Source organism: Erythrolamprus reginae, chromosome 5 (assembly GCF_031021105.1).
Source record: "Erythrolamprus reginae isolate rEryReg1 chromosome 5, rEryReg1.hap1, whole genome shotgun sequence".
NCBI classification, from domain to species: Eukaryota; Metazoa; Chordata; class Lepidosauria; order Squamata; family Dipsadidae; genus Erythrolamprus; species Erythrolamprus reginae.
This window is the reverse complement of record NC_091954.1, coordinates 32,763,772-32,899,268: the sequence shown is the minus strand read 5'-3', so window position 1 is coordinate 32,899,268 and position 135,497 is coordinate 32,763,772. Positions and strand designations below refer to the sequence as shown.

The 135,497-nt window shown below is 42.4% G+C and overlaps 1 protein-coding gene across 1 annotated transcript; it reads right to left on the bottom strand.

The window, feature by feature from the left end:
• Positions 1-43,604: 43,604 nt before the first annotated feature.
• Positions 43,605-99,388, bottom strand: LOC139167642 (lipase member M-like). Its single transcript, XM_070752330.1, has 9 exons — positions 99,293-99,388; positions 97,439-97,556; positions 96,503-96,701; positions 87,981-88,090; positions 80,810-80,946; positions 70,624-70,770; positions 55,927-55,998; positions 44,753-44,818; positions 43,605-43,942 (listed from the first exon to the last, which is right to left on the bottom strand). Exons 1-9 carry the CDS (start codon positions 99,386-99,388, stop codon positions 43,712-43,714), a joined length of 1,176 nt encoding a protein of 391 aa, XP_070608431.1. The 3' UTR covers positions 43,605-43,711.
• Positions 99,389-135,497: the final 36,109 nt, after the last annotated feature.

The following is a 135,497-nucleotide window of genomic DNA, read 5'->3' as shown; positions in this document are numbered from 1 at the left end:
TAACAGTTAGATCCTAGTGTATAATATAACAATTTATGAACATAAAAACTTGTAGAAAAGTAAGTAGGAAAAGAGTGAAGGGGAAGGGAGAAAAAGATAGAAAAAACAAAGGGAATAAGAGAGAGAGAGAAGATAAAGGGGTGGGCGAGTGTACGATGGAGCTGTATTGAAAACGAGAACTGATTTCTAATTTATTAGCTCATTACCATGGTTTGGATTAGTCGTCTAGATAGGCAAATGCAAGTGTTGAATTAATCAAAGTACAGTCATACCTCGTCTTACGAACCTAATTGGTTCCAGGGGGAGGTTCGTAAGACGAAAGGTTCGTAAGACGAAACATTGTTCCCCATAGGAAACAATGTAAAGTCAATTAATCCGTGCAACCAAAAAAAAACCCCCGCAAAAAAACGGCGTTCGGCGACAGCTGGGAAGCCGCGCGGCTGTTTTAAAAGGTCACAGCCGGTCTGTGGGGCTTCCCAGCAACCCCCCAAACCCCGAACCCGGAAGTTCAGCAAAAGTTCAGGGTTCAGGGGGGTGCTGGGAAGCCCCCCAGCCCGGCTGTGACCTTTTAAAACAGCCGCATGGCTTCCCAGCTGTCTCCTGAAGCTGAACACCAAACCCGAACTTTCGCATTCGGCGTTTGGAGACAGCTGGGAAGCCGCGCGGCTGTTTTAAAAGGTCACAGCTGGGCTGGGGGGCTTCCCAGCACCCCCCAAACCCCGAACCAGGAAGTTCAGCAAAAGTTCAGGGTTCGGGGGGGTGCTGGGAAGCCCCCCAGCCCGGCTGTGACCTTTTAAAACAGCCGCGCAGCTTCCCAGCTGTCTCCCGAAGCCGAACGCCAAACCCGAACTTCCGCGTTTGGCTTTCGGAGACAGCTGGGAAGCCGCGCGGCTGTTTTAAAAGGTCACAGCCGGGCTGGGGGGCTTCCCAGCAACCTCCCGAGCCGAACCCGGGGTTCAGAAAAATTTTGCCTCTTCTTACGAACTTTTTTCGAGTTACGAACCGGCATTCGTGAGGCTGCTGGGAAGCCCCGCCGCCCGGATGTCACCTTTTAAAACAGCCGCGCGGCTTCCCAGCTGTCTCCCGAACGCCAGTTCGTAACACGAAAAATGTTCGTAAGAAGAGGCAAAAATTTTCTGAACCCCGGGTTCGTATCACGAGTTGTTCGTAAGACGAGAGGTTCGTATCTTGAGGTACCACTGTATAGAGATTTGGAAATAGTAGTAAATATTCTATCTATATATATCGGAGGTCTCTTATTACTAATAAAAAAATATATTTAAGAGAGCTATATACCGGATTTGTATCTGGTCAAGTTTATAACCATCATTTCAATATTGTAGCGTATTATTCTCTTTTTTTTCTAACCAACTGTAAAAGGGATCCCAACAGTTATTAAATGAGGATACTGTTTCATTTCTAACTAGCATAGTTAGTTTTGTCATCTCTGCACAATATTTAATTTTTTTGATTATTGCGTCTTTAGGAGGTGTATCTTCATTTTTCCACCACTGCGCGAAAGTTAGTCTGGCTGCTGTAGTTAAATGGACAATTAAGTGTATTTGGGTTTTAGGTAGATTTTGTCTAAGAATGCCCAAAAGAAAGCATTCAGGGTTTTTTTCTATTTTCAAATTTAATATTTCATCAATTCAGAGTCCAATTATGTTCCAATATTTCTGTGCTTTTATGCATTGCCACCATAGGTGGAAATAGGTGCCTAATTCTTGATGACACTTCCAACAGTATGGTGAAAGTTTATTGTTTAGTTTTGTTAGTTTTATCGGAGTGATGTGCCACCTGTAAAACATTTTAACTAAATTCTCTTTGTAAGACATAGCTATGGTTAGTTTATAATTTCTGCTCCAGAGTAGTTGCCATTCGTCTTCTTTGATCTTTTTTTAAGGTCCAGATTCCATTGTTTTACGTTTATTTTTGTATTAGTGTTATCCAGTTCGTTATAATTTAGATAGCAATAAAAATTTTTAATTAATTGTTCCTGGGATCCTGTACATAATTTGTCTAAAGGGGCATTTTTAACAATTCCTGGTTTACTTTTATCCTTATTGAATTTAGTTTGTATCTGTAAGTATTCCCACCATTTCGTTTTTTGACCCATATTTTCTAATTCTATTCTTGATCTGATTTCTCCATTGGAGTTTATTATGTCCTTGTACCTTATTACAGTGGCACCTCGGTACTCGACCACAATTCGTTCCAGAAGTGTGGTCGAGAACCGATTTGGTCGACTACCGAATTTATTTATCCCATAGGAAATAATGGAAATGGATTTAATTGGTTCCCAGCCCCTGTTAACTCGCTGGGAACCAATTAAATCTATTTTCTTTATTTCCAATGGGATAAATAAATTCGCTACTCCAAGCTGCAGGAAAGGTGGGGGCTGCTGCAATCCCGGCAGCTTTGGGGGGCTCCTTTCCTCATTGCTTTGTTTTATTACCTGTAAGGAGCTTCAAAAACTTTTTTCCTGTGGCTGCAACAGTGGCGATTTCCCTTCCAGTAGCAAGAGCGCCGGGAACGTCATGTGATGAAGGGAAGCCGGCGGAGCCATCTCAGCAATTGCTGCCGCTCCAGCAGCTTCTCTTCATTACGTGACTTCCCGGGGCTCTTGCTACTGGAAGGGAAATCGCCGCTGTTGCAGCCACAGGAAAAAAGTTTTTGAAGCTCCTTACAGGTAATAAAACGAAGCAATGAGGAAAGGAGCCCCCCAAAGCTGCCGGGATTGCAGCAGCCCCCACCTTTCCTGCAGCTTGGAGCTCTTAGAGAGCTCCTCAGCGCCCTGAAGCTGCCGGGATTACATTTCAGATAATGAACAAAATTTTCTCTGGCTGTTCGGTATCCGAATTTTTGTTCGGATACTGAAGCAAATTTTTGCAGAAAATTTTGTTCGATATCCGAAATGTACGAGAAGGGAAGCGTTCGAAAACCGAGGTACCACTGTATATTGTTTTTTTTAATGAAACTTGGGGTGAACATATGCTTCTAATGGAGCGTACCATAGTGGGATTCCTTTGTAGAGTTTTATCCTAACTTTTTTCCAGGTATGTACTAGTGATTTCCTAATCAAATGATTGGTAAAATATTTGTGCGTCTTAGGTTTTTCATCCCAAAGATAATAGTGCCATCCTAAATGGAGGTCGTGACCTTCTAAACTTAGTAACCTGGTATTGGATAAGCTCATCCATTCTCTTATCCAAGTTAGGGATGCGGCGATGTAATAATCTTTCCAAATTGGGAGAGCCAGGCCTCCTTCTTTTTTTCTATCTTGTAAATATTTTAAGCGAATTCTCGGGCGTTTGTTCTGCCAAATGAAATTACTGGTAATTTTATTCAGTTTTAGAAAATATTCTTGTTTCAATTGGATTGGAATTGTTTGGAATAAAAATAGTACTTTAGGCAAGATGTTAAGTTTGATGGCTGCTATTCTCCCTAGTAATGAGAGTTGTAGTTTCTTCCATTTCATCAAATCACATTGTATTTTATCTATTAGTTTATTATAGTTGTTTTCTTTTAAGCTAGACACTTTATTCGTCAAATTAATGCCGAGATATTTAATTTTTTTACTATTTGGATGTCTAGTTTGGCCATTAAGATGGCTTTCTGCGTATCTCTCATGTTTTTGGTTAAGATTTGAGTTTTAGTTTTATTTATTTTAAGCCCTGCTACAGAGCCGAATTCTTCTAAAATGGCTAGTAATTTAGGCCCTGATTCTAGGGGGTCCTCTAGAATAAATACAAGGTCATCCGCAAATGCTTGTAGTTTATAAATTTCATTTTTACATTTTAGACCTTTTATAGCTTCCTTTTTTCTAATGATTCTGGTTAAGACTTCTAATGTTAAGATGAAGAGTAATGGGGACAGTGGACAACCTTGTCTCGTGCCTTTATGTAGGGAGATTTTTGTTGATATATCTCCATTGAGGATAATGTAGGCAAATTGATAAGTGTATATAGCTTTTATTGCGTTTATGAATTTAGAACCGAATTCCATATATTCAAGTTGTTTCAATATAAATTTCCAGGACACATTATCGAAAGCCTTCTGGGCGTCTAGGAATATTAATGCCACTTGTTTTTCGCTGTGGGTTTCATAGTATTCCAGGGTGTCCAATATTATTCTGATGTTATTTTTTAACTGTCTCCCTGGAAGGAAGCCATTTTGATCCGGATGTATGAATTGGTTTAAAAAGCCTTTAATTCTACTTGCTAAGATAGAACTGAAAATTTTGTAGTCTGTATTTAATAGAGAGATAGGTCGATAATTAGCTATTTCTGTAGGGTCCGTATCCTTTTTTGCTAATAGTGCTAAATTTGCTTCTGTCCATGATGTTGGAATTATGCCTTTTTCTAAGGCCTCATTCAGAGTTTCTAACATGGCCTTTTCCATTTCAATGGGAAGATCTTTGTAGAATTCAGTTGGGAGGCCATCAGGGCCTGGGGCTTTATTGGTTTTTTGACCTTTGATTGCTTCTTTTAATTCTATGGTAGTAATTGCCTTATTTAGTAAATCTTTCATTTCTTTTGGTATTTTGGGGAGATTGGCCTGGTCTAGAATTTCTTGTATTTTTTGGTCTTGTGAGTTATTAGATATATTTTCATGGTTTTCATAAAGATTGCTATAGAAATCTCTAGCAATCTGTTTTTTCATTTCCAAATCGTGGCATAGTTCCCCGTTTTTTGCTTTGAGACAGTTAATAAGTTTTTTTTCTCTTTGTTTTTTGAGTTTATTGGCTAACCATTTGCTGAGTTTATTAGCATTTTCAAAATTATATTGATTGCTACTTTTAATTTGTTGTGCTAGATTTTGTTGGTCTATTAAATTTAACTCATGTTTTATCAGTGACATTTTTTGTTTTATTTCTTTCTTTTGAGGATATTTTTGTAAATTTTCTTCTAGTAGTTTGTAATCTTCTTCTAATTTTTCCATTTTCCGCTTTTTAAATTTATATTCTTTAGCCATGTATGAAATAGCAATTCCCCTAGTTACGGCTTTGGCTGTGTCCCATACATTTTGAACACTTGTATGTTCTTTAGTATTTTCTTGAAAGAAGAAATTCATTTCCAATTGGAGTTTCTGTTTAAAATTTTCCTGATTAAGAATTGATTTTTGAAGTGTCCATCTAGGACATTGTTTGGTTCCTTTCCATATTAATTTAAGCACGTTATGGTCTGAAATAAGGTTAGGTTCAATCTCAACCGACTGAATTTTTGTGTTAAGTTCTGTTGTAGTCCAAACCATATCTAGTCTTGACCAAGATTTATGTCTATCTGAATAGAAAGTAAATTTTTTAAGTCTAGGATTTCTCTCTCTCCAACTATCTTTAAGTTTTAGTTCTTTAACTAAATCGAAAAAGGCTTTGGGTAAGATTCTTTTCTTTTGTTTATTCCTTCCATCATTGTTATAGTCCAGTTCCTTATCAATTATTCCATTAAAATCCTCTACTAAGCAAATATTGTCCGTAGCATATTCATTAATAGTAATTAATAATTTTTTATAAAAAATTTCTTGGCCTTCATTCGGGGCATATATGTTAATTAAAGTTATTATTTCCTATTCTTTTTGTAGTTCTATTATTAAAATTCTACCATCTCTGTCATTATATTTCAGTTTGGCTTGTATGTTAGGATTAATATAGCAAATTACACCTCTCTTTTTTTCCTGTGCTAAGGATGAGAATAGATTCCCTAATTTGTTTCTTTTAAGAAGATGTTCAAATTTGTTTTTAATATGTACTTCTTGCATTGCAATAATATCTAGGTTCAGTTTGGCAAATTTATTTAGAATTTGATTTCTTTTTTTTTGGCGCGTTCAAACCATTTATTTATTTATTAATAGAGTTGAAAGGGACCGTTAGGTCATCGAGTCCAACCACCTGCCTGAGCAGGAAACCCTACAGCACCCGAGCCAAATGGAAGTCCAATATATTGATTGAATATAACTCAATTCCCCAATTAATCAGTTTTTGTGCCAAATTTAAGTTATCTGTATTTGGGTCTAGTTGCCCTAGTGCTTCTAGTCTCTTTTGGTATGCCTGCGTAGCCATTATTTCCAGTAGTTATATTATCGGTAGTCAATATTTCTTCTGTTCTATTTGGAATCTGGTCTGTTGGTTGTTCAGTAATTGGCAGAGGATTCCTTGTTTCCTTATAATTTTTTGTAACAGCCGCCTGGTCGTTGGTAAAGTTTTTTTCAAAGAATTCTTCAGCTTTATCAATCGAGTCTATTTTTATTTTTTTATCTTGCCAGGTCACTAGCATTCCCTCTGGGACTAGCCATCTGAAATTTATGTTATGCCTAGTCAGTTTGGCAGATAGAAAAGTATATGGCTTACGTAGGTCTCTTACATGTTTCGGAACTTGCTTTAGGATAACCAGCTGTCTCCCTTTGTATTCTATGGGGTCTTCACGAGCTCTATGGAGTATTTCGTCCCTGACTGATTTTTTAACTAATTTAATATGGACTTCCTTGGGGAGGTTGTGGCGTCTGGCGTATTTGGTGTTGATTCTATATATTTCATCAATTTCATTTAACATCATGTCTTTTTCGATGCCCAACGCCTTTGACAGAATGTCTGCTATAATGTCTGGTAAATCCTCACTTTTCTCCTCCCTAAGGTTTTGGAATCTGAGGAAGTGATTAGCCTTTTCGCTCTCAAGTTGGATTACAGTATTTTCTAGCTCCTTATTGGCTTGGACTAATTTTTCAGTCAGGTCCTCCATTTGTCTATGATCCTGGTCTATCCTATCTTCCAAATCCTGAATTTTTTGTTCTTGTTTTAGCATCTGTTGCTGGAAAGCCTCGTGCCTTTTATCCATATTTTGCATCCTTTCTTTTAACTCAGATGTATCATTTCTCACTTCACCTATTTCTTTTTTGATATCTTCATCACCAAATCCTTCCAAACCGCCACCTCCAGGCTTCCGTTTCCCCCATAGACAAGGCAGGTCAAAATGAGTTTTAAGGTATCAAGATGTCCTCCTAAGCCCACCAGAGTGTGACGCAGCAACAAACTGAAGAGTCAAAAGCAGAAACGGAAAGCGAAGAAGTCACGCTGTTTAATCGGATCCTCTGTTAAAGCTTCAGAAAAGGAAAAAGAGAGCACTTTTTATAGTTTAGGTTTCCTCGTGAGACGTCAGGTCTTCTTGGTAAGAGGTAAAAGCTTTGAACGATGTTGGTTTTTGTTTTTTTTTAAATATTTATTTTGACTTAAGCGTTAGCTCGCCGCCAGCTGGGGGGAGGAAGATGGCGACTCCTCCCTCCTCCTTCTCGGATCTTAACTGTTTGTAGCTTTAATTTAAGTGATGTTGCCCCCGTGGAAAGACTCACTTGTAGTCATAAATCTCATGATGTATCCAATTCCGGTATGTTTATAGTCAGCTCCGCCGTCTCGGTCGCCTTCGCTAGTATCCGTTAAGTCACCTCCAGCTGGGAACATTCTAGGCTGCCATGCTGCTCCTAGCTTACAGGCACTCAATCTTGCAGGGGATATTCCATTCCGTTGATCAGGCTGCCGCCTCAAAAATCAAACTAACGGCACCCCCTTTCCGACAGACCCTTTTTCGCAGGGTCTGTGGTCCCGTAGGACCAATGAATACCTATAAAACGGTGGTGTTGGACGGAGCTCAGCTCCACACCGTCCGTTCAGTTCCTCAGTTGGCTCCGCCCCCCCATCTCCCCATCATAAACCAGTTATGAAGTACCTGAATGAGAGACTCGTGTTCATGGAAAAGCAAAAGAATAAATTGATAGGAAAGTTAGATATACAGGTAGCAAAGAAGATAAAATGTCAGGGTATACTATTATCAGCAAAATGTACTACAATTTTAAAGAAGATAATTATTGTAGACTAAAAAAGAAAATTGAAAAAGACTTTGGAAATTGGAAAAACTTACAATTGTCATTGGTTGCAATTACAATTGAAGGATTGCAGTAATCAAAATGAACATACTCACATGATTGTTGTTTTTATTTTCAAGATCAGAGAAATAAATGATGAGTTGAATAAAATGACTTTGAAGTTTATTTGGCAAGAAGAGAATTAACATAAAAATGTTACTTAGAGGTGGGTTTGGATTACCTAATTGAGAATTATATTATCAAGCAGCAGTAATATCATGGATTACTGGCATTGGAGAGACAGGATTACTGGCATTGGAGAGGCAAGATTTGCAAATGGAATGCCATGCGTTTATATGGTATTGAAAAAGTAGAATACATAGATATTTCCAGAGACATTATACAAGAAATTCTTTGCACATTATATGGGAGAAAATAAAAGAGAAAGATTAGTTGAAAATACCTTATTGGCTTTCAACAATGGAAGCACTAATACACCCAAATGTTTAATATGGGGAATATTGTAAGATATAAGGACATTTTAACTGAAAAGGGAGATCTGAAAACTAAACAAGAATTAGAGAAACAAGGAATAAAAATAGATTGGTATATGAGAATGCAAATACAATCAAGACATGAAAAATTTGTTAAAATCAAAGATTTTAATTTAGAAAAAACAGAGCTAGATGAACTACTCACAGAAGTGGAAGAAAGACTGGTTAAAAAAATATGTTGCCATTTTTGTATATTAAACTGGAGGAGAAGAGGCAAAAGCAACAATGATAAAATGGGCAATGAATTGTGGATATGAGGCAGCAGTTGTAGAAAGGAACTATAAACTGACAATGGCAATGTATAAAATGTTTTATAGATGTCACGTGTCACCAGAGAGACTAGAAAATATGTTTAAGGATAAATCAATGAAATGTTTGAAATATCATCAAATACCAGGGTTTTTTATCATATGGGGGAGATGTGTGCAGATGCCAAAGAGTATTGGAGTTTCATTCAAGTGTGGATAAAAAAGATATTGTAATAGTGTCTAGAGCTGAGATATTCCTATTGGGTATTCTACCTGAGAAATATAGCAAAGAAAACACATCTTTAAACACTATCTATCTATCTATCTATCTATCTATCTATCTATCTATCTATCTATCTATCATCTATCTATCTAGTTACACATCTTTAATTATATATATAATTACAGAAGCTAGAATTGTATTTGCACAGAATTGGAAAGGATCAAAAGCTCCTTCTGAAGAGGAGGCCATTAGAAAGATATTGGACTGTGCAGAGATGAATAGATTAATAATGATAATCAAAGATAAGAAGGATACAGAATATCATAATATTTGGGAGAAATTTTATGACTGGATGGAAAATGAATATTGGGAGAAATCAATCAATAACAATTGAAATGGAAAGAAAGAGATAAGTTAAAGATTTGAGACCTGGGTGAAAAAAATTATTTGTTGTATGGAGGCTGTGTTACATTAGAAAAAAATATACTTAGAATGATTACATATATAGAGGTTTTAACACAGAAAAGAATAAAGATTATTATTAGTATTATAAATTATGGAAATTTAGTGAGATGAATTGCTCACTACGGATGTTACCCATAACACATGTATGAATGCATGTACTCTGGGGCAGAGGTGGGTTCCTCCTGATTTGGACTGGTTCACCTGAATCAATAGCCACCTGCTAGTGATGTCACAATGATGTCACAAAACCAGTTCCATCACTGCTGGTCTGTGGATAACACCATCTTTGTTTTGGAATATTTTTTGGGAATTTTTTTAGGGGGGCTCTTCTTCTGTGCACGTGCAGAAGCCAAGTTTCCAGCACTGTGCATGCATCACCATCTTGTTTTCGGCTTTTGGGAGTTGTTGTTTGGCATTGCAAATGTGCAAATTGATAGTGAGGTAAGTTAGAACCCACCCCTGCTTTGGCCACATCTGCTGGTCCCTCTCATGGGATTCCTTCCCTTTTTCAGAGAAACACATCATCCTTGGTCATGGTTATGAAATCCCTGCAGGAATCCTCTCCAAGTGAGTTCTCTGGCCATGTTGCAAAGACCTACCTCGCCTCCTTCTCATGAGAGAGAAAGAATAAAGAATGAAATAAAGAAAGAAAGAAATAAAGAAAGAGAAAGAAAGAAAGAAAGAAAGACAGTGGAAGGGAGAGAGGGAGAGGGGAAAGAAAGAGATAATAAGCAAGCAAGGAAGCTCCAGTGTCTGCCTCCCTGCACCTTTGGCTTGGCAGGCGACTCTGTCAACAGGTTCTGCAGTGGGGCCTTCCTGTTGCCTCAATTTTTCCCCATGCTGCTGGGCATGAGTTAAATCACAGACATGGGCACCAAACATTTCCTCCCACTGGGTGAGTTGCTGCTGCTACTGCTGCTGCCATTGCCTTCTATTACCCCCAACATGATGCTTGCAGATATTGCAAAAAAGAGAGGCTGGACTTACTGCTAAACTTATTGATTTTTAACAGTATGCAAAATTATTTCTAGAAATGCCACTTTTCTGACAGTGGGAAAATCTTTCTTTCCCAGTGTCAGATTGTAAAGCAACCTCCCGCTTTGCCCCAACTACAGAAGGAGATACTTTTCACTCTGTTAGCACCCCAAGTTTCAATCTTTTCCTTTTCTGCAGGGAGAGAGGGGAGGGAGGGATAGAGGAAGAGTGTGTGTTTTAGTGTGAGGTGTGTGTGACAGAGAGGAGGGAAGGGAGAGAGAAATAAAACATGGCTCCTCTTTCCCTCCCTCACCCCCCTCGTCCTTTCCAAAAACTGCAACTTTGTCCCTCACATGACACAAAAATGTTCCCATTCCAGATCTGGCTAAAACACCTCTCACCCCTCCCCAGGGCCGCCATCAGGAATTTTGGGCCCCCATACAGCCTAAGTGTCTGGGCCCCCCTCCCTTCTTCCTTCCTTCCTTCCCCTTTTCTTTCTTTTTTCTCTTTTTGTTTTTCTTTTCCTTCCTTCCTTTTTTCCTCCCTCCCTCCCCATCCCCTTCCTTCCTTCCTTCCTTCCTCTTTATTTATTTATTTATTTATTTCTCTTTCTTTTTTCTTTTTCTTTCTTTTCTTTTTTCTCTTCTTTTCCTTTTCCTCCCTCCCTCCCTCCTTCCTTCCTTCCTTCCCTTTTAAATTTTCAAACTGTCTTCTCCATATTCCTGGCTGAGGAATTCTGAAAGCTGCAGTCAACTGTCTTCAGCCATTGTCCAGCCCTGCACTACGGACCCCTCCCTCCACCCCCTGAAGAGGCCGGGGGCTTCTTTCCAAAGCCAGTAGCAGTGATGCCAGAACCCCCTTCCCTGGGGATGGGAGCGGGGGGGTTTCCACTGGTCTTCCTCAACAAGACCTTCAGCAACACATCAGCCCTGCTGGGCAGGCCTCTTAGCCTCGCCAAAGAAATGGAGGTTAAGGAAGACCCCCACCTTGCCCCAAACACTGGCACTCTGCATAACCCATGCGGGGGCTTTGACTTCCCCTCTGCAGAACAGAAGCTGGGGACCCCTCCCTCCACATACACCGGATCCCTATGGCCCATCCGAGGGCTGGCAAAATAGGTGTACCCCCCTACCTGCTTTTCTATATATCTCTCTCTCTTTCTCTCTCTCTTTCTCTCTCTCTTTCTCTCTCTCTTTCTCTCTCTCTTTCTCTCTCTCTTTCTCTCTCTTTCTCTTTCTCTCTCTCTTTCTCTCCTTTTCTCTTTCTTTTTCTCTTTTTCTCTCCCTTTCTCTCTCTTTTTCTCTCTTTCTCTCCCTCACTTTCTCTTTTTGTCTCCCTTTCTCTCTCTCTTTCTCTTTATATCTCTCTCTTTTTTCTCTCCCCAACCTCTCTCTTTCTCTCTTTCTCTCTTTCTCTCTCTTTCTCTCTCTCCCTCCCTCTCTCTTTCTCTTTTTATCTCTCTTTTTATCTCTCTCTCTCTTTCTCCCCCCTCCCTCTCCCTTTCTTTCTATCCCTTTCTCTCTCTCTCTCCTTCTCCACCCCCTCTCTGAAGTGGGGAGGGCCGGGTTGGCACGAACGGAGCTCGAGACGGGTTGCAAACAGAGGGTGGGAAGGAAGGAAGGAAAGAGGGAAGGGACAGGAACAGAGGAAGGGTGCAAAGGAATGAAGGAAAGGTGTGAAAGGGGAGAGTAAGAGAGGAAGGAGTGAAAGAAGGGAGTGAGGGAGGAAAGAAGGGAGAAAGGAGAAGGAAAGCAAGAAATGGAGGGAGGGAAGGAAGGAAAGAAAGAAAGAAAGAAAGAAAGAAAGAAAGAAAGGGGGAAGGGACAGGAACAGAGGAAGGAAGGAAGGAAACTTATGAAAGGGGAGAGTAAGAGAGGAAGGACTGAAGGAAGAGAGGGAGGGAGGGAAGAAGGTAGGAAGGAGAAAGAAAAGAAGAAATAGAGGAAGGGAAGGTAAAAGAGAGAAAGAAAAAGAGCAAGAAAGAGAAAGAAAAAGAAAGAGAATGAAAGAGAAATAAAAAGAGAGGGGGAATGAAAGAAATGGAAGGAGGGAAGGAAGGAGAGAAAGAAAGAGGGAGAAAGAAAGCAAGAGAAAGAAAAAGGAATGAAAGAGCAAGAGAGAAAGAGAGAAAGAAAGAAAAAGAAACGAAAGAAGGAAAGAGGAAAGAAAGAGAATGAAAGAGAAATAAAAAGAGAGGGGGAATGAAAGAAATGGAAGGAGGGAAGGAAGGAGAGAAAGAAAGAGGGAGAAAGAAAGCAAGAGAAAGAAAAAAGAATGAAAGAGCAAGAGAGAAAGAGAGAAAGAAAGAAAAAGAAATGAAAGAAAGAAAGAGGAAAGAAAGAGAATGAAAGAGAAATAAAAAGAGAGGGGGAATGAAAGAAATGGAAAGAGGGAAGGAAGGAGAGAAAGAAAGAGGGAGAAAGAAAGCAAGAGAAAGAAAAAAGAATGAAAGAGCAAGAGAGAAATAGAGAAAGAAAAAGCAACGCAAGAAATTGTGATTTTTACAATTCCCTCCCCCGCTCCCCACAAACCACCTACCCCTCTATCGCAAGGCGCCGGGTTCCCCTTTCTCCCTCGCCCGCATCCTTGCCGTGGTGACTCACCAGGAGAAGGCTGGAGACCCACGCGGCTCCTCTGGGGGCCTTGCAGAAGGCGAAGGCGGAAGCCCCCATGGCCGGCGCTGGGTGTGAGGGAGGATGCTTTCTGCGCGGGCGGAGGCCCACCCTCGCCGGAAGAGCTGCCCATCTAGCAGTCCCGCTGCCCCATTGCCCGGCAGGGGATGATGGGCAAGGGACGCCTCGGGGAAGGAGGGCAGGGCGGGAAGGGAAGGAGGGGGCTGGCGGGGGTTTAGGGAAGGGGAGCCGAGGCCAGCCTTGCAGCTCCTCGGTGGGAGGAGTCGAAAGCCACCGGGAGAAGACTGGGCTCAGCAGGAGAAGCGCCGCCCCCCCCATTATTCAGGCTCTCTTCAGGGTTGGGGAGTTTTTGGCGGGCGCCGGGGCCCAGGGGCCCCCAATTTTCCAAGTTTCCCGGGCCCGGGACAGCAGTCCCAGTAATACCCGTCTATCGGCGGCCCTGCCCCTCCCCTCCCCATCTCACCTGATCACAGAGTCAGAGAGATTTTGAAGAGGGAGGAGAGTATTTCAGTGTGTGTGAGAGAGGGGGGATTCCTGGTATGTGATGTTTTGTATATATATACAGAGAAAGAAGCTCTCTTGTGATCTTTGACTTTTATGCTTGCTGTCAAACATCAGCCATAATACTGATTACTCTTTTGAACAATATGCAGGTTCTCAAATAGTGGGGTGCCCGCTCCTCGGGGGCTTGGAGCAATGCTGAGGATGGGGTACATGACCCTAGGGAACATGCTTTTTTGCCACAGGGATAGGGGTTATTTGAACCGAACAATAGCACACAGCACAGAGCAGGAGATATGAAGTGCAGATAACAAACCTTTAAGAGACACCATTGAAAAATATTTAACAGGGATGAAAAGAAATGAGGAGAGAGATGGAGATAGTGAGACAAACGTATGTCTCCTGAAAACTAAGATGAGGAAATATGAAGAAGTATATGTAACACTTGGCATAACTGTGGCTACCGTGGAAGGTGAAGAAAGACCGGTATGTTTACTGTATCTAAAAATGTTGGCAGTGGACAGCATGAAGCCAAATAAATTAAGGTGTCACTTAAAAACATTATACCCAAATCACGCTGATAAGCCACTTGAGTTTTTTCAGCAAAAATATTGCAAACAATTGTCCAGGTGAAGAGTTGGGGGACACAATATGATTACTTCTGCCTAATTGAGAAGCACTGTATTTACACAAATGGCTATATTATATATGAAATTATGACTGAAATATTTCTGCATCTATATTGGTTCTCGCTGTCAGGAAGTTTCTCCTTAGTTTTAGATTGCGTCTCTCTTTGTTCAGTTTCCATCCATTGCTTCTTGCTTTGCCTTCTGGTGCTTTGGGAAATTAAATTAAATTAATAGATTAACAGAATTGGAAGGGACATTGTAGATCAGTGGTTCTCAACCTTTCTAATTGTGTGACCCCTTAATACAGTTACTTATGTTGTGGTGACTCCCATCCATGAGTCTAGCACCAATTCTCCCAACAGAGCTTTAAGCTGATTGGCAGGAAGGTCAGAGGGACACCCACACTGTAAATACCTGATTGGTCAGATTGTAAAAATATGTTGCAAGGCGCCAGAACAGAAGCTTTAGTTCCTAACACCATGGGATGTTTGTCTTTTCCCATGGTCTTAGGCAACTCCTGTGAAATGGTCATTCGACCCACAAAGGGGTCCCAACCCCTAGGCTGTGAACCACTGTTTTAGAGTATTCTATGATTCTACAGTCACACTGAAATAGAGGTGTGTGCGTGTGTGTGTGTGTGCGTGTAAAGAGAGAAGAGGTAAGTTTGGTTGGTTGTGGAATCCATTTTCCTGGTCTTAGGCAACCTCTGTGAAATGGTCATTCGACCTCAAAGGGATCCTGAATGTTGTAGATCATCTAGTCCAACCTCCTGCTCAAGCAGGAAACCATACAGTTTCTGACAAATAGCAGTCCAATTCTTCTTGAAAATTTCAAGTGATGAAGTCCCCACAGAAATTCTGAGGGCAAGCTGTTCCATTGGTTGATTGTTCTCACTGTTAGAAAGTTTCTCCTTATTTCTAGGTTGAATCTCTCCTTAATCAATTTCCATCCATTATTCCTTGTGTGTTGTTCAGGTGCTTGGGAGAATAGCTTGACTCCCTCCTCTCTTGGCAGCCTTTCAAATATTGAAGCACTATTATCATGTCTCCCCTGGTACTTCTCTTTGCTAGATTATCTATGCCCTGTTCCTGAAACTGCTCTTCATATGTTTTAGTCTCCAATTCCCTGATCAAACTGGTTGCTCTGCACTTTTTCTCAATATCTTTTTTATAGTGTGGTAATCAAAACTGGATGCAATACCCCAGGTGTGGTCTAACTAAGGCTTTATAGAGTACTCTTAGTACCTCATTTGTTCTAGGTATATCTCTCTGTTAATGCAATTGTGGATTGCATTGACTTTTTTGGCTGCCACTGCACACTGCTGGCTCATATTTAGCTGGTTGTTCATTAGGACTTCAAAATTCCTCCTGCAGTCACTGCTATTAAGCCTGTTTTTGGGTTTTTTTAATACACATGTAGGATTTCATTTTGTTAGATCGGGCATTAAATATATTGCCCCTCTTCTTTCTGGCAGCCCCTTAAAAGCCTGTTGCCTATCACACTCTTGGGCAAACCATGTGGGCCATTTCCTCCTTTCAGTGTTCCATAAAAGTACAACTATAGTATATAAAGTTGAAAAAGGGTGAACAACATTTTTATAGAAGTATAGATACGTTGAGGCTGGGTATGATAAGAAATGGCTGGGAGGAAAGGGGCCAAGTGAGGCATCCCTTGACATGAGTGACACTGAGTTGGCCACACCCAGCCAGTCACATGACCATGAAGCCATGCCCAACCACATTTTCATCAAGCAATACCCACAAAATAAGCCACACCCACTACTCTGAGGGGGGGAAGAAGAGGGAAGAAGAGGGGATAGAAGAGAGGAGAGGAGAGAAGGAATAGAGGAGGTTGGGAGGCTAGCAGGAAGAAGGAGGAAAGAAGGAGAAGAGAGAGGTGAGGTGAGGAGTGGTTGTTAAAGTGGAGGAGAAAGTTAGAGGAAGAAAGAGGGAAGTAGAAAGTAGAAAGAAGGGAGAGAAGGAGAAAGTAGGGGAAAGGAAGGGATATTTAAGAGAGAGAGAGGAGTGATATGATCTGGTATAGGGGAAGCAGAAGAGCAAATTGATGATGATATATGTAAGATTATTTGTTTATTTGATAATAATCAGGGGTAGGTTCTAACTTACCTCGCTGCCAGTTTGCTTCCTCTTGTGCCGTATGGTTGACTTATGGACACCTGTGTGTTTCACGTGTGTGCGCATGTGTAATGCTGAAAAATCCAGGAAAACTTTTTTTTAAAAGCAAACCAGCTGAAAACAAGATGGTGACGCATTTGCAGTGCCAGAAACTTGGCTTCTGCACATGCTCAGAAGAAAAAACCAGTAAAAACATTTTAAAAAAATTTTTTTTTAAAGATGTTGCCGCCCACAGACCAGCACCAACCAAACCGGTTCATGACATCATCAGTGAATCGCGACTGGCTTAGAAAAACCATCGGAATTGTGAGGAAGCAACATTTGATAATAATGTATAAATATAGGTTAATACTATATCTGATAAGATGTTTTGATATATGTATTGATGCATATATGAGAAGTAAAATAAATTGGGGGGGGAAAGAATGCACTATATCAGTTTTTATACCTTGGTCGAGTTTCAACTGTTATTGTAATAGGATGATCTGTGTTTGGTAAGTGATAGAAATAAAGAAGTTACAGAAAGTTATTAAAAACCCAAAATAAGCATTTTTAAGGATGTTACAGGAGAGGAACAGAGAAGGACATCTATGAAATTTAGCTCCCAATGTTATGCATTATAGGTTCAAGACTAACCAATGACTTCATTCTTATATAAATGAACTCTAATTGCACTACCAAAAAGGTAGGCCAGATATTAAAAATGGAGACGTTGGCTTTAATATGACTTCATTGAAACTTTGAATTCTACATTGAATTCTACATTGGTCATAATACACAAAAAATGAAACATAGTTTAAACTTATGGTAGTTTCATAAATGTTTCATAGATGTTTTTTATTTATTACAGGAAATAAAATATAAAATTCATACGGTGGAGAGACTATAACATGCCATTCAGCTTGGAATAAACCATTTCAAAAGCAGTAGATTAGTTGCAAAATATCATTAATTATGTGTCTTACAAAAAGGTCCAGGTAAATGTAGTGTTTAAGGTGGTGACCTAGAAACCAGGGGGCTGTGAGTTTTAAGTCAAACTGATTTAGGAATGAAAAAAACAGCTGTATGATTTTGGGTGAATTTCTCTCACCCTACCTTATCTTACAGGTTGATGTTGTGTGAAAAACAGGAGGAGGAAAGAATATTAGGTATATTTGCCACCTTGAGGTATATATGAAAAAGTGGTATAAAACGAGAGACAGAGAGACTGTAGAAATATCTTTGTTTTTCTTCCAATATCTCCTATCTGATGTATTATTCATATCAAAGCTGATGAATCTGACATATTATTTTTCTGACACATAATTAAGAATAATTAGTTTTACTGTACAACTGATTATATTTACAGGTATGCACACTATAACTGTAAATATATCCAGTATATTTATTTGGTATACTTTAAGGATCTGAATTCAGAAGAAGTAATAAAATAATATACGACAGTGATGGCGAATCTTTTTTCCCTTGGATGCCAAAGGCGTGTTTACACACACTATTACACCTGTGTGAGTGCCCACACCCATGATTCAATGCCTGGGGAGGGTGAAAATTGCCTCCCCTTCTCCTCCAAAGGCCCTCTGTAGTCCAGGAACAGCCCATTTCCCAACCCCTGATAGGCCCCGTAGGCCTGTTTTTCATCCTCTCCAGCCTCCAGAGACTCCCCTGGAATATCCTCCCCAATCCCCCAGAGGCCCCCCAGAAGCCGAAAATGCCCTCCCAAAGCCTCTGTGCAAGCCAAAAATCAGCTGGCTGGGACTGAGTTAGGGCAACAACTTGCGTGCCAGCAGATATGGCTCTGCGTGCCATCTGTGGCAACTGTGCCATAGGTTTACCTTCACTGATGTATGGTGTAATGCCTCACCAATCCTAGAACAACCATCCTTATTTTAGGATTGTACTACTGTTCAAAAAGTACCTAATATTTTAGGTTGTAAGTACCTGCTGCTAATACTTACACAACATATAGGCATCTTTAGGGCTTGTCATCCAATTAAGGTGGGAAATATAACATTGTTTTAAACAAACAAATAAACTAGACAACCATTTCCTACTATGGGAAAAGCCTCTTTAAGTCCGAAAATCTCATAATAAAAATATTAAAGTTCTTTTCAAAGGCATCCTAATAAGGAATCTGTTAACAAGGTGAAAAACTGCCAGATTTCAATGTCCACCAGCAGGCTAGATATATCAACATTTCATCCTTGTTAAAAATGAAATCTTCCATACTATTTTTGCTTTACAATAAAGAAATAATTTTTCTTTTATCTGCAACACATTCCTCTTCTCTAAATCTTGTTGATGAATCAACTCCTACTGATTTCCTACTTCTCAACATCAAAGTTTTTAAGTTTATAATTTTTCCTTTTGTTGTTCAGGGTCCCTTTCTAACGATATTGCAATTTCAGCTCAGTGTGTTGCTCTTTCTTTTGATGAATTTCTACCATTATGTATGTGATATTGAAGCCTTAGCACTATATGTGGAATTTATACTGTTACAGATATGGATGTAATCAACGCATTTTGCAATATTTTAAAGAAGATATGTGAAGACATAAATGAGTTTTTAGGTCTTTAGTTATCTGTTATTTACTTTAGAAATCCATTTTACCTATAATGTTCTCTCAACTGAAAGATTATACTTCAGGGAATTAAAAGTAAGTATCTTTTTTGAAAAAACGAATAAGCATCTAAAATAGTATTGCAAGATAAAAATATTTTCCATGCAAATTAAGGACAAAAAATTAAAGAATATACTTTAACTTACCATACTTTTTGGAGTATAGGATGCACCTTAGTTTTGGGGAGGAAAACAAGGGGGGAAATTCTTCCTCTGCCTCCCAGCAATTTGCTTCCCAGCCAACAGCACAGATGATATACACTGTTTGCTGTGTATTTCTGTATATGTGTGCCTGGCCCATAGAAATAGCACAGAATTTAAGAAACGTACACTATGGCAGTAAGTTAATGCCAGAAATTTTTTTAAAATGTAGTCACACTAACTCCTCCCAATTATTTAAATAGAACTACTCCAAACATGACTAAGTCAGGGTTTAACTCAGCTGCCTTATCTTAATACTAAAACAGGACACTGTTACATTTTAGTCTGTACTGAACAGTACAGATGCTGTTAAAATTGATATGGCTTTGTGGAAGTACACATTGTTCTCTGCTATTTAAAATAAGATATAAAAGCACTAGGCTTCTTCAGATCAAGCATTTATTTAAAAAGCTTCTTCATTTTGTTAAGTTGTCTAGACTCTAGACCAATAATAAAACATTCTTTAAAAAATAATTTGAACATTATACAGGCATTTATAGTTATTGACTTACCTCCTTCTGATTAGCACAAGAAAATAAAATTCTGCTTCTGCCTCTACCTCCCAGCAATTTGTCTCCTTGCGGCTTTAATTTCAGCATGTGGCTTGCCTGCCGCTTCAAATCAGCTGAGGGTCAGGAAGCTGATAACCAGTTGCCTGCTTAACCGGCTATTTTATATTTGCTGCAAGGAGCTAAACTGCTGAGCAGAGGCCAATGGTAGGGATGGCTGGGTGGGGCTACATTCGGTGTATAACACACCCAGGTTTTCACCCTCTTTTGGATATCTAGTTGTGCTGTCTAGAAGAACTTGATACTGAATAGACAAAGTTTATAATGGAATATATTTTTAAAAAATTCACAAACTTTGCATCCATACATAATATCAAAACATTACATACTTATACATTTATTCAAAATGCCATAAACAAATACAGTAATACCTCATGATACGAACTTAATTGGTGCAAGGAAGAGGTTCGTAAGACGAAAGGTTCGTAAGACGAAACATTGTTTCCCATAGGAAACAATGTAAAGTCAATTAATCCGTGCAACCAAAAAAACCCCCCACAAAAAAAGGCATTCGGCGACTGCTGGGAAGCCGCGCGGCTGTTTTAAAAGGTGACAGCCAGCCTGGGGGGCTTCCCAGCACCCCCCCGAACCCCGAACCCGGACGTTCAGCAAAGGTTCAGGGTTCGGGGGGTGCTGGGAAGCCCCCCAGGGTGGCTGTCACCTTTTAAAACAGCCGCGCCGCTTCCCAGCTGTCTCCTGAAGCCGAACGCCAAACCCGAACTTCCGCGTTCGGCGTTTGGAGCATAGTTCCCTCTAAGCTGAGCAGTGAGCAATCACTCACTTAAAAATCATCATCAACTCAGAGTTTTCCAAACCTGCCCAGAAGCCGAGAGGGAAAGAGTGAGAGGGAAGGAGAGAGAGAGGAAGAGAGGAAGAGAGAGAAACAGATAGAAAAAAGAGAGGAAGGAAAAGAGAAAGAAAAAGAATGGGAGTAAGGAAGAGAGAAAGAAAATCAAAATCTAGTTTGAAACTAGCTCAACTATTTAAGTGGCATTTTGATATTGATAGAGTTGCCCTATTATGAGCTCACTGTTATAGACACACAGTACAGTATTTTATTTTGAAATTCTCTGAGGCAAAACAGGGTGGGTTTTTTATTTGTTTGTTTGTTTGTTTGTTTATTCATTCATTCATTCATTCATTCATTTATTATTTCTGTGCCGCCCAGTCCCGAAGGGACTGCCGCTCAGACACTATACTTTTCCGCCCACCCCAAAAACAAATTAGACGGAACACTAGTTCGGAGACAGCTGGGAAGCCGCGCGGCTGTTTTAAAAGGTCACAGCCGGCCTGGGGGGCTTCCCAGCACCCCCCGAACCCCGAACCCAGAAGTTCGGCAAAGGTTAGGGGTTTGGGGGGGTGCTGGGAAGCCTTATGGCCGGCTGTCACCTTTTAAAACAGCTGAGCAGCTTCCCAGCTGTCTCCCAAAGCCGAACGCCAAACCCGAACTTCCGCGTTCGGCATTCAGAGACAGCTGGGAAGCCGCGCGGCTGTTTTAAAATGTCACAGCCGGCCTGGGGGGCTTCCCAGCACCCCCCGAACCCCGAACCCAGACGTTTGGCAAAAGTTCGGGGTTCGGGGGGTGCTGGGAAGCCCCCCAGGCCGGCTGTGACATTTTAAAACAGCCGCGCGGCTTCCCAGCTGTCTCCGAACGCCGAATGCGGAAGTTCGGGTTTGGCGTTTGGCTTTGGGAGACAGCTGGGAAGCCGCGCGGCTGTTTTAAAAGGTGACAGCCAGCCTGGGGGGCTTCCCAGCACCCCCCCGAACCCCGAACCTTTGCCGAACTTCCGGGTTCGGGGTTCGGGGGAGTGCTGGGAAGCCCCCCAGGCCAGCTGTGACCTTTTAAAACAGCCGCACGGCTTCCCAGCTGTCTCCGAACGCCGAACGCCAAACCCGAACTTCCACGTTCGGCGTTTGGAGCATAGTTCCCTCTAAGCTGAGCAGTGAGCAATCGCTCACTTAAAAATCATCATCAACTCAGAGTTTTCCAAACCTGCCCAGAAGCCGAGAGGGAAAGAGTGAGAGGGAAGGAGAGAGAGAGGAAGAGAGGAAGAGAGAGAAACAGATAAAAAAAGAGAGGAAGGAAAAGAGAAAGAAAAAGAATGGGAGTAAGGAAGAGAGAAAGAAAATCAAAATCTAGTTTGAAACTAGCTCAACTATTTAAATGGCATTTTGATATTGATAGAGTTGCCCTATTATGAGCTCACTGTTATAGACACACAGTACAGTATTTTATTTTGAAATTCTCTGAGGCAAAACAGGGTGGGTTTTTTATTTGTTTGTTTGTTTGTTTGTTTATTCATTCATTCATTCATTTATTATCTCTGTGCCGCCCAGTCCCGAAGGGACTGCCGCTCAGACACTATACTTTTCCGCCCACCCCAAAAAAAAATTAGAGGGAACACTGGTTCGGAGACAGCTGGGAAGTCACAGCCAGCCTGGGGGGCTTCCCAGCACCCCCCCTAACCCCGAACCCGGAAGTTCGGCAAAAGTTCAGGGTTCGGGAGGGTGCTGGGGAGCCCCCCAGCCCGGCTGTGACCTTTTAAAACAGCCGTGCGGCTTCCCAGCTGTCTCCCAAAGCCGAACGCCAAACCCGAACTTCCGCGTTCGGCGTTCGGCGTTCGGAGACAGCTGGGAAGCCGCGCGGCTGCTTTAAAAGGTGACAGCCGGCCTGGGGTTCTTCCCAGCAACCTCCCGAACCGAACCCAGGGTCCAGAAAAAATTTGCCTCTTCTTACGAACTTTTTTCGAGTTACGAACCGGCGTTCGGGAGGCTTCTGGGAAGCCCCGCCGCCCGGCTGTCACCTTTTAAAACAGCCGCGCGGCTTCCCAGAAGTCTCCGAATACCGGTTCGTAACTCGAAAAAAGTTCGTAAGAAGAGGCAAAATTTTTCTGAACCACGGGTTCGTATCACGAGTTGTTCGGAAGACGAGGGGTTCGTATCTTTAGGTACCACTGTATCTTAAATTTGCACCTTTTATACTTTTATCTCCCGTCTGTTTTCCTTTCATATTACTCCCCTCCCTCCAGCTCCCTCTCTTCCCTTTACCTTCTTTCTCCGTCTCTCCCTCTTATCTACTTCCCTCCTGATTCTTTCTTCATCCTTTCTGCTTCCTCTTCCTTTCTCTTATCCTTCCTTGAGTATTTTTCATCCTAAACCATTTTGTGGTTAATAGACAAGGTTTTTCTTATTTTGAATGTTCCGGGCGGGCTGGCAGGGGGATGGGGAGTGCATGCACCCATGCGCCCGACATTGAAAATCAGCTTCGATGGCCTCTGCTGTGAGAACACCTGCCCCACCTCTCCTGCAGCCTGCTGACAGGCCGGGATGAAAGCGCTCTCGGCGAAGGGACTGCAAGAGGGGAAGGGTGGGCATTCCCAAAGTGCTTGGAGCGGCTAGCAGCCAGATGAGGAGGACAAGAAGCCGCAGCCGCCACCGCCACTGCGGGAGGAGCCACGCTCCAAGGCCTGAAGCGGAGGAGGAGAAAGAGAGGCGGATCTAGGCAAGGGGCAGCGGCGAGAAGCCAGGGGCGCGAGGGGGCGGAGCCGCCCGGGGGCGGCCATGGCTCCTTGCGCACCCTTGGAAAATGGTGCGCAGGGGGTGTTTTTGGGGTGTGTGCACGTGCATGTGCGCAGCTTAGAGGGTACAGTGGCTATGGGAGTGACAAGTTCCTCCACTTGTTTATTGGACCCATACCCCTCCTGGCTGGTTTCAGCCAGCAGGGAGGTGACATAAGGCTGGCTCCTGGCTTTGGTTAATGCTTCCTTCATGGAGGGGTCCTTCCCGCAACCATTAAAGGAAGCGGTTGTGAGGCGCCTCCTCAAGAAGCCTTCCCTGGATCCAGCTGAACTGAAGAACTTTCATCCAGTCTCCAACCTATCCTTTGTGGGAAAGGTTGTAGAGAAAATGGTGGCACTCCATCTCCTACTGTTATTGGATGAAATGGATTATCTAGACCCTTTTCAATCTGGCTTTAGACCTGGTTACAGCACAGAAACTGCTTTGGTCACTCTGATGGATGATCTCTAGGATAGTGGTCACTCCTCTATCTTCGTGTTACTTGACTTCTCAGCTGCTTTTGATATGATTGACCATGATATCCTTCTACGATGACTAAGGGAGTTGGAAGTGGGAGGTAACATAATATAGTGGTTCTCCTCATATCTCTCTGGTCAGTTGCAGTTGGTGTTGAGGTGCTCAGGGTTCAGTCATCTCTCTTCTCTTATTTAACTTCTACATGAAACCACTAGGTGAGATCATCTGACGACATGGGGTGAGGTATCAGCAATATGCTGATGATACCCAGTTATATATCTCCACCCCGTGTCAGTTCAGTGAAGCCATGCCTGGAGGCTGTAAGGGTCTGGATGGGAGTTAACAGACTCAAACTTAATCCTGACAAGACCAAGTGGCTGTAATATCAATATATCAATATCATATTGATTGTCCATCAATACCCCCCTCAGACTCACTGCTAGGATTACACCAACACCTGAAAGCTGTAACTTGGGGACCTTTTGCACAGGTTCACCTAGTGTACCAATTGTGACCATAGTTGGATCAGGATGTTCTTCTCACGGTCACTCATGCACTTATCACTTCATAGTTAGATTATTGCAATGTGCTCTACATGGGGCTACCCTGAAGAGTGTTCAGACATTACAGCTGGTCCAGAATGCAGCCGCGCGAGCTGTTGTGGGTACACCTAGGTATAGTCATACTACTCCAATTTCCGCAGACTGCACTGGCTCCCGATTGGTCTCTGACCGCAATTCAAGGTGTTGGTCATTACCTTTAAAGTCCTACATGGCTTAGGGCCAGACTATCATCGAGACTACCTTCTACCACATAGCTTTCAGTGACCGATAAGGGCCCATGGCATTGGTCTTGTCCAGATCCCATCAGCTAAATAGTGTTGGCTGGCAACCCCGTGGAGGGGGCCTTCTTTGGAACCAGTTACCTCCTGAGATCCGGACTACCCCCACCCTACTGGCCTCCTGGAAAGCTGGAAAGACCTGGCTTTTCTGGCAGGCTTGGGGCTATTGATCTGATGGTTCTCCATCTGGATCCAGCCATTAATGACACATATGGTTTTTAATCATTTTTAATTGTTGGTTTTAGATTGTTTTTAAGGGGTTTTAATGTTGTACCATATGTTTTATTCCTCAGTTTTGAGCTGCCCAGAATCCCTGGGGAGTTGTTGGACATACAAATCCAAGTAAGTAAGTAAATAAGTAAGTAAGTAAGTAAATAAATAAATAATTTGAATATATATGCAAAAATACATATATTATAAGTGCATAAACCAAAAGATCCTTATATGCCCAGCCATGATCCTGATTACCTGTATTGCAGCTTCACTCATCCACAGATTGGTTAATATCTGTGGACATTGATCAATCTTTCAATTTGATCTTTGTCAACAATGTATCAGATATTTTTAAAGAGCAGGATCAAGAAGCAGAACTGAAATGCAAATCTGATTAATCAGTAGAACAGCTTGTCTTCAGACATTGTGGGTAGTTCATCACTGGAGGTTTTTAATAGTCACTTCTCTGAAATGGTGTAGGATCTCCTGCTTGATCAGAGGTCTTGACTAGAAGACCTCCAAGGTCCCTTCAAACTCTATTCTGATTCAACTTCTGATTCAAAACCTGGTCAGCGAATATTTTGGAATGAGTTTGTATTTCTAGGTCAGATAAATTGGTGCACTGATGGGCTGACCAAAACTTTATGTATTTATGTTAATACGTTGTAAAAATTCAAAGGACAGAAAAAGAGAACAAGCAACAGTCAGATAAATGGTATCATTCATTACATTGCTGATGAGCAGGGGTCCCCAAACTTTTTACACAGGGGGCCAGTTCACGGTCCCTCGGACTGTTGGTGGGCCGGACTATAAAAAAAACTATGAACAAATCCCTATGCACACTGCACATACCTTATTTTAAAGTAAAAAACAAATTGGGAATGTACTATTTAGAGGGGGAGGGAAGTCTGAAATACACAAAAGTTTATGTTTTGTTTTTAATTTTGTTTTGTTAACATCTGATTGGCTATACAAGGTTTTCTTGGTTTATAGAGAAATGTATAAAGAAAGAAGGAAACACTTTGTCATAATGGTTAATACGTTAGAAATATAATTGGTGTTGTACTTTTTGAAGGAACATTAAGGAGGGAATTTAATTAAAAGTAAAGTATGTACCTGCATGACAACTTTAGAAAAAAAACGTTTGCAACTTTTTTGATGATTGATATTAGTTACTAACAAAATATCGCATTTTATTCATGGAAAATTAGATGGTACAGTGTATTGTTTGAATGTATGTTGAGAGAATTTCTTAAAAAAATTTACACCCCCCCCCAAAAAAGTCCTTCCTTCCTCTGCCCCTCCATTCATTTCATTCTTCCTCCCTCCCTTCCTTCCTTCCTTCCTTCCTTCCTTCCTTGTTCCCTCTATTTCTTCTTCCTTCCTTCTTTCCTTTTCCCTCCATTTCTCATTCTTTCCTTCCCTCCCTCCTTCCTTCCTCTCCTTTTCTCTCTCTCTTGCTTTCTCTCACTCACTCTCTTTCTCTCTCTCTCTTGCTTTCTCTCTCTCTCTTGCCCTCTCTTTCTCTCTCTTGCTTTCTTTCTCTCTCTTGCTCTCTCTCTCTCTTTCTCACTATCTCTCTTGCTTTTTTTCCTCCCTCCCTCCCTTTCTCTCTCCCTCTCTTTCTCCCCCTTCCTTCCTTCCCTCTCTCCTTCCTTCCTCTCCACTTCTCTTTCCCTCCCTCTTTTTCCCTTCTCTTTCCCTTTTTTCTTTCTCCCCACTTCTCTCTGTGTCTTTTCCCTCTTTCACCCTCCCTCTTCTCTCCCCGTGGAGAACTCGCCCAACAAGCCTCTACCCCCCTGACCCCGGACTCCAATTCAATCCCTATTCAGAAAATGGGAGCTGGCAACTCAAAGAGGAGGAGGAGGCAGGTGTGTGCATGTATGTGTGTTTGTTGTGCCCGGCTCAGCTTTTGGCAGGCCTTCCTTTACCTCGGGTGGGATGAGATCGAGGGGGACATTCTCGCTGCTGTCACTCCGGCTTCGGATACGGAGGTGCCTCAGCAAGCGGGCACAGAGACTCACCACCTCCTCGGGGTGCAATCCCCACCCTGGCGGAAGGCGCCAGCAATAGACACAGGCAGTGGGGAAGGAGAGGGAGCTGCTGAGCCTCTTTGAAGTTTGTGGCGGAGTGCTCAGCCTCCCCACCCCCCCAGGTGCATGGCAGGCTGGCAGTGGAATGGGGAGCTCACGCGCATAGGTGCATGCGAACCTTCACTGGTGCAAGACTTCCCCGCACTTTCCTTGTCGCTCCCCGTCCCAACTCCGATGCTCCCCAGTGCGGCCTTGGAAAAGACTGCACAGCGGGGTGTTTTTATGTGCATGGCAGCACGCCTTACAGGGGACATTGGCATTGTCCCCGGACACAGCCAGAGAAGCTGGGCGGGGCTCAGAGCCCACTGGGATTTCTCCAGGCTGACAGACTCACCCGCGGGTCGGATAAATGGCCTCAGTGGGCCGCATGCGGCCCCCGGGCCGTAGTTTGGGGACCACTGCTGATGAGTGTGCCATTGGAAGACTTGAGAACAGATTATTATGAAAAAAATAATTTTGCATGGACATTTTGTGGCACATAAAGGCAATGACACTTATATTTAATTGATCAAAGGCAGTTACAGGTTTCATTGTTCTTTTTCTATTCCCATTGCTTCACTCAACCTTACATTATCTACAATAGATCTCTCCCCTTTTCTAAGAGGTCTGTAAGGGGCATGCATAAGTGCATCTTTGTGCTTACCGTTCCTGTCCTAATGTCTTTTTATCTTTCCTATCTCTACTTTATACTTATATGTTAAACATACTACAATACAATACTATATTTGTATGACAAATAAAATAAATAAGTAAAATAAATAAATTGTCCCATCAATTGTCGCAAATCAGTTTCATTAACAAAATTCATCCTTTTATCCATAATCTCAAATTGAATGTGATCCACCATGTACCGGTACCAATTTTGCATTGTCCATTTTGTCGCATCCTTCCAACCTAAGACTATTACTGCCTGAGTGCTTTCTATCGCTGCTTGTTTTATTTCTCTAAATTCTCCCATCACATTACTTTTAACTAATACTTCCATTTCCATCGTATATTTAACATCCTATTAATATCCTCTTGTACTTTTTGCCAAAAATTCTGCACATAAACACTCCTGGGACATTGCCACCATCATAACTACATTGTCAACTGTCCAAAGTTTGATCCAATAACCCTTTTATTTTTCTAACAAAGTCCTTCCTTCCTAGAAGGAAGAATAGAAAGAATAAAATGGAAAAGGGGATTAAAAGGGGATACAAAAAAAGAAAAAAAGAAAAAGGTTTGGTTCAAAGTTCTGCTAGATTAAAGAAATTGGAGTTTGAGAAGGGTTGATTAAGCTTGGAATATTGTTTTGTTTGCTCTTTTTTAAACTTTAATTATTTTTTCTATTTAGATATATCAATTTAGGAATTGCTGATCTGTTTTAATAAAGTTACAAGTATTGATTATAATAAAATATGTAGTAGTTGATACTGATTTGGATTAATGCATAAAGGGAATTGAATTTATAATTGTTGGGGAGATTAATATTAATTATTTTTAATTGATTGAAAATAGAGAATATTTAGATTTTTCCCTTTTTTTCTTTTCTCAAATTGATTGAAATTTAAGATTAACAATTAAACAAGAAATGTACATAAGTATTAATTGGCTAAATGTTAGATGGGCTGAAATAATTTTTAAATTTGGAATTAGGTAAATGTACTATTTAGAGGGGGGAAGAAGTTTGAAATTCATATATGTTTATGTTTTGTTTTTAATTTTCTTTTTTTAACATCTGATTGGCTATACAATGTTTTCTTGGTTTACAGAAAAATGTATAAAGAAAGAAGGAAGCACTTTGGCATAATGGTTAATAAGTTAGAAATATAATTGGTGTACTTTTTGAAGGAACATTGAGGAGGGAATTTAATTTAAAGAAAAGTATGTACCTGGATGACAATAGAAAAAAAAACTTTTGCAACTTTTGGGATGATTGATATTAGTTACTAACAAAATACCGCATTTTGTTCATGAAAAATTAGATGATACACTGTATTGTTTGAATGTATGTTGAGAGAAAAATTTAAAAAAATTTACAGCCCCCGCCAAAAAAAAGTACTTTCTTCCTCCGTCCCTCTATTCATTTCATTCTTCCTTCTTTCTTTGTTCCCTCCATTTCTCCTTCCTTCCTTCCCTCCTATCTTCCTCTCCACTTCTCTCTTCCCTCTCCCTCTCTCTCTTGCTTGCTTTCTCTCTCTCACTCTCTTTCTCTCTTGCTTTCTTTCTCTCTTATTCTGTCTCTCTTGCTATCTCTCTCTCTCTCCCCCCTCTTTCTCTCTCTCTCTTTTTCTCATTTTCTCTCTCCCTCTCTCTTTCTTTCTATCTTGCTCTGTCTGTTGTGCTCTCTCTCTCTCTCTTGTTCTCTCTTTCTCTCTCTTCCTTTCTTCTCTGCAAAGGTTTTTCTTATTTTGAATGCTGCACGCATGTGCATGCATGCTCCCCATCCCCCTGTCAGCCTGCCGGCGGGGGACAGGGAGGCTCGACACTCGCACATCCACGGTGGGTGTGGGCGGGGTGGCAGTGGCTCCCTTTCCTTCTCTCACCACCTATGTCTACTACCGGTGCCTCCTGCCAACCTGGCGGCCATCACTGTGGGTTCTTCGGGCGGGAGCTGCCACTTCCAGCCAGGCGGCCATAAAAAATGCAGAGATTATTGCCGCCACCTGTGTCTCCACTCAGGGAGTCACCGTGGTCGAGCTGAGCGAAAGGAAAAGGCACGACGACCACGGTGTCTCCCTGAGTGGAGGCACAGGCAGCAGCAATAATCTCTGCACTTTCTACGGCCACTGGCTGGGCTGCCTAGAGGGAAGTGGCAGCTCCCAACTGAGGAACCCACGGCAACTGCCGCTGGTGGTAGACATAGGCGGTGGGAGAAGGAAAGGGAGCCATAGCCACCCCCGCTTTGTCACGCTGTAGATTGACAGCCTCCAAAGACATTAAGAAACATCCAGTAGTTAGATAGTTAACTCTATCTATTAATGTAGCTCCTCCTTTATGATGTAACTGGTTTGCTCACATCCTCCTTCTTCAAGGAAAAGAAGCAAACTCCATCTTTGATTTACGTTCTCTAGCAATGTAGACGTTCATTTTATGTCTCTTAAGACAAACTTTATTTTTTCTACTTTTTATAATAAAAGTTTAGTTCATTCGAACATGCTTTGTTTGTACTTTAATAGCCATCTCCTCTGGAAGGTCCTGGCTCAGTCCTAACAGGCTGAGCACCTTGTAAAGGTAGGACCCTCTGATCCAACACGCTTGCCACGGATGGGCCGGTGCCACACCTCTCAGTTGTGGGGAGCACGCACGCACGTGTGCTCAACATTCAAAATAACAAAAAACTTCACCAGTCTCTGCACTTTCTGCACCCCCCCACCCCCAACTCCAACACCCGACTCCGTTGCACGGCTTTGGAAAGGCTGTGCAGGGGGGGGCTTGCATTCATGGCCACGCGGCTGCGCTCCTTAGAGGGAACATTGGTTAAGAACATGGTCACGGAATGAATTACGTTCTTAAATAGAGGTACCATTGTATTTTGCCCAGCATGCTTGCAAAAATATACCCTAATGTAGACCCAACATATTGGAAGTATAAAATAGCTCACGGTACTTGTTATCATCTATGGTGGGCCTGACCTATGGCAAGAAAATTTTGGAACATGTTTAGGAGCTGAATAAAAGAAATGATAGAATGCACAAAGGCCATTTGCCGATGACACAGAAATGAAAAATGTAAATGTATGTATGTGTTTCACTTCTGTTTCTGTATTTCTCTTTATTTTAAAAATTGAATAAAATTTATTTTAAAAAAATAAAATAGCAGATCAACCAATAATGTGGCTATCACCAAAACCACAGTTATAGATTGAAGGATACCCTAATAATATGTTTATTAGTATATTATTATCACTACCAAAATTAATGGTACTTATCAAAAAGATCTTCCAACATCTTCTTTAAAATTTCCAGTGTTGGAACATTCACAACCTCTGGAAGCAAGCTGTTCCACTGATTAATTGTTCTGTCAGGAAACTTCTCCTTAGTTCTAAGTTACTTCTCTCCTTGTTTAGTTTCCACCCATTGCTTATTGTCCTACCCTCAGGTGCTTTAAATAGGTTGACTCCCTCTTATTTGAGGTAACCCCTGAGATATGGGGACACTGCTATCATATCCAAACTAGACATACCCAGTTCCTGCAACTGTTCTTCATATGTTTTAACTTCCAGTCCCCTAATCATTTTTGTTGCTCTTCTCTGCACTTTTTCTAGAGTCTCAACATTCTTTTTGCATCGTGGTGACCAAAACTGAATGCAGCATTCCAAGTGGGGCCTTAGTTATTTTTCTTCTTCATTTGGTATTGTGTTAGTCTAGGTTTTTAGAATCTCATTTTTCAAAATTTCCCAAGCTTCTTGAGTTGTTTTCCCATTGAGAATTCTCATCCATGGAATCTTTCCCAAGTTCTCTCTAAGTTTATTGAAATTCACTCTCTTAAAGTCCAAGACTCTAGTTTGACTTGTTCTACTGCTTGTGTTTGCATAATATTGAATTCCAATATTGCTTGATCACTTACCCCCAACAGTAACCAGTAACTTCACTTCTGTCCTTTGTTAAGAGGATGATACCTAGCTCTCTCTCCCACCCCTCTTTTGTGAGGACCAATCTGATTGGCTTCCTAAATTAGCTTTTTAAGGTTTAGCATGCTGTGAGGCAGGGAATTCCACTAGCCAATTTAGCAGCCCAGAATTGGGAGACCAATTCTCCTGCTTGAAAAGCGGGTCAGACTAGATGGCCTCTGAGGTCCCCTCCATCTGTATCATTATGTTTCAATCTCCTGCTTGAGCTGGGGATCAGACTAGGTGGCCTCTGAGGTCTCCTCCACCTCTATCATTCTGTAACAGTCTCCTGCATGAGAAGGGGGTCAGACTAGAACTGGTGTGTGTGTGTGTGTGTATGTGTGTGTATGAAACAGCGAACTGTCCCATTCTTTCCTTCTCAAAGTAGCATTTTGTTACGACCGTTCTGATTGGATGGTGGCGAAGTGTCCCATGTGGCCAAAACGCTGTGGCTGAATGTGGATTTTTGTGAAAAAGGGCTGGGTCGAATAGCTAGGGGCCTTTTGGCGAGGGAGATAATGCAGCGGCCGATCAGCTGCTGTGGAAGAAAGAGCTTCATCCAACTGGCGGAGGCAAAAAGTCCCATCACCCTTGCATTGTGCCTCTACTTTCTTGCTACCTGTTTGATTAGTGCACATGGTTTAGCACTCACTATTAAATGATTGGCTTTACTTGACAGCAGGGCTGATTAACCCTACCTGCACACATATCTATGTTGTGTGTACTGTTGACCCTATCAATTTTAGATTGCTGGGGACAGAAATAATCTATATCAATTAATTCTCTGTTCAGTTTAAATGTTTATCCAGAAAATCTGTGAATTTAATACCAAATAGCTCAGTCTCTTTCTTTGATGGATGCAAACCATCTCTTTTGTACAGTTTTTCATTGGACCAGCCTTCCCTTTTATACCACTCCTTTAACCACCCATTAAACTATAATACATGTTGGCCTTTCCCTTTTTGTTCTTTATATACTGGTAAAACCTCTGAAAAGATAAGCCTAGAACCTATACTAGTAAGTTCATATCCCAAGCTCTGGAAGTCATTCTGCACAGAAAGTACATCTTTTTGGGACAGATTGTTTGTGCCAAGATGTATAATAACATCAACATCACAGTCCTTTTCTGACATTCTTGCCTATCTTAAGAATATGCCTCTCTGCTGGCAGTAGCACCTGGCAGACACCTGACCTCTTTCAAAACCTCAATATCCTTTCCTAAATTTACATTCCTTACAATTGAAATACCAACCAGAGAGTGGCTTCTCTTTTTGGATACCTTGCTGCTCTTGTGTGACTGATGTATAATAGGTGATTCACACTTTACACTTTCCAAAATAAGTTCATCTCGGATCACAATCCCCTGCTTATTTGAGTTATCATTGTCACAACTCCATTGACCTGTCACTTTAGTGTCCCTATTAAGGTCAGCAAGAGCACTATATCTGTTATGCTGGTTCACAGCTCTCACCCTGCCAGATCCCACAGTCGTTCATATTGCCCTTCTCCTGCAGGATCTTTGGGGAGCTGGTAGTGTGGCAGCTCATTAGAGTGAAATGGCTGGATTTTGCATCTGATTTCTGCTTGCACAGCACAGATTAGAGATTCTAGATAGGTAATCTATCCACGTAGACTAGTAATTTGTTTACAAGGAGGACAATATCCAAATTTAAAAGGGTACTTCGAAACACAGCTGTAAAACAAGTATTACATTGAACTAAGCCAGTCATTTGGGAATAAAATAGAATCACAATCTCAAGGGCACTAACCCTGAATGTATTATTACTCTTTTTTGTTTATAGTTATAAACCAAAAGTTACTAAATTTCTCGTTGTTCTCTCACTCAGACTCACAGTCCTAGCTAGTAGCTCCTTCCCCAGCCTCTGTGAATTCAAACTGCAAGAAGGCTTTACCCCACCTTTTTCCTCCTTTTCTCACTCAAACTTGAAACAACAACTCCTTCTCTCACTCAGATCTTGCAATAACAATTGATTGCAAATGGAATATACTGTAAATAGCAATATGATATGGCTCTTAAGCTTCAATTATTTTGTAATAATTACACTAACTTTAAAGATTTTATGATTAAATAAGCATTTATGATTTTGTTATAACTAAGTAAACATTTATAATTTGATTATATTAAATAGGTGCATTTCATATTAATAAAATGGAATTACAAGCATATTTATATTTTTTAAAAGTTCACATTAGTAGTCTGTGTGATTTAAAATTATGAATTTGGTGGTGCATGGGATTTAAAATTATGACCTTGGTGATCCCTGAGATCCAAAAGGTTGGGAACCAATGATCCCTCTAATTTTTTTTCGCTGTGGATGGAAAAGTATAGTGTCTGAGCAGCACATTTTCATGCCTGAGCACGTGAAATTTTTTCACAGATGTCACCCAAGACAACAACAAAATCAGTGTGATTTGAAACTCAAAGTTATGTTTATTTATTTTATTTTATTTATTTATTTATTGGATTTCTATGCCGCCCCTCTCCGAAGACTTATTCAATGTACCCACTTAATTAAAAGTGTTATATATCAGTATCATTTATAATCCTGCAAGTCTGCAATATTAAAATATTTGTATGGTATTTAGGGTGACATACATGGATAGTCACTGAAAGTCTGTCCCATCTTACAGTTTCTGGCTTGTCAGAATATCAATGATTGCATAAATGATGGTACATCTATTTCTAATAAACAGTAAAGAAAACAGACAGAAATTTTAGACCAAGGCGAGATAAGTAAACAGCCATTAAACACTGCTGTTCTATGTTGTTAATTTCAGTGGGACCTTCATAGGTTTGCCTATAAAATGAAATAAAAGGTTCAAACAACATTTTTGGCCAATTTGCTACTAGAGTTATAAATACTTTAAAAGAATAAATGTGAATATTAGAATGTTCATTGATTTGCCACTAAAGAATTAATTTCAGTAAGATTAACACTGTTGGATTGTGCTTTGATTTCATTGTCTCTGAAATTATACATAATATTACATTATACTACCGTATATATGCTGCAGAAATCTAGATGAACACCAGAATTTTGGAATTAAGTTATAGACTGTGCAGGCATGATTTTGTGGCACTTTAAAGGCTTGGGCCTGGAAGACACTTAATTCCAGCCCACATTTCTTCTTTCATCCTATATATAGCAGCTACTTAGAAGAGATTCTTCCATTCAGCAAATGGAAACTATTTCTCTACTGACACCAACTTCTACCATATCTTAAAAGAGTCATTTACCCTGATGTATACAAGAATAAACCCATTAAACTGAAGGAATAAATTATTTTGTGCGCGCACAAAAAATACATTGAATAGGTCAGGGGTAGGCAAATTTGGCTCTTCTATGACATGTGGAATTCAACTCCCAGAATTCCTGAGCCAATCATGCTAGCTTAGAAATTCTGGGAGTTGATGTCCATATGTCATAGAAGAGCCAACTTTGCCTACCCCTGGAATAGGGTACCTTCAGAGTCTACATTAATTGTATTGCAAATACCAGCATCGGGGCCACAATGCCTATTTTAAAAGAGCAATAGGCAGTCCTACAACGTAGAAGGGCACTCGCATCTTGCTCTTACTGACAGGCACATGTGCGTTTGCCGGTGTTTGTGTGTGTTGCAGAAATGTTCTGCATGCGTTCCCACTGTGATATGGACCAAAAGGTAAAATTAATAAATAATAAACTATATGCAGTATTTGAATTGAATTTATTAAAGAGATGTGGATCTTATGCCTGGTTGCTCATTACATTTCAGTCTTCAAATATTTAACTTCCAAATAACTTTTCGAACGGCCTAACTTGAAACAAATTACATGCCTCGGAGTTTTCTATCAAATGTGATATTTTAAATTGAAAGGAGTTTTTTTTAAAAAGACAACACCTAGCCTGTATCACAAGAGGGGGCTTAATTCATGATAGAAGAATACAACAGTTCATGTTGGCATCTTGATTAGTATATCTTGGCCTGGGGTAAGGGTGTCTCCGAGTCCCTGTTAAGTCTTTTTTTTTAATGTTGTAAATGCTGCTTTATAGGAATTATGTTTTCAAAGATTGCATTACACATATTGTAAGCTGCCCAGAATCTTTCGGGAATTACACAGCCTTAACAAATCTAATAAATAATAATGCTTTGTTTTAAAAAACTTTGTTAAAAGGAAGATATAATTCATGGTTTTTGAGAATGCCTTGCTGTGCTTTCATTTGCTGGCAGGTGATATCAAAGTGTATTTGCCTGGATTAGTTTGGTTGAAATGTAAGTATTGGTAATGTTACTAACATTGTAATAAATTAATAAACCTTTAGTACTGTATTGATTTAGTTGGCTTGTTGAACTTTGTAAGTACACTCAGTATGATTTTCTTCCCTTCTGTACATATATTCTCTGTGGTTTTAAGAGGCATTAATAATGAGCCCATTTTTTGAAGTTATACTTTCTGCAAGCAGACACATCAAAAAAGAATAATGCACTTGGTTTTGTTTGGTTAAACCTGTCAGAAGTTTAGGAGGCAAAAACAAACTGAAGTTTAGAAGGCAGGCTAAACTGAAAAACAAATCTTTTTTTAAAAAAAGTCATGATAGATAACTCCAACAAATATAGACAGGTATCTTATTTTCAAAGTATAGGTATTTTCAAAGTATGGCAGGTAGCATTCACCATTTCTTCATTTATAAAAATGAATAAAAAGACATACTGAATACTCCTGTTACTGCCTTCAGTGATAAATAAGGGAGGAGAAGCTGGTCCTGAATATCTAGTGTTCAATAGAAAACTTGAAATCTTGCAAGTTTTATTCTGACAGAACTCAGAAGGCGCCTCCCTCACTTTCCCCTTCTTGCCTGCTCATGAGAGCTGCAGCGGCAGACAGCCTGGTGGAAGAATCTCCAAGCAGCATTGGGCAGCAGAGCCCCGCGGGTTTTGTGAGCCTCCTCCCTCTCCCTCTCTCCTCCCACTGCCACTGCCTGCAAACTGGAGGAGTTGAGCGAGGCAGCAGAATTGAAGAACTCCCGCTGTGCAGTGTGTGGGGGGAAGCAACTGGCTAGAAACAGCTATGCAAAGCTCAGCTGCAGGGAAAAGAAGTGAGCCATCAAGACTGTGCGGCACTTGAAAGTGCTGCGCTGAAGTTTGGTTTCCTGTGCGCAGCCGCACAACTTAGAGGGAACAGTATTAAGGACCCCTGGCCTAAACTGTCAGGACTCAGATAATTATTTTAACTTGGAAGAAGAGGGTCCAGCAAAACTGTGGCCTCAGGAACCATAAAGCCAAGAACAACATTAAAACCAGGCACCATCTGAGCCATGGAACAGTCAGCTGAGGATGACATAATGTCTCCCCAACCCTGAAACAGAACAGAGCAGAACAGAGAATTCTTGCCAAAAAAGAGATATTTTGAGTAGTGATCCATATTACTTTTCTGGAAACAACAATCTGATCTTACATGGCAATTTGTGTGAATTCTATTTGTGAAATTCTGACTTCTGGACTGGCTGACAATTCTGTCCCAGCTCTTGGAACCTTGGACTATTTTTGGACTATTCTTTTGCATGCTCCTGTTACAAAGCTAATCATTTAAGCAAGTGGCTATTACAGACACTGTATATTGCATTTTAGTGTTGTGACTACTTTGACCTTGCATAAACTGAATTACATACCAAATTTGGATGAGTATTTGAAATTGAAAACAGGACAGTTTGTTTCTGGCCTCATTAACTCTTGGCTGACAGGAAAGAGATACTTTTTGTCCATGCTGCAGAAAAATAAACAGTATGGAACAAGTTGCAAGCATTACATGCCTAGCCAGTGAAAATAACAGTAGTATCACCCAACCTTATGCAGAAAATACCCAATTGCCAATCCAGAAAATGCGCAGCCGATGACTAATCCCCAGCCCGGATTTGCGGCAGGGCCAGGGAGACATGGCTCCCGGCATAGCCGGCATGTTAGACGGCTGGGATCTTGCGAGATTTCGCGAGATCCCGGCCATTTTGGGTCATCAGCCCAGGCCGATGACATTGTCGGGGGACGGAACCTACCAGCCCTATAAAAGAAGCTGCGCAGGCTTGGGGCCTCCTTTCGCCCCGACGACAAGCAGGTGAAAACCCGGCTGGGGTTCGGTCCACACCTTCGGCCATTTTGAAGGCAGCCTCGTGGCGTCGGCCATCTTGGGAAAGCTGCACCTTGTGGGCCAGAGGCCTGGTTTGGTGTCGCGGGGGGGGGGCGTGGAGATCCAGGGATTCGCCCTTCGGATACAAGGGGGGAATCTTCTTGGGCAGTAGCCTTCCCCTTGTGGGGGAATTTCTTTTTTCCCCTTTCAGGCCTTGTAGGCCTGGTGGAGGGGGGGGTACGGCCTTGCAGGCCTGGTGGAGGCCTTTACCGCTTCAGCCTCGTTGAGCCAGAGGGGTGCCTGGGACAGCTCTCTTTCCATTCTTAGCTGAGGAAAAGGGGGTTTTGAATCTTCGATTTAACCTTGCCTGTTACTTCTTAACTCTTCATGGCTCCTAAAAGGCAGAAGCCTCTACCTCCGACCTCGGAGACGGTGGCGAGGCCTAGGAGAGCCATGAGGCCTTCGGTCAGGACCCGGTTGGCCCAAGAAGAGGCCCAAGCTTGGGCTAGGCGATGCTAATGTACCTGCTTGTGCTTGGTCCAGGGTAATTGAGAGGTTGGATGAATTGGATGCACGTTGGTGGTCAGTGTATGGGCCGGGGGGCCCCATCCTGTTGGCTCCAGCGGCCCTTGGCAGGCCACTGGGTGAACCAGCGGCCCAGATCGGCCAGATGACTGCAACGCCTGGCTCAGTTGGAGCTGGGTCTCCGTGGATGACTTCTAGTCCTTTGGGATCAGGTGAGACAACACTGCACCCAACACTTACACCGCCCCTCCCTTTGGCCGGGCAGGCTCTTATGCCACCGGTTGTAGGCAGTGGGGTCAACATATACGTAGGTAGTCTGGCCCTCACCTGCAGTCAGGTGTGGGCTTCACCCACTGCTACTGCAGATGGCCCAGGCCCCTTTGACAGCTTCAGCGCCCTCGACAGGGACGGGCAATGGGACCGTGGGGGCTTCCCCAGTACCAGACGCCCTGACCTCAATAGGGGCAGTGGCTATCCCTTGGGGGTTACCCTCCAAACCTTTAGGTTTTCACCTGCATCCCTCCATTAGGGAGCGGATTTGGAAGAGGGAATATGTGGATCTATTCTCCCTTCTGAATAGAGAAGTCCCTAAGAAGGAAAAAGAGGAGGAGGCAAAGGCAGATAAGCCCAAGAAGGTCAGGGTTAACAGGTGTTTCAGTTCTTGGCTGTACGCCTTTTTAACCTATATGTCGGTGGTCATTCAGACAGGCTGCCTCTATGCTCAAGTACATTGACCTTATTGCACGTGCTCATTTTGAGTACAAAGGCATGGTTTGGCGTCAATATGACAAAGCTCTGTTTGAGAGCTTTAACACCTTTTTGGAGTGGGCGCTCAGGAGGCGGTCTGGTCTGGGTTCTGTCATTCATTACCTTGATGACTTCCTGTTGGCTGGGCCTGCGCATTCTGAGCTATGTTTAGCTCTGATGTTGGCCTTTGAAGCCCTTTGCACTCAATTGGGGGTCCCTTTGGCCCCTGAAAAGACCGAAGGCCCCGCCACCAGGATCACCTTTCTGGTATTGAATTGGATTCGGTGGAGCAATCTTGTAGATTGCCCCAGGAGAAGCTACTCAAGATACAGGGTAAGCTTGACTTGGTACTAGATAGCCGGAAGGTGACCCTTCACCAGCTTCAGGAATTAGCCGGGCTACTTAATTTTGCCTGCTGGGTGGTGGCTCCCGGCAGGGCTTTTTCCCGGCGGGTGTACACTGTGATGAAGGGACTTCGATTGTCCCATCATCGAACGCACTTGCGTGCTGGGGTCAGGGATGACCTGCGCATATGGCGGGTCTTTTTGGCCCACTTTAACGGTCGGTCCTTTTGGAGGCACAAGCTTCTACTGGAAGCTGAGTTGCAATTGTGTTCGGACGCCGCAGGGACCTGCGGGTTCAGGGTTATTTTAGGTGACCGGTGGTGCTATTCCATGTGGCCTCCAGATTGGAGGGCCTCCCCATTGGTCAAGCATTTGACCTTTTTGGAGCTCTTCCCACTGATAGTAGCTTTAGAGCTGTGGGGAGAACAATTTAGAGACAGAACTGTGCACTTCTGGTGTGACAACTTGGCAGTGGTCCACGTTGTGAATGCCCTGTCTTCTAAGAATAACAGGGTGATGCGGCTTGTCCGCCATTTTGTGCACAGGTCTCTGTCTCTAAATGCCTTGTTTCTGGCCCAGCTGGATAATGGGATTGCTGACGCCTTGTCCCGTGGTCAGTTATCCAGGTTTCGGACGCTGGCTCCGTGGGCCCATGCATCACCGGAAGTCTTCCCTGGCCACCTGTGGAGCCTGGGCAGGCTCAAGAGCAGTGGATGATCGAGGCAGGCAGGGCCATGGCCCTCTCGGTAGCTCCCAGCACCTTGAGGTCATATCAGAACTCAGGTAAGGAGTTTTGGTAATTTAGACATATTAGGGGTTACCCTCACATCTGGTCCTTCCCGGTAGATCACCTAATAGAGTTCTCCGTGCTGCTTAGGCAGCGCGGTCTATCTGTCAGTACTATCAGGTCCAGGCTGGCAGGCCTGGCCTTTCTGTCTAAGGCCAGTGGCTTTCCGGACTCTTCTTGCGACTTCCACATTCGGAAGATGCTGGAGGGTTGGGTTAGAGAGCAGCCTGCGCCCCCATCAGACAGTATACAGGCACTAACTGTACAGCAGCTGTCCCTTTTTAACTGTGCTTGGAACAGCCTGTGCGCCTCTCTGTACGAGGCCCGCCTTTTTCAGGCGGCTGCCAGTGTGATGTTTTTTGGGGCCCTTCAAGTCAGCGAGGCTTTAGCCTCCTCTCGGGGAGACAGGTCTATTCGTGCCTTCCAGTTCTCGGACCTTCAATTCGGTGACATGGGTGTCTCCCTATTGGTGAGACAATCTAAAACTGACCAGTTAGGTAGGGGTGTCAGGATAGAGTTGACGGCAGCCACCGATCAGTCTGTGTGCCTGGTGGCAGCCCTCTCTTCTTTCTGTAGTCTTAGAGGTGCAGGTCGGGGTACCTTTTTAGACATCAGGACGGTTCCCCGTTCACCCGCTACCAATTTTGGGCATTGGTGACCAGGGCACTAGTCACGATTGGCATTGACCCCGCCGGGTATGGAACGCATTCGTTCCGTATCGGTGCTGCTACTAGCGCAGCAGTGTCTGGTTTCCCAGGTCATAGGATCCCGGAGATTGGTCAATGGCTGAGCAGCCTATTTAGGTTATGTGCGGCCAGCTGAGGTAGTAGGACAGGACTTCATGCTAGGTAACCTTTCTCTGCCCTCTTCTAGATAGTCCCAGCAGGGCAAGACCGACGGCGTGGCCACAGTATGGTCTTGGGCTGGCCGCTCCGCAGCAAGAACCGCCGTGGGGACCCAGCTGTCTTTGGGCCCTTGGGTCAATATTGTCTGGATGGGAAGAAGAGGCCTACGGTGGGAGGGGCTTCTCCCACTGCTCCTGGGGGGTGCGGCACAACATGGTCGCACCCAGGTGGTTGGTCTTGCACCTTGGTGGCAATGGCCTATGTGTACTTGGGGGTCTGGCATTGGCTTGGCCAACCACGCAAGTGGTTTGGTCTGAGATCCTCCCGAGGATCATCTGGAGGGACGCCATTTCCCTTAGGGCCATTCACAAGGTCAGGAGAAAGGTTAATAAGGCTATGGGGAGGCTGGTTAGAGAGTTGGGTGGGGTAGTGGTTTCCCATCCCAACATCACCATAGATCAGCCATGGCTTTACCGCGCTGACGGTGTTCACCTGTCAGAACAGGGGAATGCCATCTTTTTACAGGACCTGCAGAGGTCACTGCATGAGCTGGCGCAGATACAGCGGGGAGTCGGGGGGGGGCAAGATAGAGATCTGACCCCCACTCCGTGGCAGGTTAGGGGCGGAAATTGGGTGGTGTTTAGCAACTGCGTGTTCTCCATTGGGTATCTTTGGGGATGATTGGCAGGTTCTCTCCAAGGGCTCATGGTGCCTTTAGTTTGATCTGAGCAATTGGGGGGAACCTGCCTTTGGATCTTGCCCATTTCTATCCCCTTGCAGGGGTTAGACAGCGAGACCTCCCATATGCAGGTGCATGGCTGGGATCCAGGTGAGGACGTGGCCCTTCACCTGGATCAGCATGGAGCTACGCCCATATGTTATCCCGGAAGTTTTTCTGACGTCATTTTCCGCCCCGGAAGTAATTGTTTGACCCTGCGGGTTCTTGTTAGGTTTAATTAAATTTATGCTAATTTAATTAATAAATTATGCTACTTTAATTAATAAAAATGACCCAATTTAAATCTAGCTCTGTGTCCATGTCGTTACTCCGCCTCTGCTGCAAAAGGTGGGATAATGTCTCAATTTTCTACCTTTTAGGCAACAGTACAATATCTATATGAGCATGCATGGTGAGGAATTTCAAACACAAAGTCATCTAGTTGGGTTTATAATATGCCTTTGATCTTGAAATACTGCTAGATGGGCCATGGCATTGTTAAGTCATTTGTGGACAATTTTGCTAAATTTAGTCAACAGATCTATGTGATGCATTCTGACCCTGTGATAATTTAACCAGCAAATAGCCATATTTGAAAACTGAAATAAGGGTATCTTTGGTAACTGAATATGTAAATGTTTTCTATCTAATCTCTCAAAATGTGACCTGGATTGAAGCAACAGTTATTGACTAATTTCAGCAAGGATTGGCAGATCAAGTTTTGGATGAGCTAGCAAGAACTTAGTGTGCACACCCAATGCAGGAATTAGTTCAGCTGTGTTTGCATTGGCCTTGGGCATTGACAGCAGCAAAAGGTTATAGCTCAAATTAACAAGTTTGTTGTCAAGCCTATAGCATCTCTGTCTATGTGGGTGGTACCCTCACCTGATGAAAACTTCCCATCACAAGATTCCTATTGGTGACTCATACCTGACCCATCCTAAGACCCTGACCTGATGGGACACTCACCTGACATGACTTATTGTCATAAGACCAATTGATCACACAGATCCCTTATAAACAGAAGAACATTGACATCCTTTAAATGCTGCTGAATATGTTACAAAATGTTTGGAAACCAACCCACAAACTTACAAAATGTTTGGAAACCAACCCACAAACTTGGAGAATGAACCTACATCCTCACCTGTGCATATGCCTATGCTTGAGAAAACCTCTCCAAAAGAACACATGCGAATGAGGGTGCCTCCCCCAACCGATACAATTATTTTATTTCATATATTTTAAGCATCCCAAACTATTTTAGTTTTTTACTCATCCTAGCATAAAAAGGAAACACAAAACACATTAATAATGGAAAGATTGAAATAAAATAGATCAGTGAAAGGAAGAAATGCTACTTCTATTGTATGTACATCATAAAACTGGCTTCCCAAAGAAACCAATAAGAAAAAGGGATGTACTTTCAAGCATCAGTTCAACAAAGATTTCAACTTTGTATATTAAAAGCATCTGATCAAACATATAATGCTTGACTGTCCACAGGACACAAATAAGAACAAAGACACTCACTGAAATTTTTTTTAATCAGTTTGCCCACTCTTGGGAACAGAAGGCCTCAGGAGGCAGGAGATATTTTTATTTTCTAAGGGTTTTTCCAGGGAACATTGAATTGATATTTTTATTGATCAATAAAAGAATATTTAATAGCCAAAAACATGAACAATAATAGAAACTTACAAGAGACAAAGCAGCCTGAAATGAACTAACAATATTTATGAAAGACCACTGTTCTTCAAAAACTTTTCATAAAACTCAAAAATTAAAAGATAAAACCCTATTCTAAAACTGGAATCAACTCTAAATGATCTGAATTTGAAAATGAACAAACATGAATTTCTTACAAAATGTAAATGGAAGATCCTAATATCACAAATACAAGTAAAATTCAAATGAGTAAAATGCTCACAGAATGTTAATACCAGCTAACTGTTCAAAAGAACCATCTGCTTTCATATATTTTTAACTGCTTTTTTCAAATTAACCTTTCCAGCCAATTTAAAGTATCCTGGAATTTCATATTATTTAGACCAGCAAATGTGCATGTTTGTATGGATATAACTTTGAGTACACATATAATATAGATCAATTAACTTTAAAAGTTAATTTCTGACATATTTTTCCATATAATTTAAACTTTAAATTTGAATAATTCATGGAAAAAATAAAGGAATGCTTTAAGATATTACTTCTTCCTTTTAAGTTCCACTGCTAAAATTAAACCTAGTACTTCTGCATTAGCTTACATATATCATTATATAGCTGTTGTGGAATATCTAGGCCCAAGATAGGATCCAGATGTTGCCAGTCAGGAATATTCTTATAGAAAACCAAATGAGTGATTCGAGAAGTCAGTAGTTCAACATCTTTTTTTGTTGTAACAATATCCCTTCCTCCGCTCCACACAGCTACTGGTATTGTAACATCTTCAATTTTATAAAATGGAGGTGTTGTCTATTGATGAAAAGAGGAGAAAAAAGAGCAATGGTTTTCATGGATCAATTGCATGTTCAGATACTCCATAATCATCACAATTATGACAAATCACAGTTTGAACTATCTTGCCTTGCATGTAATGAGTCTCTGTTACTGAAATAAATGAACTTTTTCACTATATTCTAATTTTTCGAGTTTCACGTTCAGAAATGTCAGGCCCTAGAAACTAATATTTTCACCTTATACCTGGCACCAAAAGATTGTAGACAAAATGGCCTTCTGGGCAAGATGTTGTGGCCAACCAGTGACTAGCAGATCTGGAAGCAGATTTGGACAATGAGGAGGTTGGGAAAGAACATGGGTCAGTCCTGGAGTCTGGGGAAGGCTCTGATGAGTGCTCTGCATTGGAGGCACAGATGGAGCCAGAGCCATATGAAAGTTATCAGCTGCCTCCGGAGTCACACGTCAGTGAGGGAGATGAACAGCTGGAGCCTGTTCCCAGTGTGCGCATGCACAGAGTTGCTAGATGAATGGAACAGCTAAGGAACAAGGGTTGACTTGAGAGTAATATCACAGGTGGACAATGAATGCCCCCTCCCATAGGGAATAAAAGAGGAATGAAAGGGTAGAGGTGTTTGCAGGAGACAATTGGTCCATTTGGGAGAAGATCTATTCCTACATTATTGCCAAGTATTGTCTTTTATACTGTGCAGTCTGAAAGATATTGGCTTGGCAGCTCTCCAAGCCTGATAAAGGTCTGTAATTGGGAAATATCTTGAAACTTTCAATAATTTGCATTTTTCATGTGGGACTTTACAGCATCCTTACTCTGTTATATACGGCTTTGTTCTTTCTGCCATGATCAAAATATTTAAATTCATTGGAATAAATAACCTAAAAGAAATGAAAGTAGGTTCAGTTAAAATAATACAATAGCCAATAAAGTATTTAAATATTCTGGTTTTCTTTTCAAATGTTCTGTTGAGATAAATAGTATCAAGTTCCAACGTAAATTCCTTGTTTCTATTTCTTCACTAAAAGTATGACTTTTATTGAAGGCCACACAACATGGACTTTGTAGTATCAACAGAATGGACTTTGTAGTATTGTACTGGTTAACCAACATTTATTTTGAATTTTAATTTGACTTTATTTTTCTCTCTTTTATTAACAGTTGATCAAACCATTGCAGATTAAAATGTAGAATGGATTGATTGATAACATCTAAAATGTTAAGAGGCGAGAGAGGGGGGAAAGGGAGAGAGATTTTCTATGCAAAGGAATGGTTCTGAATAAATTGTAATAAAATGATCTTCCTCTCTTGGTCTATTTCTTTGGAAAAATATGTATGCTGAGGCACAAGCCTAGAGTCATATTTGGCCCATAAAATATATATAACCATGATGGCGAACCTATGACATGTGTGCCACAGGTACCACGCAGAACCCCCTCTCTGGGCATGCCAGCCATTGCCCAAGCAAAGCTTCTCCATGCATGCTTACACCTCCCACTGGCCAGCTGGTCATTGGGTCTCTGCCATGCATGTGCGGGGGCAGGGCCTTCCCCAATTTCCGCAGATTCTACCCTCCCCCGGTGCCTCTCCATGGCAGGAATGGGAGAGAAAGTTAGGACATGCTGGGGGAAGAAACTGCAAAGATTGGGGAAGGTGCAGAAGAGAGAGAGAGAGAGAGAGAGAGAGTGGCTGGATGGGCGGAAGTTAAGGATGGGCACAAGGTGACACGCTGCTTCTGTGCCAGTCCAGCCAATGGATGGATGGCTCTCAGAGAAGAGCATTGCATTGAGCGACGTGTTCTCTGGTCACAGACTGGATGAAGGTGCAGATATATAGATAGAACATAGAATTTTTATTGGCCAAGTGTGATTGGACACACAAGGAATTTGTCTTGGTGCATATATCTATTTATATATGGTATGTATATGCACTTGCATTACTGTGTATGTACAAAAGCAACTTATAAAATAAACTACCCCAATGACATGCAGGAGCTCAACATTAACATTTAAAATCCAATGTGCTATGAAGACAAACTTTGTGTGTCTCTGATAGTTAGACGGAATTATCTTGAGGGGCAGAAAAAATTGATACTATCAAAACAATAGTCAGATTAAAAAAACTGGACTGGCAAAATTATAAATTCAGACAAGGCCGTCCCCAATTCCAACAAAGATAAAAGGAGGCAGGAGGAAGCACATTCAAACTTGCAAGATTTTGTTACTACCGTGTTTCCCCGATAGTAAGACAGCGTCTTACTTTCTTTTTACCCCCAAAAGCCCCCCTACGTCTTACTTTCGGGGTATGTCTTATATTTCCTTCTCTCCCTCCCTTTCTGTCTCTTTCCTTTCTCTCATTCCCTCTTTCTCTCTATCCTTTCTATCTCTCACTCTTTCCTTCTCTCCCTCCCTTTCTGTCTCTTTCCTTTCTCTCATTCCCTCTTTCTCTCTATCCTTTCTATCTCTCACTCTTTCCTTCTCTCCCTCCCTTTCTGTCTCTTTCCTTTCTCTCATTCCCTCTTTCTCTCTATCCTTTCTATCTCTCACTCTTTCCTTCTCTCCCTCCCTTTCTGTCTCTTTCCTTTCTCTCATTCCCTCTTTCTCTCTATCCTTTCTATCTCTCACTCTTTCCTTCTCTCCCTCCCTTTCTCTCTCTTTCCTTTCTCTCATTCCCTCTTTCTCTCTATCCTTTCTATCTCTCACTCTTTCCTTCTCTCCCTCCCTTTCTGTCTCTTTCCTTTCCCTCATTCTCTCTTTGTCTCCTGGGGCTGACTGTGCCTGCCCTGCATCCCCCACTGCGGAGGGAAAGCATTTGGCATCGGCACCGCCAACCCCCCCCTCCACGAGCAGCAAAAGCCTAAGCGTCGGAGTCAAAAGGCAAACAGCGCACCCCGCCGCTTAGGCTTTTGCTGCTCCTGGAGGGGGGAGGAGGATTTTCTCCTCCCCGCCCCCCCCCGGCAGCCAAACGGCGCTGAGGCTTTCGGCATCGGCGCCCACCCCTCCAGAAGCAGCAAAAGCCTAAGCGACTGGGCACGCTGTTTGCCTTTCGGCTCCGTCGTTGAGGCTTTTGCTGCTCGTGGAGGGGAAGGCGCCGATGCCGAAAGGCAAACGGAGCGCCCCGCCGCTTAGGCTTTTGCTGCTCCTGGAGGGGGGGGATCGGCACCCACCCCTCCAGAAGCAGCAAAAGCCTAAGCGGCGGGGCGCGCCGTTTGCCTTTCGGCGGAAGAGGAGAGAGTAACTCTGGGAGGTATACAATTAAAAATTGTCCTAATTATAGATGAAACACATAGTTTAAATAAAGGGAAATCTTCTATAGATATATTTTAGTTAAAAATTTACTCCCCTTACCCAACTTTTGCCAGAAGCAGGCTTGAAAATCTATAGCAATGTGTTTCACTATTTAAGAATATTCTCTTACTTCTTCCTCCAGACCAGAGTGACTCTCGATCGCCCCGGGTGGATGAAGACATCGCTCGGTCTTCGCTACACCTTTTCCCTGCTACAGGGCATGTTTTTGTGCTTTGTCTGAGCCCGGAGGGCTCGACATAGAATAGGGGGTCTCCTGGGTCCCTAGGGGCAGATCGCCACTGCCCCGAAGGGTAGGGAAAGCCCTGCAGCTGAACCATGGAGAACCGCGCCCCAGCGGCTGCAGGGACACGGTCATAGCGATCAGTCCATGAAGGAAGCCAAGAGAATATTAAAGAAGTCTACAAAAGGCAGATCTGCAGAAAGAAGAAAGGAAAAGCACTTATAAGGTAGCCTTTTTGGTACCTAATACTTGAAAAACGAAGATCTTGAAAGTAAAAGGCAAAGTTTAAAAAAGCTTGTATCTTGCAGTGAAATCCTTCCACAAAAATAAAAATGGCTGGACCTACTTTCCTTTGTTTGACTGCTAGACTTGGAAAGAAAAAAAAAAGTGAAGTTTTTACATTTTACATTTTACTTTTTAGATATTATATATTGCCTTTGGTTTTTTAAAATTTTTTTAAACATTTGGATTAATAATTTTAATATATGATTTATATTACATAAATAATTGGATGAACTCTTAATTGGATTAATTTAGAAGAAATTGTGACAAATGACCTAAATTCCCTTTCAATGAACTTTATTATGTTGGATTAATATTGTTGAACCTTTTTGCTTTTTTCGAAATTGGATTACATTAGACATTTATAATAAAGAGAATAAAGAAGAACAAGAGCTGTAATAATTTGGAGGTATTCATTGAAGGACTATTTTCACTGATATCAAGAGCGTAAGGATCAAATTAAAAAAGATGGACTAAATTTTTTTTCTTTTCTCGCCTTAACTTTTTCCGATTTTATATTGTTTGATTTTTATATTAGCAATACAACTGTTTTACATAATTTTTTTGTTTATATTTTTGTGGACTTTGGCCTTAATTTTGGATCTAATTTTTTTCCTTTTTTGCCTAATAAAAGACTGAGAACCAAGACAGAACATCCTGGAAAAAATTTAAAATCTGCTTTTTTCTTTTTCTTTCCATTTTTCTTTATTTAGAAAACATTTTTACATTTTTACCACTTTTTATATTTTTACCTCCTTTGATATAATATAAATATTTTTTAAATTTTTAAATCTTCTTTCCCCTCTTATATTTATTTTTCTTTTTTTCAATATTCAGTTTGATTGTTTTATCTTTAATTTCTTTTAGTCAAATTAGAGATTTAAAATGTGTTAAAGTTTTGTTTTTCCCCTTTCTACACTTGGTGTATCCCCACATCTTAACAAACATAGTATAGTGCCTATTATATACTTAAGTGAATATCTTTCTTCTCAATTATTATTCCTTTTCTTTATTATTTTTAAATTTTTCTTTTTTCTTTTTATTAATCTTAATTTTTTCACTTTCTAAAATATATAATATACCCTTTGTTTATTCTCTTTTCCCTTTTCTTATTTTATATTTTTCATACTTTTATTAAAATTGAATTTTTCTTCTAAATTGTTTATAATTGCCATTTTAATTATAAAGTAAAAGAAGTTTTATTAAGATATTGTATAATAAATTGTAAAGTTCTGAGATATGAAAGGTTCCTACAGGGCACAAAGTGTGACTTTTGTTACAACAACAACTCGAAAACAAACATACACTCCAACTCCAACTCCAAGTCCCACCCCAAAGGTATCTCCAACATCATCCCTATTACAATAAAGAACAATAACAACAATGTTAGCCAAGGAAAAAGAAAAAGAGAAAGAAAAGCCACCGGCGGAATCAAACCTTCAGTCTATTCAAGATACTTTAGCAGGTATTCAAGACTTTATGCAGAAAACGCAAACGCAGACAAAAATTCAACTAGAAACAAATAAAGAAGTGAAAATATACTTTGAAGAAATGAAACAAGAGATGAAAAATGAAATGGGTACTCTGAAAACTGAGATTAAGAAGGAGATCGGCAAACTTAAAACTGAAATTGGTGAAGTCAAAGGGAGCATAAATTAGATGGATGAAAATATGAAAGTAATACAACAAAACCTACAAGAAAATGAAAAAAGAATAAAAGCAACAGAAGAAAAAGTCCAGGATATAGGACAAAAGGTAGAAGAATATGAAGAACATAATTACGTGGCTTGCAGAAGCTTCGACAAAGCAATAACCAACCTTGAACTTCAATCTGCATCACATGGTTTAAGATTTCAAAATATTGAGGAAGAAAAGGATGAAGATTTATCCGCAAAGACGGCAGAGATAATAGGAGAAATTCTACAAGCGGACCAACAAGAACTTATAAGGGAGATAGACGAAATCTACAGAGTCCAAACGGGCTATGTAAGACGGCACAACTTACCAAGAGAAGTCCACATTAAGTTTGCAAGAAGAGTAATCAAAGATGACATTTTAAAACAGGCGAGAAACCAGACTTGGAAATACAAAGGGAAAGACATTACAATTCTCAAACAAGTTCCAAACAGGGTAAGAGAAAGTAGAAGTGAGTACTACTTCCTCACAAGTGTTTTAATCAAAAAGAATATAGTTTTTCGATGGCTAGTACCAGAAGGGCTTACCCTGACTTGGCAAGCAATGAAAATCAAGATAGAGAGTGTGAACCAAGCAAGAGCTTTTTTTGCACAAAGTGGACTGAACAAGATCGACCCAATTACAGATAGAACTCAAGGGCAAAGAAGAAGAACGGGGGGCCACCAGTAAGGAAAGGGAAGAAACGCAAGATGTTAAAAAGAAACAACCACAAATTCAACAAGAATTGGTGTTAGATGTAGATTACGTGAACCAAAAGAAACCAAAAAATACTACAAATAGAAATGTCACATGATTTGAAAATTTTTTCAGTCAACGTTAATAGTTTGAATAACCCCAGGAAAAGAAATCAAATATTGGCTAAACTTAGAAAACAAAAAGCTCAAATAAATATTTTACAAGAAGTTCATATTAAAAAATCAAAGAGAAGCCTTATTAATAATCCAACATTGGGGAAACTTTACACTAGTTTGGCAAATCAAAAGAAAAGAGGAGTAGCAATGTATATTGATGAAATAATAGAATCAAAACAAATATACAGTGACAGTGAAGGTAGAATTTTAATGGTAGAATTAGATCTAGAAATGAAACCTCTCATAATTATTTCAATTTATGCATCAAATGACAACCAAAAACAATTTTATATAGAACTGCATGACAAAATAATTGAACTAGCAATAGAAAATATGATAATAATAGGTGATTTTAATGCGATTTCAGATAGTCAAATGGATTTTATAGGGGAAAAAATGAAAAGAAAAAAAGGTAATTATACCTACAACATTTTGGAAAATGAGCATGGAATTATTATTAAAATATATATGGCATGAATGCCACTCACAAAACAAACAATACACTTTCTACTCTGGTCTAGGATTGATATGGCCTGGGTGCCAGCACACACGATGGAAAAGATCAGAGATATTGAGATTGAAACTAATAGCTGGGCAGATTATAATCCGCTAGTTATATACTGGAAAGGTAAGAGAAAAGTAAATAACTGGTCAATGAATAGAAACATATTACGTGATCCTAAATATAAAGAATGGATAGAGAAAGAATTGGAGGCCTTTTTTAAAATAAATAAAAATAATGACACTACCCCACAAAACCTTTGGGATACAACAAAGGCATATATACGTGGGTTAACAATTTCCTATATGGCGAAAAAGAATAAAGAGAAGAAGTCGCAATATCAAAAGTTAGAAGATGAATTTAAAAAAATAGAATTAGAAATGCAAAAAAGATGAACGCAATGATAAAGTTAAAAACCAGAGAGATGTATTAAAACATAAAATAAGGTTGATAGAACAAGAATCAATGGTGGAACAAATAAAAAGAGCAAAACAAGAATACTTTGAACATGCAAATAAACCAGGAAGATGGTTGGCATATAAACTTAGGAAAGAGAGAAAAAATAAAATTATTAAAATGTTAATAGATAGTAAAGGTGTAATAAGACATAGAACTGATGAAAAAAAGGAAATAGCATTAGCATTTTACAGGAAACTATATGGAAAAGAAGAAATAAAGGAAGATTTAATTTTTGATTACTTAAGTGCTATAGACCTACTGGCGTTAACGGAAGTTCAACAACAAAAACTAAACAAACCTATCACAGAAATAGAACTACGACAATCTATTAAAAATCAGAAAAATAATAAAGCTACTGGTCCAGATGTGATACCAACAGAATTTTATAAATTAGATATTGAAATATTATTTTTAAATATGTTAGAAATATTTAATCAAATAATAGCAGATGGTAAACTACCAAAAACATGGACAGAAACTTTAATAACATTAATACACAAAGTGGGAACTGAGAAGGAAAAAATTGAAAATTATAGACCGATATCATTATTAAATGTAGATTATAAAATTTTTATATCAATATTTGCCATTAGGTTTAAAAACATTATAAATGGAATAATACATGAAGATCAGAATGGATTTTTACCAGGTAGACAAATTAAAAATAACCTAAGAACAATAATAAATACTTTAGAATATTATGAACAACATCCTGAAAAACAAATGTCACTTATATTTTTAGATGCTAAAAAAGCATTTGATAACGTAAATTGGAATTTTATGAAAATAAAATTAAATAAGATGAAACAAAATTCGTTAGAAGATCAAAACGAAAGAGGAGGCCTTGGCCTCCCTAATTGGAAGTTATATTATCAAGCCACCGCTTTAACATAGATAAAAGAATGGCTAACTCTCGAAAATCGAAGATTACTTAATCTAGAAGGCCATGATCTAACGCTTGGCTGGCATGCCTTTATATGGTACGAAAAGCTCAAAACCCACTCATATTTTAAAAGTAATATTATTAGAAAAGCATTAATAGATGTTTGGGATGAAATAAGGAAAAAACATTTCTTAGTAATGCCAGAATGGATTTCACCAATTGAAGCCATTTCACACCCAAATCTTTTAAAAGATGGTAAGATGGAAATACAGTGATCCCTCGATTTTCGCAGTCTCGATTTTCGCGAAACGCTATACCACGGTTTTTAAAAAAATAATAATTAAAAAATACTCCACGGTTTTTTTTCTATACCACAGTTTTTCCCACCCGATGACGTCATACGTCATCACCAAGAGTCACTTCTCTCTCCCTTTCTCTTCCTTTTTCTCTATCCTTTCTACCTCTTACTCTTTCTTTCTCTCCCTCCTTCATTCAATTTTCTCTCCCTCCCTTTCTCTCTCTTTCCTTTCTCTCCCTCCCTCCCTGTGCCTGCCCTGCACCACCCAACAGGGACAGACAGACCCCGATCGTCGGTTCGTCGCCCCCCCCCCACAGAGGGAGATCGGGCTGTGAGGGCAGTGGATCCGCGTCCCCAGCCACCGGCTTGGATTCCCCTCCCGGCGGCATTGGGCTGCCCTGCATCGCTCACGTGCTCGACTGCAGTGGCTGCTTTGGCGGGGAAGGAGGAGTTTGGGGAGAAGATGAAGGCAGCGGGCAGCAGCTGAGGCGAAGTGAGGCGAAGGCGGCGAGGAGCGGCGAATAACAGAGCAGCTCGCGCCCAGTGGGGTCTCTTCTCCCCAGCCAAAGGAGGAATGGCTTGTGTGTGTAACATATTTTCGCTGATAAGGAAAAGGATTGGGCTGGTGGGGGCGGAGAATCCACCTCCCCAGCCACCGGAGGGAGATCGGGCTGGTGGGGGCGGCGAATCCACCTCCCCAGCCACCGGAGGGAGATCGGGCTGGTGGGGGCGGCGAATCCACCTCCCCAGCCGGGCAGAGGGAAATCGGGCGGGCGGGCGGGCGGGGGGCAGCCAAAAATGGTGTTTTTACTTCCGCACCGCTATATCACGGAAAATCGATTTTCGTGGGAGGTCTTGGAACGTAACCCCCGCAAAAATCGAGGGATCACTGTATAGAGATTTATGGGATAATCAATTAAAATTAAAAGCTAAACAAGAACTGCAAGAGATAGGTGTCGATATAGACTGGTGGCAGTACGTACAGATTAATTCTAGATACCAAAAGGATGTTAGAACCTATATCTTTAAAAAAGAAAACAATATACTTGGGAAATTATTGATTCAAAATCAAAGGAAATTAATTGGAAAGTTATATAAATATTTAATAAACTATAAAACGATAGGCTGGATATTGAAAGATAACATGATTAGTTGGTGCAAAAATTTTGGAAAGGAAATAAATTTTGAAACATGGGAAAAGGTATGGATATATAATTGGAAAATAACAAAATCAACTTCCTTTAAAGAAAATCAAATTAAGATGTTTTACAGATGGCATCTTCCACCATATAGGATCTCAAAGATGTTTCCTAATACCTCTCCTATTTGCTGGAAATACCAAAAAGAAATTGGTAATATTTTCATATATGGTGGACCTGCCCTGAAGCTAAGATTTATTGGAATAAAGTAGAAAAATGGTTAAAGGAAATAACGAACAAGAAGATTAAAAAGACTCCAGAATTCTTTCTACTAGGCATTTGTGATACCAAATATAAAAAAGAAATATATTATTTAATAATTCATATTTTAGTAGTAGCAAGAATTACGTTTGCGCAAAAATGGAAAGAAAAGGAAATACCAAAAGATGAAGAAGTATTTTAAAAAATTATGGAATGTGCAGAATTAGATATGATGACAAGACGGTTAAATAATCAAATGGAAATACAGTTTTATAAAACTTGGGAGAAAGTATATGATTGGTGGAATGTTAAAAAAGAGTTTTAATAATATATGAACAAATTTTAAAACATTTGAATTTATTAAATTAAATAAATGATATATTGAAATCTTAGGGATAGTTTTATATTAAGAAATTTAAAGGACAAGGTTTTTTAGAGCGAGTAATTGATTTTAAATATTTCATTATATTGTTAAATTAGATATAAAGAATTAGACTTTAAATTGCATAATTATATAGCATTGCAGTATTTTAAGAAATTTTAAGCATAAGTTTAATTAATTGACTTTAATTAGTTTAATTACATTACTAAAATGAAAATATAAAATTGAATGTTATATTTTAGTGGTATATTGATATTAGAATTGATTTTAATTAAGTGAACTATAATACCAAAATGGAAACATAGATGTAGATGTTATAATATAGTAGAATATTATTAATTGTTTTTCTGTATTGATCTGATCACAGTTAGATTTTTTTTTCTTCTGTATTAGACTTCTATGACCAGCGGAGCAATGGTAGCTCCTTTAAATGTTAAATGTTGTCTGTATTGTCTGTTTAAAGAAAAATCAATAAAAAAATATTTAAAAATAAGTAAATATAGGGAAATCTTCTATAGATAGATTTTAGTTAAAATTTACTCCCCCAACCCAACTTTTGCCAGAAGCAGGCTTGAAAATCTATAACAATGTGTCTCACTATTTAAGAATACTGTATTCTCTTACTTCTTCCTCCAGACCAGAGTATCGGCTCAATAAAGTAAACAAGACTAAAAATCCCAATGCCATATAGGTCAGGATGGTAACAACTATAATTATATGAACTTGAAGGAGAAGAATAATGAATTACTATTTTATCTCACAAATCTAAACTTCATCTTGTGCCTGATCTGGATTGTTGATTGTGCAAAGAGATTAATTAGTATGTAAGCAAATATTTTCATTCAACAAGATGATGTAGGAATATTGGGAATGGTGTAGAAAGTTAGCACCCACCCCTCTCCTAGAAGAATGAAATATTCTAGAAAATGTTAAAAAGGCAAAATATTTCCCCTAAAAGAGAAATAAAAGTTTTAAAGGAAACAGAAACTAAAGACCCCAGTCTCTGCCCACAGTAGATATTTTGGTGCCACCTTATCTACAAGACAAAATACTGGGCCAGTCTATCTACAAAACAAAAGATCTTATCTCCAGGATGATGAGATTATCTTTCACAATAGGAAATTGTCCTTCATTGTATCACCCAGGAATATTCAAGCCTGGGACACAGACAACTTCAGCGTAGCACCATTCATCATCCAACCATCCTTCCAAGCAGTCTCCACGTTTCCAGTGTCTTTCTCCCCATTTGGAATATAACACAGATGGACATTCTTCCAACAATAGATTGATATACTTAGCATTAACTCACTTAACACAATTTTCTGAATATGTATTTATCAAGTCAGAATCTATTCATATACCATTCCTGACAGTTCCTGTTCAGATACTGATGAGATTCAGCATTTTTGAAACATTTGCAGAATCATCATATATATTCTATGAGAGCAGTCGAAACTCAATTCATTTTAGCCTACTCCTAATAAATGAATAAATATTTTGAACCTGTTGATTAGTTCTGAAAAATGCAGAAAGGAGGGAAATGTTTTTTAAAAATACGTAAAATATAATTTACAATTATTTTTAAAAATATTTTATAGGCAATGTTAATAATATAAATATATAAAAGCAATGTTTTGCATACTGAAAAAGCATTTTGTCAAATACAGTATTGATTTTATCTTGCAGTAAAAATGTAAATTACATTCTACCTGTCTCCAATGAGATAATGTTTTAACAGATGTGAAATCAGGAAAAATTCCAATATAAACATCTGCTCGACTCTACAAAACAAGAGGAATTTACATGTTAATCTCTATTTGTATGTTGTACATCAAGGGTGGTTTCTAACTTATCTGACTGCCAGTTTGCTTCCTCCTGTGCCACGTGAGAATGCCACATGAATGTGCATGTGTTTTGCATATGTGTTTCATGCCATTTTAGTTGATCAATGGCATGAGTGGCAAAAGAATCCAAAACAATATCCTCCCCAAAAGTTCCAAAAATAAGATGGCAATGCATGCACAGTGCCAGAAACTCGGCTTCTGCACAGGCACAGAAGAAGAAAAATCCAAACTTTTTTTTAAAAAAGATGGTGCTGCTCAGAGACCAGCAATGACCAAACCAGTTCTGTGACATTATCATGACATTATCAGCAGTTTGTAACCAGTTTGGAAGAACCAGTCCAAACTGGGATGAACCCACCTCTGTTATACATAACCCCTAGTTGATGTGGGCAACAGCAGCCTCTAGAATTCTTAGTTTGCAAAGATAGCTTGAGAATGCTTAGAGTAAAACCAGGCTTCAATTGCCCTAATGAGCTACAGATCAAATTATGACCGGATTGATTTATTTTACCAATATTATTGCATTTAGAAAGAAATTCTGTATGTGACATGAGTCCTTGGAGAGGGGCAGCATACAAATCTAATAAATTATTATTATTATTATTATTATTATTATTATTATTATTATTATGCTGATAATCATTTGCAATATGGCTGGCTCTGTTAAAAAGTGCTATTGCTAACATGGTGTAAGCCACTCTGAGTCTAAGGAGAAGGGCGACATTAAAAAAATCAAATAAATAGATAGATAGATCCAGCCTCCAGCCCCCCAGAGCTGCTGCTGCTGCTTAGGATATAATGGAAGCAAAAACTAGGCTGGATGTTAACTTTGGCCTGAGGCAGTGGTCTCCAAACTACGGCCCGGGGGGCGGATGCGGCCCGCTGAGGCAATTTATCCGGCCCACGGCAGCACACGAGATTTTACATGGAGCCGGGCGTTGGAGTTGGGGGCGGGGAGTGACGAAAGTGCGAGGCCGGCTAAAGTTTTTCTTTTTTTGAATGGCGAAGGTTTTTCTTATTCTGAATGTTGCACGTGCACGCGCACTCCCCATCTCCTTGTGGGCTGGCAGGGGGATGGGGGCGGAGAGGCCACAACTGAGATGCTCATCACCTGCCCATCCTCGGTGGGGGGGAAAGGCTGCGACCGTGGCTTCCTTTCCTTCTCCCACCTATATCTACCACCGGTGGCCGTCACTGCAGGTTCCTCGGGTGGGAGCTGCCACTCCACTCTGGGCAGCCCAGCCAAGCGGCCGTAGAAAGTGCAGAGATTATTAGAAAGTGGCAGAACCCACCCGAGGAACTTGCGGTGACTGCTGCTGGCTTGGCTGGAGGCGACGGCGGTGGGTGAACGTCCCGCCTGCTGCGAATGTGCTGGTGCCGAGCCTCACTGCTCCACACCAGGTGGGCTGGCTGGTGGATGGGGGTGGGGAGGCCACAACCGAGATGCTCGGCACACGCCCATCCGCAGTGGGGGGTGCGGCTGCGGCCATGGCTCCCTTTCCTTCTCCCACCTATATCTACCGCCGGTGGCAGCCCAGCCAGGCAACTGTAGAAAGTGCAGAGATTATTGCACTTTCTACAGCCGCCTGGCTGGGCTGCCTGGAGGGAAGTGGCGGTAGACATAGGCAGTGGGAGAAGGGAGACGTGGCTGCCCCCGCCCCTGCCCGTTGCGGATGTGCTGGTGCCATGCCTCCCTACCCCCGGCCTCTGCAGAGAGGTAAGGAAGAGAGAAAGAGAGAACAAGAGAGAGAGAGAAAGAGAGTGTGAGAGAGAGAGATCAACAGACAGAGAGCGAGATAGAAAGGAGAGAGAAAGTGAGAAAAAGAGAGAGCAAGAGAGGGGGAGAGAAATAGAGATAGCAATAAAGAGAACAAGAGATAGAAGGAAAGCAAGAGAGAAAGAGTGAGAGAGAGAAAAAAATCAAGTGAGAGGGACAGAGAGAAAGAAAGAGAGAAAGAAAGAAAGCAAGAGAGAGGGACAGAGAGAGAGAGAAAAAAGGGAGAGATAGAGAGGGAGAGATAGAGAGGGAGAGACAGTGAGTGAGAGAGAAAAAATCAAGTGAGAGGGACAGAGAAAGAAAGAAAGAGAAAGAAAGAAAGAGAGAGAGGGACAGAGAGAGAGAGAAAGAAAGAAAGAAAGAAAGGGAGAGATAGAGAGAGGGAGAGGGAGAGATAATGAGTGAGAGAGAGAAAAAATCAAGTGAGAGGGACAGAGAGAAAGAGAGAGAGAGATAGTGAGAGAGAGAGAAAGAAAACAAGAGAAAGAGTGAGAGAGAAAGAAAGCAAGAGAGGGACAGAGAAAGAGAGAAAGAAAGGGAGAGATAGAGAGGGAGAGAGGGAGAGGGAGAGATAGAGTGAGTGAGAGAGAGGAAGAAATTAAGAGAGAGAGAGAAAGCAAGAGAGAGAAAGAGGGAGAGAGAAAGAAAGCAAGAGAGAGAAAGAGGGAGAGATGGAGAGAGAGAGAAAGGAAGAGGGAGAGATAGAAAGAGAATGAGTGAGAGAGAAAGAAAGCAAGAGAAAGAGGGACAGACAGAAAGAGAGAGAAAGAAAGGAATAGAGAGGGAGAGAGAAAGGAAGAGGGAGATATACAAAGAAAGTGAGTGAGAGAGAATGAAAGAAAGTGAGAGAGTTAGAGAGAGAGAAAGAGAAAGAGAAAAAAAGGAGAGGAAGGAAGAGAGAGAGAAAGAAAGAGAAAACTCGGCAAGGAGTTGGGGACTTGCTCCACTTCACCTCCTCCTCCTCCCTCAAGGCGGCAGCATTAAGAAAACCGCAGGGATTTTTTTAATAGTCCGGCCCTCCAACAGTCTGAGGGACAGTGAACTGGCCCCCTGTGTAAAAAGTTTGGGGACCCCTGCTTTAGAGTATTACAAAAAAAAAAACTCTGATAAACCAATAGCTTATATTCATAGATTTTAAAAAGGCCTTCGATTCCTTATATTGGGAATATTTTATAGCACAAATTGACCACATGAAATTCGGATATAATTTTCTTAATTTAATCAAATCTATCTAGACACAACAATCAGCCAAAATACTTCTTAATAAATGCGCCACAGAAGAAATAGTAATAAAAAGAGGTGTACGCCAGGGATGCCCTCTAGCACCCCTAATGTTTATACTCGCAATAGAAACACTTTTTAAAAATATAATAAACAACACACAATTAAATGGAATCAAAATAAAAAAGGAACATTTTAAATGTAAGCGTTCGCAGACGATATCGTATTCAAAATCCAGGACCCACTTAAATCAGCTCACATTCTACTGAAAGAACTTCATAAATTCGGAGAAATAACTGGCCTTAAAATTAATATAGACAAAACTAAAATTATAACTAAAAATATGACAAAAGAACAAAACTTCTTACTCAAACAAGCTCTTAACCTAAAAATAGTTTAAAAAATTAAATATCTTGGTATTTGGGTCTCAGAGAATTGTAGTAGTTTAAAAAAAGACAACTTCAACAAATTAATACAAGATATACAAAAAGACTTAGAGAGATGGACAAAGCTGAAATTATCTTTGATGGGCAAAATTGCTGCAATTAAATCGAACATACTCCCCAGATACATATACCTATTCCAAGTAGCCCCAATTAAATTGAATAAATCATTCTTTGAACACTTACACAAGATAATCCAAAAATGTATCTGGTAAAAAAAAAAGGCAAGAATAAAACTAACAAAATTTACAAGATCATAGATCTAGAGGAGGCTTTGGCCTCCCAAATTTTTATTTATATTATCAAGTGACTATCTTGACTAAAATTAAAGACTGGATAACTCTTCAAAACACACAATTACTTACTTTAGAAGAACCGTTGTACATACCTGAACGGTCTTCTCAGTGCTCTGGAAGGAGAGTCCATCATGGGTTGTAAACCAATCCTATTGGTAGAGACTGAGTTAATTTAAATAATTAATTAACTGGCACCGCCCCCTTAGCAGCCCCCATGAGCCAGTTTTAAAAACGAAGACAATGTAATAATCAGAAAAAATTTATTAACTTCATAACCAAACATAAACTTTAACAGTCCCAGCACTCCGGCGACCTGGCCAAACACCATGCCGGGTGGGTATGGACTCTCCTTCCAGAGCACTGAGAAGACCGTTCAGGTATGTACAACGGTTCTTCTCCATTGACTCTGGAAGGAGAGTCCATCATGGGATATACCAAAGATCAATTCCCCTGGGAGGGAAAAGGCTGGGCCGAGGTCAATGGAGTGACACACACTCGCTGTAAGACACGCCTGCCAAATGAAGCTTCTGCAGAAGCCAATGAGTCCAGTTTATAGTGGCGTATAAAAGTAGAAGACGATGCCCAAGTAGCAGCTCGACAAATATCTTCCAAAGAAGCTTGAGTTGACCAAGCCGCTGAAGTAGCCGAAGCTTGAGTTGACCAAGCCGCTGAAGTAGCCGCACTTCTAGTGGAATGTGCCATAACACCGGTGGGAGGAGATTGAGACCTCGATGAATAAGCCTCAGCAATGCAATCCCTAATCCAGCGACTAAGCGATTGGGAAGAAACTCCAAGACCCATCGTGGCTTGAGCAAAGGACACAAAGAGTCTTTCAGTCTTTCGAAAAGATGCTGTCCTCCTGATATAGGGCTTCAAGGCTCTTCGGACATCCACCTTGTGCCAACGAAGTTCGGAAGGATGTTGACCGTGTGTGCAAAAGTCCGGTAGCACCAGTTCTTGCCTTCTGTGGAAATCCGAATTCACCTTCGGGATGAACGAAGGGTCCAATCGCATCACCACCCTGTCCGGATGGAACACACACAAGTCCGGTCTGATGGACAGTGCCGACAATTCCGAGACCCTTCGGGCAGATGTAACTGCGACCAGAAACAATGTCTTAATGGATAACAATCTATATGAAATGGACCTCATGGGCTCAAAGGGAGGCCCCGTGAGTGCACGTAGCACTAGGGTAAGGTCCCACGTAGGGAATCGCCTTACTGGGGGAGCGTGCTGATTTATAGCTCCCTTGAGGAAATCCCTCACCCATGGATGGTGAGCCAAGGACCTAAAATCTGATACCTGAATTATAGTGGACAGGGCAGCCACTTGTCGCTTCAGGGTGTTAGGGGCCAATCCCCGCTCAATCCCTGATTGGAGAAATTCCAGAACTACAATAAGCGAGGCTTGCTTTGGATCACAGTGGCGGTTAGAACAAAAGTTGCAGAATGCAGCCCATGTTGCCTGGTATATTCGCACCGTCGACGGCCTCCGAGCCGCCTGCATCGTTGCAATGACCGTGTCCAGAAGGTGTTGCTGCGTCAATCTCTCCCGCTCACACGCCAGGCGGCTAACTGGAACCATTGAGGATCCGGGTGACAAATGGATCCTTGAGTGAGGGAGACGAGCTGATCCGGTATCCTCCAAGGAGGGGACACCGAGAGGGCTACCAGGTCTGCGAACCACGGCCTTCGGGGCCAGTATGGAGCCACGATGATGACTTCGGCACTCTCCCGGATTACAATGTCCAGAACTCGTTGAAGCAGACACGTCGGGGGGAATGCGTACAACAGACCTCTGGGCCATGGGGACAAGAGGGCATTGACCCCTTCTGCCCTCGGTGTTGGAAACCGGGAATAAAACCTCTCCAGCTGCGTGTTGGTTTGTGACGCAAAAAGGTCCACCAGAGGGGTCCCGAAGCGTTGAATAATCTGATGAAAGACTCCGGGATCGAGCTTCCACTCTGCTGGGTCTAGAGTGGACCTGCTCAGCCAGTCGGCTTGGACGTTGCTGGTCCCGGCAATGTGTTCCGCCGACAGAGAGGCTAAGCGGGACTCGGCCCAGGTGAAAAGGGCCGCTGACTCTACCATCAGACGGAGGGATTTCGTTCCCCCTTGATGGTTGACGTGGGCCCTGGTGGCCACATTGTCGGTTAAAACCAACACATGCTTGTCTTGAATCCAAGGGGAAAAGGCCTGAAGAGCCAGAAAAACTGCTTTGAGCTCCAAGTAGTTTATGTTGATCGGGCTCAGATCCTCCGGAGACCAAAGTCCCTGGGTCATGTGCAGTCCCATGTGGGCCCCCCAGCCCGACAGACTGGCATCTGTTGTGAGGATTAAGCGGTCCCGGTTGCAGAAGAGTGACCCCTTGTGTAAGGCCGGGGAAGTCCACCATCGCAACGACACCTTGACATCTGAAGGGAGCCGCACTAACCTTTGTGAATGACTCAATTTGGCCTTCTGCCAGGGAAGAAGGAACCATTGCAGTGCCCTGAGATGATGACGAGCCCAAGGCACTATGCCAATAGTCGAGACCAGGGTCCCCAGTACCTTGGAAAGGAACGCGAGCGACACCCGCTGTTGGCGCTGAAGCTGTAAGATTAGTTGACGAATGTTTTCCATCCTTTCTGGGGATAAGGTCACAGTCCCTGTGGAAGTATCTATCATGGACCCCAGGTGTAACAGTCTGACTGTTGGGGAAAGATGACTTTTTTCCTCGTTGATCGTGAACCCGTGGGATTCCAACGTCTGTCTCGTGACTGCCAAATCGGCCAGCGCACTCTGAGAGGAGCTGGACAGGACAATAAGATCGTCCAGGTATGCTAGGATTCGAATTCCCTGGGACCTGATATGGGCAGTCAATACGTCGAGAAGCTTTGTAAATGTGCGAGGGGACGAAGAGAGGCCGAACGGCATCGCCCTGTATTGGTAGTGGGAGCCGTCTAGGTGGAACCGGAGAAACCTCCGATGAGCCGGCAGGATTGGGACATGCAAGTAAGCCGCTTTTAAATCTATGGACGTCAATAGATCCTGCCTTCGGATTGCAGCCAAGATGGTCGAAAGAGAATGCATCCGGAACCGTCGATACTTGATGTAAGTATTGAGGTTTTTTAAATTGAGGATCATTCGGACCCCTCCCGATGATTTTCCTACTTCTTGCCTGGGCACTTCCTCTATCGCCCGTATCTCCAAGAGATGGGCTATCTCCTTTGAAAGTTGTAACCTTTTCTGGGGGTCCCTCTGAACTGGGCACTGAACATAACGGTATGGAGGGGGCTGGAGGAACTCCAAACGCAAGCCCTGGGAGACAGTTGCTAACGCCCACCTGTCCGAGGACGTAGTCCGCCAGGAGGCCTCGAAAAACTGGAGCTTGCCTCCCAGGTGTTGATGAACAGAGTCATTTAGGGCGCTTGAAGCCCCTCTGGTTTCCACGAAAGGGCCGCCTCGCCTGTTGATACCCTCTCTGGCGATCCTGGAAGGGCGCTCTATCACCCCGGAACGTGTTAGAATTATACTGGGGCTGGGAGTAGGGTCTAGTATTCTGACCCGTTGGAGCAGAAGAGTCCCACCGAAAGGACGGCCTGCGCTGGTAGGGGGTATAACGACGCTCCTGTCGCCTGTAAGCTCTGGGGAGGGACTTCTTCTTGTCCTTGTCTTCCACAAGGACGGGATCTAACGCTTCCCCAAAAAGCTTTTCCCCCTGAAAGGGCGCCGAGGCCAGGTTCCATTTCGACTTTAGGTCTGCTGGCCAGCTTCTCAGCCAGAGGAGGCGCCGCGATGCCAAAGTGGCCGCCATACTCCTGGCCGAAAATTTAGCAGCATGCAGAGTGGCGTCTGCAGAAAACTCAGCTGCTGCCAACAGCTTTCCCAGATCCTGTCTCAGGCGACTTTCATCCGGTCCCAGCCGGGCCTGCATCTCCTGCAGCCATACTATAGACGCCCTGGTGAAAAAGGAAGCAGCCGCCGCTGCTCGAAATCCCCAGCTCGCCATCTGGTGCGTTTTACGTATCAACACCTCTGCCTTTCTGTCCTCAGGCTTCAAGCTATCCCCTGTCTCAGAGGGTACGAAGGACTTAGAAATCAGCTGCATGACAGGCTGATCTATAGGAGGGAATTCCAATAATTTCTCCACCTCCTCATCACAAGTGTAGAATCTCCTTTCTACTGCAGAAGGGCCCTGGGCTGCAGCTGGGTGTTGCCAGGGTCTTTTTACACTTTGTACAATAATATCAGAGGATGGAATGTGCTCTGACTCAGGTTGGGGTTCCTTAAATAGGACTGTAGCTGGTTTGGTCCCATCCGTGGTGTCTGGTTTAGCAGGACCTGGCAAATCCACAGTTAGCTTGGCCTTACGAAGCAAGACCCTGAAAGTGGAGGCTTTAAAAAGTCCAGCAGCTACAGGCTGTTCTGGCGGTGTCTCATCGTCAGACAGTTCATAATCTTTGTCAGATTCCTCCAAAGGGTTAGCTTCTTCAGCCCAAGACCCCATACCTGAGGGGGGCGGTGCACACCACAGGTTCTTTGACTGCACTGGGCGGGGTTGCTGTGTGACTTGTTGCACCCCCGCTGCCATCCCCTGAGAATAAGCATTGTTAATCAAATCCTGCACTGATGGGGACATCTGATGCCAGGAATCAGGTTGTGTTCGCAACCCTGCTGCTGTGGGTGTGAAAGTAGCAGATGGTCCCTGGCAGCTCCTCACTGAATGTGATGCAGAGCCTGGCCTAGGCCCACTGTGGCCTGGAGATGGCAAAGCCGGATTGATGGCAAATTGTCTATCAGGAGACCAATCTTTTTCAGAGAAGGATTCAGCAGGCCTCATAGTAGGTAAAGGAGACACAGTTTCTCTGGCCATAGTGAAATGAGAAGGCCCAGAGGACACTGCTGGGACATGAAGAGCAGCCTCAAGTCTCTGCTCTAAGGCCTTGATACGCCTCTCTGCTTCTTTAATTGAGGAAGAAGAGGCCTGAGATGTCCTAGATTTGTCCTTGGACTTAGAAGTTTTGGCCTTCTCTTTGGGGACCACCGAGGGAGAGGTCACCTTATCAGGTGTAGCGTGACCTTCCATAGTACTCACTAGAGCTGCTCACAACACCACAGACTTCAAAAGGACTGCTCCCTGACACTCGCTTCTCTCTCAGAGCAATAAAATGGCGATCGGGAGGTTTGCAGGCACTGCACATGCGCAGAACAGCCTGCCTTGTTCAATCGCGCCTAATAAAAAGGCGGAGAGGAACGTCACAGCCTCTGGCCACAACAAAAAGCGCGGGCATTTTTGTCTATTTTTGACAGCCCAAAATGGCGGCGCTATGAGGCAAACGCGATCCCTGCCTATGGCGAGGAGCCGAAGCCACGAAGGCAGACACTCGCAAACGAAAGGAGACTTCCAAACGCTGCCTCTCCCGCTCACAAGCAAGAAAAACGGCGGCTTTAGTAGATACGCGGCGGCGGCGGCGGCGGCTTTAATCCTGGCCGCCGAACAGCTGAGAGGCGCTGGCACGCCGCCAAACCGCTTTTTTCACAAGAATAAGGCCAGGGATCGACTTTCCGAAGCTGCGCAGTGGGGGGGGCGGACCCCCCCACCTTCAGCTCGCAGCCGGGTCTGACCACGGAGGACAGGGACCCTGGGCTGTGGTGCTCCTCGATCAGGGTGGTACCCGCTGAGGGAAGGGGCCCCCGAGGAGATAACGTTGGGGGTGGTGCCCACGGAGGGCAGAGACCCCTTGAAAACGTCTTCACACCTGCAGTGAAAGAAAAGAAGAAAAGATTAACGGTACCACTTTAATAAATATAAACATTTTAAACATTTTAAACAGTAAAATCACAGAGTACATAAAACAACAGTCTCTACACTTAGACTGAGTTTTTAAAACTGGCTCATGGGGGCTGCTAAGGGGGCGGTGCCAGTTAATTAATTATTTAAATTAACTCAGTCTCTACCAATAGGATTGGTTTACAACCCATGATGGACTCTCCTTCCAGAGTCAATGGAGAAGGATTTGATTTACAGTCGGGGTGGCACTCATTTTTAACAATGGAATCGAGCAAAATTCCAAATTACTTTAAAAAACACCACGCGAGAAATGCTTTAATATCAACATGGCACCAGATTAAAAAAAATTACTATGCAGCGATTCTGAAATGGATATCTCCCAACGAATCCCTCATCTACCTGACCGTCCTTTCCTCACCCAAAATTATAACGTACTCCAAATTACTTGATCTCAATGACAATATCCTCACTAGGCAGCAATTAGAAGAAAACGGAATAATTTTAAATTGGCTCACATACATGCAGATAAACACTAAATACAAACAACATAAGAATACCTTTGAGTTTCAACACAATAATCCTCTCGATGAAATACTATTTGGATCCAACCAAAAAATGATATCCAAACTATACAGTTACCTATTAAGACAGGATACTTTATTTATTTATTTATTATTATTTGGATTTGTATGCCGCCCCTCTCCGAAGACTCGGGGCGGGGATACCATAGAGGAACAAGTTAAAGGATGCATGATTGCATGGTTACAAAATTTTGGATACATAATAAACCTCCCAGAATGGGAAAACAATATACACAACCAATTACAAACTAACGCTCGCAACATCCTACAAAGAAAACTTATTCAAAATTATTTACAGATGGCACTTGCAGCCGGCTAGACTTTCGAATATGTACCACAACATATCTCCTCAATGTTGGAAGTGTAAAAAGAAATGAGGAACCTACTACCATTTGTGGTGGACATGTACATATGCCACAAAATTTTGGGCAGATATCAAAATAATAATAGACCAAGCCATATCGATAAAGATTATAGTTAAACCTGAACTATTCCTCTTAGGCATTTTCCGACAAAAAATTACAAAAGAAGATAGATACCTCATTATACAAATATTGACTGCAGCTAGAATAACATACGCACAACACTGGAAACAGGATACTATTCCAACGACCCTAACCATCATCACCAAAATTATGGAATGTGCAGAACTGTCTAAAATGACGATGGAACTACAAAACAAAAATGATTCAGAGTTTTACAAGGCCTGGGAGAAGTGGTTTCGTTGGTTATCCAAAATCAACAACAGCAAAATAAAAAATAACGACTAAACTACTCACTTTTCATTCAATATTTGACAACAAAACCCTAAACTAAACATCAAAAAAGAATACCAATAACACTAACATATAATCGAAAATATTGATTTCCATACACTGTCTGGGTTTAATCCTACTGATACTCATTCATAAATATTAACAACTTAACTCTGACTCATCTCTATCTCATACATCCACCACACATCACAAACAACAAGTTGTCAAAACACCAATGCCTGCTAATCTGCAGGTACTACCCCCCACCCCGTCCCCTACCCTTCCCTTCTCCCACCCAAATCCCATCTTTTCACATATCTACTAACTACTATAGTACTTTACTAATTCCACCTTCAAATCAATATATGTATTAGATAAAAATATATATAGTATAAACTTTGAATATAATACGGCTATGTATAGTTCATTACTTTGAATAGACAAACATTAAGTAATATATGCTACTTATTTTATTTAGATATGTGTCTTTTCCCATTTCAATTGTAAATCTTGAATATAATAGGATTATGCTTAGTCTAATATCATGAAATGATATATATTAAGATATATATACTACAGATGCTAATATATATGTGCATTCCTCCTTTTTTTACCCTTCTTATTTTCTTTTTTTTCTTTTTTCTTTTTAAAATAAAGTTTATTAATTAACAGAGGGTAAATGGGGAAAGGGAAAATGGGGTACATAAATTTAAAAAGGGATAAGAGTAATTATTACATGGTATTGTATTTTGACGTATATATCTTATTTTGTAACAAAAATTCAATGTACACATTTATGTCTTATTACTATAAATACTTCATTTTTCTATCTTATCTTATTATTTAAAAGGTAGTAATAACTAATGATAAGGATAGTAAGAAAGATATTTATAGAAAGGTAGTTAGGAAGATAGGTTTACGATTTTATAGAGTATTTGTAAAATAATAAGGAAGGGAGAAAGGGAGGATCTGCCTAGATGACAGACGTTATCAGGAGATACGGCATGGTATAATAATATGTTAATGGGTGTCAGTAATATATCAGTAATGAGAATAATAAAAAGAGAAAGAAAAGGAAATATATTTATATAAATATTGCAAAAGAGGAAAGGTATGATTCAGTTAGTATAGAATAAGATCATTAGTTGAATTATATTGTTATCGTGTGAATGATTGTTTAATTGAGTTTAAGAAACAAGTAAAAAGAATAATGTTGTCGGAATCTAATTTTATTTTTGGTTTATTTATTTGTCAATTTATTTGTTTATTTATTTTAAGTGTCGGTATTGAAATTATTTTATTAATCAATGATATCTTGAGTTTAAAACGGTTGCAAGGTAAGAGAAGTTATTGGGTTATAAAATAAAAGTTAAATATTTTTTTGCAGTGGTCCATTTATACCAGTTGTCCCATATACTATAGTAATCAGAATCTTTTTTATTATGAATCTCCATTGTGATTTTTGACATCTCCGCACAGTCCATAATCTTTGAAATTATTGTTAATATTGGAGGAGTTTTTTCTTGTTTCCAATACTGTGCGTATGAAATTCTTGCGGCCGTTATAATCTGTAGGATGAGATATTTTTGTGGTTGGGTAAATTTCTGTCTAAATATACCCAATAAGTAGGTTTCAGGTTTAAAAAGTAAGTTAATTGAGGTGACTTGGTCTATCAAATTTCTAATAATTTTCCAAAATTTTTGAGCATAAGTACAGGTCCACCATGTATGGTAATAGGTTCCTGATTTTAATTTGCATTTCCAACAGCTAGGAGGGAAATTAGGAAACATTTTTGATAATCTTGCAGGGGGAAGGTGCCATCGATAGAACATCTTCAGTTGGTTCTCTTTGTAGGAAATTGCTGTAGTCATTTTATAATTTGTTGTCCATGTTTTTTCCCAATCTGCTAAAGTGATCGTGTAGCCAAAATTTTGAGCCCAAGCGATCATACATCCTTTAACTTGTTCTTCACAATTATCAAATGCTAATAAGTAATTAAATAGTTTTGAAATCATTTTAGATGTTGGGCCGAAAAGAATTGTATCTATTAAGTTGTTTTTTTGAAATCCATATTGTTTTTTGTGTTCATTGTATTTTGAATTAATTTGTAAATATGTATACCAGTCTAAATTTATTCCTATATCCTGTAGTTGTTGCTTAGATAAAAGAATGTTATTTTTGTCTAATAATTGTTGATATGTCAGTAATCTGGAGAATGAAAAAAGATTGGGATGGATTATTAATTCATTTGGTGATAGCCATTTTGGTGTTGAGTTATAATGGTTCTTTTTTATAAACTGCCAAGTTGTCATTAATGTCTTCCGTAGGTAATGATGTTTAAAGTATTTAGGTATTTTATAGGGGTCCATTATTAAAAATGCATGCCATCCGGCATGAAGGTCAAAACCTTCAATTGTTAATAGTCTTCTATTTTTAAGGGTCACCCAGTCTTTTAGCATCATTAAAATCGTTGCTTGGTAGTACAGGTGAAAATTGGGTAATCCAAGACCACCTCTGATTCTATGGTCTTGGAGATTTTGTAGTTTAATTCTAGCCTTCCTTTTTGCCCATATAAATTTTCTTATTTCTTTGTGCAATGATTCAAAAAAAGCTTTGTTTAGAATGGTTGGAGCCACTTGAAAAAGATATAAAAATCTTGGTAAGATGTTGGTTTTAATGGCAAATATTTTCCCCATGAGAGATAGTTTTAGTTTGGACCATCTTAACAAATCTTCCTGCGTATCTTTAAGGAGTTGATCGTAATTATCTTTTTTTATAGTACTATAATTTGATGTCATCCATATACCTAGATATTTAACTTTTTTGACTGTTTTTATATTGATTAAATTTTCAAGAGTTGTAATTTGTTTTGGCGACATGTTTTTGGTTAAAATTTGGGGGTTTTTAAAATTAATTTTCAGACCAGGTATTTCTCCAAAATTGTGAATTTCATTCATTAGTATCGGGGCGGTTTGTATCGGGTCCTGTACTATAAATACCACATCGTCCGCAAATGCCTGAAGTTTGTATTGTTCTTTTTTAATGGTAATTCCTTGAATTGAATCATTATTTCTTATTTTATTGAGTAATGTTTCTATTGCTAGAATAAAAATAAGAGGGGCTAGTGGACATCCCTGTCGTACACCTTTTTTGATGGAAATTTTATCTGTAATGTCATTATTAAAAAGAATTCTAGTGGATTGTTTAGAGTAGATATTTTTAATTAAATTAAGGAATTTTTCACTGAAATTCATGTATTCAATTTGAGTAGTAAAGTATTGCCATTGGAGACTGTCGAATGCTTTCCTTTTTATTTTCTGTACTCCCTGTTCCCCGTTCCCCTTTCAATAAATCAATAAATTAGATTTTTTTTAAAAAGAATCTTTATTACTTTTTCATCCCCAAATATCAACCAACCATGTAATTTCATATTGGGTTGTACTTATTTTATTTGTACCGTTTTGGCTTTACAGGCACAAATTCAGAGCAGTTTTCTAAGAGTTGGTTTTCACTCTGTGTTTGCTTTCAAAATAAATTGTATAAATATAGGTAGAAATGTATCCTTTAACTGTTCTTTTGTTGTGTCCAACAAAAGAAGAACAAATGTAAGATACTACATTGTTGTTGTTTGGACGACTTAAGCTTTTTTATTTCTTCCTCTTCCTTTCCCACCTCCTCTATAGAAATTACAATAAAAGTAGAGCTTGCTATACTTACTGTATTTAAGTTTTTTTCATTATATCCTCCCATATAGAAAATGCCCTGAAGGCAAAGCTTATCAAGCATGGCATGGCTACATCCATAGGCCAGGAAGGCTTTTAATCTGTTACTTAAAAGATAATATTCCTTCTTGCCCCATATTAGCTGTAAAATAAACATACATAAATATTAAGTGTTCTTCCTTTGCCTGCCTGACTATGCATTATGAGTCTGTGATTAAAAATCTATGTACATTTACATGTATACAGGTAGTCCTTGCTTAATGACCAGTCTCATAGTGACCATTCAAACTTATGACAGACCCTCTAAAAAGTACTTAAGATCCAGTCCACTTAGAAACCAGTTCACAGACCTGCCCACGATTTACAATGTTTTTGGTCTTTCTAGTCTTTTGGGTTGGTTTCCAGCAAAAAACAACAATAGAAAAATGTGGCTTTACTTAACACCATGGTGTTCTCTTGATGACCACAAAAAAAGTAATAAAATTGGGTCTCGTCAAGTACCTCGACATATATAATCATGACTTACAGTGCAAATTCTGGGATTCATTATAGTCATACAATAAGTACTAACTGCACATTGACTACAAACTTTAAGTCTAAAAGAAAGAGGAGAGACAGGAGAAAGAGGAAAGAGGGAGAAAGGGAGAGAGAAAAAACTTGCTATTATTTTTAATTGTTCTACTATTTATCATGTGTTAATATTTTATACTGTCCCTACACCTAGAGTAATTTTACTGCTTTCTTTTTCCTGTGGCTACCACATATTTTTCAGGAATTTACATTCATTCAATGTCTATAGTCCAGAGCATAATTATGTGTGTGTTTATTTTGTACATCAGGTTGCATAGGTCCATCTTAATATGCTATTCCTGGTATGTGATGTTTTGTATATATACAGAGAAAGAAGCACCCTTGTGATCTTTGACTTTTATGCTTGCTGTCAAACATCAGCGCTAATGCTAATTACTGTTCTGAACAATATGCAGGTTGTATTACATGAATGGCTATTTTATATGTGAAATTATCATTGAAATATTTCTGCACCTATATTATTTCTCACTGTCAGCAAGTTTCTCCTTAGTTTTAGATTGCTTTTGTCTTTATTCACTTTCCATCCATTGCTTCTTGTTTTGTCTTCTGTTGCTTTGGAAAATACATTGTTCCCCACTCCCTTCTTTCTGGCAGCCCCTTAAAAGCATGTTGCCTATCATACTCTTGGACAATGCATATAAACCATTTCCTCTTTTCAGTGGTCCATGAAAGTACATCTATAGTATGTAGATAATAAAGATGAAAAAAAGATGAACAATATTTTTACAGAAGTATAGATACTTGAGGCTGGGTGTGACAAGAATGGCTGTGAGGAGAGAGGCCAGAGAAGACACCCCTTGACATGAGTGACATTGAGTTGGCCACACCCACCCATGACTAGGAATCTACCTCCACCCAGTCATATGACCATGAAGCCATTCCCACCATCACACCCATAGAACCGGTGGTTAAAAAAAATTATAGTCCTAACTGACTCAAAATCCCTGCTACACATTGAGTTGTTCCAGGCTTGAGCAACAAATATTTTCTTCATTTCTTAAACACTTTTACAAAAAGTTTTCTGCAAGGAGAGATGTTTGCAAACCAAGGGCATGCTGCTCAAAATGAGTGCAAAGTATTTATACAGTGATACCTCGTCTTACAAACGCCTCATCATACAAACTTTTCGAGATACAAACCCAGGGTTTAAGATTTTTTTGCCTCTTCTTACAAACTATTTTCACCTTACAAACCCACCGCCGCCTCTGGGATGCCCCACCTCCGGACTTCCGTTGCCAGCAAAGCACCCATTTTTGCACTGCTGGGATTCCCCTGAGGATCCCCTCCATGGGAAACCCCACCTCCGGACATCCGTGTTTTTGTGATGCTGCGGGGAATCCCAGCAGCGCAAAAATGGGCACTTCGCTGGCAACGGAAGTACAGAGGTTGGGTTTCCCAGCGAGGGGAGCCTCAGTGAAATCACAGCATTGCAAAAACACAGAGTTCCGGAGGTGGGATCTCGAGGACTTCGTTGTTTTTGCAATGCTGCGATTTCACTGATGCTCTCTTTGCTGGGAAGCCCCACCTCTGGATTTCCATTGCCAGCGAAGTGCTCGTTTTTGCGATGCTGGGATTCCCCTGCTGGGATTCCCCTGCTGCCTCGCAAAAACACAGAGGTCCAGAAGTGGGGTTTCCCATGGAGGGGAGCCTCAGGGGAATCCCAGCAGTGCAAAAACGGGTGCTTCGGCTGGCAAAAGGGGTGAATTTTGGGCTTGCACGCATTAATCGCTTTTCCCTTGATTCCTATGGGAAACATTGTTTCGTCTTACAAACTTTTCACCTTAAGAACCTTATCCCGGTTTGTAAGACAAGTTATCACTGTATTAGGAAAAAGATGTACCCATACCTATGTGAATTTTAAATCACTTTTCTCTGGAAAGGTGTTAACTGAGATACATGTAATTCAGCTGCTTCTGAAAAAAAATGTTCTAAAGGTGTGTTTTTTAACCTCGGAAACTTTAAGATGTAATTCTCAGAATTCTCCAGCCAGTATTGACATATACATATCTTAAATGTGCCAAAGTTGAGAAATATTGTTCTAAACCAAGGGTGTCAAACTCTATTTCATTGAGGGCTGAATCAAGGTTGTGTTTGACCTTGGGGGGAGGGGCTGGATGTGTGTGGCTGGTGTGTGTGTGGTCAGTTCAGTGTCATTCTGTCAGAGGCACCTGTGTACGGCTCAAGAGCTCTGCCTAAGAAAACATTTTCCTGAGCTCTGTTTTCACTGGCAGAGGGTTGCTGGAAGTACTGCCAGCTAAAAATGAAACTTAGGAGCCCATTTTCACTGGCAGAAGCACCATGGGCCAGTCCTTCACTGTTGCTGCCAGCCCCTCCAGAGGCCCGGCACAAACAGCCAAAGGGCCATATGTGACCCACAGGCCATAGAATGCCCAGGTCTGTTCTAAAGTATCCAGGCAGTATCAACTAAAACTAAAAGTTTAATACATTTAACCTTAGAAATATTTGGGTGCTGGGAGACTCTATAGCTAATTTAAAACTTTGCTAGAATTGATCTTTTTTTTCCTAGTAAAAACAGGCTGTGTTGCCATTCAATAAATAAATCTCACCAAATGCACAAATCATTCTTTTAATATATTTTTTCAGAAAACTGAACAAAAGAGAAGAACCGTTGAACTTACCTGAACGGTCTTCTCCATGGCCTGGAAGGAGAGTCCAGCATAGGTTTAGCTCAAGTCTTATTGGTAGGGACTGAGTTTTAAATTAATATAATTAACATATTAAGTAGGTACCGCCCCCTTGCTGCCCCAGTACCTCAGTTTTAAAAAATGAATTCAAATGGTAAACAGAATTTATTAAACAACTAACACAACCATTATCTGAAACGCATGTCCATGTTTCAATGGGAGGGTTTGGACTCTCCTTCCAGGCCATGGAGAAGACCGTTCAGGTAAGTTCAACGGTTCTTCTCCCATGTCTCTGGAAGGAGAGTCCAGCATGGGATATACCCAAGTTCAAGTGTTCAAGGGAGGGATATCATTGAATCATGATCCTGTAGTGTCACACACTCGTTGCAATACTCTCCTCCCAAAGGCCGCCTCGGCCGAAGCAAACGTGTCCAGTTTATAATGCCGTATAAAGGTGGTAGGGGTGGCCCACGTGGCCACCCTACAGATGTCCTCTATCGATGCCTGTGTGGCCCATGCCGCCGAAGCAGCGGCACTACGAGTCGAATGAGCCGTGATGCCACTAGGCAATGTCTGGGAACCTGCTTTGTACGCTTCTACTATACAAAGCTTCAACAATTGACTAATGGTCTGTGAGGACACTTTGAGGCCCAGTCGATGTTGGCCAAAGGAGACAAACAAGGTCTCAGTCCTACGGAAAGGAGCCGTGCGTCTGATATAAAGTTTCAGAGCTCTGCGCACGTCCACCTTATGCCACTTAAGTTCCAACGGATGTGATCCATGGACGCAGAAATCCGGCAAGACAAGTTCCTGTGTCCGGTGAAAGTGGGTGTTGACTTTAGGTATGAACGTTGGGTCCAAACGGAGGATCACCCTATTAGGTTGAAATGTACACAGGTCAGGCCTTACTGACAAGGCCGATAGCTCCGACACCCGTCGTGCCGATGTAATGGCCACTAAGAACGCTGTTTTAAGGGATAACATCCTCAAAGGTACAGTTCTCAGCGGTTCAAACGGAGGAGCTGTGAGTGCTTGTAATACCACTGTAAGATCCCAAGTAGGGAAACGTCGTATCGGTGGAGGATGCCTATTGGTAGCCCCTTTCAGAAAGTCTTTAATCAATGAATGGTGGGACAATGACCCACCATCCTCAGATCGAATGATCGTTGCCAAAGCCGCTACCTGTCTTCTTAAGGTGTTGGGAGCCAATCCCTTTTCCAGACTGGATTGTAAAAACTCCAACACCAAGACTAAACTAGCATCCTGCGGCCGCTGATGTCTGACCTTGCAAAAAGTGGTGAATGCGGCCCAAGTAGCCTGGTAGATCCTAGTCATTGAAGGCCTCCTGGCCGACTGGATCGTAGCGATGACATTCTCAGGAATGTTCCAGGTTCTCAATCTGTCCCCCTCAAGCGCCAAGCGGTCAGGTGGAACCACTGAGGCTCTGGATGGAATATCGCTCCCTGAGTGAGGGTGATTTGGTCGTCTGGAATCCTCCATGGCTGGACAATTGAGAGCCCTATCAGGTCTGCGAACCAAGCCCGCCGCGGCCAGTGCGGTGCAATCAGGATGACCTCCGCCTGTTCCACTAGGATCTTCTCGATGACCCTTGGAATAAGCGGTGTTGGTGGAAAGGCGTATAGCAATTCCTTGGGCCACGGTAGGTACAGGGCATTGGTCCCTTCGGCTCCCGGTGTGGGGAATCTTGAATAAAACCTCGGGAGCTGGGCATTGTGCAGAGTCGCAAATAAGTCTACCGTCGGGTTGCCAAACCTTTTGGTCACTTGCTGGAACAGTTGTGGGGTCAGACTCCACTCCGCTGGATCCACTGCTTGCCGACTGAGCCAATCCGCTTGAGTATTGGCTTCCCCCGCAATGTGCTCTGCGTGGAGAGACGCAAGATGGATCTCTGCCCAGTCGAAGAGGAGTTGTGTTTCCTCCATCAACCTGAGAGATCTGGTGCCCCCCTGGTGGTTGAGATGCGCCCTGGTCGCAACATTGTCCGTACGAACCAACACATGCTTTCCCTGGAGAAGTGGTGTAAAGGTTAGCAGGGCAAGGCGCACCGCTTTCAGCTCCAGGAAGTTGATATTCACTGGAGTTAAGTCCTGAGGAAGCCACAACCCCTGAGTTACATGATGGTCTACATGGGCTCCCCAACCCAGGAGGCTGGCATCCGTAGTCACAATGATGTGCTGTAGGTGGCCAAAGAGGGACCCTTGATGTATTGCCCGGGACTTCCACCATTTTAGGCAGTCTCGCAGGCCTCTTCCTACCGCAACTAATCTGTGTGTGTGACTCACCCGTCGCTTTTGGTATGGAAGCAATGTCCATTGTAGCGTGCCGAAATGATACCGAGCCCAGGGAACGATGTCCACGCATGACACTAGCGTCCCCAGGACCTTGGATAAAAGGGCCAGCGGTACCATCCTCTGATGTTGTAATTTGGTGACTAAGTCCTGAACGTTGCGCTGTCTCTCCAGAGATAGGTAAACCCTCATGGCAATGGTGTCTATAACAGTGCCGAGATGGGTGATAGTGGTGGTGGGCGAAAAATGACTTTTTGCCCCGTTTATTGTAAAGCCATGTTCCTGCAACAGCGTCACCGTGTCCCGTAGAACCTGCCGCGCGGTCGCCAGGTCCCTGGACAGTACGAGGATGTCGTCCAAGTAAGCTAACAGTCTTATTGACCGGGACCGTAAAGAGGCGAGCAGCGAATCCAGGAGCTTGGTGAAGATACGCGGTGCGGAAGAGAGGCCAAAAGGCATCGCCCGGTACTGGTAGTGCCTCCCCTGGACATAAAAACGGAGGTATCTCCGGTGCTCCGGATGAATGGGCACGTGCAAATACGCCTCCTTCAGGTCGATGGATGACATGAGATCTCGAGGCCGGATTGATGCCAGGATAGTGCGAAGGGAGGCCATCTTGAATCTGCGGTATAACACGTACCTGTTTAGGTGCTTCAGATTCAAGATGAGCCTGCAACCTCCCGAAGCCTTGGGGACTATGAAGACCCTGGAGTAGAACCCCATACCCTCCATCTGGGCTGGCACCCTCTCGATGGCTTGGATCTCCAGGAGATGTGCAATCTCTTGTTCCAGTAATGACCGTTTGGTAACGTCTTTGGGCACTGGACATGACACAAATTGGGTAGGCGGAATCTGAAGGAATTCCAGGTGTAGGCCCCGGGTCACTGTGTCCAAGACCCAAGTGTCGGAGGATGTGGTCCTCCAGGCGGTACAAAACCTTTGGAGTTTCCCCCCAAAGGGACCTGCCCTATGGAGTCACTTGGCTCCATGGAAGCCTCGTTGATTGGAACCCCGAAAGGGGCGTCTCGCCTGCTGGTATCCTCTGCCCCGGCCCTGGAAGTAGGTCCTATCACCCCGGTACGAATAGGACTGACCATATTGACCTTGTGAATACGGTCTAGAGGCCTGGGTGGTTCCGGATGCTGGGTCCCATCGAAAGGGCTTCCGGCATCGATACCGGGCGGTAGTGCGATCCTGATGTCGAGAGGATCTGGGAAGGATCTTCCTCTTGTCCTTGTCCTCCACAAGGACTGATTCCAACACCTCCCCGAACAATTTCGTGCCCTGGAAAGGCGCAGATGACAGGCGCCATTTCGACTTGGCATCTGCCTGCCAGTGGCGGAGCCAAAGGAGGCGCCGAGATGAAATAGTGGAAGCCATGCCCCTCGCGGAAAACTTCGCCGCATGCATGGTGGCATCTGCGGAGAATTCGGCCGCCGCCAGGAGCTTGCTGAGATCCTGTTTTAGACGAGAATCCTCAGGCCCCATCCTGGCCTGTACCTCCTGAATCCACATCAGGGATGCCCTATTGAAGATGGATGCGGTAGATGCAGCCCTCAGGGCCCATGCTGCCATCTGGTGGGCCTTCCTCAGGAGTGTCTCAGCCCGTCTCTCATCCGGCTTGAGGCTGTCTCAGTCTCAGAAGGAACCAAAGCATTGGACACCAGCGTGGCCACCGGCTTGTCCACTGGCGGGAACTGCAATAGGTTCTCCATCTCATCGTCGAATGTGTAGAAGCGGCGCTCTAAGTTGGAGGGGCCCTGCGCCGCTGCTGGGTGCTGCCAGGTGCGTTTTATATTCTCAAGGAATATTTCCATGGCAGGTACATTTTCAGACTCCTTGGGCGGCTCCTTACATAGGGAAGCTGAAGTTCTGACTCCATCTCCCGCCTCAGGAGGAGCCGTGGCACCTGGCACATCCAAGGCTTGCTTTACCTTGGGGAAGAGTACCCTAAATAATGCTGGTTTAAACAATCCTGCGGGAGCTGGTTGTTCTGGAACATTATACTCATCATCAGATAGTTGATTGTCCCCCGGTTCACTGTCACCTTCCAGAAAGCATGTTTCTCCCGCAAGTGAGTCCAGCCCAGGAGGGGGCGGTGGTGCTGACCAAAGATCCCTGGGCTGATACGGGTGTGATGATGAAGGCGTTGTACGCTGGGCTCCAACCACCATGCCCTGCTCATAAGCGTTAGCAATAATGTCCCGCAGGGCTGGAGGGAAGGCCTGCCAGGCATCGGCTTGGGATCTGAGCCCTGCAGCCGTTGGCGTGAACGTTGCTGTTGGGGCACACACCTGTGTCCCTGCAGGGAACCCATATGTAGGATGGCCTATGGAAGCAGGCCTATCTGGCCTAGTGAGAGGCAAAGGTGGAGGTGGGCCTGATACCGCTTGTCTGTCAGGAGACCAGTCCCTCTCACTTGCAGTGCCCATGGCTCCAAGAGACAATGATGATGTCCTTGATGAAGGGAGTGGCTGAAATGGGGGTATGGTCAGAAGCCCTGTAGTATGGGGGGCCAAGGCCGCTTCTAGCCTTTGTTCCAAGGCTTTAATCTTCCTCTCAGCTTCTTTAATGGAGGATGAAGACTGGGAAGATTTTGACTTGGCCTTGCCAGAAGCCTTCTCCTTATTTTTATTGGGCACTGGAGTTGGCTGGGGCTGTTCCTCCCCATGAGTACTCAGTTGATCAGCCATCCTTTAGCTGGTGAAAAGGGGCAGCGTACTCACAACAACTGTTGTTAAACTCTGGAAACGATTAACAGCAATCTCTGTGGTCTCTGCTCACGAGCAGTGGCTATGGAAGCTGTCACAGCTTTCCTGCTGTCACTGCCTGATGATCACTCATCACGTGATCAGGCGACAGCCAATCAGAGGCAGTAGCTAGGCAGATCGGGCTCAAAGGCCTCCTGGCACACAGCCCAGCTTCCCCATAGTTTGCCGATTGTAACGGCTTTTCGCGCCTTTTTCCCCAGCCAAAAATGGCGACGCGACTCTCTTCAGCGAGCAGAAGCCGATGGCCACCTCTTTTCGCGCCCTTTTTTTGAATGCAAATGGCGGGCGCGACCCTCTCCAGCGAGCGCCAGCATGGAGAGCCCTGCTCAGCAGGCGAGGTGTTTGCGCCTACGAGCGCTTATTCGGCTCTTTTCCCGGCCGTATAGACTTCCGCGGCTGTTTAAAACGCCGCTGCTCGGCTTCCCGACTGACAGCTGATAGGCGCTGCTGTCAGATCAGCGGCTGTCCCTTTCAGCACCGCGCGGCCCCCGTTAATGGAGAGGGACGGACCCTTCCATCTGGGGTGTGGGGCTAGGTCTGACCGCGGAGGACAGTGACCTGTAGCCCAGCCATTCCTCTCCAGGGCAGTACTCGCGGGGAGAAGAGGCCCCATGAGGAGTATGATGGGGGTGCTGCCCGTGGAGGGCAGAGACCCCAAGCCTTGCAATACCTGTTAGAAAACAAAAACAACAACATTAATACAGAACAAACAGGTAAAACCTTAAAGTATACATTTTTAATTGAATTTCCCTCAGAGGAAAAAACCTCAGAGTCCCTATTCTAGACTGAGTTTTTTAAAACTGAGGTACTGGGGCAGCAAGGGGGCGGTACCTACTTAATATGTTAATTATATTAATTTAAAACTCAGTCCCTACCAATAAGACTTGAGCTAAACCCATGCTGGACTCTCCTTCCAGAGACATGGGAGAACCTGCTTTTTCAAAACTTCTATATGAAAAAATGAGTTTAATATACAGTGGTACCTCTACTTAAGAACTTAATTCATTCCGTGACCATTAAGTAGAAATGTTCTTAAGTAGAAGCAATTTTTTCCCATAGGAATCAATGTAAAAGCAAATCATGCGTGCAAATAAAAGCTTGGAATTTGGGTGGAAGGAGGAGGAGGAAGAAGAGGAGGACAGTCGCCACTGAAGGAAGAAGGAGAGGTGAGGGGAATCAAAAAATCCAAAACTTTAAGGCTTAAAAAAAAAAGAGGGACACTGAGGCGGCGAGGAGGAGCATGCACCTGGCATGAGGCTGCCTCCCATAACTGCACCAGAGAGAGAAACCCAGGCGGGTGAGAGAGGGGAACCTCCTGCTCCTTTGACTGAAAGACAGCTGCTGCTATCTGCTTCCTCTTCCTTCCCATGTTGAAGGGCTCCCTTCTCCTCTCACTCACTCACTTTGTAGTTGGCCCATTTCCTTCACTGTGGTGACTCCTCAGTTTGGCTGAAGCTGATTTGATCTGCCCCCTTTTGCCTTTGCTCCAGGAGGCAACCTCGCGCCGGGTGTATGGGAGGTGCACGGGAGTCACAGCGAAATGGTTTATTCCCTCTCCAGCACCCAGAGAAAGGAAAATGCTCTGTTTGCTCTGGACTGCCAAAGCTTCCTTAAGTGCCACTGAAAGGCTCTTCTGGCAGCCTACAAAAGCCCAAGATGGCCGGGATTAAAGGGGGAATGGCAGGAAACTGGCCGCTCTCAAATTTCCTGGGAAAATTTTCCAGGCTTGGGTTCTTAAGTAGAAAATGGTTCTTAAGTAGAGGCAAAAAAATCTTGAACACCCGGTTCTTATCTGGAAAAGTTCTTAAGTAGAGGCGTTCTTAAGTATAGGTACCACTGTACTACTAAAAACAAGAGATACTTACTTTTCTTAGTCCAACAGGAATTTTCCCCAGTACTTTGGGAAGTCCTGTAATACTCCTTAATGTATAAGCAGGAGTAAAACACAGAAATAGTTTCACTTTTTGTGCTAGGAGAGGCAGGAGTGAAAAGGCAATAAATCCTACAAAAGAGAGGAAGAGTTTAGCTTTCAAATTACATTAGAGATACTAAAGGTGAAACCACAGTAACTACGGAAAGCTCCTGGTAACCAGCTAATCCATCCAAACCTCAGGAGCCTAGTAGTTCCATCCTTAATTTAAAGCCACAATTTAAATGGCGAACAAAGAGTGAAATTAAAGTGTAAAGAGTAAAGTGTAAATCTAAAGTGGTGAACATTTAAGGAACAAGACAACTGCCCTTGTTTGCATAGTAATCTTCACAAAGCCCAGAAAATTTTCTTATCAACTATGCCAAACAAGAAATCAAAAACCTCCACTTACAAACATCCCCAAATGGAAGATACAGCTGCCAAACATACCATTTGCTAAAAATGCAACAAAAATACTTTAGATATAGAAGAATGTAACCAATGCCAAATGTGCTCAAATTATGCCCACAATTCCTGTCTGGAAATAAACAAAAACATAAACAACTTCCTTCAAAAAGGTCCCACTTTTATTCATTTTTGCCCAACATGTCTACCCAAGCTAAATGAACTAATCACCATGTCCAATAAATTTCACAACCTCGAATCAACCCTATCCTCACAAAAATAATATATTGAGTCCATGGAAACATGGATAGAAGCACGAATACAAGCATGCTTCACATCCTTGGACAACAAAATCTCAGCACAAGCAAACAGAAATTTAATTGATCATCAACAACCTCTACCTCAATCAATAACCCATCAACCACTACCTCCACCATACGAGCAACCACATCAACCACCTCCTCATCAATCCACCAACCACCCAAATAACATATCCCTACTAATCAAAGACACCCTTGAAAGGGAACAAAAACATAACAATGGCATCCTATTTGGCCTAGATATCACAAATGAACCTGATATCAACAAGATTCGCAATATCACTGCATCAGTATTCCCTATGGATGAAATCATCGAAGTGTCCAGAGATGGTCCCGAGTTCAAATACAGAGATGCTCAGCAACCCTTTAATTCTGCAGAGTCATCTGCAAAAATGAAATTAGCAAATGCAAATTCATCAATACTATAAATTCCATTAATTGAAATGACCCCAACCCCAAGAAACTTTGTGCAAGACCGGACTTATCCATATTGCAAAGAATCCAATCTAGAGAACTTCATGCAGAACTTAAAAAACGTCAAGACGAAGGACAAACCGACCTATACATTGACTACCGAGCTGACTGCATCAAAATCAAGACCCACATCCCATCATCCAACCCTCCAAACTCCATCATCCCAAACAATCCCAACATACAATTCACCATCAACCAAGAACAACCCACCATAAACCTCAACCCTCAAACAACTACTGCTCAAATCCATCCAAACTACCTGCCTATCTCCAACCAAAACCAACTCCCATTCAACCAAGACTAGGAACGCACGCCCCTTACTTCCTCATCATCAACCACTTCTAACATTAAATGTAAACTAATAAACGCAAGAAGTATTGCTAACAAAATACCCAAACTCCTTCTCCTACTAAAAACCACCAAATTTGATATCATTTTTATATGTGAAACATGGTTAACTACATCCCTCCCTGACTCCATTATCACTACAAAAGACTACCACGTTTTCCGATCTGATCGTGCAACCTGTAGAGGAGGTGGAGTTGCAATCTTCTACAAGAAATCACTCAACATAAAGCAAATCCAAGTTAAACAAGAACTTTACCTCCCTGAAACTAGCATCTGTGAACTAACCTCAGACACCACACTCAGACTCTGACCTCTCATCTCTTGATTGGAACACAATATTCTCCAGCTGTATCACTGTAGATTACTATTACAATAAATTTCTGCTCAAGATCCAAAGAGTCATAAAATCATATGTACCACTAATATACACCAAAACCAAGAGAAATAAATTACCCATAAAAATAAGAAAGCTACAATCCAAAAAAAAGATTACTTTGGCGTAAAAACAAAATAGGTTTGGCGTAAAAACAAAACAATGTTGCAAACTTTAAAAACCGCTACAAAAATTTATGTCATCAAATAAGGGCTGAATGTACCAACTATCATATCAAACAAGAAGAAAACCTCCTACGCATGAAATCCACTCGTGCCTTTTATACCTTTGTAAACAACAAACTTAAAGACTCTAGATCCATCCCGCCAATTATGGGACCAAATGACATAGAGTATATTGATGAAACAATTAAAGCCAACCTCTTTAACAACTTCTTCAGCTCTGTCTTTGTGACTAGTAATTGCTCATGCCCAGCATTTCCTAGTTGCACCCCAACTAACTTCAATGATCTAACACAAATCGACTTTACCGAAGAAAACATTAAGAAATCACTGCACAATTCTGGGCTGAATTCTGTAGTACATTTTCAAGATTCCCTTGTTTCTTGCAAAGGAAGGAAGCTTCTTTAAAATTTAGGCTTCAGGGCAAAAAGAGTTATGCAACCTCAATGACTGGCTGGAAGGTGGGGGTGTGGATATATGTTATTCCAAGAAGCAGCATTTGTTAGGACTGGATACTTAAAGAGTGTCTGCCTTTCCCAGAAAACTACTAGAAATGAACATGTGATCATGTGACTAGACGACCACTTTGACTGTTCCAGGAAATGAAGTTTCCTGTAGGAATCTAACCTTTTGCAAATACAAAATATACATGACCATTTTATTTCAAAAGCAAAAGACCCCCAGACCCCGACATATCCACAGTTACATTCACATAACTCTTTGTTACCCTTCCAGTTTTCACCCAGAACAGACTATTTTGGGAAAACAAGACTTTAATTACACCACTGAGCGAGGCAGTTGTAGAGCAATTCAACAAACAAAATGAGTTTGTAACACATTAAAATTTTAATTGATAAGGAGCTTGTAATACATTTAGCAAACTATAGTATCTTCTTCTTCCTTTTCTTTCCCAACTTAATGCCAATTTATATTTAACATCAGTCTAGGCCAGGGGTATCACATGATGTATCAGAACATTTTTCCCCTTCACTACATCAGGCATGGGCATGGCCAGCGCATGATGCATCTGGCCCACGGGCTGGGAGTTTGACAGCCCTGGTCCAGCGGTGGGTTGCTCCCAGTTTGGCCCAGTTCTAAGAACTGGTAGTGGCATTGGTGGGAGACTCCATCCACACACCCAGAACGCTTTTGTGCATGCACAGAAACTTTTGTGCATGCACAGAAGCATCAAGCGCACACACAAACCAGTAGTATAGGGTCTTACAGCCTACGACTGCCCTAGTCTAGACACTCTTTTCATCTGATAAAATGAGCTTCAGCTGACAAAGCTGATGCCTTTTAAACAACGTTGTCAGTTTGAAAAGATGATATTAAACTCCTTCTGAATATCTAAAGAAATTCTTCCTTCTTTCCATCTCAGTGTTATTACTCCCCTCCACCTCCACTATGCAAATATATATTTGCTTTAAAAAAAGGAAACACAATATTTTTAATATTCTTATCAAACTGTGGCAAGAATACAGAATATTCAGTTTTAATAGTGTTTTTAATATTAATATCGTTCTTAATTGCTATTTTTATACTGCTATCAATTTAATTGCTTTTTTAACATAATTGGGGTTTTATATAATGAGTGACTGGGGTACATATACTTGTGGGTATGAATGGAATGATTGGTATGATTGGGGTGGTGGGGGTGGGTGGGGATATGGTATGGATGAGTTGATTGATAGTAGTGTGAATGACAGATTTGGCCCACCTGACGCCCGGGAGACAGGGGAGGGAGGGACACCGATCTCTGGGGTGGCAGAGGGTCGGAATATTTCAGTGTTGCTGGGGAGAGGCAGATATGGCGGGGACCACAGAGCTAGCCATTCCAGGGGAACGAGGGACCGTTGCTTAATAACGGTCCCTTGTTCTGGCTCTGTGAGCCCAATCTTGGGTACTGGTGATGAGTGTAACTCTGGCCCTGAGCTCAGGTTGCTGCTGCTTAACGCCAGGTCGGTGGTAAATAAAGCTCTCCTCATCTGGGATCTGATCCTGGATGAGGAGGCCGACCTGGCGTGTATTACTGAAACCTGGCTGGGCCTGGAGGGAGGTGTTCCTCTCTCTGAAATTTGCCCAGCCGGGTTTTAGATATGGCATCAACCGCGACCCCAGGGAAGGGGGGGAGGAGTGGCTATTATAGCCAGGGAGAGCCTTTGCCTACGTAGACTCATTGCTCCGGAAATTGCGGGTTGCGAGTCTCTCTTGTTGAAGTTGGACTTAGGGGTTCAGGTGGGCTTATTTCTCACGTACCTGCCTCCCAGCTGCGTGTCAAAAGCCCTGCCTGTGCTACTCGAGGAGGTAGCTGGGTTGGCGGTGGAGTTCCCCCGACTCATTGTCCTGGGGGACTTCAACCTGCCGTCACTCGGCAAAACCTCTGGGTTGGCACAGGAGTTCATGGCCACCATGACAGCCATGGATCTGACTCAAGTAGTACAGGGTCCGACTCACGAGGGAGGGCACGCACCTGACATGGTATTCCTTTCCGAGCAATTGAGTAATGGTCCAAGACTAAGGGGCTTAGAAGCGTTGCCTTTGTCATGGTCAGACCATTTTCTACTACGGCTTGACTTCCTGGCTCCAATCCTTCCCCGCAGGGAGGCGGAACCAATGAAGATGTTCCGCCCCAGACGCCTGATGGACCCAGAGGGCTTTCAGACGGCGCTTGGGGTTATTCCAGAGGCACTTGTCCACAGTTCGGCGGAGTCTCTCGCGGAGGCCTGGAATACGGCTGCTGCGGAGGCTCTTGACCGGATTGCACCTTTGCGACCTCTCCGAGGCGTTAGACTCCGTAGAGCCCCATGGTTCAACAAGGAGCTCCGGGAGTTGAAGCGCCAAAAGAGACGTCTGGAGAAGCGATGGAGGAAGAGTAGGTCTGAATCCGATCGAACACTTGTAAGAGCTTTTATTAAGACTTACAAAGTGGCGCTCAAGGCGGCAAGATGCGCGTACCATGCCGCCTTGATTGCATCAGCGGAATCCCGCCCGGCCGCTCTGTTTAGGGTGACCCGCTCCCTTCTTAATCAGGGGGGAGTTGGGGAGCCCTTACAGAGTAGTGCCGAGGATTTTAACACGTTTTTCGCTGATAAAGTCGCTCAGATTCGGGCCGACCTCGACTCCAATTGTAAAACAGAGTCGACTGACAACGAGTCAGTCGAGGTGACTGGGGCACGTACTTGTCCACCTGTCTGGGAAGAGTTTGATCTGGTGACACCTGATGAAGTGGACAAGGCCATTGGAGCTGTGAGTTCCGCCACCTGTTTACTGGATCCGTGTCCCTCCTGGTTGGTTTCGGCCAGCAGGGAGGTGACACGGAGCTGGGCCCAGGAGATTACCAACGCTTCCTTGGGGAGGGGAGTTTTTCCATCACTCTATAAAGAAGCACTTGTGCGCCCCCTCCTCAAGAAGCCCTCCCTGGACCCAGCTGTGCTTAATAACTATCGTCCAGTCTCCAACCTTCCCTTTATGGGGAAGGTTGTTGAGAAGGTGGTGGCACTCCAGCTCCAGCGGTCCTTGGAAGAAGCCGATTATCTAGGTCCCCAGCAGTCGGGTTTCAGGCCCGGTTACAGCACGGAAACCGCTTTGGTCGCGTTGATGGATGATCTCTGGCGGGCCCGGGACAGGGGTTTATCCTCTGTCCTGGTGCTCCTCGACCTCTCAGCGGCTTTCGATACCATCGACCATGGTATCCTTCTGCACCGGCTGGAGGGGTTGGGAGTGGGAGGCACTGTTCTCCAGTGGTTCTCCTCCTACCTCTCTGGCCGGTCGCAGTCGGTGTTAGTGGGGGGTCAGAGGTCGGCTCCGAGGTCTCTCCCTTGTGGGGTGCCTCAGGGGTTGGTCCTCTCCCCCCTGCTATTTAATATCTCCCCCCTGCTATTTAATATCCGCTGGGTGAGATCATCCAAGGACATGGGGTGAGGTATCATCAATATGCTGATGATACCCAGCTTTACATCTCCACCCCATGCCCAGTCAACAAAGCAGTGGAAGTGATGTGCCGGTGCCTGGAGGCTGTTGGGGCCTGGATGGGTGTCAACAGACTCAAGCTCAACCTGGATAAGACGGAGTGGCTGTGGGTTTTGCCTCCCAAGGACAATCTCATCTGTCCATCCATTACCCTGGGGGGGGAATTATTGACCCCCTCAGAGAGGGTCCGCAACTTGGGCGTCCTCCTCGATCCACAGCTCACATTAGAACAACATCTCTCAGCTGTGGCGAGGGGGGCGTTTGCCCAGGTTCGCCTGGTGCACCAGTTGCGGCCCTATCTGGACCGGGACTCATTGCTCACAGTCACTCATGCCCTCATCACCTCGAGGTCCGACTACTGTAATGCTCTCTACATGGGGCTACCTTTGAAAAGTGTTCGGAAACTTCAGATCGTGCAAAATGCAGCTGCGAGAGCAGTCATGGGCTTACCTAGGTATGCCCATGTTTCATCATCACTCCGCAGTCTGCATTGGCTGCCGATCAGTTTCCGGTCACAATTCAAAGTGTTGGTTATGACCTTTAAAGCCCTTCATGGCATTGGACCAGAATATCTCCGAGACCGCCTCCTGCCGCACGAATCCCAGCGACCGATTAGGTCCCACAGAGTGGGCCTTCTCCGGGTCCCGTCAACTAAACAATGTCGGTTGGTGGGCCCCAGGGGAAGAGCCTTCTCTATGGCAGCACCAGCCCTCTGGAACCAACTCCCCCCGGAGATTAGGACTGCCCCTACTCTTCCTGCCTTCTGTAAACTCCTTAAAACCCACCTTTGCCGTCAGGCATGGGGGAACTGAAACATCTCCCCCTCGGCATGTTTTAATTTATGCATGGTATGTCTGTGTGTGCGTCTGTTAGCATATGGGGTTTTTAAAATATTTAAATATTTTTAAATTTGTCTGTTTACTTATGATTTGTTTCTACATGTTGTGAGCCGCCCCGAGTCTTCGGAGAGGGGCGGCATACAAATCTAAGTAATAAATAAATAAATAAATAAATAAATAAATAAATAAATACATATGTCCATTTTAAACTTACCTAGTGTTCCACCCTGGCCATGGCCAAAGTAATATAATCTATTTTGCTTTGTTTTCTGCAGAATGAATGTTATAGTTGCTGGGATATCATATATGGCCATTTCATGAAAACTGTTAACAAAGAGACATAATGCACACAAACAAAAGTCAGTGATGATCCTGCTCACCTATCCTATATTCTATGGATCTTAGGACAGAATTGCAATTTCTCTCTATCTAAAGCCAGAGAAAGGGGAGGGCTAGTATAAGGCACTCTGGAAAGTGGATATTTCAGTAAAAGCCAAGCACTCAGTCAATCCTACACCAACAAAAAGACTTGGAGCTAGGTGTCCTGCAACCAGAACAGAGAGGTCAAACTCACAGCAGTCTAAAGTGTTCAGTTGAAGCTTGGCAGATCAGCTGATGGAATATGTTGGATTATATCCAGGCCAAAAAATTGGGGCAGGAGAAGGAAACCAAATCATTAAATCATTAACACTGGAGAAGCTGAAGACAAATCTTAGTTGACTCATCCATGGGGTTGGATGTGACACAGGCACTCTCATGCTGAAACATCATATTAACAGGGCTTACAATGGGACATGATTGTGCCTCATTTGTGAGACATCGGAAATAGTACCTGCAGTGATGAGGGACTAACACACATATCTGATCCTTTAAAGCAGGGGTCCCTAACCTTTTGGACCTCAGGGACCTCCAAGGTTGTAATTTTAAATCCCGTGGACCATCAAATTCATAATTTTAAACCCCACAGAGCCTAATTCACAATTTTAAGTCCCGTAGACCACTAATATGAATGTTTTTGAAAAGATAAATATATTTGTAAAATAATGATACGACAACTTCCATTTTATTAATATGAAATGCATCTACTCAATATAAAAAAATTGTAAATGCTTATTTAATCATAACAAAATACAGTGGTACCTTAAGATACGAACTTAATTGGTGCCGGGGGGAGGTTCGTAAGACGAAAGGTTCGTAAGACGAAACATTGTTTCCCATAGGAAACAATGTAAAGTCAATTAATCCGTGCAACAACAAAAAAAACCCGCAAAAAAACGCTGCCGCCCGGCTGTCACCTTTTAAAACAGCCGTGCGGCAGGAGATAGGCTTTGAGTTTTTGGCTGGGGGGGGAGAAGTAGGACCTTCCTAACTCCCCCCCCCAGCCACAAGGAGCGGCGAAGCGGCGAAGTGACATGGAGGAATGAAGTGACGTCCCGCTCATCGCCCGTGTCTGGCAGAAGCTTCTGCCCGAGTGCTCTTGGCCGGCGGGATTCAAAGTGCTGGGGTGGGAGGTGTCCCGACAGAAACGGGCTCCGAAGCGGCGCAAAGTTATCCTGTCTCTCCACCTCCTCCCCCTGCGGCCGCCTTCCCAAAGGAGCCTTCTGGCTGCCCAGGGGGCGGGGTTAGCTTTGTGCCGGGGGAGCGGGGGCTGCCACCCGAGCGCTCTTGCCCAGCGGGAGGCGAAGCACTGGGGTGGGGGTGGCTGTCGGGACACCCCCCCACCCCAGCATTTTGAATCCCGCCGGCCAAGAGCACTCGGGCAGAAGCTTCCCCCTCATCGCCCGTGTCTGGCAGAAGCTTCTGCCTGAGTGCTCTTGGCCGGCGGGATTCAAAGTGCTGGGGTGGGAGGTGTCCCGACAGCCCCCCCCACCCCAGCACTTTGAATCCCGCTGGCCAAGAGCACTCGGGCAGAAGCTTCTGCCAGACACGGGCAATGAGCGGGACGAGCGGCGCGGAAGCCTCTTGCAGCAGCTGCCACAGCCATCGGCTTCCGCGCCGCTCATCCCGCTCATTGCCCGTGTCTGGCAGAAGCTGCCACCCGAGCGCTCTTGCCCAGCGGGAGGCGAAGCACTGGGGTGGGGTGGGGGGCTGTCGGGACACCCCCCACCCCAGCACTTTGAATCCCGCCGGCCAAGAGCACTCGGGCAGAAGCTTCCCCCTCATCGCCCGTGTCTGGCAGAAGCTTCTGCCCGAGTGCTCTTGGCCGGCGGGATTCAAAGTGCTGGGGTGGGAGGTGTCCCGACAGAAACGGGCTCCGAAGCGGCGCAAAGTTATCCTGTCTTTCCACCTCCTCCCCCTGCGGCCGCCTTCCCAAAGGAGCCTTCTGGCTGCCCAGGGGGCGGGGTTAGCTTTGTGCCGGGGGAGCGGGGGCTGCCACCCGAGCGCTCTTGCCCAGCGAGAGGCAAAGCACTGGGGTGGGGGGTGGGGCTGTCGGGACACCCCCCACCCCAGCACTTTGAATCCCGCCGGCCAAGAGCACTCGGGCAGAAGCTTCCCCCTCATCGCCCGTGTCTGGCAGAAGCTTCTGCCCGAGTGCTCTTGGCCGGCGGGATTCAAAGTGCTGGGGTGGGAGGTGTCCCGACAGCCCCACCCCCACCCCAGTGCTTCGCCTCCCGCTGGGCAAGAGCGCTCGGGTGGCAGCCCCCGCTCCCCCGGCACAAAGCTAACCCCGCCCCCTGGGCAGCCAGAAGGCTCCTTTGGGAAGGCGGCCGCAGGGGGAGGAGGTGGAGAGACATGATAACTTTGCGCCGCTTCGGAGCCCGTTTCTTTCTTGCTGCCACTATCTCCTTGAAGGTTTTCCCAACGAAGCGCTGCGCTGGGCTCCGAAGTGGCGCAAAGTTCTCCCTGCCTCCTCTGCGGTTGGGAGGCTCCTTGGGGAAGGTGGCCGCAGAGGAGGCAGGGAGAACTTTGCGCCACTTTGGAGCCCAGCGCAGCGCTTCGTTGGGAAAACCTTCAAGGAGATAGTGGCAGCAGGAAAGAAACGGGCTCCGAAGCGGTGCAAAGTTATCCTGTCTCTCCACCTCCTCCCCCTGCGGCCGCCTTCCCAAAGGAGCCTTCTGGCTGCCCAGGGGGCGGGGTTAGCTTTGTGCCGGGGGAGCGGGGGCTGCCACCCGAGCGCTCTTGCCCAGCGGGAGGTGAAGCACTGGGGTGGGGGTGGGGCTGTCGGGACACCTCCCACCCCAGCACTTTGAATCCCGCCGGCCAAGAGCACTCGGGCAGAAGCTTCTGCCAGACACGGGCGATGAGGGGGAAGCTTCTGCCCAAGTGCTCTTGGCCGGCGGGATTCAAAGTGCTGGGGTGGGAGGTGTCCCGACAGCCCCACCCCCACCCCAAAGATCTTCCCGTCTGCAGAGGCTGGCTGAGCCGGAAGATCACAGCGCGCGTTGCCTGCGCTGGTGAGGGAAGCCAAGCCGGGAGCGATCTTCCAGCTCAGCCAGCCTCAGCAGATCAAGCTCGGCCCGGCAGCTGTCTTCCGTCACTTAGCCTCGCTGGCCGGGAAGATCACAGCGCACGTTGCCTGCAGCGGTGAGGGAAGCCAAGCCGGGAGCGGCGGCAACGCTGCTCCGGTTGCCTGGTCCTCTCCTGCCTCCCACGCTGATGTTCCCCGCTGCGTCGGGCGCCGCCAGCCCCGAGTCGGACACACCCTCCCCGCAGCGCCCAGCCGCTGCCCGCCCCATCCTAGCCGGAGCCTGAGCCGGGTCCGCTCGGTCGCGCCTCCTCGACCGCCGCCCGCCCAGGATGCAGACCTGCTGCCTCTCCCCGCGCCCACCGCCGGCCCGATCCTGCGCCTCCTGCTTCCCCCCCCAGCCAAAAATACAAAGGCAGTCGCCCGCGGAGCAATGGGAAGCTGAAGCCGCTGGCGGTTTCAGACTCCCGCTGCTCCACGCTGCTCCGCCATGCCTGTCATGCGGCGGCAGACCCTCTTTGTGTTTTTCGCTGAGGGGGGGAGCAGGAGGACCTTCCTGACTCCCTCCCCCAGCGCCGGACCTCCAGCCAAAAACCCAAAGCGGCCTCCCAACCTGCCGCCGCCACCGCCCGGCTGTTACCTTTTAAACAGCCTCCCGAAGCCGAACGCCAAACCCGAACTTCTGGGTTCGGCTTCAGGAGGCTGCTGGGAAGCCCCCCAGCTGTTTTAAAAGGTGACAGCCGGGCTGCGGGGCTTCCCAGTAGCCTCCGGAATGCCGAACCCGGAAGTTCGGGTTTGGCGTTCGTAAGACGAAAAAAGTTCGTAAGAAGAGGCAAAAATTTCCTCAACCCTGGGTTCGTATCTCGGGTTGTTCGTAAGACGAGGAGTTCGTATCTTGAGGTACCACTGTATTTAAAGGTTCTTGTAATTGTAACAAAATTATGAGTTACTGTAATTATTATAAAATAATTGAAGCCTATTTGATGATGGCTGGATGATAATGTCGGGAACGTCAGTCTTATATTTCAGAGCTGTAGCTCTTCCCCCCTCCCTTTCCTTCTGTTTCCTTTCTTTTGCTTCCTTTCCCTTCTTTAATCTCCTTCTTCCCTTCCCTTTCTTTCCTTTCTTGTCTCTATCCTCTTTCCTCTTTCTTTCTTTCTTTCTTTCTTTCTTTCTTTCCCTCTCTTCTCAACAGCGGGAAGTAAGTGCTCTAGGAGGACAGTCAGTCCGCCACCACAATCCTTGTCATCTTCGACTCCAGGATTTTCTTGGGCTAGACAGCATCAGGGCGCACACCTATGGAACTCTGCTGCTAGGGTGCCATGGCGGGGCACGGAGACATTGGCACTGCCTGGAGAGCCAGCGGATGGGCATGCTGGGCACTTCTGTCCACTTTTCACCCATCTCTTAGGAAGTTCACGAGAAATGGCAGTGGGTGGAGCTGGGCAGTGTCCAGTGACAAAGGCTAGGTGCAGCCAATTGTCTCTCCATGCCACCCACTTCACTCATGAGGTGGATGGGATGGAAGATGCAGCTGGCACCCTGCTAAGCATGGTTGAGTGGATCTGGGGCAGCGCAGCCTATTGCATGGCTAGGTCTTGTGGTGGTGAGCTTCCCTGCAAGCCGGTGTCCCCACTCAACCCGACTGCAGGCTTCTATTCCTGCTTCAACAGCTATGAGCCCCCATAGCCTGGGCTGCGGGAAGTGCTGGTAGGTCTCCAACCTGCCCAGTTCTCTGTGAGCTTGGTGGCCAGTGGATAGGCAGGCGGCCCTTGGTGGAGACACAGCTGATGCTGCTCTGGGCATAAGAAGGGTGGTGGTGGCACTCTTACACACCCCTCAGAACCAGAGGAGCAGTTGCAGATAGAGCAGATGCCACGAGCCTCTCAGGGGTGGGACCAGATAGGCTGAAGGTCAGTCAGCACTTCTTTTGGCCCAGGCCATGGGGACTCATGGCTGCTCAAACAGGGTAAAGCTCCACAGAGCTTCCATGTCTGCTTTTCTCAGGAGGCTTCAAGTCCCAGCTAAGCACTTATGAAAAGGAGACTTGTTTAAGGGGAAGTGCCAGGACGGGTGTCACAAAGACTGGAGCTGGTTTGGGCAGGGATGCTGGCTTGCAGTGAAGGCCATCACTCTGAGGCCCCTGGGAAGCTGGCGGCAGCTGCTGCAGCTGCTCCTCTGGTTTTGAGGGGAAGTCCGAGAGTGCATATGCAGCCCTGGGACACACTCTTGTCTCCCAGAGCTGCTACTGCCCCCCTTCTCAGCCCCAGAGCAGCAGTAGCTGCATCTCCACCAAGGGCTGTCAACCTTGGAAGGCAAGTGTCTATTGTGTCTGCAATGGACAGCGATCTCTGGCTGCTCCCTGGACTAGATTCTGTTTACCAAGATTTCTCCACAGACCACCAGTGGTCTGCAGACCCACCAGTTGGTAACCTGTGCTTTAAATAATTGTTTTTTAAACATTGTCTGAATTCTTTTCCTTCTTTTTTGTCCTCTTTGGTAAATCCAGAATGTCAAGGTACCTATTATTACCTCACATATCCTAAATTCAACTTTTTATTTTTTAAATAAGTTATTATTACAAAGAAGGATCTTAGGAAACCATACTGCTCCTTTTACTCAGTAGATACTTGTGCAAAATTTTTTAAGTGATCGTGGAAAATAACAGATATTTACAAAACATTTCCTTTTTTTTAATATATATATATATATTTTATTGATTTTTAACAATTTAAAATCACACAACATAAAACAGTGCGTAGTGAATTGTGAGTTGTGCCCACCACCCCGACATACACACATTCCCCACCACCAAATTGGGGGTATTTCTTGTATAATCCACTTAACCCAAGAGCAATATATCTGTTTACATATTATAGAGTGATTCCAGTTTATTTCTTGTAGCTTGGTCTCGGATTCTGCTCGTCATATATCGTCTTACCTTGTCCCACCGTCCCATCAGCTGTCCCAACTCAGTTTCATTATCCAAATTTATCCTTTTTTCCATAATTTCAAATTGAATATGGTTCACCATGTACCTATACCAATTTTGCATTGTCCATTTTGTCGCATCCTTCCAACCCAAAACTATTACTGCCTGAGCGCTTTCTATTGCTGCTTTTTTTATTTCTCTAAATTCTCCCATCGCATTACTTTTTACTAGTACTGCCATTTCCTTAGTGATTGTCCATTGTATATTTAACATTCTATTGATATCCTCTTTCACTTTTTGCCAAAATTCCTGCACTATCAGGCATTCCCAAAACATATGCATAAACACTCCTTTGTCTTGACAACCATGCCAACAATTCCCCCTGACATTCTGCTGAAAATGTGTGAATTGAATGGGAGTGAAATACCACTTATGTAATATTTTCCTTCTCATTTCCCTAATTCTTGTATTTTTAATTTTCCTTATATCTTCTACTATATTTTCCATTTCTTGTACCTCTACTAATATCTCATTTTGCCACCATTTTGTCAATCCATCAATCGTGTCCCCGTCTGACTGCACTAGCAGTTTGTATATATTAGTTGCTTGCGCCTTTATCCCCTCACTTTTTTCTCTTATTATTTTCTCTAACCCTGTCTCCTCCCGCCATAATACTTCTTTATTCTCCCTTTCATTTAGATATTTACATATTGCATTTATTTGTAGCCACCTTCCCTTACCTAACCACCATTCTATACGATTTCTACTTGGCCTGCCATCCTTCTCGTATAACTGTTCTATCTTAGTTATCCCTCTTCCCTTCAACTCTCCTATAACCCTATTTAAGTTAATTTCGTTTTCTCTATTTATTACATAAAGCGATGACAGTTTAGATTTATATAATCCTATTTTCCCTTGCCATTTTTTCCAAATTTCCATAGTCCCTTTCATTGGGCCTATTAATTTACCTATATCACTCCTATTCCACTTCCTAAAAATTAATTCTCTATTGTTCATCCCATTTATCTGTTTTTCCAATTTCGCCCATTTATTTTCACTTAATTGCAACTCCATTAACCTTTCCATTTGAAAAGCTTCCCTATACAGCTCCAAACATGGAACTCCCCATCCTCCCTCTTTTTCATTCGCAATTAACCACTTTTTTCTTATTCTTGGTCTCTTATCTTCCTCAATCCAATAATTTAATTTTTTGTCCCACTCTTTAACCTTACATACCGATAACCCCCCCGACAGCACCTGAAATAGGTACATCATCTTGGGAGCTATCATCATTTTTAAAGCTCTTATTTTAGAGAGTCTCCTTAGCTTTTTATCTTTCCAGCTCCTCATCTGTTTCAACATTTTCCTCCATATTAATCTATAATTAATCTCTTCCATTTTCACTGGGTTTTTCAATAACCAAATTCCCAAATATTTTATTTTTTTAAGTCCTAATTTCAACCCTGATTCTTTCCTCAGTTTTTTAAAACTGAGGTACTGGGGCAGCAGTACTCTCAGAAATTTAGAACTTAGTTGCAGGCATCCTTTTTCTATTAAGGCAACTATACTTCAGAATGCCATGTTCTGAAGTTCATTAGGCTCTTTTAAGCACCTGTCATAGACTTCACTTCTTCATTCAATTAATGTTAGATGAGTGCTTTAGAAATGATTTTCTTTTCCTTTCCCTTCTTCATTTTTAATTAATTTATTTATTTATTTATTTATTTTATTTATTCAATTTTTATGCCGCCCTTCTCCTTAGACTCAGGGCGGCTTACAACATGTTAGCAATAGCACTTTTTAACAGAGCCAGCCTATTGCCCTCACAATCCGGGTCCTCATTTTTCCCACCTCGGAAGGATGGAAGGCTGAGTCAACCTTGAGCCGGTGATGAGATTTGAACCGCTGACCTTCAGATCTACAAGTCAGCTTCAGTGGCCTGCAGTACAGCACTCTACCTGTTGCACCACCCCGGCTCCTTATGTTTATGTTTATGTTTCTATATTATTTTTAGCTTATCATGTTTATTATGCATTTCATATTTTCCAAATCACTATGTGGTGCTTTCCTGCATGGAGTATTGTAAAATGATGATATAATCAGCCCCTTGAACAAAAGCCTTTAATTCTTTACAATTTGCACATAAATCTACATACAAATCTACAATTTCATATAAAATCCAGTGCTGGAATATATATAATGTTGAAAGCAAAATTACTTTCTAATACAGTACTGAAAACTTTGATATTAGTTGTGCCACAAAAATCTCACAACATACCATGCTCTCAGTATATATTGTTCATAATTCCAGAATTCAAATTGTTCACATAGATATATTAGTATGTATCTCCTTAACATTTACTATCCATTGTCCCTGTGTATTCTATCTTTAATTTACCTGAATTCCCAGAATTCTTGCTGGTCAATTGAAAATTTCTGATGTCTTCTAGACCACGTGGTCCCTCTGATATTTATTATCCAGATATCATAGCCAGCATCTGATAGAAAAAATCCCAGACTGTTGCTGGGAAGATTTGCAATCCAACATCTCCCCTCAAACAGCAAACCATGTACTAATAAAATAACTGGCTTAGGCCCTGGGAAAGAAATCATTACTTTATTACTAATTGCATATTAGCTATGTTGTATACAGTACAGTATATATCATCCCTTTTCATCAATTTGTTGAGAATAAAGGAGTAGTAAAAAATATAGGAGTATGACCTAACATCCTATCTCAACTCTGCTGCCACTATTACACAAAAGGGTTAAAGTCTGGTTAATTCCCAAAGAGTATTCTGCCAAATAAATAAACATCAAGCTGTCTATATTTTTGCTAACTGTACTGAGTGGTGTATATATGGTGGCTCTAATCCAGATATGATTAACTGGGTGTGTGCTAGTTGCAGATTAAATTGAAAATTCCCTAGAGTAATTTTCTAACCATCTATTGATACTGCCCCATACTTCTGGAGAAGCCTATACATACCTCTCCACAATTATAAAAGTATTTCAGTATTGTGGATTTCTGAGCATGGTTGTTTGTTTGCAGATGTTTTATTTCTCAACTAGGTAATATCATCAGTGTAAGTAGGTGTGGTGATTTGCTTCCTAATTATATATTGTAGTTGACTGTGCAATATTTGTAGATATGTGATTCCCCCCCCCCCCAGTAATTTATTGTTTAAAGTATTGGTTTCTACTTGATTGTTCGTCTGTTGTTAATTGCTGCTAATCTGGGTGTTGATTATGTGTCAAGAAATACATTAATATTAGCTTTAATCACTTCTACGCAATTATCTCTTCACATTTATAAACCCCTTTATAGATATACCTGTCAGATGAGGAAAAAGTCTTCCAGAAATAATTCTGTTTAACTTAAGATAATAGCCATCATCAGTCAGAACTTCATATTCTTCACCGGAATATCCCCAGTACTGGATAATTTGAGGCTATAAATAAAATATTATCTTTGGCCAAAATGTTCATTTGTTCATTAGATCAAGAACTCAAAATATTTCTAGGTCCTATATTAGAATTATTAATGCCAAAACAAAGCCAACATCTTTGTGGCTTCACTTGTAATTTTAATGAGAGAACAAATCCAGAAAAATTACAAGACAGAAAGGGCAAAAATGATTAATATTGGGAGTATCAAAACCAGTCTTGCTCTAGACCAGTGATGGCGAATCTTTTTTCCTCAGGTGGCGAAAGAGCGTGAGTATGCACTATCGCACATGCACGAGTGCCTATACTCATAATTCAATGCCTGAGGAGGGTGAAAACAGCTTCCCGTGACCCACGGAGGCCCTCTGGAAGCCAAAAATTGGGCCTGTTTCCCAAATTCCGGTGGAACCAATAGGCTCATGTTTTGCTTCCCCAGGCTCCAAAGTTTCCCAGGAGCCGAAGAAAGGTAAAAATGCCCTCACCCTCCCCAGAGGCTCTCTGGAAGCAAAAAAATGGCCTCCCAGAACCTCTGTGCGAGCCAAAAAATGAGCTGGCTGGCACAAACATGCACGTTGGAGCTGATCTAGGGCAACGGCTTGCGTGCCAGCAGATTTGGCTCCATGTGCCACCTATGGCACCCAGGACATAGGTTCGGCATCACTGCTCTAGACATTAGACTCTTCACATCTGCTTTACTCTGTTACCATCAACCTGTAAAATTAGGTATTTTATAAAATGCCTAGAAAATCTATAGCCTGTGGCCCCAGTACCTGGTTGTAGCCTGTTCGGAACTTGGCTGTGGAAGTGGCATGTGAGCGTGCACACATGTGCAGCTCCACTTACGCAAGCAGTGGGCAAGCACATGCATGCACAAAGCTTCAGTGCAGATGTGTATGCCTGCTGCTTGCAAAATAGAGCTGCACAAGCACACACGCTTGCCCACCACTTACGTGGAACCATCCCCTCTCACTTACCTACCCACCCCTAGTCCACAAAGCCAGAATGGCTGGGTAATGCCAAAAATGGGACATCAAAATATGAAATGCTTAAGAGTTCACACATTTCTTAGGCATTCCCTAGGCATTCTATGCAATGCCAAAATACAAATTAACAAAGTATAAAATATCCCTACTAAAATGCTATTCTAGCCTTTCTTGTTGCAATAGGTAGGTCAATAGGTAGGTCTTTTTCTCTTGTTTTGTTTTTTAATAAGAAAATCCTAAACTTTATTTTGAATTTTTTCCTCCATTTTCATATATTACTTTTCAATAAAGGGTTAGCCTTCTCTGCTTCCTATCCCCTTTTGTGGAACATTTTGCTCCCAGAGTTTAGTCCCCCCCCCCCTCTCCAATTTCTTGGTTCTGTAGAAATTGTGGGGCTGGCTAGTCCCTTGAAAGCCTCATCCCACCTGTAATTTTATTTAATTTATTTATTTTATTTATTAGATTTGTATGCCGCCCCTCTCCGGAGACTCGGAGCAGTAATAATAACCCCTTTTGATACTTAATTAATTCTCATGATTCTATAAATCTAAAATGTTTAACCCTAATTTAATTTTTATTTTTAATGTTATTTTTTATTTGTTATATTATATTGTACACTACATAGAGTACCTTCTTGAGGGAGAGGGGAGTTTTAGAAATATGAAATATAACTAGAAAAAATAAGTGAAATTGTAAGCATGATTTTAGTGTGGGAATCCAATGTTCTGTTTTCAAAGTCATCCAGATAAGCAACTTACAATCGTCATGAATTCTTGAGGATTCAAATGGCTTACAGTTCCTTCTGAATTTTCAGTCTGCTGTATTAAGCATGCAATTGCAAGAAACAGCCACATCCTAGCTCTATATAGATTAATAACGGGGAAAAACATTGAAATTCTTCAAAATTATTTTTAGATTGATAAGAGTACTTCATCTGAGCCCACCACAGTGGACAACTGATAATATTTTGGGGTGGGGATGAAGAAGGTTATCACATTCCAGAGCATATGCTGTTTCCCAAAATACAATTAATGTAATTGTTTTAGTGTGCTTTTGGAGTAAATAATTGATGTCTATTACATACTGTAGCCAAACTGAACAAATTATTATTGAACATTTAGAGACATAGCATATTTTTTGGAGTAAAGACATACCTTTTCCCCCCTTAGCTGTTATTAAGCTTTTCTTCATCCCTAACAGGTGCTGGGAACACCCCTGGCCACTCCCTTTCATATGTATTGCACATTACCAAATCTCTTAATCCTCAATCAGCGTTAATAATTATATCTGTCATTTTCAAATAAATAACCCTGTATAAATATAATTTAAGTATAACTTAATAGAGAGGAGAGACTTGTCATACTTATGAACAAAACAACAACAATTGTAATATTTGTTTAAAAGAGGGAAAATGGAAAGAAGACAGAGGGAATAACCACCTTTTCTTTACAAGTTCCTCAAAATAACTGACTGCCAGTTAACATAGATTACATTTAAGAGATATAATGCCATAAACACTCCACTCCATAAACATTCAGATTTGTTTGTTTGCTTGTTTGTTTGATTGATTGATCGATTGGTTGGTTGGTTGGTTGATTTATATGTCGCCCCTCTCCGAGGACTTGCTTTCATCTGTTTGGTTATCAAAGTAGGTAGGTGTAATATTGCTGGGTAGGACTAGAACTATAGAAAGCTATTTAGAACTTAGTTGCAGGCATCCTTTTTCTATTAAGGCAACTATACTTCAGAATGCCATGTTCTGAAGTTCATTAGGCTCTTTTAAGCACCTGTCATAGACTTCACTTCTTCATTCAATGAATGTTAGATGAGTGCTTTAGAAATTATTTTCTTTTCCTTTCCCTTCTTCATTTTTAAATAATTAATTTATTTATTTATTTATTTATTTTATTTATTCAATTTTTATGCCGCCCTTCTCCTTAGACTCAGGGCGGCTTACAATATGTTAGCAATAGCACTTTTTAACAGAGCCAGCCTATTGCCCTCACAATCCGGGTCCTCATTTTTCCCACCTCGGAAGGATGGAAGGCTGAGTCAACCTTGAGCCGGTGATGAGATTTGAACCGCTGACCTTCAGATCTACAAGTCAGCTTCAGTGGCCTGCAGTACAGCACTCTACCTGTTGTGCCACCCCGGTTCCTTATGTTTATGTTTATGTTTCTATATTATTTTTAGCTTATCATGTTTATTATGCATTTCATATTTTCCAAATCACTATGTGGTGCTTTCCTGCATGGAGTATTGTAAAATGATGATATAATCAGCCCCTTGAACAAAAGCCTTTAATTCTTTACAATTTGCACATAAATCTACATACAAATCTACAATTTCATGTAAAATCCAGTGCTGGAATATATATAATGTTGAAAGCAAAATTACTTTCTAATACTGAAAACTTCGATATTAGTTGTTCATAATTCCAGAATTCAAATTGTTCACATAGATATATTAGTATGTATCTCCTTAACATTTACTATCCATTGTCCCTGTGTATTCTATCTTTAATTTACCTGAATTCCCAGAATTCTTGCTGGTCAATTGAAAATTTCTGATGTCTTCTAGACCACGTGGTCCCTCTGATATTTATTATCCAGATATCATAGCCAGCATCTGATAGAAAAAATACCAGACTGTTGCTGGGAAGACTTGCAATCCAACATCTCCCCTCAAACAGCAAACCATGTACTAATAAAATAACTGGCTTAGGCCCTGGGAAAGAAATCATTACTTTATTACTAATTGCATATTAGCTATGTTGTATACAGTATATATCATCCCTTTTCATCAATTTGTTGAGAATAAAGGAGTAGTAAAAAATATAGGAGTATGACCTAACATCCTATCTCAACTCTGCTGCCACTATTACACAAAAGGGTTAAAGTCTGGTTAATTCCCAAAGAGTATTCTGCCAAATAAATAAACATCAAGCTGTCTATATTTTTGCTAAATGTACTGAGTGGTGTATATATGGTGGCTCTAATCCAGATATGATTAATTGGGTGTGTGCTAGTTGCAGATTAAATTGAAAATTCCCTAGAGTAATTTTCTAACCATCTATTGATACTGCCCCATACTTCTGGAGAAGCTTATACATACCTCTCCACAATTATAAAAGTATTTCAGTATTGTGGAGCTGATCTAGGGCAACGGCTTGCGTGCCAGCAGATTTGGCTCCATGTGCCACCTATGGCACCCGGGACATAGGTTCGGCATCACTGCTCTAGACATTAGACTCTTCACATCTGCTTTACTCTGTTACCATCAACCTGTAGAATTAGGTATTTTATAAAATGCCTAGAAAATCTATAGCCTGTGGCCCCAGTACCTGGTTGTAGCCTGTTCGGAACTTGGCTGTGGAAGTGGCATGTGAGCGTGCACACATGTGCAGCTCCACTTACGCAAGCAGTGGGAAAGCACATGCATGCACAAAGCTTCAGTGCAGATGTGTATGCCTGCTGCTCACAAAATAGAGCTGCACAGGCACACACGCTTGCCCACCACTTAGGTGGAACCATCCCCTCTCACTTACCTACCCACCCCTAGTCCACAAAGCCAGAATGGCTGGGTAATGCCAAAAATGGGACATCAAAATATGAAATGCTTAAGAGTTCACACATTTCTTAGGCATTCCCTAGGCATTCTATGCAATGCCAAAATACAAATTAACAAAGTATAAAATATCCCTACTAAAATGCCATTCTAGCCTTTCTTGTTGCAATAGGTAGGTCAATAGGTAGGTCTTTTTCTCTTTTTTTGTTTTTTAATAAGAAAATCCTAAACTTTATTTTGAATTTTTCCCTCCATTTTCATATATTACTTTTCAATAAAGGGTTAGCCTTCTCTGCTTCCTATCCCCTTTTGTGGAACATTTTGCTCCCAGAGTTTAGCCCCCCCCCCCCCCTCTCCAATTTCTTGGTTCTGCAGAAATTGTGGGGCTGGCTAGTCCCTTGAAAGCCTCATCCCACCTGTAATTTTATTTAATTTATTTATTTTATTTATTAGATTTGTATGCCGCCCCTCTCCGGAGACTCGGAGCAGTAATAATAACCCCTTTTGATACTTAATTAATTCTCATGATTCTATAAATCTAAAATGTTTAACCCTAATTTAATTTTTATTTTTAATGTTATTTTTTATTTGTTATATTATATTGTACACTACATAGAGTGCCTTCTTGAGGGAGAGGGGAGTTTTAGAAATATGAAATATAACTAGAAAAAATAAGTGAAATTGTAAGCATGATTTTAGTGTGGGAATCCAATGTTCTGTTTTCAAAGTCATCCAGATAAGCAACTTACAATCGTCATGAATTCTTGAGGATTCAAATGGCTTACAGTTCCTTCTGAATTTTCAGTCTGCTGTATTAAGCATGCAATTGCAAGAAACAGCCACATCCTAGCTCTATATAGATTAATAACGGGGGGAAACATTGAAATTCTTCAAAAATATTTTTAGATTGATAAGAGTACTTCATCTGAGCCCACCACAGTGGACAACTGATAATATTTTGGGGTGGGGATGAAGAAGGTTATCACATTCCAGAGCATATGCTGTTTCCCAAAATACAATTAATGTAATTGTTGTAGTGTGCTTTTGAAGTAAATAATTGATGTCTATTACATACTGTAGCCAAACTGAACAAATTATTATTGAACATTTAGAGACATAGCATATTTTTTGGAGTAAAGACACACCTTTTCCCCCCTTAGCTGTTATTAAGCTTTTCTTCATCCCTAACAGGTGCTGGGAACACCCCTGGCCACTCCCTTTCATATGTATTGCACATTACCAAATCTCTTAATCTTCAATCAGCGTTAATAATTATATCTGTCATTTTCAAATAAATAACCCTGTATAAATATAATTTAAGTATAACTTAATAGAGAGGAGAGACTTGTCATACTTATGAACAAAACAACAACAATTGTAATATTTGTTTAAAAGAGGGAAAATGGAAAGAAGACAGAGGGAGTAACCACCTTTTCTTTACAAGTTCCTCAAAATAACTGAAAAAGTGAGGGGGGGGGGAAATAATGCTTTCTTCCAAAACACACAACATTTTTAATTAGAGAAGGAAGCTCAGTCCTTCTGTTTGGCAATACATTTACTCCCGGTGCTTTAAGCCATTATTTTGGTTTATAATTATTCAAAATACTATCAAAAATGGCAAGAATAATTAACTGTACTTTACCCACAGATCCTATCATTGAATAGTTAAAATTCATGAAAGTATTATATCATATTTACAAAAACCATTCCCAAAGGTGTCTTTAAAAAAAACCCCAAACAAACAGCCTTAGTTGAAATGTAGGGTACAGTTTGATTTTTAAGAAAAGACTTGGCCCAAATTGTGGCTAGCTAACATCCCTCAGGTCATTACTGCAATATTTTATGCACCTGTGGGCCTCCCTAGTCTATATATATGAAAAAATGACTAAATAACCCACTCTTCCCCATATTGAACTATTTCCTTGTGCAAGGAAATGAAGGGGAAAAAACACCACTTGTAAACAGTAGATGTTGCACAATTGTTTAGAAGGAAATAAGTATGAAGGCTATTTTCCCCAAAGCAAGATACTTAACACTGGCCATTTGAAATACAGTTACAGTTACATTTCAAATACAAATACAGCAAACCGAACCAGTTTAGATACTAAGACAAAAACAGGACTCCAACCACAGGCCTAAGAGGGCCCACCAGCTTGGATTATGCAGCCTGTGGAACCTGGGATGAAGTGCAGCTGCTCTCTCCACCTCATGGCCTCCTCATTTTCCAGCCAAGGATTAATCTTGGCCTTCTTTGGCAGAAAGAACTAGATAGTATCAAGCTGGAGGATTTGCTCTTTGACAGATGGGCTGATAATGATGACAGTTCATTCAAGATTTTTAGAGGTGGCCTCCTATTTAACTATGATAGGAGGAATAGTCTGCTTCTCTGGCCATTTTCCAAGCCTTGCCCCCCAATTAATCTTGGCTGCATCACAGGGAGGAAAATTAGGGGAGACAGGATATGTATTCTTCTTTTAAGTGGTGTCACAGAAATAATTTCAAAATCTTAACTTGTTACCTAGCAGCCATCTGAATTAACCAGACAACAGTAGGAAAACAAGCACTATTTTTTAATTTTTTTTGAAACATAAAACAAAGACAGGAAATAGACAATACACAAAATTACAAAAGCATTTACATATTTAAAATAAGGTTGTTTTTACATTTCTGTTTCTACATTTCCCCTTTTTATTTCACTTAGTTGTTTTTATTTCACTTTCCCCTCTATCCATTTGTAGAATTTCCCCCATACGGTAAAATATTATTTCTCCTGTTTATTCTGCAATTCTAGTGTGATTTTATTCATTTTTGTGCATTCTAGTATTTTTCTAATTGCCATTTGTTCTGTTGGTATGTTTTCTTTTTTCCAGTTTTGTGCAAAACTCAACCTTGCCACTGTAGATTATTAAATATAAATTTGCCTTTTTACATTGCCCTCTAATGATTCCTAATAAATATATTTCAGGCTTTAATTCTAAATCATAATTTAATATTTCTTTTAACCAATTTTGGTTAATTGGTAAATTTTCTCACTTCTGGGCACATCCACCACATGTGGTAATACGTGCCTTGTGTTGGAAACAAGCAGTATTTTATGGGGCCATTAAGAATCATTTAAAAATGATTAAATGGGATGCTAAAAGCAGTGTGTTTGGTTGTTCCAGTTTTTATTTAAATAACAGCAGCAAAAAGAGATGGAAAATAGGACTCTAGTCGACTCTAGTCAACCGTGAATGATACAGTTTGGTGAATGGGGATGATGAATCCATATCAGCCAAAAATCTCAGAGAGGTTTTGTGGGAGGATGGTTTAGAACTAAAATGGTGAGGAAAAATGAAATATTCACAGAAAGTTCTGCCATGTGGTTTTCAGGTTTTGTGGAATAAGAGAAAAATATCTTCCTTTTTTTCAGGTGTGTGTGTATGTGTGTGTGTGTGTGTGTGCCACAGCAACAGCATGTATCTATGCTATTAAATGCTCAGAGCTGTTTTTGAAATGCTAATGATGGAAGACAAGTGAAAAAACTGTTTTCAAATCTTTTAATAAAACTATTTTTAAAACTTTTTTTAAAAAAGAAAAAGAAAAACTGTCTTTAAATTAAGCCCCTGGGAACCATTAGGGAAAAATACATTGAGAAATTGCTTTTGTCATGCCTTCAGCATAGAGTTTGTGTTATGTAGATACTGTTGTTGTTGTCTGACATGTGTTGAGCCTCCTCTAGTAGCCAGGGATAACCTTTGCCAAGATTGGGAAACACTGAATTGTTTTCATAGCATTTTTGACTCTTACATACTGAAAAAGCAGACTCTATTTTTTAATGTTCCAGGATAACAGAAACATCTTCTAGAATAAAGTGACCAGATTTTAACATTGTTGAAGAGGGACACCATTGACCGGGGGGGGGGGGGAAATACAGTCATACCTCGTCTTACGAACCTAATTGGTTCCAGGGGGAGGTTCATAAGATGAAAAGTTTGTAAGATGAAACATTGTTTCCCATAGGAAACAATGTAAAATCAATTAATCCGTGCAACGGAAAAAAAAATGCAAAAAAACGCCGCCGCCCAGCTGTCACCTTTTAAAACAGCCGGGGGGCTTCCCAGCGTCCTCCTGAACCCAAATGCCAAACTCGAACTTCCGAGATCGACATTTGGGAGGCCGCCAAGAAGCCCCCCAGTTGTTTTAAAAGGTGACAGCCGGGCGGTGGGGCTTCCCAGCGGCCTCCCGAACACCGAACCCGGAAGGGGCAAGGGGGGGAGAGAACGGGAGGCTCAGCATTCCATCAGTCACAGCGCTGGCTGTCAACTTTTCTTTTAACACTAGGGAGGCAAGTCAGCACTTCTGCTCCTGCCCAGCGCTAAAAAGAAAAGTTGCCAGCCAGCGTTGCGGCTGACGGAATGCTGAGCCTCCCGTTCTCTCTCCCCCCCTCGCTCCTTCGGTTTGACATTAAAGTATAGTAATGCTAATTATATTCTATCTATTACCAATATATCACCAATCAATTCATATACCAATGCAGTTTATACATATATAAAATGAAGTGTAAGATCTAATTCTGCTTAATTATTTAACAATTAATTAATAATAAAGCTATACTACAAATATAATTCCTTCATAAAGAAATACACATACATATTAGTGGTTCTAGTAATATCAATATCAAAATTAATGCTATATTTTCTATGTATATATATTCTGTATTCACTTAAAAATATATCTAATCAAGTAAGCCAGTACACAACAAAATGTCAATTCCAAAAACTTATAATCAGCATCTACATAGTATAACTATAGTATAGTTTCAGAAGGGAAAAGGGAAAGGGGAAAAAGGGGAAAAAATTCACATTTAGTGTCTTACAAATTTTTAACTTTCTTAAGGGAGATCCAATAAATTCCAGCACTTTTATCTTCAAGTAAAGTTGGTTAAAGTTCAATATTTTATAAACAATTAATTTACTATCTTTTCTCTCAATAATACAATTTCCAGTTATTAGGAATTAATTATTAAAGTTCAATTCATTGAAATTTTCCTTCTTTATGTCCGATTTAAGTCCAATTTAATGTCCCCGTTATGATTTAAGTCCAAAGTCAAAGTTCAGTTCCATTTCATATCAATCACCTTCGTCCAAAAGAAAAGAATCTCACTGTACTCAACTCGATGGAATGGATAGAGTTAAACCTGAAAGAAAAATAGTTAGGAAAATGCGGTATTCTTTAAATCTTCCACGACCCACAGCACGACAGAGGAAAGCGGAAGTAACAGAAATGAAATGGCGACAGTTCCCATTCTCCATATCGGTATATAATCCTGCAAAAACAAAGTTTTTCCTTTCTACTAGTTCTGATCCCTCAATTGTTAATCCATCCGTCTGCTATTCACCCTCACAGATACAAACAGCTCTGTTGTAGATCTAAGTTAATTTCAGGCAATCTGTCTCTTTATTCCTTGTTGTATCTTCAACACGGTGAGAAAGTTGCCTGTCACGCCTCCCTCTTTGCAGACTCACCGGCCTTAACCGTTTTGTCGCTTGAACCCTCTAAGGCGCCGCTTGCTTCAAATTAGAGCTTCTCTGTCTTTCCAATCAATCAGATCCTCAGGAAGACTCCAAGAAGACTCCTCAAAAAGAAGGTTGTCTGGGTAGATACCGTTGGTTACCAATCTTATTTTTCCCCTCTTCAATGTTTAAGAGGTGGCCATGTCTTCGGTCTAGCAAACACTAGCTTCTTGTCCGCCTGGTTTGGGAGGTTTAATTGCCTACTCCAATGAAGGATTGCTGTCCATTCATCGGGTACAGCATCACCTCTACTTACGGTGCCATCCCCTCCAAGGTAGGCGCCCGATCTTAAGATTTAAAGGCAGAAAAAGTCATGCTGGGAGAGCAGCGGCTCACCCTCCAGCACTGGCCTGGATGTTTGGTACCCTTCCTTTCAACAAACTCAGTACTCAAGTTCAGCTAATATTAAAGTGTTACAAAAAAATTGAGTCCATGGATTTAGAAGTGTGCTGATACAGTTGCTCCCAAAAAGTCACTACAACACTAAAAGATGATTATATTAAAAGCATAACAGTCATCTATTCATATTTCAGTAGCCTACTATATATTTATGGAATATAGTGAGTACTCAAATTAAGACTGTAGTTGGGAACAGAATTTCCATTCCTGAGCAAGGCAATTTTTAAGTGAGTTGCATCCAATTTTATGACTTTTCTGCCATGATTTTTAAGTGAATCATTGTAGTTGTTAAGTGAATCATGTGGATTTAAGTGAATCTGTCTTCCCCCACTTACTAGCTAGAAAGGTCACAAATGGTGATCACATGATCCCAGGATGCTGCAACTATTATAAATACACATCAGTTGCAAAATGCCCAAATTTTAATCACATGACCATGGGGATCCTCCAACTGATGTAAGTGCTAGGACTTGTCATGAGTAACTTTGTCATGCCCCAGCATGTAACCTTTATATAATGTTGTTGCTCTCCAGCCCCATGTAGTGGCAGGAGGGACAAATATGACCCAACATCAAAATAAATAACAGTGGTGATAATGGACAGCCTTGTCTTGTACCTTTGGTGATTTTTACTTTGTCTTTCATATCTCCATTCACAATTATTCTCGCCAACTGTTTATTATAAATTGCTTCTATGATGTGTAGGAACCACGCTTCAAAATTCATATATTGTAGTTGCCTGTTTAGAAATTGCCAGTTTAAATTGTCAAAAGCATTTTGTGCATCCAAAAACATCAATGCCATCTGTTTTTCGGGGTGCTGTTCATAATACTCTAAAGTATTTAAAATTATACGCATATTGTCCTTAATTTGTCTTTTAGGTAGAAATCCATTCTGATCTGAATGTATAAATTCATTTAAGTATCTTTTAAGTCTATTTGCAATAATTGATGCAAAAATCTTACAGTCAACATTTACCAATGATATTGGCCTATAGTTCTTTACTTTTTGTGTATCAGTCCCTTCTTTCGGTATCAGAGATATATATGTTTCTGTCCAAGTATCCGGAATTTTAGCTTGTGTAAATATTTCATTTATCAAATCCAAAAAAATAAGTCCAAATACCTCTTCAAATGCCTTATAAACCACAGCTGGTAATCCATCAGGTCCTGGTGCTTTACCATTCTTTTGTTTCTTAATAACTTCTGACAATTCCATCATTGTTATCTTAGCATCCAATGTCTCCCTAATAGTTTCTGAAATTTTAGGTAAATTTGCCTTTTCTAAGTATTGACATATTTTCTCATCCTCGATAACATCTTGTTTATATAATTTTTGGTAGAATTCCCATATTATTTCCTTTTTTTCATCTTCTTTATATTTCAATTCTCCTTCTTCATCCTCTAAATATTTTATCCATTTTTTTTCTCTATCTTTCCTTACTTTATAAGCCAACTATCTCCCTGGTTTATTCGCCTGTTCAAAAATGTTTTGCCGTGTCTTTTTAATATTTTTAACTATTTCCTCATTTTCCATCAAATTTAATTTGTGCTTTGTCAAGTCCAAGATTTCCTGAATTTCTATCTTTTGTGGATCTAACTTTAAAGATTGTTCCAGTTTTCTATGTCTCCTTTTGAGATCATTTTTATATCCAAAAATTTGTCTATTTTGATTGCTTGTATAAGTTGAAACTAAGCCTCTAAAATAGGCTTTAGCCGTGTCCCAAAGGATTTGTAAGGTAGTATCTCCTGTTTTATTCTCTTGGAAGAAAAATGCCATTTCTTTCTTTATAAATAATCGAAAGTCTTTTTCTTGTGAAATTTCTCTCTTTAAAATCCATCTTGGTCTTTTTCTTTTACTTTCCATTGCATAGTGATAGGATTATGATCTGCCTACACATTCATTTCAATATCCACTTTTTCTATCTGTTTTGTTAATTCTAATGTAGTCCATATCATATCGATTCTAAACCAAGATCTGTGTCTAGCCGGGAAAAAAATGTATTGTTCTCTCTTATGTCTACCTCTCCAGAGATCAATCAGGTTCCATTCCTCTACCACAGCGGTCCCCAAACTACGGCTCGCGGGCTGGATGCAGCCCAACGAGGTCTTTTAACCGGCCTGTGGCAAGCTCACGAGATTTTACTGGTCGATAAAATAAGCTCCCGAATCTCCTGTCAACTCACCGCGGTCGGCTGCTCAGCGAGGAGAAGGTGGAGAGGCAAGGGGGCGGGGAGGAAAGCGGGCCTGCAATTGGCCCCTTCCTTTGTCGCCTTTAGGGACAGAAACTGTTGCTGCCCTATGGCAGAGCAGCAACAGTTCCTTTCCCTAAAGGCGAGAAAGAAATTGGCCAATTGCAGGCCCGCTTTCCTCCCCGCCCCCTTGCCTCTCCACCTCCTCCTCCCCTCCTCCTCCGCGGTGAGTGGACGCGAAATTCATGAAAAGGCGATTGGCAATTGAAAAACTGTCCACTGAAAGTGCACCATGGCTAAGTTTGTGTGTGGGGGGGAGGTGGCTGCTTGAAAACCCCTGACCTCCATTGCCTCCCCCCCACAGCACAAGGCGAGCACACCTCGCTGCTGACACAGGCGGCGGGGACTGCCCTGTCCCCCTGTCCCCCCTGCGCAAAACTACGCAGCCCCAGATCGCTCGCTTCTCCAGCCAGCAAAGCCGACTGCCCGGCTTTGCTGGCTGATGCAGGAAAGGAAAGCGTCACATTTAAAAAGCACGCCACTTTCTGGGACTGCGGCGCCATGGTGGCCTTCAAGCGCGGCCCTTCGCGGCGCCCCACCACCCATTCCTGCAGGAAGAGATCGGGCACTTTACCGGGAGGTGGAGGCGACTGGGTGCCGGGGAGGGCGAAGGAGTGGACGCGCCTCTCAGCTGCAGAGCGGAACGGGGGTGGAGATCAGCGGCGGAGTCCGGCGCTGGGGCCATGCGGGACCGCTCATCCAGGCGCGTGGACCGGCAAGCCTGGATGAGCGGTCCCGCATGGCCCCAGGCCCCCAACGCCGGACTCCGCTGCTGATCTCCACCCCCGTTCCACTCTGCAGCTGAGAGGCGCGTCCACTCCTTCGCCCTCCCCGGCACCCAGCGTCCGGCCCCACACCGCCTCCACCTCCCGGTAAAGTGCCCGATCTCTTCCTGCAGGAACGGGTGGTGGGGCGCCGCGAAGGGCCGCGCTTGAAGGCCACCACGGCGCCGCAGTCCCAGAAAGTGGCGTGCTTTTTAAATGTGACGCTTTCCTTTCCTGCATCAGCCAGCAAAGCCAGGCAGTCGGCTTTGCTGGCTGGAGAAGCGAGCGATCTGGGGCTGCGTAGTTTTGCGCAGGGGGGACAGGGGGACAGGGCAGTCCCCGCCGCCTGTGTCAGCGGCGAGGTGTGCTCACCTTGTGCCGTGGGAGGGAGGCGATGGAGGTCAGGGGTTTTCAAGCACACAGAGATAAGAGAGAGAAAGAAAGAGAGGGACAGAGAGAAAGAAGGAGGGACAGAGAGAAAGAAAGAGAGGGACAGAGAGAAAGAAAGAGACAGAGAGAAAGAAAGAAAGAGGGACAGAGAGTAAGAAAGAGAGGGACAGAGAGAAAGAAAGAGGGACAGAGAGAAAGATAGAGAGGGACAGAGAGAAAGAAAGAGGGACAGAGAGAAAGAAAGAGAGGGACAGAGAAAAAGAAAGAGGGACAGAGAAAAAGAAAGAGAGGGACAGAGAAAGGGAGAGAGAGAAAGAAAGGTAGAGAGAAAGAGGGAGAGAGAAAGAGAGTGAGTGAGAGAAAGAGAAGAGAGAGAGAAAGAAAGAGAGAGGGGGGAGAGAAAGAGGAAAAGATAGAGAGGGAGAGAGAAAGGAAGAGGAGAGATAGAAAGGGAGAGAGAGAGAAAGGAGGAGACAGAGAGAGGGAGAGAGAAAGAGGGAGAGATATAAAGAGAGTGAGTGAGAGAAAGAGAGAAGAGAGAGAAAGAAAGAGAGAGAGAGGACAGAGAGAAAGAGAGAGAACTAGAAAGACAGAAGGACAGAGAGAAAGGGAGAGAGAGAGATAGAGGAAGAATAAATATTAAATATTGTATTTGTTCCCATTTTGTTTTTTACTTTAAATAATGTATGTGCAGTGTGCATAGGGATTTGTTCACACGTTTTTTTAATAGTCCGGCCCTCCAACAGTCTGAGGGACAGTGAACTGGCCCCCTGTGTAAAAAGTTTGGGGACCCCTGCTCTACCACATTGAAGAAGGCTTTAGGAAGTATTTTTCTTTTTGTTTTATTTTGTTTGTTGGTCTCATGTCCAATCCAATATTTGATATTGCATTAAAGTCTCCTGGTATACAAATATTATCATACTTTAATTCATTAATCTTTTTATGTAGTCTTGTGTAGAATATTTCTTGATTGTCGTTTGGTGCATAAATCGCTACCAATAGTATATTTTGATTTCAACCATTAAAATTCTGCCTTCTTGATCAGAATCTTTAGATTCTATATTCTTTTTAACATACATTGCCACTCCTCTTTTACTCTGATCAATCAATTCTCCTAGAGATTTATTTTCCAAAAACTTTTTATGTTGATTTTTAATATGTACTTCTTGTAAGCAAATTATGTCCATATTTAATTTTTTAAGTTTAGTAAATATTTTATTTCTCTTATTTGGTGTGTTAAGTCCATTAATATTCAATGACATCCATTTAATCTGTTGATCCATATTTGTTTATTTTTAAATTTTTCCTATCTTAAGTCTTTTGCCTTTCTGTTGCTGATCTCATCATAACTCTTTTCATTAGCCACTAGTTGCTTTTCAAATTTTTCTGCAATTGCAATATTCTCAAGTGGTAGTGATAGTATCGGTTCCATCCCCCCTGCTGCTATGCAAACTAGATGTTCTTCACTCAGTTCCAATAATCCTCCCTCTGCTCGTGGTGGTTGGACTGTTTCTGTTCCCTTTATTTTTACTTGTGGTTCTCTCTCACCTCATCCTGTCTGTACAAAATTTTGTCTGGAGAATATTTCAGCCTTATTAACTGTATCCAATCTGTATCTTGGTCCTTGCCAGAACACGAAAATACCTTCCAGAAACAACCATTGGAAATTTACTCCTCGTTCATTAAGTTTTCTTGTCAAAAATTGATATTCTCTTCTTAGATCGCTCACCTTCCTTGGCACTTGCTTCAAAACAATAATTTCTTTTTCTCTGTATGTAAACGTCATATTTCTCATTTTTAGCAACACTTAAATTCTACATGTCTTTTTTATAAATCTTATGTGAACTTGTCTCAGTAGGTTATTCTTCATGGCAAATCGAATATTTACCCTGTAAGCCTCATCAATATCATTGAGTATTGGTTCTAAAGGTTCTGATCATACTTCAGCAATTATTTCCTGCAAATCCTCTCCTCTTTCTTCTGGAATATTTTGAAAATGTAGATAAAATTCAGAGCGGTCTGTTTCCATAATAATCATAGCCCTTTCCTGGGCTCTATTAACTGTAGCCAGCTCCTCCAACTTTGAATCATGCCTTTCTACCTTTTCTTCTATCTTTTGTAAACGCTGATCATTTTTTCCCATCATTTCTTTCATTTCTCTCATTTCTGTTATTTATTTTGATGTTAGAAGTACTGACTAGAGCTATAAGAGCAGATAAAGAGATTTTGGGCCTCAAAATTTGAGATGAACAAGCATTTGCAGATGATTTAGTTTTCATTTTGGAAGAACCACTTACTTCAGTTCCCAAACTCCTAACTCAAATTGAGAATTATGGAGAAGTAGCAGGACTTAAAATTAATAAAGAGAAGACAAATATGATCATAAAAATATGACAGAAAACCAAAACATTGATTTAAAGACACTTTTAAACATACAGATAGTGAAGAGGGTAAAATACTTGGGAATTCAGTTAACAGCAAGATTTCGACATTACTGCAATATTAAATTGAAGAAACAAATTGAAACTGATTTGCAAAAGTGGGAAAACTTGCAGTTGTCATTGATGGGCAGGATTGCACTAATTAAGATGAATATTCTACCACAATTGCTTTTCTTATTTTCAAACATACCAAAAGTTAATAAAACCTTTTTTAATGATATGAATAAGATAACAACTAAATTTATTTAGCAAGGAAAAAGACCAAGCATTAGTATGCTAAACAAGTATTATTTACATATATACATATTTACAAGCACAAAGCAGAAATAAACAACAAACCGCATATAGCAGCACGAAGCAGAATATACTCCCTCCACAAGGTAAAGGCAAAGAATGAATGAGCTATCCAGCATCATCATTGGGAGAGAGTGCGGGCACCCTCTTATGGTGAACCAGCAAAAATCCTTAAAGGTATATTGCATCTATAAAGGTAATAAACTACAATTGGTAGTTTACATACATGGCAACCCCAAATACTGGTGAGTACCATGTACTAACAATCACCGTTCCCCGTAAGCTGCGCCCGTGAGCAGGCGCGCACCCCCAAATACCCCCACGTGCGCCCTTTTCCACGGGCGGGCGCTCCCCATCCCCCTGCCAGCCCGCGGGGGGGGCGGGGGCGGGGAGGTGCGGCAGTAGGAGGAAAGGGAGCCGGGCCCGCCCCTGCCTCCCCACGGTGCCTCCAGCCAAATGCGCCCCTGGCTTTTCCGCCCTGCCCCTCGCCCGCCCGCTCCACCCCCGCTCCTCCTCTGCTGCCTCCTGCCTTGGGGCGCGATCTGCCCCTTCTCCTCTGCCGCCACCTTCTGCCTTGGGACGCGATCCGCCCCCTCTTCTCCGCCGCCGCCTCCTGCCTTGGGGCGAGCAATCCGGGAGTCCGGGACTGTGTGGCTTTGCGCCATGAAGAGAAAACGGCCAACTTTTCCCTGCTTCCAGAGCCGTTTTCTCTTCATGGCGCAAAGCCACACAGTCCCGGACTCCCGGATCGCTCGCTTCTCCGGTCAGCAAAGCCATCTGCCCAGGAAAGCACCATGCATTGAAAAAGCATGATGCTTTTCTGGGCAGCCGGCTTGCTGGCCGGAGAAGCGAGCAATCCAGGAGTCCGGGACTGTGTGGCTTTGCGCCATGAAGAGAAAACGGCTCCGGCAGCAGGGAAAAGTCGGCCGGGCTAACGGGAGGCGGCGCGTGGCCGGGCGCTGGGGATGCCTGGGAGGGCGAGGGGGGTTGATGGCTGCTGCCTCTTAGCTGCAGAGCCAGCGGGCGGAGGCGAAGACAACGGCGCCCTCCACTCTCTCTCCGGCTCTCTCTCTCTCTTTCTTTTTCTCTCTGTTGCTGGCATGGTGAATGAGAGAGAAAGAGAGAGAGAGAAAAAGGAGGGGAGAGAGAATGAGAGAGAAAGAAAGCAAGAGAGAAAGAGAGGGAAAGAAAGCAAGAGAGAGAGAAAGAGAGGGGGAAGGGGGAGAGGGAAAGACATAGAGGGAGGGAAGGAGGGAGAAAGAACAAAAAAGAGAGGAAGGAAGGAAGAGAGAAAGGAAGAGGGATGGAGAGAGAGAGGTAAAGAAAGATGAAGGAAGGGAGAGAGAAAGGGGGAGGGAGAGAAAGGTGGGAGTGGGGGCTAGTTAGATAGGGAGAGGGGAAAAGGAGGGCTTGGAGAAAGGCAGGGGGAAGAAAAAGATAGAAAGGAAAGAGGGAGGGAGAGATAGAAAGGAAAGAGGGAGGGAGAGATAGAAAGGAAAGAGGCAGGGAGAGATAGAAAGAAAAGAGGCAGGGAGAGATACAAAGGAAAGAGGCAGGGAGAGATACAAAGGAAAGAGGCAGGGAGAGATACAAAGGAAAGGAAAGAGGCAGGGAGGAAAGAGGGAGGGAGAGATACAAAGGAAAGAGGGAGGGAGGAAAGAGGGAGGGATAGATACAAAGGAAAGAGGGAGGGAGAGATAGAAAGGAGGGAGAGGGGGTAGTAGGATAGGGAGAGGGAAAAGGAAGGGCTTGGAGAAAGGCAGGGGGAGAGAAAGATAGAAAGGAAAGAGGGAGGGAGAGATAGAAAGGAAAGAGGGAGGGAGGAAAGGGAGGGAGAGATAGAAAGGAAAGAGGGAGGGAGGAAAGAGGGAGGGAGAGATAGAAAGGAAAGAGGGAGGGAGAGATAGAAAGGAAAGAGGGAGGGAGGAAAGAGGGAGGGAGACATAGAAAGGATAGAATTATGGATGCAAGAACTCGCTCATGTGTGATAGCGCACGCCCACACTTACTTTATTTATTTATTTATTTATTTATTTATTTATTTATTTATTTATTTATACTTATATGCCGCCCAGTCCCAAAGGGACTGCCGCTCAGACACTATACTTTTCCACTCACCCCGGAAAAAAAATAGAGGGAACACTGCTAACAATTAGTTTAAAATGTTACATGACATAAGAATAAGAGGAGGATTTGGACCTCCAAACTGGCATTTGTATTATCACGCAGCGGCAATGATGTGGATTAAAGAATGGATGACTCTCAGAAACAAAAGACTTTTCACTTTAGAAGGTTTACAGATAGGATGGCAGTCATTTGTATAGTATGGAAAACGGACTATACATAGGTACTTTCAAGGACATAGCATTGGAAATTCTTTAACTGAAACTTGGGGGGAAATTAAAAATAAAGATACACCCCAGCAGAGTACAGTGGAATAAAATTTCAAGATATAAAGATTTAATAGGACAGTCAAAAAGGTTGAAAACAATGATAGAATTAGAAAAGGAAGGTATAAACCTTGATTGGTATACGTATATACAATTGCAGGCAAGATATAACAAAGATAAAAAGAAGAAGGTGTAAATCTTGAAAAAAACTAAACTAGATGAATTTTTATTTGGCTCATATAAACATATGATTTAAAAGTTTTATCACTATTTTTTGTCTATTGATTTAGAATTTGAGCAACTTAAAGATACAATGATAAAGTGGATGAAGAATATAGGATATTCAATAGATATAGATAAATGGCAACAAATTTGGGAAAGTAATTATAAAATGTCAATGTCAATAGCGTATAAAGAGAGTATATATTTAAGATGGTATATGACACCATAAAGATTAGCAAAAATGTTTAAGAATAGATTAATGAAATGTTGGAAATGTAATCAGTTACCAGGCTCTTTTTATCATATGTGGTGGACATGCACAGAAGCTGAGAAATTTTGGAAAGAGATTCAGCGTTGGATACAGAAGATTTTGAAAAGGGCTATTGCATTTAAACCAGAAATATTCTTATTAGGTATTCTACCAGAAAATTTTAATAAAGAAGAACAATATTCCCTCTAATTTTTTTTTGGGTGTGGGTGGAAAAGTATAGTGTCTGAGTGGCAGTCCCATCGGGAATGGGTGGCGTAGAAGTATAAATAAACAAATAAACAAATAAACAAATAAAAAACAAACAAATAAATAAATAAATAAATTATGGGCGCGCTCTGACATCCATAATTCTATATTTTCAATAATATATTTTCAAATAGACATCTCAAACTTCCTAAGATTAGCCTCTTACAACCGCCATTGCAAATTACAGTGGTACCTCGTCTTACGAACGCCTCTTCTAATGAACTTTTTGAGATACGAACCCGTTGTTTAAGTTTTTTTGCCTCTTCTTCCAAACTATTTTCACTTTACAAACCCAAGCCGCCGCTGCTGGGATGCCCCGCCTCCAGACTTCCTTTGCCAGGGTTTGTGTGAAGGAAGCAAGGAAAATGGAGTGCTTGGAGAGGCAATGAAAGGGTGTGTTTTGAAGAAAGAAAAGGGAGGGGAGCCCCCCTTGCCTTTCTTCCTTCCCACGCACCCTTTCACTAGCACCCCGCTAGCCTTGCTTCCTCCACCCGCCTCAGTTCGCCTCCCTTCTAAAGTTTGGGATTTTCCTAAAGGATTTGCACGCATTATTCGCTTTTAAATTGATTCCTATGGGAAACATTGTTTCATCTTATGAACTTTTCTACTTATGAACCTCGTCACGGAACGAATTATGTTAGTAAGACGAGGTACCACTGTATAAATCTTTCCCTCTAGAATACCTGTCAGTCCCAGATCAAAAACATTAATTATCAACATCCAATATATTCCTAAATGTATTTAATTATAAGTCAAAAAAGTCTGGCTCACCTTAGAGTTTCTTACTTCTGTCTCTCACATTGATGATGACCATTCCATCGTTGTCTTTGTCCACTCCATCATTGTCTTTGTCTCTGCTCTCTTTCTCTTTCTCTCTATCCTTTCTGTCTCTTCCCCTCTTTCTCTCTCTTTCAATCCCTCCCTTTCTCCCTCTTTCCTTTCTATCTCTCCCTCTCTTTCTTTCTCCCTCTTTCTTTGTCTTCCTCTCCCTCCCCCTTTCTCTCTTTCCTTTCTATCTCTCCCCCTCTCTCTTTCCCTCCCTCTCTCTTTCCTTTCTATCTTTACCCCTCTCTTTCTCTCTCTTTCTCTCCCTCCCATTCTCCCTCTCTCCTTTCTATCTCTCCCTCTCTTTATTTCTCCATCTTTTTTTTCTCTTCTCTCTCTTTCTCTCCCTCCCTCCCTTTCTCTCTTTCCTTTCTCTCTCTCCCCCCTCTTTTTCTCTTCCTCCCTCTTTCCTTTCTATCTCTTTCTTTCTTTCTCACTCTCTTTCACTCTTCTCTTTCTTACCCTCCCTCCTTTCTCTCTTTCCTTTCTATCTCTCCCTCTCTTTCTTTCTCTTTCTTTCACTCTTCTCTCTCTTTCTCTCCATCCCTCTTTCTCTATATCCTTTCTATCTCTCCCCCCTCTCTCTTTCCCTCCCTCCCTCTTTCCTTTCTTTCTCTCCTGGGGCTGCCTGCACCCCCCATGGATTGCGTTCAACCCCCACGAATGGGGATCCTGGGCCCCCTTTGCCCCCCCTACAGATGCTTATCAGGCCGGTGGCAAGCTGTGCTGCCAGGCCAAGGATCCCCATTTGCCCCTCCCAAGGATGTTTATCGGGCCAGCGGCAAGCCATGCCACCAGGGCCAGGATCCTCATCCCCCCCCCCCCCGGATGCTTAGCGGGCCAGCGACAGGCCACGCTGCCAGGCCCAGGATCCTCATTTGCCTCCCAGGATGCTTAAGGGGCTGGTAGCAGGCCACGCCGCTAGGCCCAGGGCCTCCGGTCGCTGCTAACACCCCCCCCCCCGACGGTTATCTTACTTTATCTGGCTGCGTTCGGCTGCTGGGGTGGAGGAGAAAACCCGGGGTTTAAGGGGCAGGGAAGAAAGCGGGCCTGCAATTGGCCCCTTTCTTTCCCGCCTTTATTTGAAAGGAACTGTTGCTGCCCTATGGCTGCAGAGCAGCAACAGTTCTTCTAATTTCCAATTCCAGCGCAGAGGTCGGACTTCTTCGCTGGAATTAGAAATTCCTGTGCTGAGTTTTGAAATCTCGTGCACTACAGCGCACAACTCAGCTTAGGGGGAACAGTGAAGAAGAAATATATTTGATTATACATATTTTAACAGCAGCTAGAATAGCATATGCACAAAATTGGAAGCTGAATAAAATTTCAGAGAAAAGAGAAATATTACATAATATTTTAGATTGTGCTGAAATGAATAGGCTTACTTTAAAACTTAAAAATAAGTAAGAGTGTGATTACTATAAGATCTGGGGAAAGTTTTATGAATGGTTGGAAACTAAAATTTGAGAAGTAATTTTTTAAAATTACTTTTGAAGGAATACATGATGATTTAATTTTAATCTATTAAATACCCAGATGACAAAATAAGGATTGGTGGCAGCATTGGATAAGGAATTAACACAAAGAAGAAAGGATTAAATTAGATATTGAGTTTAAAATGTTGATGTTTATGTTTTATTATAAATAGAAAAAGGGAATATAAGGGATTAGATTTCATAATATTACTAACTGTAGATGAAATATATCTCATGTGTAGTTAATTTTAATTAACCTAGCAAAGAGGATAAAAAGTACATATTAAAAGCATTATTAGCAATTTTTTTCTCTGAATGTTTAACGTATCAAAGAAATATCATTTATTATTATTTTAGGCATTGATTCTATGTTTTTTACTGCTCATGTTGTTTTACTGTACGTTCAAAGAAAAATAAAGAAAATTTTATAAACCATCCCCCCCAAAAATATGACCCATCATATTATCTTTATATACTGCTGCTGCTTTCTACCCCCATCTAGTGGCTAGAAATATGCCCCAACATACAATCTTTATATACTGTTGTTGCTCTCTAACCCCAGCTAGTGGCTGGAGAGACAAATGCCAAGTACTGTATATTGTTTGAAGCTGACCCCACCCCATTATCCATCAGCCCGCACTCTCAAAATAATAATAATAATAATAATAATAATAATTTATTAGATTTGTATGCCGAAGACTAAGGGCGGCTCCCAACAGTAATAAGAAACAGTGTAACAATGGGACAAATCTAATAATAAAAAATATATAAAAACCTCAACAATTAAAAACCATACAGCACATACAAACCAAACATGAAATATAAAAAGCCTGGGGGAGATGTCTTAGTTCCCCCATGCCTGGCGATACAGGTGGGTCTTGAGTAACTTGCGAAAGACAAGGAGGGTGGGGGCCATTCTAATCTCTGGGGGGAGTTGGTTCCAGAGGGCCGGGGCCACCACAGAGAAGGCTCTTCCCCTGGGGCCCGCCAAACGACATTGTTTGGTCGTTTGGCGGGCCCCAGAAGGCCAACTCTGTGGGACCTTATCGGCTGCTGGGATTCGTGTGGTAGAAAGCGGTTCCGGAGGTATTCTGGTCCAATGCCATGTAGGGCTTTAAAGGTCATTACCAACACTTTGAATTGTGACCGGAAACTGATCGGCAGCCAGTGCAGCCCACGGAGTGTTGTAGAAATGTGGGCGAATCTGGGAAGCCCCACAATAGCTCTCACAGCCGCATTCTGCACGATATGAAGTTTCCGAACACTTTTCAAAGGTAGCCCCATGTAGAGAGCGTTGCAGTAATCGAACCTCAAGGTGATGAGGGCATGAGCGACTGTGAGCAATGACTCCCTGTCCAAGTAAGGCCGCAACTGGTGCACCAGGCGAACCTGGGCAAATGTCCTCCTCGCAACAGCCGAAAGGTGATGTTCCAATGTTAGCTGTGGATCGAGGAGGACGCCCAAGTTGTGAACCCTCTCTGAGGGGGTCAATAATTCCCCCCCCCCAGGGTGATGGACGGACAGATGGAATTGTCCTTGGGAGGCAAAACCCACAGCCACTCCGTCTTGTCTGGATTGAGTTTGAGCTTGTTGACACCCATCCAGACCCCAACAGCCTCCAGGCACCGGGACATCACTTCCACTGCTTCGTTGACTGGACATGGGGTGGAGATGTAAAGCTGGGTATCATCAGCATACTGATGATACCTCACCCCATGCCCTTGGATGATCTCACCCAGCGGTTTCATGTAGATATTAAATAGCAGGGGGGAGAGGATCGACCCTTGAGGCACCCCACAAGGGAGAAGCCTAGAGGTCGACCTCTGACCCACCACTAACACCGACTGAGGCTGACAGGAGAGGTAGGAGGAGAACCACTGAAGAACAGTGCCTCCCACTCCCAACCTCTCCAGCCGTCGCAGAAGGATATCATGGTCGATGGTATTGAAAGCCGCTGAGAGGTCAGGAAGCACCAGAACAGAGGATAAACCCATCCCGGACCCGCCAGAGATCATCCATCAACGCGACCAAAGCAGTTTTCGTGCTGTAGCCAGGCCTCAATCCTGACTGTTGAGGGCCTAGATAATCAGCTTCTTCCAAGGACCGCTGGACCTGGAGCGCCACCACCTTCTCAACAACCTTCCCCATAAAGGGAAGGTTGGAGACTGGACAATAGTTGTTGAGAATGGCTGGGTCCAGGGAAGGCTTCTTGATGAGGGGGTGCACAAGTGCCTCCTTGTAGGGAACCGGAAAGGACCCCCTCCCCAAAGAAGTATTGACAATCTCCTGGACCCAGCTCCATGTCACCTCCCTGCTGGCCGAAAGCAGCCAGGAGGGACACAGATCCAGTAAGCAGGTGGCGGAACTCACAGCTCCAATGGCCTTGTCCATTTCATCAGGTGTCATCAGATCAAACTCTTCCCAGACAGATTGACAAGTACGGGCCCCAGTCACCTCGACTGACTCATTGTCAGTCGACTCTGTCATCCAATCGGAATCGAGGTCCAACTATATATATATTTGTGTGTGTGTGTGTGTGTGTGTCACATGTTTTTTTGCTGAATTTGAAAATTAAGGGAGACTAAGATAGATCTATTTCTGCCTTATTTTGGCCTCAGGCAGAGAATTATCCTCTAGGCTACAGTATCCAATCCCTACACACACACACACACACACACACACACACACACACACACACACACACATATATATGTAGATTGTTCTGAGTTCGGGTTTTGCCCTGTGTAATATTTTGCATGTCTATGCGACGTTTCGGTGAAATCACATTCACCATCATCAGGCTGAAGTTCCAAGCTTCGTGTTGTTGTAAAATTTTACAACAACACGAAGCTTGGAACTTCAGCCTGATGATGGTGAATGTGATTTCACCGAATATATATATATATATATATATATATATATATATATATATATATATATATATATAAACATGTGACATATATATATATATATATATACCAACCAATTACACCAACCAATCAGATCACTGAAACATAATCACCCAATCTATTTGCTACATTCAAACCAAATCTCCACCCCCACACTATATACTAGGAAGAAATGACAGTTGCAAACATTCCATTTTACAACAGCACGAAGCTTGGAAACTTCAGCCTGATGATGGTGGATGTGATTTCACCGAAACGTCGCATAAACATGCAAAATATTACACAGGGCAAAACCCGAACTCAGAACAATCTACATATATATACACCAGGGTGATTCGACACAAAATGTAACCCTTCCCTGGTACAGAGCTGAAGGGATTGGATACTGTAGCCTAGAGGTTAATTCTCTGCCTTACAAGGCAAAGGTTGCAGGTTCAAGTCCCAGTGGGTATGGCTAGCTGATGAGGGCAAAATAAGGCCGAAATAGATCTATCCTAGTCTCCCTTAATTTTCAAATTCAGCTTAAACATGTGACATATATAGATAGATAGATAGATAGATAGATAGATAGATAGAGATAGATAGATAGATAGATAGATAGATAGATAGATAGATAGATAGATAGATAGATAGATAGATAGATAGATAGATAGATAGATGATAGATGACGGTCTTGGTATATATATATACTCTTTCTCATTTGTCTGTCTTGCCTGCCTGGAGAAGGAGAAGAGGATGGTGCTGCCTAAAGCTGCCCACCAGCAAGAAAGCTGAATGGGGAGGAAGGTTATCACCTCTCCACACCCAAAGCCACTAATAGCTATTGGTCAGCCAGCAAAGATTTGGCATGGGCAGGAGGAGGAGCTGGGGTTTTCAGGTGCTTGCTTTGTCTCCTTCCTCACCCCCACCCCCATCCACAAGTTTCGTCCCTCAAGCCGCCTGGCAACATGAGAAAAAAGTGAGAGGTGGCTGTGTGGCAAGAAAAGGAGAGAGGGACTGGAATCTTAAAGTCTTAAAGTTGCCAAGGTTGGAGACCCCTGAGCTAGCCAGTTCCCCTCAAATTCCCGTTTAAAATATCCCCTTCTCTCTGTGTCTCTCCCCCTCCCTCCTTCCCTCCATAAATTTATCCAATCCAGTATCCTAAATGCAGTGAGATGCAGGTAGGTTGCCCAGCTAGGGCTCCAAATTGAAAAATCCCTGGTGGTTATCTGCTCTAGAAAATGAGACAGACTGGATTTGACTTAAGAGATTTCAAAATGTATTTTTGATGACAGAGGCTACTGTTCATGATGTGGGGTGCAGACCAGGTCTTCTACTCCAAAGGGTCCTATGAAGAGGAGACTTGTTTGTTGATATGGGTGGTTATAGAAATAATCAAATAAATTTCCAAATATATATACAAAGATTTGCCCATGAAATGAGAGAATTCAAGAGCCACAAGCTAGTGGGTGCCAAAACGTTGGGTGATATTTTCCAATGACCATAAATCATTTACTGGTATTTGAGTGGAAAGGGGAATCTGTGGCCCTGCAGATATTACTGAATTAAAATGCCCAACGTGCCATCAACTAGCTGGGGCAGGAGGGAATTGAAATTCAGCAATTTCTGTTGGCCCAGTTACTTTCCAGCCCATGTATATCTGCTTGGTAGGCTGCTGCATAGGTTCAAATTTACTTGTATGACATTCTCTAAATTTGGCTTTTTTATGAATTTGCATCAGAAAATGAGAAGGGATTTTGGAATTGGGAAGTAAACGCAATGAGAAGATTTGAATAAGATTTGAATAACAATGGGAAGATTTGAATAACATCATCACGGAGAGGAATGGGAATGATCTGCAGAGCAACTAAGCAAGAACCTTTTCTAACTTTTCTAGCTTTTCTAACAGAATAAGTTAACATATACTTTTGAGATACGCACAGAGAAGATCTGGAGCAGGACATGGACATTTTACATTAAATTTAATTTCTACAGTATCATTTTAAGCAAAGAAGAAGAAAAGAGGGTATTTTTAGAAGAAAGGAATCTGTTAGAATCATGGTTATATCTGTTAGAATAATGGACATATTACTTGATAATAGGCATTATATTCTTAAATGTTTAACTATATTAAAATTATTGAATTTATTAACAGGCTTATATATGGGGGGGAAACTATTATTGATAATAATATGGATTTGATAGTATTAACATCAGGAGGGAAAAGAGTGTTTTGAAAGGATTCTATGTTGTTTATATATTTTTTTAAAAATTATGATAAGATGGTGATTATGTGAAATCCATTATGAACAGCCTAAAAGGGGGGGGGGGTATAATTTTGGGTTTAGGACATTTAGCCTCCGCCAGTTGGATGAAGCTCTTTCCTCTGCAGCAGCTGATCGGACGCTGCCTTCACTCCCTCGTCCAAAGGCCCCTAGCTCTTGGCCCCAGCCCTTTGGCCACAAAAATCCAAATTCAGCCACAGCCTTTTGGCCACATGGGACACTTCGCCACCATCCAATCAGAACGGTTATTACAAAATGCTACTTTTGGAAGGAAAGAATGGGACAGTTTGCTCTTTCATACACAAACACACACATTGAATGATAGAGAGGGAAGGGACCTCGGTGGCCATCTAGTCTGACCCCCTTCTCATTCAGGAGACTTGCAGAATGATAGAGAGGGAAGGGACCTCAGTGGCCATCTAGTCTGACCCACTTTCTCATTCAGGAGACTTACAGAATGATAGAGAGGAAAGGAAACTCAGTGGCCATCTAGTCTGACCTGACCCATCTTCTCAGTCAGGAGACTTACAGAATGATAGAGAGGGAAGGGACCTCGGTGTCCATCTAGTATGACCCCTCTTCTCATTCAGGAGTCTTACAGAATGATAGAGATGGAAGGAGCCACAGTGGCCATCTAGTCTGACACTCTTCTTGGCTAATGATCTCTCCCTGCAGAGAGAGAGAGAGAGAGATCCGTTCATGCTGTGGACATCTAGACGATCCCATGCCCTTTTCACCCCCTCCTCTCTCCATGTGGACAGTCCACAAAGTGTGTTGGGGGGGAAGATTGGAGGGCTAATGATCCCTCCCTGTTTGCAGAGAGAGAAAGAGGTCCGTTCATGCTGTGGGCATCTAAATGGTCCCATGCCCTTTTCACCCCTCCTCTGTCCATGTGGACAGTCCACAAAGTGGGGGGGGGGGGGAAGAGTGTTGGAAGGGACCCTGAAAAAAAAGAGAGAGAGAGAGAGATGCAAAGGGAGATTTAGAAAGGAGCATGTAGCAGTGTGTTCCCCCAGCCAATGTTCCTTTCGCATCTGCCTCGAGGCATCATAAAAATTCCACAGATAATCATGAAAAGCAGGTCATAAAGGGGCCCCAGAAAGCAACCAGCCTTCACTTCTGTCGTTTGCTAATAGAATCCTACCTATCTCTCTCTCCCACCCACCCATCTTTTGTGAGGACCAATCTGATTGGATTCCTAAATTAGCTTGTTGTGAGGCAGGGAGTTCCGCCAGCCAATTTAGCACCCCAGGAATTTGACCAGGAGACCAATTCTCCTGCTTGTGAAGAGGGCTGGACTAGATGGCCTCTGAGGTACCATTCATCTCTTTGACTCTGTGTCAGTTTCCTGCTTGAGGAGGGGTCCTGAGTAGAATTGGTATGTGTGTGTGTGTGTGTGGGTGTTTGTGGGTGTGAAAGAGCTCCCAATGCCCCCTCCCCATCCCACTTCTGGGGACCCTCAAGACGAATGAAGGAGGTGTGAAAAGAGGCATGGGGCCCCAAAGTGGGGGGGGCAGGGGGCTTTGTGGGGGGAAATTGGGAAGGCTAATGATCATTTCCTTTTTGGAGAGAGAGAGAGGTCTGTTCATACTCTGGGCATCTAGACGATCCCATGCCTTCTTCTCCGTTCATGTGTAGAGTCCCCAAAGTGTGTGGGGGGCTTTGGGAGTTCTTTGAGAGATAGGTAGTATTCTATTAGCAAATGACAGAAGTGAAGGCTGGTTGCTGTCTGGGGCCCCTTTATGACCTGCTTGTCATGATTATCTGTGGAATTTTTATGATGCCTCGAGGCAGATGCGAAAGGAACATTGGCTGGGGGGACACACTGCTACATGCTCCTTTCTAAAACTCCCTTTGCATTTCTCTCTCTCTCTCTTTTTCTTCAGGGTCCCTTCCAACACTCTTTCTCTCTCTATCATTCTGTAAGTCTCCTGAATGAGAAAGTGGGTCAGACTAGATGGCCACTGAGTTCCCTTTCCTCTCTATCATTCTGTAAGTCTCCTGACAGTCCACTTTGTGGACTGTCCACATGGACAGAGGAGGGGTGAAAAGGGCATGGGATCGTTTAGATGCCCACAGCATGAACAAACCTCTCTCTCTCTCTCTCTCTGCAAACAGGGAGAGATCATTAGCCAAGAAGGGAGTCAGACTATATGGCCACTGAGGTCCCTTCCCTCTCTATCATTCTGTAACTCTCCTGAATGAGAAAGGGGGTCAGACTAGATGGCCACCGAGGTCCCTGTAAGTCTCCTGAATAAGAAAGTGGGTCATACTAGATGGCCACTGAGGTCCCTTCCCTCTCTATCATCCTGCAAGTCTCCTGAATGAGAAGGGGGGGTTAGACTAGATGGCCACTGAGGTCCCTTCCCTCTCTATCATTCTGTAAGTCTCCTGAATGAGAAAGTGGGTCAGACTAGATGGCCACCGAGGTCCCATCCCTCTCTATCATTCTGTAAGTCTCCTGAATGAGAAAGTGGGTCAGACTAGATGGCCACTGAGTTCCCTTTCCTCTCTATCATTCTGTAAGTCTCCTGAATGAGAAGGTGGGTCAGGTCAGAAAAGATGGCCACCAAGGTCCCTTCCCTCTCTATCATTCTGCAAGTCTCCTGAATGAGAAGGGTGGTCAAACTGAGGTCCCTTCTCTCTCTATCATTCTGTAAGTCTCCTGAATGAGAAGGGGGTCAGACTAGATGGCCACCGAGGTCCCTTCTCTTTCTATCATTGTGTAAGTCTCCTGAATGAGAAAGTGGGTCAGACTAGATGGCCACCGAGGTCCCTTCCCTCTCTATCATTCTGTAAGTCTCCTGAATGAGAAAGTGGGTCAGACTAGATGGCCACCGAGGTCCCTTCTCCCTCTATCATTCTGTAAGTCTCCTGAATGAGAAAGTGGGTCAGATTAAATGGCCACCGAGGTCCCTTCCCTCTATATCATTCTGTGAGTCTCCTGAATGAGAAAGTGGGTCAGACTAGATGGCCACTGAGTTCCCTTCCCTCTCTATCATTCTGCAAGTCTCCTGAATGAGAAGGGGGGTCAGACTAGATGGCCACCGAGGTCCCTTCCCTCTCTATTATTCTGTGAGTCTCCTGAATGAGAAAGTGGGTCAGACTAGATGGCCACTGAGTTCCCTTTCCTCTCTATCATTGTGTAAGTCTCCTGAATGAGAAGGTAGGTCTGGTCAGACTACATGGCCACTGAGTTCCCTTTCCTCTCTATCATTCTGTGAGTCTCCTGAATGAGAAAGTGGGTCAGACTAGATGGCTACTGAGTTCCCTTTCCTCTCTATCATTCTGTAAGTCTCCTGAATGAGAAGGTGGGTCGGGTCACACTAGATGGCCACTGAGTTCCCTTTTCTCTCTATCATTCTGTGACTCTCCTGAATGAGAAGGGGGTCAGATTAGATGGCCACCGAGGTCCCTTCCCTCTCTATCGTTCTGTAAGTCTCCTGAATGAGAAGGCGGTCAGACTAGATTGTCATTCAATGTGTGTGTTTGTGTATGAAAGAGCAAACTGTCCCATTCTTTCCTTCCAAAAGTAGCATTTTGTAACAACCGTTCTGATTGGATGATGGCGAAGTGTCTCATGTGGCCAAAAGGCTGTGGCTGAATTTGGATTTTTGTGGCCAAAGGGCTGGGGCCAAGAGATAGGGGCCGTTGGGCGAGGGAGTGAAGGCAGCGGCCGATCAGCTGCTGCGGAGGAAAGAGCTTCATCCAACTGGCGGAGGCAAAAAGTCCCATTCCCATAATTTTAGAGAGAATGTATTTTGTTTTGGAGAAATATCTGGTTTGAGGAAAGGGGAATTATTTAATAAGTAAAAAAGTTCTTATGTTTTATATGATACTGGTTATAATGAGGTTTTGACAGACTCTGTATTTTTTTCTTTTTATAAATTTTTTATTAGACCTTTTTCTTTAAAAAAATTTAATATTTGGAAAAGTTTAAATTTAAATCTAGAACTTAGGATACAAAAGAAACACATGTTTATATGGAAATATATGATCTGGAGAACTTCCAGTGGCTGTGAGCCACGTTGGGAGGCTGGAGATGGAGCTCCGTCCCCAGACCTCCGTTTTTGCCCTGGTGGTCACGATTTAGCGATACGATTGGACCCGGAGAGTCCGATCTTGAACAGGGGGCTTCCATGCGCCGGAGGGGGTACTTGCTAATGCCCCCAGGTACAGGATCGCCCTGCAGCACCAGGCACAAAGATCCAGGGGCCAGATAACATCAGCACTTGGCCATAGCGGCACCTCCACGTAAGAGGAAGAACAGAAAAAAAACCTGGAGAAGTCCCAAAGAGTGTCTGAAAAATAGAGAAAAGCGAGAAGAACGAAGGTAAAGTGATTATTACTCCCACAAATAAATTTAAATACGGAATTAATAAGTTAAAATAAGGTGAAGAAGAAATAGAAAAAGAATTTCTGCCAACATGAGTGGACTTTAATAAGCTGGAGCGGCCTTAGCTCACGTAACCACAGAGACGGCAAATAGACTGTCAGCTCAAACTTTTTAATTTTATTCCTGGAAGGTCACCTAATATATTGGAACCAAGGGGATAAGAACTGCATCTAAATTGAATTTTAAACCTAAAACATCTGGGGGGGTTTTTCTCTTCTATTTACTTTGGGAGTGGAACGTGTGTGGTATATTTACAGCATTAAGAGCAGCTAAATAACATTCAAGATGGAGGATTAATATCCCATAAGAACTAAGACGTTGAGTTTTGATCTGGATTTGTTAAATTTCTCACTTCTACTATTTTAAACCATTCTCAGTTTGGATTACAGTTTATTTTCTTTTGACTTTTCTGCCTTTTGGGGGGAAAATCTGGTTAATTAAAATTCATCTGCTTTTTTTACCTGGAATATTATTTGAATTATTTGGACTTTACAATTGACCTATTGGATTAAAACCTGTCTCCTTCTTTTTTTTCTTTTTTGGGATAACAAGGACATTTTAGAGATCTCAATACTGGACCTATAATATTAAATGAAATTTGAATATTGATTTATTTTTAACTTACTTTCAATTTGGACATTGATTCAATCAAAGAAAAAAAAGAGAAACATAAGACTGAACTGTTTTATTACAACCATGTGAAGAACAACTTAAGCACTCTCTGGATATTACTGGAAACTGTTTAAGTACCTTTTTCTTTTTTTTTCTTTTTTAATTTTTCTTAATTTTACTAAATATAAATAAACTGCTAAATCCTTTTTCTTCCTCCCCTTTGTTTGCTGGACCCTACCCCTCTGTATCCCTTTTTATATACAGTTTGATATTAAATATTAAGTACTTTTTAACACTTTAGACTTGTTTAAAGATACATAGAAATTGCTCTAAATATTTTTTTTTAGTCTTTTCTTCTTCTCTTTTCTTCTCTCTTTAGGTTCCTTTCCAAACTTTATAGAATAAATAGATTTTGAGCTAAAACAGATTTATAAACAATTGTATGAATTTAATATCTTTTTTTTCTCTTGGATTTTTTCTTTTACCCTTCCTTTCTTTATAAATGAATTTTAAATGAATGTATTATTGAATTTTTTAAATAATTAATCTGTACTTTTATATTGTTTAATTGACAATTAATTAAGATATTTGAATATTTTAAGAATAATTATTATTTATTATTTATTTATTTATTTGATTTTTATGCCGCCCTTCTCCTTAGACTCAAGGTGGCTTACAACATGTTAGCAATAGCACTTTTTAACAGAGCCAGCATATTGCCCCCACAATCTGGGTCCTCATTTTACCCACCTCGGAAGGATGGAAGGCTGAGTCAACCCTATACTAATTGATTTAGTGATTTGATATTATATTTCTACATTTTTATATTGAAAATCAAGTTGCATAGTTCTGGAAGTATCTTTTTACATATACGAGTTATTCAAGTGCTACTGACATATTTTTTTCTTTTTTCATCTTTTTTTGGGGCTTTTTTATCTGATTTCTTCTCCTTTCCTTTCCTTTTCTCCTCTCTCAGTTATTAGATATTGTAAGTTTATTAAATTGATGCCATTTTGGAAACAGTTAAATTTTATAGGTTTTAGAAGATCCAGAAAAGCACATAAGATGTCTATTACATCCACCATTATAAAAACCTCAAAGAAACAGACTACAGACTTCCGGTCTGGTCCGGGATCGCAGCGGAGGCTCTGGGGCAGGGCTCTGTCCCTGAGACCTCTTCAACCTCTCCAGAGGTCGCTTTTTGCGGTTGGTTCGGGTCCGGATGGCCCGTTCCTAGAACAGGGGGTTTTCCTGCACCCGAGGGGCCGTCGCCGGGCTCAGGAGGATAGGGATCGCCCTGCAGCTCTGGAAAAGGTGAACCAACCCTCGATCCATAGAGCAGTGTTTCCCAACCTTTTTTGAGCCGCGGCACATAATTCATGTTTTCAAAATTCTGGGGAACACTGAAGGGGAGGGCGGGGGGGCTAAAGAAAAGTTTGGACAAAAAAAATATCTCTTCCTCCATTTCACTCTATTTCTCCCTCCCTCTTTCTCTCTCTTCCTTCCTTCCCTTCTTTCTCTCCATCCCTCTTTCTTTCTTCCTCTCTTTTTTGCTCTCTTTCTCTCTCCCTCCTTCCCTCCCTCTATGTCTTTCCCTCTCCCTCCTTCCCCCCTTTCTTTCTCTCTCGCTCTTGCTTTCTTTCCCTCTCTTTCTCTTGCTTTCTTTCTCTCATTCTCTCTCCCCTCCTTTTTCTCTCTCTTTCTCTCTCGTTCACCACGCCAGCAACAGAGAGAAAAAGAAAGAGCGAGAGAGAGCCGGAGAGAGAGTGGAGTGCGCAGCAGCCATCAGCCTCCTCGCCCTCCCAGACGTCCCCAGCGCCCGGCCTCGTGCCGCCTCCCGTTAGCCCGGCCGAAAGCCACACAGTCCCGGACTCCCGGATTGCTCGCTTCTCCGGCCAGCGCGGCGCTTTCCTGGGCAGATGGCTTTGCTGACCGGAGAAACGAGCGATCCGGGAGTCCGGGACTGTGTGGCTTTGCGCCATGAAGAGAAAACGGCAGCAGGGAAAAGTCAGCCGTTTTCTGTTCATGGCGCAAAGCCACACAGTCCCGGAATCCCAGATTCCTCGCCCCAAGGCAGGAGGCGGTGGCGGAGAAGAGTGGGCGGATCGGGCGGGCAATGGGGCAGGACGGAGAAGCCAGGGGCGCGTTTGGCCGGAGGCACCGTGGGGAGCAGGGGCAGGGTGGTGCGGCAGTAGGAGTAAAGGGAGCCGCGGCTGCCCCTGCCTCCCCACGGTGCCTCCGGCCAAACGCGCCCCTGGCTTCTCCGCCCTGCCCCATTGCCCACCCGATCCGCCCACTCTCCTCCGCCGCCTCTTGCCGCAGCACACCTGACGGTGTCTCGCAGCACACCAGTGTGCCGCGGCACACCGGTTGGGAAACGCTGCCATAGAGGGCTCGGCCATTTGCGATCCGTCCATACCAGTGGGAAGCAAGAAAATAAGAAGAAGAAGAACCAAAAATCGTGAATGAGCAGTAAAAGCAGAAGGAGAATACAAAAAGAGAAAAGAAGATTTTAAGGTATAAATCTATTACTATTTGATAAACTTGGAAGAATAGAGTGAATTGAACTTTTTCAAATAAACAAGGTGAAAAAAGAAAGTCTGAAGGGAAAATTTATATCCTGGGGCCGGAAAACAACAAACGGCTGGAACTACTTTCCCTCTCTTTCAGTTTTGAATTAAAACTTTAACAATTAGACTTGAGTGGAGGATTTGCGCATGCGTCGATCCAGATAGACGCACCGAAAGAAAGCTCCCTCATGAGAAGTAGGAAAAGTGAAAGTTAACCCCCGACAACCCTCTCTAGCTTGGTGAATAGCGGATTGAGAGGAAGCGGATTGAACGGAGTTTTTGAAAACTTTATAAAAAAGAGTTAAAAGAAGAAGTAACCCAGTTTTAAACGTGAGTAGGGGGAAAAGTGAGAACAAAGGAAAAGATGGCGTCTACTACGGAGCTGGAAGGAAAGATGGATTCACTGCTAACGGCATTTGCCAATATGGGACAGTTACTCCAAGATATGAAAAAAGAGATAGCGGCTGTTGGAGCTGGGGTGGCTGACTTGAAAGAACTGTCGAAAACACAAGATCAAAGAATTGGGAAACTGGAGGAGGGAAAGAGTCGCCAGGAACTTTGTATAATTAACTTAGAGGACAGACAAAGAAGAGCTAATCTCCGCCTGAGGGGATTCCCAAAAGATTTTGCGGAGAGTAAACATCTTATTCAAGCACTTTACCGATGGTTCAGTGAAAATAATGTTAAATGTGACCCAGGTGAATTCAAAAGAGTGCACTGGGCTTTTGGATCTCGGAATCAAGGAGATCAAAAAGATATTATTGTAAGGTTTAACTCGGAAAGGAGGGCAGCAGAAATATTCAAAGAGCTAAAGCAGATTTCAAACTTACGTTATAAAGCCATTCCAATACGCATCTTAAAAGATTTCTCTGCAGAAACCCTCAAGATGAGAAATCAGATGAGAGAAGTCACCTCCCAACTTTACGAAAACGGAATCCGGTTCTCATGGCGTTATCCTGCCACAGTAATTGTTTTCAAAGACTCCAAAGTTTTCCAGGCGAGATCTCTGAAGGAAGGGAAGACACTGCTTCAACAGCTGGGGATTGATTTGAAGGAAATTTCCCAGGCATCGACATCGAAGAGCCAGCCAGAAGTAGGAGACGGAGATGCGAGGCATGGAAGAAGGGAGGATGATTTGTTTATGCTTCAACCGATTCGTGCAGCAGAACAAAGTAAGGAGGAAAAAATTGCAGCTCTGCAAAAGGAACTGGAATTTCTTCAGGAGAAAGAGAAAAGAGAAGAGCCAAGAGTTACGCGCCAGAAGAAGAAATAATGAACTGATCTGAGCTGATTTGCTAATATGGTATTATGGTTTTCAACTAATTAACCTCTTCTTTGTGTATTTTTCTTTTTTTCTTGCTAACCAATAAGGGGAAAAGAGGGAAGGAGGGGGGAAGCTTTTTATACGGTATTAAATGGGGAAAGATGGGGGATCTTTCTAGTGGAACGCAAATCCAGGAGTGCCTCTTGGATAACGAAAGGTTTTTTTGTTGCCTCCCCTTGGGGGGGGTGCTAGGGAAGAGGCACTAGGGTGGGGATTCATGGTAATTAATAAGCATTTTTCCAGCAGGCTCTGTTTTGCAGGAGGGGGAAATGTATTTAAAATTATGTAAATGGGTGAGACAGTGTTATTGTCGTTGAATGTAAATGGTCTTTCATCATAGAAAAAACGTTATAGAATCATGAAGCTAGCTAGGGATAGTAAAGCTGATATCTTATTTTTATCAGAAACTCATAAAGGAAGGGAAAAAACAGATAAATTAGTTACAAATGGCGAGTGGCAACAGGTTTATGAGTCGAGAGGGACAGCAAAATCCAGAGGAGTCGCCATCTTGATTAACCGAAGATTGTTATTTCAATTAACTAATATTAAAAGAGACAAAGCAGTGATTCAGTTAGAGGCTAGCAGGCAACAAAGGATTTGGAGATATAACCCTGTGGTTTCAGCTAATGAGGTAAATAGAATTAAACTACAAAAGGAACTGAGTGGATTTTTTTGTATCAACGCAACAGGCAAAATTAAACAAACAATAGTTTGGGATACACATAAGGCTGTCATGAGGGGTAATTGTATTAGTACTGAAGCTTTTATTAGAAAATCCTGGGAAGTTGAAAGAGGAAACCTATTAAAAGAAATAGATTTAATCCAAGAAACTTTAAAAATTACAAGAAATAGAGCTTGGAATACGCTATTATTATTTAAGAAAAAGAAATTACAATCACTTGATGAAGAAAGATGGAATAAAATGAAGATGATTATAAAACAGAGAATTAGGGGATGGGGGAACAAATCAATGAAACAAATGGTACATTATTTGAAAAAAAGAAAAGAGAAATCCCACATCTCTGCTTTAAAGGACAAGGAAGGTGTAATTAAACGTAGTAATGTAGAAATGGAAAAAATAATGAGTGACTTTTATTGGAATTTATATAAAAAAGAACTTATTATATTGCAAACCATAGAGGTTAATGAGAAATTAACGGAAGAAGATAGACAAATGCTAAATACAAAAATTACAAATGATGAGATATCTAGAGTTATTAAAGGGTTGAAACCTGCTAAAGCCCCAGGTCCAGATGGTTTTACTGCTGAATATTATAAGACTTATATGAATGAATTATTACCGCATATGGAAAAATTGTTTAACAATGTAATTAAGACTTCTGAAACTCCATAGACGTGGAAAATCTCAGAAATTATAACTATCCCAAAGCCAGATCGTGATTTAATAGATCCAAGTTCTTATCGCCCTATCAGCTTATTAAATCAGGACTATAAAATATTTATGAAAATATTGGCAAACAGGGTGGAGAATATTTTACCAAAGGTAATTGGAGAAGACCAATATGGATTTGTTAAAGGAAGAAAGATTTATGAACCAATTAGAAACGTAGTCAATGTTATACACCATGCTACCAATACCAAAAGAAAACTAAGTATATTAAAGTTAGACGTGTACAAAGCCTTTGATAAAGTTAATCATGATTGCCTATTTCAACTATGTAAAGATTTAAATATGGGAGATTCATTCTGTAGAACTATAGAAACAATTTATAAGGATAATATAGCTCATATCAGAGTAAATGGTAACAGAACAGAAACGATTAAAATTCAGAATGGAAC

Excerpts from the sequence above, each read along its gene's own strand:
- LOC139167642 (XM_070752330.1), bottom strand. The coding sequence starts at position 99,388 with ATGTGGCTGTTTCTTGCAATTGCATGCTTAATACAGCAGACTGAAAAT. Across the intron at positions 88,091-96,502 it reads CAAGAATTCTGGGAATTCAG|TTTTCATGAAATGGCCATAT; the intron begins GTAAATTAAAGA and ends CTTTGTTAACAG. Across the intron at positions 80,947-87,980 it reads TGGCCAGGGTGGAACACTAG|GATTTATTGCCTTTTCACTC; the intron begins GTAAGTTTAAAA and ends TCTCTTTTGTAG.